This window comes from Prionailurus bengalensis, chromosome B1 (genome assembly GCF_016509475.1).
Source record: "Prionailurus bengalensis isolate Pbe53 chromosome B1, Fcat_Pben_1.1_paternal_pri, whole genome shotgun sequence".
Classification (NCBI taxonomy): Eukaryota; Metazoa; Chordata; class Mammalia; order Carnivora; family Felidae; genus Prionailurus; species Prionailurus bengalensis.
Genome location: NC_057344.1, coordinates 36,211,432 through 36,355,610, shown reverse-complemented (window position 1 = coordinate 36,355,610; position 144,179 = coordinate 36,211,432). Strand labels below are relative to the sequence as shown.

The window sequence follows — 144,179 nt, the reverse complement described above, 5'->3', positions numbered from 1 at the left end:
TTAAAGAAACCAAGCTTATTTCTAAAAGAGTAGTCCTCCAGTGTTCCAGAAAGGGAGAAAGGGAGAGGGCCCTCTGTCTAAAAGCACTTCTGAAACCTCCCGGATGCTTCCTCCTTCAGCACTGAACAGACTAACGGAGGCTTTAACCTGGGCTGACAGCAGGATTATTTATACCAGTGGCTACACTGCTGCTCGCTCACCTGAAGGGAGCTCCCTGCTGCATCCCCTCCTGCCCTAAACAAATCAGACCCCACAAGCCAAGCCTCACTGTCTGCACTTATCCATGTAAATTAGCTCGATTTGATGTTCATAATTGCTCTCCTCAACTGCCACATGCACGCACGCACACACACCTGCTGTCTCCTCAGATGTGGTTGGCAACCACGGAGCTGTCACCAGCGCTGACCTTTGCTACACAAACCCTCATCCGGGCCCACTATCAGGCTCACACGCACCCAGCTCCCCGCACTTCTGTGTACCCTCACACTGCCCTGCCTGGAACGCCATCCCCCTCCCTTCTGCCAATCCACACCCTACCCCAAGTGTAAGTGGCCCTGCGGTTCCTAGCCCAATCTATGAAGTCCTGCTCTGTGCCAGTACGGTGCACCAGGGACAGAAATAGATAAGGCCCACACTCACTACCTGTAAGGAGCTCAGCATCTAGTGCAGCAGACACACAGACGAAGAGATCATTTTGAATCCAACAACGAGGGTGCTATGAAGGAGCTGGATGTTGGATGCTAAATGATCATGGAGGACTTCCTGGAAGAAGTGGTGCCTGACCTGAGTCTAGAAGGCCATATAGCAGTCAGCCAGGCAAAGGGAGTGGGAGAGAGCCTAGAAGAAGGAACAGACTAAATGAAAGCCTAGAGTAGGAAGCAACAGAAGCTACAGGACACCCCAAACTGAAAGTTGGCGTTCAGGGAACAAGAAACGGGAGGAAAGGATCAAAGGAAGGAATGATGCTGGAGAGCCAAACAAGGACCCGGTGATAAAGCACGTGGTCCGGTGAGCTGAACTGAAGAGCTGGGTGTGGCCCAGGATTTCCAGCAAGCCCTGTCTCTCCCTCTTTAGCCCCCACTGGTCTGCCCAAGAGCACATCTTGGGCCTGGCTCAAGAAAAACAACTCTGTCTGGCAGGATTAACTGGTCACTGCTGTGTCAGCCACCCTGACTGTGACCTCCACATACCTCCCTTGTTTCCAGATTACCGATGCCTGGCCTGGGTTCTCACACATTGTGGCCACATGTGGGAGGTTGCCAGTGGTGGTCCTCTACCTGATCCAGGTCGTCCTCACCTGGGCCCTCTCCAATCAGGCTTGCATCCCCACCCTCCCCACCCTCCTCTGAAACAGTGCTCATCAATGTCACCAATGACCTCCACATTGCAAAATGCAAGGTTCACTTTCCAGTCCTCACCAGCAGCATCCAGCACAATGCTGACCACACATCAGCATTTTCCCTGATTCACGTCTCCCAAGCCCTCCAGGACACAGCCCTTCCCGTTCTTATGGATCCTCATTCAACCTCCTTTTCTGGTTCCTCCTCATCCAGGTCATATCTTAGGGCTCAGTGCATGGTCTCTTTTCTAAGGTCTTAATAATGTCTTTCAGATGACCTAACTCCTGAACTCTTACTCCTATATCCAAATACTTGAGGTCCTATGTGAAATTCCACGTGGACATCTAATACTCACCTTAAATTTAACATATGCAAAACTGTGCTCTCCATCTTCCCCACCCCCACCCCCACCCCCCACCCCCCACCCCCCCCACCCCCCCACCCCCCGCCCCGAGAACATATTAACTAAAGGGTTTCCCATCTTAGTTGCTAGCAACTCCATCCTTCCCATTGTTTGGATCACAAACCTTCTAGAAGAAAATATAGTAGAAAAGGATACAAAATGTACTAACCATAAAGGAAATACCCATAACATTACAAATAAGAACTTCTTTTCTTAAAAAAAAAAAATCATTGGTGGGGCGCCTGGGTGGCGCAGTCGGTTAAGCGTCCAACTTCAGCCAGGTCACGATCTCGCGGTCCGTGAGTTCGAGCCCCGCGTCAGGCTCTGGGCTGATGGCTCAGAGCCTGGAGCCTGTTTCCGATTCTGTGTCTCCCTCTCTCTCTGCCCCTCCCCCGTTCATGCTCTGTCTCTCTCTGTCCCAAAAATAAATAAACGTTGAAAAAAAAATTTTTCAAAAAAAAAAAAAATCATTGGAGCGCCTGGCTGGCTCAGTCGGTTAAGCGTCTGACTTCTGCTCAGGTCATGATCTCGTAGTTTGTGAGTTCGAGCCCCATGTCGTGCTCTGTGCTGACAGCTCAGAGCCTGGAGCCTGCTTCAGATTCTGTGTCTCCCCTTCTCTCTGCCCCTCCCCTGCTCGTGCTCTGTCTCTCTCTGTCTCTCAATAATAAATAAATGTTTTTACAATTTTTTAATAAAATAAAAAAAATTTTTAAGTCATTAAGAAAGTGAAAGGCAATCTAGATTGGGAAGTAATACGTGCATTGTATATAATCAGCAAAGGACTTGTGCCCAGAATACACTTTTTAAAAAAGTCCCCAATACCAAGAAAAGAAAGACAGGCCACCCATTTTTTTTTAATGGGCAAAAGACATGAACAAACATTTTACAAAAATAAATATATCCAAATGGCCAATAAAAACCTGCTCAATTTTATCAGTCATCAGGGAAATGCAAATTAAAAGTACAATGAGACATTGCTGTATACCCAGAAGAATTGCTAAAATGGAAACACACAGACCATACCAAATGCGAATGATGATGTGGAATAACTGGAACACTCATACATTGTTGGTATGGGAGTAAGTTGGTACAAACACTGTAAAACTGCTTAACAGGATCTATTAAAACTAAATGTATTTGCATATCCTATAACCTAGAAATTCCATGCTTTAGTATACCCTCAGCAAAAATGCCTATGTATGCAGCAAATGCCACATACAAGAATATGCACAGCATTATTATTTGTAGTAGCAAAAACCTGGAAACAGTCCAAAATGTCCATCAACATTATATAGGATAAGAAACTGTGGTGTAGTCACACAACACAATACAACAATGAGGGAGAGTGAATTATCACTACCTACAATATCGTGAATAAATGGCATCACTTCAAGAGAGGACAGCAGACAAAAAAGAGTACATTCTATGTGATGGCATTTATATAAAGAATTAAAGCAGACAAAACTAATCTAAGGTATTCTAATTCAGATGTATGGAACTTTGGGAAAGGACATGAGATGCCTGACTGCTGACAAGTGGTCAATTATTGGATGCAGATGGTGGTTACATACATGTGTTCACTTGGCCAGAGTTTATCAGCTTCATTCAGGGTCCTTAAAAGTAAAACATGAGATGGGGCTTCTGTGGAGCTGGATTATGGAGGGTGCTCTCGGGAGGAGCATGAGGAAAGCAGGTATGGCAGGGAGGGAACGCTCTCAACCAGGCACCAGCTTCAGCAGGATCCACAGAGAGTACAGGGGTGGGCGTGGGGAGAATTGCACCACAGATTTATTCTCACTGTGAGGCAAGGGGGTTGGCCTTTTGTCCCCAGCACCAGTCAATCATCAGCTGAGAGAGGAGAGGGTGTAACTATCCAGGTGCAGGGTCTCCACTGGCTAAGGTCAATGCTTTATTGATTATTGTCATCTTCTCTAGCCCCACCACACACACACACACACACACACACACACACACACACACACGAATTCCACAAGACATTGGTCTGCTTTGTGTCTCTAGCACCTAGATCCACATGGGGTTCTTTGGGCACAGGGTGGACCTAACACAGTACTTGGTGGAATGAATGAGCCTCTCCCTCAGACTGCTCTTGCGATGATGCACAGAATCTGGCCCTCCCACATTGATCATCTGGCAAGGACCCTCCCTGTCTCTGGATTCCCACCCTAGAGGCCACATGCTGCATCAGGCATCACTTAGTGTCAGCCATTCAGTTTGCTGTCCTGGAAAGTGCACAGCTTCTTGGGTCACCCCTTGAGCACGAGGTTCTAGGAGAGCATGGAGCACAGTTTAGACATCTCTTTTACTCCTCACAGTGCTGGGCACGGAGTAGGAGCCCAATAAGTACTGGTGGGAAGGCTACAAATGTCATTAAAATTAAATTCAGAAGGTAGCTTCTGCACTAACTTTAAAAGAGCTAATGAAGGTATATCATCTTCAGCCCCAAAGAGAACCCAGGAGATGTCAACAAAATTTCCCCTTTGACTAACTAGCAAGCAAGTTATCAGTAGAAAGTAATGGTAATAAACTGCCTGCAGATCATTCTGGTTTTAAAAGTCCATCCGGTGCTCACACCATGCTGGCCGGAGATAATCAGTGATGTGCAGCCAAGGTGAGAGGTCACCCCCAGCTCTCAGGGCAGGTAGAGATGCCATCCCGCTTGCCATGATGGATGGCAGCAACCTTCAGCTTCTAATTGCTCCCAAAGAATTCATGTATGATTCAAGCCCCAAATCACACACATGGGGAGAAGAAGGACAGAAGCCAAGCCAAGAGGTTCAGTCAGCAAAATTGGAATCACTTGAGAAATGGAGGAGGCAGAATCCCCCATCGTTGCTGCCCTATAAAAGCCTAAGTGATGTATTTTCTTCCCCCAGTTGACTTTTTTAAGTGTCTCTCTCATAAGCCATTAATAACTAATTTCACAATCGCTGCATCATGTGATAGTCATAAAATATTGCCTGCACTTTTCCCAGCAAATTTTAGTATTGAGCCAATAATTGAATCCAAATTATCTATTAAGTTAATTCTTTAGTAGACAATATTTTACACTTGAAGTCATTTTTCACAAGTATTCTGGAATGAAGTAATTGTGGAATTAGCAATGACTTTTTCCCCCCTCCTGAGCAAGTAAAAATAAAACTGCTGGGTTCAGCCTGGAGGGTGTCAAGCTGTTATGAATTTTGTTTATATGCTTCCTCTTCCTAGTTAGGACCAGCTCTGTGTCCCCAGAAATCACCAGGCAAACAACTGGACATGGCTACTATTTAGTCCGTTTCTTATCTGGAGCCATCCTGGGACAGTCCCATGTCACCCTCCTCAGTTAAACTCTGGCTTTTAATACTCATCCTTTTTGTCTTTTAAGACAGATTCAGAGTGAATGTGGCAAATCCAGGCAACCCACACTTCCCTTTTCTGAGATCCAACCTCCCATCCACAGGGATGGACCTCTCCAGCCATGCTTGTGCAAGTGACCAGGTCCTACCCCTTCACATTGCCCCACTGCTGCCACACAGATTGTAACAGGGTGGACACTGACCCTGTGTAGGCAATCAGACTGTCTCCTATAATAATTTGAATTCGGGTCAAACAGGCACCATCCAGTCTCTGTTGGTCCCTTGAAATAAGAAAGTGAAATGTCCATGCACTTTGCACAGGATCTTTGCTTCACAACCCCCAAATCCTCATGAGTCTGGGAGGATTGGGAAGAGATGAGAACAAGAACAAGAGGGAGAAGGAGAGTGAAGAGAGACAGAGAATGAGGGGAACCCACACATTAGAGGACGTGAGGTCCCTGAGGGGGAGGGACAGGCAGGGGGCCCAAACTCCATTCAAGGAGTCAGGGTTCCATGAGATCTTTCATTTTCATGCAGCCCAAATAAAATTTGGCTTTTTGGGTCCTGTTTTTTTTTTATGAGGATACATTGAAAAGAAAAACACAACTCACATATCTGAACACCAAAAGGCCCAAAGATGACCCATAGCTCCTGACTGAAGTTGTTCATAAGAATTAAGGGAAAAGGAGGCTGCTGCGCCTAACAGTACCAGCAGCATTTCTAAACATGCTTTTAACAATTTCTCTTCTGAGTCCCCCACATCGGGGTTGCTGCTCAGACATCTCTCCACCTCTTCCTCCTTAGCTCTCTACCAAATGCTTCCAGAAGGCATCTGTGGCACGTCACACCCTCTGTCTTGTGGAAGCCACCACCGTCTCTCCCTTCACCTCCAAACACTCATCTGCAAAACAGTGACTCATCCATGGTCCCACACACAGTGACTGTCACTTACAGGACCTGCTCACAGGCAAGGCACAGGCAAGGTACATTACCATCTAAGAATACTTGTAACTTAACACTCATGTCCCTGTTTAGCTATGATCAAGTCCCCACTTTTTACAGAACTAAGGTAAGTGATTTTCTGTTATAATCAACCAAAAGGGTCTTGCTCCAAAAAAATCTCTAAAAGCTGGCCACGACTCAGCCTTTGTCCCACCCATGGGAAAGAGCATAAGATTTGGGGCCAAATAGATATGGGTGCACATGTCAGCTTCTTAAAAAAATAAAACAACAAAGCTCACATTTCTCCATTCAGTGTGATGCTGCTGTAGGTTTGGGTAAGCAGCCTTTCCAGAGTTAGGGAAGTCCCCTTCCATTCCTGGTTTCCTGAGAAATGTATTATATTGGTGATAATTGTTATAAATGGGTACTGAACTTCATCATTTTTATTATTCTTTATAAATACGTATTGAACTTCATCAAGTGCTTTTTTGCAAATCTTGAGCTAATTATGTGATTTTTTTTCTCATTCGGCCCTTTAATATTGTGAACTGCCAGACTTTCTGCTGTTAAACCACCCCTAGATCTTTCATATAAACCCAACATAATTGTAGCAATTGTATTTATTTATTTATTTATTTATTTATTTATTTATTATTTTAGAGAGAGAGAATGACAGAGAGTGCACAAGCTGGGGAGAGAGGCAGAGGGGGAGAGAGAGAGAGAGAGAGAGAGAGAGAGAGAGAGAGAGAGAATCTCAAGCAGGCTCCACACTCAGCACAGAGCTCAACAGGGGGCTCGATCCCATGACCCTGGGTTCATGACCCAAGCTGAAATCAAGAGTTGACCCTCGGGGCGACTGGGTGGCTCAGTCAGTTGGGCATCCGACTTCAGCTCAGGTCATGATCTTGCAGTCCGTGAGTTTGAGCCCCGCGTGGGGCTCTGTGCTGACAGCTCAGAGCCTGTTTCAGATTCTGTGTCTCCCTCTCTCTCTGACCCTCCCCCATTCATGCTCTGTCTCTCTCTGTCTCAAAAATAAATTAACGTTAAAAATTAAAACAAAAAAGGGTTCACCCTCAACTGACTGAGCCACCCAGGCACCTCACAGTGATTATTTTTAATATGTACGTTACCGGATTCAGTAGCTACTGTTTTATTTACTGTTTTCATCTATTTGTGCAAGTGAAATGTGCCTCCAGAGTTTTTCTCCATCCTTCTCTGATTTAATAAGAACAATTAAACAACTTCATTAAATGAATCAGACAGCCTTTTCTTCTTTCTTTCTCCTCCTCCTCTTCCTCCCCCTTCCCCTTCCCCTTCCTCCCGTTATTTGTCTCCTTCTTCTTCTTCCCCTTCTCCTTCTTCTACCTCTTCATCTTCCTCTCCTTCTTCCTCTATATTCTAGGACAGCTTCTACAAGATGGGGGTTATTTCTCCATGAATGCTCTGTAGAACTCCACTGGAATGCAGTCTGGGCTCCAGGCTTTAAAGGGAGGGGTTTGTCATGATTTTCTTTATTCATTACTGGTCTGTTCAAGTTTTCTTTTTATTCTTTGCCAAGTTTGGTATTTTTAATTTTTGCAGAGAGCTATCCAATTTATCTAATTTTTCACATTTATGGGTATCTTGTAATATTTGTTCATAATACGATTTCTTATTTTTTTTTTAAAAAAAAGATCTGTTATGTCTGTCATTTCCCTTTATCCTTCAGTTTTATTTGATTATGTCTTGTTTTTCCTCAAACAGTCTTGTCAGGGGTTTGTGTAATTTTATGAGTCTTTTCAAAAGACCTACATTCAGCTTTGCTAGGCTTCTGTGATTTTTAATCATAATTTGCTCTTCATGTGTTTCTGCCTTTGCACCCAGTGTTTCCTTCTTTTTCTGTAGGCTCACTCTGCCACTACTTCTACAGCCCCTGGAGATGAGTGCTTAGCTCATTTATGTTAAGTCTTCTAATAAATGGCTGTGAGGCTACACATTTTCCCCTATATGCTGCTTTATCTGTGCCCCACAAATTTTGCAATATGGCTTATTTCATTTAGTTCTAAATATTATGCAGCTGCCTTTATTAATTCTTCTTTAATCTGCAGGCTTCTTAATATTGCCATTTTTTTAGTTTCCATACATACATGTTTTTTGTTTTTTGTTTTTCTGATTTTGGGTTTTATCATACTATGGTCAGAGAACATCATCTGTATCATGTCGGTCCTTTGGAATTTACTGAGGTTGTTATTGTACCCTGATTTATGGTGAATTGAATGTTCTACATACAATCAAAATAATGTGCATTTTTTGGGGCGCCTGGGTGGCGTAGTCGGTTAAGCGTCCGACTTCAGCCAGGTCACGATCTCGCGGTCCGTGAGTTCGAGCCCCGCGTCGGGCTCTGGGCTGATGGCTCGGAGCCTGGAGCCTGTTTCCGATTCTGTGTCTCCCTCTCTCTCTGCCCCTCCCCCGTTCATGCTCTGTCTCTCTCTGTCCCAAAAATAAATAAACGTTGAAAAAAAAAAATAATGTGCATTTTTTGTTTGTTAAGTATAGTGCTATGTATGTGTGTGACTATACACACATATTTAAACATAGGCTTAATAATAAACAAGTTGTTCAACTCTTCTATGTATTTATCAAATTTTGTCTACTTGCTCTATCGACTTATAAGAGGAATATGTTAAAATATTCAACTAAAATGTTGATTTATCTATTTTTCCCTGTGTTGCTGCAGCTATTTTTATAAGTGTATGCATATGTATCAGTACACACATACATTTGAGGGTGTATTGTAAGTGGGTATGTATTTATCATGATTGTTATACTTTTATGATCTATTTTCCTTACTAAATGGTCCTCTTTTTATTTTCTTATAAATTTTCTTTTGTTCATATTTGCTTACTATATCTTCCTCTACCCCTTTATTTCTAACTTCTTGTTGTGTCTCTTGTAAAAAGTGTATTCCTACATCTTATGTTTTTTAATCCAGTTTAAGAGTCTCTGTATTTTTAATTATGAGTTGAATCCATTTATATACCATTGTAAATGGATGTTATAAGACTGTGTTTGCCATTTTATTTCGCCTTTTCTATTTTCCTTACTCTTTCTTCCTTCTTTCCTCTTTCCCACTGGATAGATAAAATTTTCCTCTGCTAGTTTGAAAGCCCTGCATTCTATTTTTATGGTTCTGGCACTAAGTTCTTCTAGTTATTCAGGCCAAAAATGACATCATCCTTGATGTCGTCTCCTTCTCTCACCTATTCACCAGGATATCCCATTGGTTCTTCCTTCAAAATTTATCCAGAACCTGACCCCTTACTTCTCACCAACTCCACTGACACTACACTGCTCCAAGTCACCACTGTCTCTCATCTGAATCAATGTCATCGCTTCCTAACTGGTCTCTAGTCTTCCATCTTGGCTGCCTAGAACCTACTCTCAATGCCAAAACAGATACTTTTGTTGTTGTTGTTGTTGTTGTTATTGTTGTTAATTTTTTTAAGTTTATTTATTTATTTTGAGAGAGACAAAGACAGCCTGAGCAGGGGAGGGGCAGAGAGAGAGGTAGAGGGAGAATCCCAAGCAGGCTCCACACCATCAGCACAGAGCCCGATGGGTGGCCCAAACCCACACAACCATGAGATCATGACCTAAGTCAAAACCAAGAGCTGGAAACTTAACTGACTGAGCCACCTAGGCACCTCCAGAATTATCTTTTTAAGATGTAAGAGCATGTCACTCTCCTCAAATCCTCCAAAGTCTCATTGTGTCACACAGAGTAAAAGCCACATTTTCACAATGGTCTACAGGGCCACCCCTCTCAGATACCATCCTCTATCAATCTCCTCTTGGCTCACTCCACTCTGCACATGTTGGTTTCCTTGCTGTTCTTCATACATTCCAGGTGTGTTCCTACTTCAGGGCCTTTGCACTGGCTCTTCCCTCTTCAGAGAACACTCCTCCCCATATATCTACGTAACTACTGCCTTACTTCCTTCGAGACGTGGCATCAAGACTTGAAAAGGAGACCTGGCCCATCCATCTTACTTATGTTGTAACTGTGTCCACCCTGGCACTTCTGGTCTCCTTTATACCACCCCATTTTTGCATAGTACTCACAAACTTGTAGTATTAGTTCATTTGTTATGTTTACTGAGTATTGCCTGTCTTCCCTCACTCCATGAGAACAAGAACTTTTGTATGTTGTAGCCATAAAAATGTGCTGTTCAGATCTCTGCTGTGAGAAGCATAACTGACCAACAGTCTGATCCCTTTGGGATCCACCACTAGGCTCCTGTTGAGGCCACATTTCTCAGGTGCTGCTTCCAGCCAGGAGCTGAGCACTGTGGGTACTAAGGTAGGAAAAACGCAAGACTCTTCCAATAGCTAACTGAGGTTCAAGGGCTTCACATCAGCCAGGCCAAACCAGTCCTGGAATTGTGTTTTAGTCAGAAATTCTTTCCACCCCAAGCCTCCTTCCTTCCCTCTCTCCTTCTGCAGGTTATCTGACCTTCATCACAATGTGAAGGCTCTCCCTGACGTCCATGTTCCTTCCCCAGGAAATCTCATCCAATTGCAGCATTTTCTTGCTGGGCATGGACTGTGTCTATTTTGTCCACTGCTGTGCTCAAGTGCCTAGTCTTGTAATAGGTGTTAAGTAAGTATCTGTGAAATGCATGTCTAATGAAGGCCAAGTACAAGCCAATGGGGTTCATCTTAGGGACTGCCCCAAAACACCACCTCAACATCCCTTCAGTTAGGGTTTATAATAGGGAAGGTGAAAGTCTGTCCTTTACAGCCTGGTTCTTCTGACAAGTCTGCTAGCTACATGCTCAACTAGGATGATGAGATCCCAGGGTCTAATCATAACCAATACTTGCATAGTAGTTTAGAACGTGCCAAGTACCTTTACAAACAGATTGCCATATGATACCCCATTATCTATTTCAAATTTGGTAAAAAATAATAATAATAATAAGTAAATAAATAAGCACAAAGAGGTTGATTGACTTCCCCAAGATCACACCACAGGGCCAGGCTTCAGGTTAGATGTTTGTGCCCCAGGCCCATGATCTTCCCACTAAATCATATGGCCCACACTGAATGAGCCCCAGAGTAGGAGAAGAGTAGGAGTTAGTGACTTCTGGAGAAGTCTAGTTGAGGACTATATAGGCTTACTGCTAAGAGAAAGAGCAGGCCTTGAGAACCCCCTTGGGGAAGGGCTCCATGATCACAGCTCTACAGTGGGGTGTTATTGGTTCTCCCTAGAGTTGTATGACATTGAGGTCCTATACAAGAAGCCATTTCCCTGGGTGCAAGAAGGGTAGGGAAGACTTAGCTAAATAATAAGAGGGTAAATAGAAAAGAGACACGGAGGGAATGAAGGCTTCTAATCAAGCCTGGGAAGATAAGACTGGACATGGGACAGAGCCTTCTAGAATAAAGAGTTTTCAAAAAAGCCCTCCCCCACCCCCAACAGAACTGAGGTGTCCTCTCTTCCAATCCCATAAACCTAAGAGTACTTTTATATATATATATATTTTTTTTTTATTTTTTTTTTGAGAAAGAGAGAAAGAGAGCATGAGCAGGGGAGAAACAGAGAGAGCACCAGACACAGAATCCGAAGCAGGCTCCAGGCTCTGAGCCGTCAGCACACAGTCTGATGTGGGACTTGAACTCATGAACTATGAGATTATGACCGGAGCCAAAGTCAGATGCCCAACTGACTGAGCCATCCAGGGCCCCCTTGGGAGTACTTTCTATACCTACCATCATGAGGATATTTTTGCACTTAGAACAGTGGAGCAGGAACTGTTCAGATAACTATTGGGTACTTTCCTGCAGGAAAAGGGGTGGGGGACAAAGGAGGGACAGACAATATTGATAAGCCCCACCCTACCCCAAGCATGCAGTATCAGTGCTCCAGTAAGTGACCAACCTGGCATTCAGTCTCTGAACTACTCGAGTGAGGAGCTAGAACCATGACCAGTGGTAGAACAAACCTCTGCTACTAAATGAATGAGCCCTTTCTCTCCTTTGAAGCATTAAATAGAAATTATCAGCCTCTCAAAAAAGAAAAAAAGAAATTACCAGCCTCTCTTCCTGTGCAGGCCAGGATCCCCAACTCCTCAGGCCTGCATGTACTTCCAGCCAGCTCCATAGCCCCAGTGTGCAGGGTGTCATCTACCTGCAGTGTCGCAATGTTGGGGCAAGAGTGGGTTATAGCATATAAGACGAGCCCTGAAGCCTTCATAGCACATGGACCAGGGCTGGCCTCTGGTTACAAGTGGCCTCCCCCATTTATTCTAATGTGCCCTACTGCTGTTATCACCTCCCCATTTATTCCAGTGAGCCCTACTGTTATCATTGTCCATGCATGTCATGATGCTGGAAGGGAGGGAGGGAGGGAAGGAAAGAGGAAGTGGGGAAGCACAAGAGCTCTAGTTGAATCTCCTCCTCCCTCACCCACCACTAGATGGCACCCCACCATTCATTCACCCATTCATTCATTCAATTAAAATGTATTAGTCATCTACTACATGCCCAGCATACTCTAGTATGTCACCTGCAAACTCTTCTGTCAGAAGAAGTCACCCTCTGCCACTAAGAAGCTTTCTAACTGTGGACCTCAGACCTCCATCTATAAACTAGGGGCCTGAATACAAGCTGGCCAAGGTCCCTGTTAATTCTGACATTCTCGATTATGGCGGGGAAATTCTGTGGAATAACCCCCACTCAGGCAGCTAGGTCTTTCCTTGACCATCACCCCAGGACAAGGACAAACAAACCTCCCTGGAGCTTCTTCCTGCCTCTAGAGTGTCAAAAACTTGTATCCCTAAATCACTGAGAGCACTCTGGGGTTTGCCTAAATGACTGAAGGTTCAAGGATGCCCTCCCTTCTTCCTAAACAAGACTTCTTCAGAACTGACAGGGAAGAGGAGGTTGACATTGGAAAGGAAACAGGGATGACTGGGCAGCAACCTCATGGATGACTGCCTAGGGACAGCCAGGATGGTGACATCCCAGTGTACACCTGCATGGGCAGTTATGTCCAGGACCAGAGGAGTCATCAACATCCCACAGTTTGACATAACATTTCAGGAGCCCAGGATCCTAACTCGAGGCATCCCATGTGGCCGGAGAATAGGGGAGGGAGAGCACAGCTGGGATACCAGAGTCCTTCCTGCCCTCAGGCGGGATTGGCTCAGAATCTGGGGCTGTGGGTGGGATGGGGCCATATAGGGCCTGCCCAGAAAGAGCTGGGGAGTGGAACATGCCAGAAAATGCCTCCCAGGGGTGGGACTCACCAGCCAACCACCTCCCTACAGAGTTCCTTGGAGGCCACCACAGCCTGGCTGGATTTTCACCCGGGTCCCCCTTGTCCCACAGCATTCTTTTCCTTAGACTCCTCTGCACTACCGGCAGGCCTCATTCACCCAGGCTGAACCCTGTGTCTTGGCAGCCCTGGTGCCAACCTGCTATCTCTGCCAGCAACAGCTGTACCTTGCCAGCAGCCTGCCAATCAACTGGCACTGGGTCCCCTATGGGTGCCATGACCTTAGCAACCCCACCTCGTCCCAGCAATGAGAGTCAGAGCCTCGTGTTCCAGATTGGCACCCTGCCTCTGCCCAGGCTGCTCCATCCCTCCCCAGCCTGTACTGCCCCTCACCACCCCAGTCCAAATTCTGCCCAAAGGATGTCGGGCAACCCATGTTCCTGTTTGGGGAGCCCAGCCAAGCCCCCCAGGGGCTGCTCCTGTTCCTCTCTTAACCTTATTGTGTAGGTCTAACTAGCTAACAACTGCAGTGTAATGACATCCCCCCTTCCAAGCTGCCTGCCCCGCAGCTCCCAGGGAATTATGCACTACTTAAGGGGCAAGTGTCGCTAATAGAAAACAGTAGATGAACAAGGGCTATTGCAGGCAACTTGCTTCCTTCCCTTAATTTACAGCAAACCTCTGTTTATTGAGCCGGTAACATATTTGAACACTGACTCATAAGAGGCCCTTCTAGCAGACACTGTATATCTAGCAAATAATTCCCCTTCCACTGAGGTGTGTGCAGAATTCAGCCCAGGCAATTTACAGGGCTGCTCAGGGAGGGGCGTGCAGGGTTCACTTAAGCTGCAGCCCAGACTGCATAGCAGCTGGTGGTGCCCTGCTCTGTGGAGGATCCACCCCTGCAGTGTGGAGTCTAATCTCCACCCCATAGGCAACTCCAGGGAGGGCCCGCTGCTCTCACACTGGTTCAGGAAGGGGGAGGTGCAGAGGGAGCACCAGACTTTCTATAGGCTGTCTCCCTGCTAGCACTTCTCCACCTGTCCTCTCACTCTTCCCTCAACCAACTCCATGAAGAAGGCCAGGCAGTGTGATTATGTCCATTTTACAGGTAAGTAAGCAGAGGCCCCAAAACCAGATGGTGAGAGTGGCTCAAGGTCACATAGCTTTCTGTTCAGCGTTTGTTCTGCACCCTAGGAGGACATCTGTGTATTCTTTCTTGTGAAAGAGCAAAGAGAAAAAGTAACAGCTGTCCCCCACTCCCTCCCACTGGCAGGAGATGTGGCAGTGTGTCAGTGCCTGGTTGAGAGTGAGAACTCACCATAAACAGTGAAGATGGGGAGACAAAAGGCATCTGATTGGCATTAGAGTGATTATTACAGATGAGATTAGAAAGCAGCTTCTCTCCCAGCTTGTCACCCGCAAAACCCTTGAAAGGCAGCTGATAATTAAACCTCATTAACAGGGTAAAAGGATGCCCTCCCCCCACCAGCCCACCCTCTGCACACACGCACAGGGGCACACGTGTACACCCTCGCACACACACACAGCTCTCTAGAGGAGAAAAAAAAGGCTCCCAAGTTTGTCCCATGTTCAAGGATATGCCTGGTGGGGGGCTATACTCAGATCCAGTCTAGCCCAAAGAGATGCCTTGCTCACAGGTGCCCCCCCAAAGCCAGCCCCAGGCACCCCAAAACCACAGCAGACCAGAGAGGTGGCAGAATGAAACAGAGAGGGCGTGAAACCCGAGTTCAAGTGTCACTTGCTAACTTCATTACCTGGGTGAGTATTAAACTCTCTGAGCTTCAGTTTCTTCAACTATAAAGTGGAAGGTGAGTATAGCAATCATACAGATTTTTTTTTGAAGGATCAGGTGAAATATTAGACATTTAGCACAGTGCCTGGCATATAGCTCGTGCTTAATAACTATTCAACTGTTTCTCCCTCCTCTTCACTCTTCCTTCCCCGCTAAAATATAACAGCTCATTATCTCCAGAAAGCTTTCCCCAAGGTCAAGCTCCCTAGAAATAGACCCCAACATTCCGAGCCAGGATTCACATGGGAGTGACATCCCAATGGTGTTCTACCTGGAGAAATCTGTAAGGAAGAAGGAGCCGGGGTGAGTGCAGATTTAGGGCAGGCCCAGGAAGGCAACCTCAGCAGGTCCCTCAGGGTCTATTACACATCTGAGATGTCCTGACGGTGAGGCCAGGGAGTAAGGCTTACACTCCTGTTCTCCCCAGTCATGGACAAAGAGCCCAGAGCAAGCGCGTGAGGAGGTATGGTTCCTGGCACTTTGGGAAGCAGCTCTCAAACCCCCTGGGCTACCCTCATCGGGGCAGGCATTGGAAGCTCACTGGAGCCAGGAAGGGGCTCACAGAAGCAGTCACTGAATGGGTGTCTGAGGAAATGTGAGCAGAGGGAGTTCCAGCTCCTAGTCAGTTCCAAGCTGCTGGATAGTGCCAGAACTGCGCTACTGAGCACGGCAGGATAAGCCAGGTGGTCCCTAGTATTCAGAGGGCACCTTGTCAAGCATTCATAGAACATCTGCAGACACTCTCTAATCCTCTCCCAGGATTACTTTTCGTGAAGTAAACAGGGCAGATAGCATTACCTTCTTTTATAAAGAAAGTGAGGTCCAGAGAGGTGTGATGAATCACCCAGGGTCACAAAGCTAATTAATAGCAATCTGAATCCAGGTTTCTGGACTCCCAGTGCCGACCTCCTTCCAAAAATAGTGTTCAAACATACACACACATGCACATCATATGTTGCTCATCTATATGAGATTTTGGCCGCTCTTCAGCAGTAAGGTGCAGGTTGATTTGGAGAGGGGAAGGGTCGAAAGTAGAGTAGCGAGGGCCATGAGGAAGGGTCCTTCCCTCCAGGACGTGCAATTCTCAGCTCCCCGCTTGGGAGGTGAACAGAATCCCAGGGAGAACTAATGGGGACTTCACATCTCAGCGTGAAGTTTTCCCATTTATTTGCTCTCCTGCAAACATCAGGATGCTGCAGGAAGATGAACTTGGTCGAAGGGAAAGAATGAGTTGTCTTTGCTGAGCGCCATGTCCTGGGTGCAGATCAGGCAGCATTCATGGCTGCGCTTGACCGTGATTTCCTCAGAGGCAGGGCTGCCATGTCCCCTGTGTGCCTTGGCACATGCATATAGGCCCCCGCGAATGTTTGTTCAAAGAATAAATGAGCACAAGACAGGGAGCAGAGCTCTGTAGCAGGGACCTCAGGAAACAGCAGGCACATCAGTCAGTGTGAGAGGTAAAGACAGGGTCGGCAAGAGAGGGGACACCCTAAGGGATTGGGAGGGGGATGCAAAGGAAAGTAGGAAGATTCCAAAGACATCCTTAGCTACCACAAAATCGTCCCTGCAAGGAGCAGTTCCTGCCAGATACCTTGTACACATGCCAGCTCATTTGTTTATCTCAGAGCCCTCTGGGCCCCGTAAATATGAGAATGTTCCTAAGAGCTCCAGTCTCTGGAGCTTCTCCAGACTTCCCTCCCTGACCCCCAGAGGGCCAGGCTGGGGCTATCAGCCTGGATGTTCCCCTAATGCTTTGACTCCAGAACCTGGGAGAATGAGCTGATCTGCATCCAGCCAAGAGAGAGTGAGGGGGTGGCAGGAAATGGAGCCTGAACTCCTGCAAAATGTAAAGAAAATGGAAGAGAGTGTCTGTTTCCAGATGGGAGTGAAGTTTGACACATTGCTTATCCTTCCTCAGTGCCAAAGGTTCAAAGCCATGCTGAGAATCACAGAGCAGTGAGAGGTGGGCTCCCCTCATGCATTTGCTGTCAACCTGGGTGCAGTGGGGACAGTGACCCATCATCTCCGGGAACTTCTTCTTTTAGCCTGCCTGCCATCCACGCTTTGCTCTGGCCATGGTAGGAAGGGGCAAGGGGCTGAGAGATGCTGCCTCTCAAATGGTCTTCCCTTTACCCCAAATGTTTGCTGCAGAGAGGTGCCAGGCAGGAATGCCAGCTGGGGTGAGGGGCTCTGGAGAGGGACCTAGAGCATCTCCCTCATTTCACTGGGGAAGGAACTGAGGCCTGCAGAGGAGAAGGAGCATGCTCCCAGTCGCACAGTTACTTCTTCTCCCTACTCCGAGAAGATGTTCTGCCAACGGGAAGCAAGGGTCACAGATGCGATCCAGGCAGGATAGGGTGCTGGCAAAACAGGGGAGCTGTTCTTGCCAACACCTCACACCCAATACTTACCACAGGCCAGATTTGGCAAATTTAATCTCTAGCTCACAATTCTTCATTGTTAGCAGCATATGGGAAAACCCAAGTTTTTCCATGACACTCTCATTAGCCCTTGGGGATTTCAGGAAGAAACAGAAACGAAACAGACTTTTTCCCCTGATACAAAAACAAACAAACAAATAAACATACACAAACACATAAAAACATAAAAACACAAAAACAATCAAGCTGCAACAGCCAAGAGAGGGTAGAACAAAGGGCCAGGGTGCAGACAACCACCACTGTCCTTGGGGAAGGCTGGCCTCCACCACTCAATGCCCACATTCCTTTCTGTGTCTTGCCTCTTTGACTAGAGGCCCACAGAGAACCCTAGCTGAATGCCGCTCAGCCAGAGCCCCTCCGGGTCCTCCTGGCATGTTCTTGGCAGCTGAGGGGCTTAAAGGGCTGACACTTGGCACGGAATCTCCACAAACATTTCCCTAATTTCCAGAGTGCATCCCAGAGAGGGCCTCAGAGTTGATGCCTGAGGAGCAAGATCATGGTTTTGTTGTTTCCCCAGCCTCTGTAACTCCTGCATGGTCTTTATTTGGGTTACTCCTTGCTGCTCTCAATGAAGATTAGCAACAGAACCCTTAAAAAAAAAAACCACACACACACTTATGTGCCTAGCTCCAGAGTCAGCAAGGAGGTGAGGTGGCTGTGGGACACACAGCCCATAGGAACACAGCCTGTAGCAACACACGGCCCATGGGACACATAGCCCATAGGACAAGGAAGGGAGTTCCAGAAGGAGAGAAAGAAGAGATGGCCTGGTGCCAGGAGATCCCCCAGGGCCACTGCCCAATGCCCACCTCTCAGGACTAGGGGCTTCCTCTTCATTACCCCCTTGACAGTAGTGGAGGCAGTGCCTCCTGGAGGGAAAGGAAGGACCAGAGAGATCACTTTAAGCATCTTCCATCAGTTTCCCTGAGCAAGGTTTGGGGGTGTGAGAGGGACATTGCTGGGTGGGTGGATTGGGATATCCATCAGAGCTCTCAGAACTCCCTGGGGAACTGGGCAGGGCAGGGGTAGTTTGAAAAAGTATCTTCAAGAGTACAATATTTCATATTTAAAAACAAAAAAAATTTATGTCATTTTCATAATGCAAACTATGGAAAATGAAATCCAACATGCTTTTGATTGCTAGAGACAAGCACCTAACTGCAGTGATTCTCTGTGTGATGGGAGGATCAGCCCCGGAGGGCACAGACAGAATCCCCAGGGGAAGGAGCAAGGTTTTTCACACCCATCTGATTCGAACCTGGGTTTTCAGGACCTGGGTCATGACACAGGGTCGGTCTTGTCTCTCCCAAGCTGCCCTTCCCTCCGTAACTGGGAACTTGTGGGGAAACGTAACTTCCCAGGGCCCATCACAGACAGCAGCCTGGGATCTGGATTGATTTTAACAAGTAACGCAAGTGATTCTTATGATCAAGCTGGATTAGAACATACAGACTTCCAGGACAAGTCAGATAAAAAATGTATTAAGCCCAAGCTAAAAATAAATAAATAAATCCAGGGAAGCCCTGCTCAGTACCTCCCCTGTTCCCCACCACAGATAACCATTTGATCCATTCTTTGTTATCTTCCCAATGTTTCTTCAGGCAAATACAAGCACAAAGGAATATATATATTCCTATTTCTTCCCATTTTTTCACAAAAGATATGATACTGTTTATATGTTCTCTACCTAGCTTTTTTCACTTAACAAAAATATCCTGGTGATCCCCACACATCCCTAAGTGGAGATTTTCCTCTTCCTTTCTTACCCCTGTAGTTCTCCACTAGGTGAGATGTACCATAATGTATTCATCCCTTCCCCTTTGCCAGATGCAGGGTTGTTCCCGGTGTTCGGCCATCGGCAGCAATGCCATCATGTGTGACTTTGTGCATGTGTGATTTCACACATGTGCAGCTGTGTCTGAAGGACAGACCCCCAGAAGTGGGATCACTGGGCAGAAAGGTAGGATGCATTTGTGATGCTGGGGTCACCCGAAGAAGTACTCTACTTTACACCCCACCAGCAATGGCGGAGGACACACGTTTCCCCACAACTTTGCCAGCACTGTGTTTCATCAAGATTTGGAGTTCTGCCAGCTTGAGAGGTGAGAATTCAGTGTAGTTCTCATTTGCATCCCTCTCACTGCGTGTGTGTTCAAAGGGGAAAGGACCGTTTGCATTTCTGTTTTATGAACTCAGTGTTCATATCCTTTGTCCATTTTTCTTTTTTTTAAGTTTACTTATTTTGAAAGAGTGAGTGCACAAGCAGGCTCCACACTGTGGCAGAGCCTGCCACAGGGCTCGAACCCACGAACCGTGAGATCATGATCTGAGCTAAAGTCGTGAGTAGGACACTCGACCAACTGAGCCACCCAGGCGCCCCTCCCTTGTCCATTTTTCTATTGAATAATGGGTCTTTTTCCTGATTTCTATTTCTTTTCATGTTAGGAGGATTAGCTCTTTGGGATATATTTGTTGCAAATACTTTTTTCTCAGTTTGTCATTTGCCTTTTGACTCTACTCATGGTGTTCGGGGCATGCATAAACTTTTTTATTTTTATATGATCAAATTTACCCATCTTTTCCTTGGCTTCTAGATTTTGAATCATAGTGAGAAGGTCTGTCCTCATCAAAGGTGATCTTCATGTTTCTGTATGGCACTTTTTTTAATTTTTTTTTAACATTTTATTTATTTTTGAGAGACTCAGAGAGTGAGAGCGGCGGGGGTGGGAGGGGAAGCAGAGAGAGAGGGAGACACAGAATCTGAAGCAGGCTCCAAGCTCTGAGCTGTCAGCACAGAGTCAGATGCGGGGCTCGAACTCACGAACCGTGAGATTATGACCTGAGCCGAAGTTGGACGCTTAACTGACGGAGCCACCCAGGCCCCCTTGTATGGCACTTTTATGTTTGTGTTTAACACTTGGAGAGTATCCCAATGCATGGCATGAAGCACAGAGCCAAATGTATTTTTTTCTAAAAATGGTTATTTTGTGGTCCCAATGTCCTTTATTTAAAATTCATCTTTACCATATTGATTTGAGAGGCCACTTGTATCATTTACTAATTTCTTATAAATGTTCTGGGCCTATCTTGGGAGCATTCTGTCCCTCTGGACTATTTTCTATGCCACTGCCACACCATTGTAATTACTGAGGCTGTATAGTGTTTGTATTGTCTGGTAGGGCTAGTCTCCACTCATTGTTTTTTTTTTTTTCTTTTTAATTATTTCTCAGGGTTTGTTTTTTTTTTTTTTTTTTGCTTGTTTAAATTTCCATATAAACTTTAAAATAACTTGTCTAGTTCCAGGGGGGAAACAAAACCCACTGGTATGTTATTGGAATTATATTAAATGTATACATTAGCCCAGAGAGTACTGGCCTTTTCCAATCTTCCCAACAGGGGTGGGGATGGATGGGAGAATGAGTTCTGGCTTCAGGGTCTCGAGTCCTGTGTGGGATGGGGTGATAAACATGGCGGGTGTGAAGCCTGTATTGGCCGTGTTCCCCCTGCCATTCCTGCCATGATACTGTTTGTGGCTAACGTCCATCCGAACTCTTCTTACTTGAGATTTCTGAGAGGACATAAGAGTCACTGAAGTAGTTTAGTAGGACACACTAATTTCATAATCTTCTGAACATCCAATTTAGGATTGGGACCGCTCAGTGTCACTATAGTGGTTGGTGGGCAGGTGGAAGACAAGTTACAAGTTTAGTAGGTGCTTTCTACGTGCTAAGACTGGGGAGGAGGTTTTAAAAGGACGGAGACATTCCCAGATGCCCCAGAGCACATAACTGGGCTCAGCAGCTTGCAACTGCTTAATGCAGGGGGTGAATTCCTACAACACTGACACCAAAGGGGACCATATGCAAAATGGGTTTTAAGTTTTAAAGATGAAAGAGAAAGGCATTGTTGGATGGCAGAGATGAGCATCAGCAAGACATTGAGATCCATGAATTTTTCCTTGTCTTTCCATTTAGGCCCTTCCTTCCATCCATATGACACTTCCTCAGACATATGAGCCTCCTGTTGGTCCTCAGCTTGTCACATTCCAGCCACACCAAACAACCCGAGGTGCTCACTGCCAGCGGTAGCTCTCATCTCTCTGTGCATCTGCACATGCTGCTCCTTCTGCTGGGGTGCCCTTTTCCCCCTGGCTGTCTGGCCTCTCTTGCCCACTCTTCCAGACTCAGCTCGAGCACCACACTGCTGCCATGAAGGCTGACCCTTTCCTGCATGCCAACAGTCGCTGATGCTTAGCCTACCCTCGTGGAGCCCTCCGGGGCTGGTGCTCTACACGTCCTCTGCTGAGCACTTTCTCCTAGGCTGTGCCCACAGGCTGTGCTTCGAATGAGGCCTCCCACATTAGACTCTGAGCATCGCCGGGGCAAGGACTTCATTTGTATTTCAGAGCTGGATTTACAGAAGACACCCACTATGTGTTTGGATGTCCATTTGTACAAGCTAACAAAGCAATAAGCAGGAGGCCCCAGGTTCAAATCCCAATCATCCACCACCACCATTCACCACAACCAAATGACCTTAGACAAGGAATTAAGCCTCTGTTAGCCTCAGTTTTCATGCTTGTAAAATGGAGAGAATAATAACTCCTCATAGGAATACTAATAGGATTAAATAAGATAACACATGTAAAATGCCTAAAAGGCACTCAATTAATGTTAGTTACTATCGTTGCCATTAATGAGATTTTAGTTAATGAGGTTTGAAGTTTGAGCTTTACATTTAACAAGAGGGTGCAGGGCTGGGCTTGGGCTCACATTTCCTGTAGGAGAGATCTTTCTACCATGCTCTGTCCCTTCCATTAAATGTCCCTGCTCCCACTGAGGCCACTAGGTGTGCTGGGCCTTGCCAATGCAGATGGACTCAGAGAGCTTCCCGGATTGAGTGTGCTCAGGAGCAGGTGCCTCCATGACAGAGACCTCCCAGCACAACACAAAGATTGGGAAGCCTGAGTTAGTGCTCCAGTGGCACATGGAGCCCAGCAGGACAGAGGCACAATTACAGCACATTGGGCTTTCTGGAGCATTCCTTGGAAATGCTTACTGAACAGCAAACCCCAACTTCACATAAGGTCCCATCGGAAAACCGCTGACAAAAGCCCAGTTATGTAACTGAGATGACAAATTATTAGCACAAATGCTCCCCAACAGAAGTGGAAGAAACACCCCCTAAGGCCCGAGCCATTCTCCAGAAGGAGACCACAGAGAAAGGAGAAAGTTGCTTGCATTAGCCCAAGTATCAGGGAAGGATTTTCCTCCCTAGGACAGACTTAATTGAAAACCATCAGAGAAAAGCCTGCCCACTGGAGAGAGCTAAGCCAAGGCCTCAGGGTCTTCCTGGGGGGGCTGCCAAGTCCCTCTTCACTTCCTGGGAAGGTGTGGGGAGGGGGCCAGGGGGCAAGAGTGCATGGCTCCAGTCACCCATGCATGTGAAGGGGAAGCCCGCCCTGCCAGCTGGCCCATGGGGGACTTTTTAAGGCATTTCCTCCTTGGGCCCCCCCAGAGTCAGTACATAGTAGGCTCTAGATCAATGGTGTTGGATGAATAAATTTGCATCTCAGGCTCCAAGCTCGCAGAGATTTCCAGAGGACTAGGAGAAGATCAGGGCAGGGGGAAGTGTGCACAGAGATCACCTCCCCTATCAGGTGACCACCTGCCTCCTTGAGTGAGCAGCATGCCCAGGGCCTCCACTGTCTTGCAGGCCCAGGTTACTGAGACCAGCTATGTCTGGGGAGAGAGATGATTCTTCTAGGTAAGGGTTAACACCCAGCTGTCAGCAATGTGGAGTGAGTTACCGCATAGATTACAAATCGGTGAGGGCTTCATAAAGAGCCACTGAATAAATAGGCTATGCTTTAAAAGCCCTTAAATGTGGATTTAATTTTATACAGCAATTCGAATTTGGAAAGTTGCTAAATGCCAACTTGTGCGTGTGTCTGGGAGGCCACTCCGAATGGAGGCGTGTGTGTATACATGGTACAGCTTCAGAGGCAAACTTCAGAGCCTTTACTCCACATGCAGCCCTTTCCACGACCCCTACCACATTAATACTGTCTTTGGCAATTCTGCCTGTCAGAGCTTTTGACTTTGAACCCAGCCCCAGAGACAAATCAAGACCTTCAAAGCTATGCCCTCTGTCTTCCCCTGATGCCATCATCCCGTGTAAGTCATGGGCAAAGGCGGCCTCACCAAAAAAACAGGCTCTCATAGCTTCTGCAGGCTGGACTGGTTGGGATTCAGGCTCTGACCTTCTTCAGAGCAAACTTCAGAGACTGTGCCAACTGTTAGACACAGCCCCCGGAGGCACTCCCCCAAGGCTCAGGACAAAGAGCACTGAACCAGGGCCCTAGCTGCAGTTTCTATTCTAGCTTGGCCGCTAGCTGGCTGTGGGATCTCCACCCCATCGCTTGACCTCTCTGGTCCTTAAGCTTCTCACAGAGAATCCAGATGAAAACGCCTGCCAGCCTGTTTCACATAATCCCTGCGAGGACGAAATGAGATCACGGCTGTGAAATAGTACTTTAGAAACATAAAGCTCCACACCTGCACCACAGGTAATTACCGTAGCTTCAGAACAGTGCCCTGAGGCCAGGTGCGGGGAGGGCCAATATCCTGGGCCACGTTCAGTCTATCCTGGCCAGGGGCACAACAGATTGGAAGGTGTTCTTGCCTGACATGAGAAGCCCGGGTCTGGGGCCAGGCTGTCCACCCAGCAGTGTAGCCTGGGGACACCACAGCACCTGCTTATACCCCAGTTTCTCCCACATAAAATGAGAGACAGACCCCTGACCACAAAGGCCCCTTTCAGATCCATGTGCTATAAGTCCATGAGCCAGCCTGGTATTTGTCTGGACAGTGTCTCCAACGGTGTTCAGAAGTCTATTCATGGATGTACAGAGCCAATGTGTTCAGTCGGGTGGCCCAGCTTACACAAAAGGAGCATCAGGTAAGGCACCTGGCCTCAAGGAGCTTAAAGTCAGCTCAGAACAGTAGGACACATGAGGTACATCACATCACTGAGCTGGAGACTTTCTTTCACTCATGATAAATGTTTGCTGAGCACTCATTATGGCTAAATACTCTGTTGCACACTTCACTTACATGTTCTATTTCATCTCCCACTGCCCTATGAGAGAAATTTCTTTACCTCCATTTTTATAAACAGAGAAGCAGAGAAATCTGCCCAAGTACACACAGCTGTTAAGTGACAGCCAGGAAAATGCATGTCTTGCTCTGCTCCAAAGTCTATGTTCTCGAGCACAAGACACTCGCTGGAGCTGGCAAAGGAGGTGCTGTGGAAGAGAAACTTATTTATTTATCTCTTCATTTATTTACATCCTCAACCCCACGTAATTCTAAAGTTGTGTTTATAATAAAAAGTGTGCAGGGGCACCTGAGTGGCTCAGTCAGTTAAGCATCTGACTTTGGTTCGGGTCATGATCTCACGGTTCATGAGTTTGAGCCCTGCATCGGGCTCTCCACTGACAGTGCAGAGACTGCTTGAAATTCTCTCTCTCCCACTCTCTCTCTGCCCCTTGCACTTGTGCTTTCTCTCTCTTTCAAATAAATAAAGCTAAAAAACTTTTTTATTTTATTTTTTATAATTTATATCCAAATTAGTTAGCATATAGTGAAACAATGATTTCAGGAGTAGATTCCTTAATGCCCCTTACCCATTTAGCCCATTCCCCCTCCCACAACCCCTCCAGCAACCCTCAGTTTTTCTCCATATTTATGATTCTCTTCTGTTTTGTCCCCCTCCCTGTTTTTATATTATTTTTGTTTCCCTTCCCTTATGTTCATCTGTTTTGTCTCTTAAAGTCCTCATACGAGTGAAGTCATATGATTTTTGTCTTTCTCCTACTAATTTCACTTGGCATAATACCCTCCAGTTCCATCCACATAGTTGCAAACGGCAAGCTTTCAATTATTTTTGATTGCTGAGTAATACTCCATTGTGTATATTTATATGTATATATACCACATCTTCTTTATCCATTCATCCATCAGTGGACATTCGGGCTCTTTCCATACTTTGGCTCTTGTTGATAGTGCTGCTATAAACATGGGGGTGCATGTATCCCTTCGAAACAGCACACCTGTATCCCGTGGATAAATGCCTAATAGTGCAATTTCTGGGTCATAGGGTAGTTCTATATTTAGTTTTTTGAGGAACCTCCATACTGTTTTCCAGAGTGGCTGCACCAACTTGCATTCCCACCAACAATGCAAAAGAGATACTCTTTCTCCACATCCTCGCCAACATCTGTTGTTGCCTGAGTTGTTAATGTTAGCCATTCTGACTGAGGTAAGGTGGCATCTTTTGATTTGTATTTCCCTGATGGTGAGTGATGAGCATTTTTTCATGTGTTGGTTGGCCATCTGGATGTCTTCCTTGGAGAAGTGTCTATTCATGTCTTTTGACCATTTCTTCACTGGATTGTTTTTTTGGGTGTTGAGTTTGATAAATTCTTTGTAGATTTTTGGATACTAACGCTTTATCTGATATGTCATTTGCAAATATCTTCTCCCATTCTGTCAGTTGCCTTTTAGTTTTGCTGATTGTTTCCTTCACTGTGCAGAAGATTTTTATTTTAATGAAGTCCCAGTAGTTCATTTTTGCTTTTGTTTCCCTTGCCTCCAGAGATGTGTTGAGTAAGAAGTTGCTGCGGGCAAGATCAAAGAGGTTTTTGCCTGCTTTCTCCTCGAGAATTATGATGGCTTCCTGTCTTACATTGAGGTCTTTCATCCATTTTGAGTTTAATTTTGAGTGTGGTGTAAGAAAGTGGTCCAGGTTCATTCTTCTGCATGTCGCTGTCCAGTTTTCCCAGCACCACTTGCTGAAGAGACTGTCTTTATTCCACTGGATATTCTTTCCTGCTTTGTCAAAGATTAGTTGGCCATACGTCTGTGGATCCATTTCTGGGTTCTCTATTCTGTTCCATTAATCTGAGTGTCTTTTCTTGTGCCAGTACCATACTGTCTTGATGATTACAGCTTTGTAGTATAGCTTGAAGTCTGGGATTGTGATGTCTCCTGCTTTGGTTTTCAAGATTGCTTTGGCTATTCAGGGTCTTTTCTGGTTCTGTAAAAATTTTAGGATTATTTGTTCTAGCTCTGTGAAGAATGCTGGTGTTACTTTCATAAGGATTGCATTGAATATGTAGATTGCTTTGGGTAGTATCGACAAGCTGAAAAAAAATTTTTAAGTGTGTGGTAATTGTAAAAGATCGAAATGTAAAAGGTCAAACCCCACTGAATAGGAAAGAAAAGATGGTTATATCTGATACCTGAACTAAAGTGTTTATATAACCACTTGTTCGTTCATTTACCTTTATTCAATGAGCTTTTATTGAGTACCCATACATTCCAGATAGCAGGTGTTCTGTCCTCAGTGAACTGAGCTGGTCCTCAAGGAACCTAAATCTGGGGGTGGGGTGAATGCGTGCATGTGTGCATAAATGTGTATGTGTGTGTTGTGTGTGCACGCAGGTGTTCATGCATGTGTGTGTTGTGCATGCGTGTGTGTACATATACATGTATACGTGTGTGTACGTGTGTGTGTGCTGAGAGAAAGGGAGTGGGAATGTCAACTGGACAGGGTTCTGTTTGAGGAAGGCATGAATACCAGAAGCACTGAAGTAAGCCTCTTTCTCAGACATGGGGAGTCAGAGAAGGTTTCCTTGAAGGATGTGTGAGAGAGGTTAGGTTGTACAAGTATTTCGGGTATTATAGCTCCAAAGTACAAAATTTAATTGAGTTTTCTGGCAACCAAGTCCAAAAGGGGAAATATGAACTGTTCTACAGTGGTCTAACATCAAGGAAGACTTCATTTTTCCTGTACTAAAATCTAAGATCATGTATTTCAGGGCTATTGCCTATAATGGGCAGTGTCTTCCAGAATGGGTTTGCAGACAAAGCAAACCTTCATCAGGTGGCTGGGACTTACAGCAATCCCCCCAAGGGAGCTGAGAATGGAATGCTAAAATGTCCCCCAGTGTGCATATTTGTACAGGGAATCAAACTAACACAGTCGCCTTATATGGCTTTCCAATTCTCAAACTTGGTGCAGCAAGTGAGCCAGAAAAATGGAGGTGTGGGCAATGAGGGAATAAAGAAAATGAGAAGGGAAACTATTTTGTTTAAAATTGTTTTAATGTTCATTTATTTTTGAGACAGAGAGAGACAGAGTATGAGTGGGGAGGGTCAGAGAGAGAGGGAGACACAGAATCTGAAGCAGGGTCCAGGCTCCAAGCTGTCAGCACAGAGCCTTACACGAGACTCAAACTCACAAACCATGAGATCGTGACCTGAGCCAAAGTTGGACAGCCACCCGACTGAGCCACCCAAGCACTCTGGTGGGACCTATTTTGTTAAAGAGCCTACTGTGTGCCAGGCCCTGCACTACATTCACATTAGCTCATTCAGTACTCCCAAATCTTCAAAATACGTTTGCTTAACCCCCTTTTGAGGTGACAGATTGAGACTACAGAGGTTAAGGGGCTTCCCACAGTCATTTAGCAGGAGCTTAGTGCTGAAGGAGCTGGAAATTGAACTGGCCCACACAGAGACAGCCCATCTTCTCCAGCTGGCCACCTACAGTCTCACCCATTCACTCGCTCTAGACTGCCTGACCATCTGCTCCAAACCACTCACTGACAGAAGAGAAAAATGAGGCAGACAGAAGGAAGCCACCTAGACCAGAACAAGGACCACAGCCTTGCTTTCCTGACTCCCCAGCAGGTACCGCCTCCCTCACAACTTTTCCTCTAGGGCAAGCCAATGGTCTTGCCCATCCTGGTGGAGCAGCCAGTCAAAAGCCCCCACAAATGACTACTTCTCAGTGATGAGGAGCTTGTTAGAACGCCCCTGACCTTTGCCTGTCCTCCATCTCAAGGGCACTGGCCACTTCACTACAGCCCTGAGGGCTATAAGCAGAATTCCCCAAAGGGCAAATACATCCTAGATCCCATCCAAAGGGATGCAGTGTCGAAATCCTACCAACCTTTTGTTATGAGGCAATCTCCCCCATGCATAGGGAAGCCAACTAAAGTGAAAGGGAAAATCCCTCCACAGCCTTCTCTGTGGCTGCTTTTCTCCCCGTCCACTCTTCTTTGGATTTCTCTCTGAGTTCACATGCAAACAGTTAATGACATTTTTAAAAGCCAAGTGAAGGAAGGGGCACCTGGATGGCTCAGTTGGCTAAGTGTCCAACTTCAGCTCAGGTCATGACCTCCAAGTTCATGGGTTCGAGCCCCAAGTCAAGCTCTGTGCTGACAGCTTGGAGCCTGGAGCCTGCTTCAGATTCTATGTCTCTCTCTCTCTCTGCCCTGCCCCTGCTTGTGCTCTGTCTTTCTCTCTCAAAAATAAATAAAGCATTTAAATTTTTTTAAAAAAGCCAAATAAAGGACTTAGCAAAATTCTTCACCAGTTGTAAATTATCACAGGAAGAGTGCCATCACAGGGGCCATTAAAGGAAATGCCCTGGACTGGCAGGCTCTCAGATTTGAGACAGGAAGGCAGATGGACAGACAGCAGGACCCTCCTGCAGTGGGGGCTTCCCCCCAGCCCACTGTCAGGCCCAACCGTGGTCCCCTAGTCACCTGAGAACACAAGCAGCTGGGTGGCCACAGGGCGAGGCCAAAGAGACCACTCCCCATAGTCCCACCATTTCTCAACCCACTGGCCTTTGATTTGTCAGTCAGCTTCCCACAAAGGAACTCAGATTTGGCTCAGAGAATTGCCAGAGTGAACAATTCCACCCACCCTCATTGTTCCGCCAAGAAGAAATGTGTACGTGTGTGCATATATATGTGCTCACTGGAATGCACATACCCATCACCCCTCACCGCAGAACAGGAGCACAGAAGAGGAAACGTGGCCCCTGAGTTGCGCAGCCAGCTGCTCAGGTGTGGAGCTCCAGCAGGCAGTGCCGCACGCAGCCCTCCTCCACTCGCCCTCCACGGAGAGCCCTGTGTCATGCACATGAAGCATTTTCTTAAGTAGAAGATTGTCAGTACATTTCAAAAACTTAAGACCCAGGGTTTGCTGTTCATGGTCCCTGGCTTCTCCTTTGTCTTTAAAAGTCAGCAGCTTTGTGACCCCTGACAGGAGGCAAAGGAACTTTGCCTGTGACCCCTGACTCCAGTCCCCCAGATCAATGCCCCTCACTCTCCAACACCAGTAGCTGGGGGGATAATTATGATAAGGAGGCTGCTCACCCAAATAGACTTTGTATGAGGTTATGTTTGTTCACCAGGGCGCACTGGAACCTTTCAATTTTATCGCCTTCCTGAGATTGTATCTATTTCCTCCCCATTTCAAGAGGCAGCTGTTGATCTCGGTTGTAATGGCCTGGTGATTTCTAACAAGCTCCTCGTCCCTCTGCTGACGGCTTTTCTCAATCACATACCTGAACAAGCAAGACTTAATTTTCCCCTTTTATTATCAGCAGCTTCACAGAGTGAATAAACCCCCTGCCCCCTTCCTCCACCTCTCCATCCAGAAGGTGGAGGAACCCTTCCAAGCTCACTCTCGTACACTGGGTAGATTGTCCTTACCAACCTCCCAATTTTTTAACTAGGAGAGTGAGGCTGGGTAAATGAGGACATACAGTGCCTTGGAGGGATGGGATGGAGAAATCCTGATGCCTGTGAGCTTGATCATAAAATAAGCTTCCTGCAAAGGAACTCCACTGAAGTTGTTTAAACAGATGTTCAAGCCACCATCCTCAGCCAAGGGGTTTCTTTAGACACCCTCATCAAATCTGACCAGGTGTAAACCTGTGCCTTACCACCTCCACTGAACATTCCTTTTGTCCTATCCACCAGAAGAGTTTGCTAAGCTAATTAATTATTTTAAATGAGATCACAGAGTATGTATACAACCACCTAAGAGAAGAAGCCATTGTCCAAGGTGGAAGGAGGATCAGACTAATAAACGCAATCCTGAGTTCTAGTATTAGTCTTGCTGTTAAGTACACTCTGTGTGGCCTGGGAGAGAGTGCAGACTCTGGACTTGTTTCAACAATAAGGAAAATGTGTCCAGCCAGCACTCCCTGGGCTTCTGCTTTGCTATGCTAATTCAAGATTCTCTCTGTTCCTCCCCAACCCTGTTTTCTCTCAATGTGCCACCTGCTCATTCTCCAGGATCTGCTCAAACTCCTTATCAGCTTTCAACCAATCAACAAACATTTGCAGAGGTCCCTCTCTGCCAGGCACTCTTCTAGGTGCTAAGGATATGACAATGAAAAAACAACAGATGGAGCTCCTGTACTCTTGGAGATTACATCATAGTGGAGTGAGGCAGGTCATAAACTCCCAACACACACACACACACAGAGACACCAAATACACATGAACATATATGTGTATGTATAGTCAGTCAGAAGGTGACACGTGCTTTGGGGAAGTAAAACATTAGGGAGTGGAAAGTCCTGAAGAGGGTGCCGAGAGAGGTATCCTGGACAGGAAAGTTATCATTAGTTGGCTGACATTTGAGTGGGGACCTGAAGCAGGGAGCAGGGAAGGTAGCTAGAATGACTAGAAGAGTACCCTAGACAGATGGAACAGCCACTACAGAGACCCTGAAGTAGGAGCCAGTCTCACATGTTCAAAGAACAGCAAGGAGGTCAATGTGGCTGGGGCAGAGTGGGCAGGGGAGAGCAATTGGGAAGGAGATGGGAAAGGCAGCCGGCCAGATCCCGTGGGCCTCAAAGGCCATTACAAAGGCTTTGGCCTACTGCAAAGACATCATACTACTCATTCAGCAAGATTCTAAAGTTCAGATTTTTTTATTCATTTAGGTGAGTCTCCCTTGACCTCCCAATTCATTCAGATGAGAAGAGTTTGTCCCCAGTGGATGGAGGGATACAAGAAAACGCACAGGAAAATTTGAAGAGGCTGCTAGTGGGGAAGATGGAGCTCCTGGGGCAAACCATGCAGGTGAATGGAGGCTGCCTGCCAAGCTGACAGGAACCCTATAGGTTTCTGCCCTCAACTCCACAACCCATGGTGAGGACACCACCAAGGGCAGGACTGGATGGTGGGGGGAGCATGGATGGGAGGATCAAGATGGAAGCAGAGAACAGCTAGTTCAGGGACTTTGAGGGGACACATCCCCAAAATGCTGCTCATTTGGGCTCAGCTGCTAAAAGGAAGAACAAACCTGACATGAAGCAGAGAACTAGAAGGAGGAAAGCCCTTACTTCTCCAGGTCTACAGATGCTGAACAGACACCCATACCAGAAGGTAACACCAGAGAAAAACAGCCCGGGATAAGATGATGGAAAGGAGAAGGAAAGATGGCATTCCAGGAAGAGAATGACTGGATAGTCTGAATTCTGGATGCCCCACAGCACATGGGAGTCACCTAATCTGTTGAGCCACACCCATACTCAAAACCCACATTTGCCTGCCTAAATTGTAAGCTCTGGAGTGGTTCCAGCAAAAGGAAGTGTCCAAGGCCATGGCCCTGGCCAGGGACAGCAGCAGGTGGAGTGAAAAGGGAAGGGATTCTGGGACAGCAGCCCCCAGGGTTGAAGTCAGAGGGATTTTCAGGACCACCACCTTCCATGGAAATCAATCACTCCATCCATCACAGTTTTTCAGAAGGAGATAGTACCCATCCCCAGCCCTCCCACTGTCCTGACACAGATTTCACACCAGAGCTGTGACTCCCTGAGTCCACATGCAGATGCCCACCTGAGGACCGAGCAGGCTGAATTGTCACCCAGATGCATGGGGTCCTTTGTCAGACTCAGGAGCAGGTGCCAGGGTGAATAGAGAAAGCCCTGCCAGCTAATGCCCAAAGAGGAACGAGGGCCACAGCGTGAGCTCAGCCCCATCCCATCCATGACAGGGACCTACACTTGTGGCTGCTCCCACAAACATTCCTCTGATTACCCAGGGGTCTTTCTAGACCTGTCCTCTCCATGGCTGTCCAGGCCCCAGATATCCAGACATTGAGATGCATGGACTTGGGCAGGGTTGAGGGCTGCCGAGGGGTCTTCCCCATCACCCAGACAATAGCCCCTCTGGACCATTTCCAGTCATCAATAAAGTTGCTTCCTCATTTGGAAGAGAAGGTTATTTCAGCAGCTCCCAGCTACAAACTTCCAGGAGGCAGGCATTTTAGAGTCCTTCATGTCCTGGGGCCTCACACTCACCCAGCTTTCTCACACAATGAGAATTAAGAGTGATTTCAGGTTGTAGAGACCCCTGAAAAAAAGGCCTTTCATCTTCCATGGAGGATAAAAGTGAAGGATGCGCTGGGCCAAAGGTGTCATCCCACAAGGATTTGTTTGGCCGACTAAGCTAGACTCTGCTGTTTAAATGAAGTAGAGAGCTGCAGCCTTTATTTTAAATTGTCAAGCGCCTGCATGTGGGTGGGCAGGGAAGAAAGAAGGGGAGTCCACTGTGCAGTCCCGGGAAAAATCACGGCAGAGGTTTTCTCAGATGCCTCTCTTCTGGCTGCACGAGCTTCAGCACCCCAAATCGCTGGCCAAGGTGGCTGGGCAAACTCCTCCTGCAGACATATTTGATGAGGATTAGTCACCTCCCGCCTGGATGGTCCAAGTGTAAACAGCTCCATGACCTCTGACCCCTGAGCAGCATCCCGGTCAAGATGGGGACTCAGACAGGACATGGTGGGTATACCTCCATGTGGCCCCAGCAGGTGTTGACTTTCTGGGAAATGCCACCTTGCAAGGGAAAGAAATGAGGCAGAGCCTGAGAGAGCACCACCATCAGCCATACCCAGAATGAGTCCCACGGCAGCAGTCCGAAGCTCTGCACAAGACACTTGGTGAAAAATTGGAGCAACCAAGCGGGTGGCGGCATTTATTGAAAGAGAGATGAATTCCGTCTCCTTCCAAGTCATTCTGTGCCGGGCTAGTGAGTTCAGAAATAGCTGGCAGTCATAAAATCAGAGAATCCTATTTGTGGAAAGGAAGCTTGGAGAACAGTGCCTCTGACCCTTCCCTTTGTAGATGAGGAAAGGGCGGGGGGTCAACCAGGTTAAGTGACTTGACAACAGGGGCTTTCAGGGGCTCCACTGCCACACCCCGCCTTCTCCCCTCCCAGCCCCTAGAATGGCAACTGCCCTTGCTCTTGGCCACAGGCCCTTCTCCAGCACATACAGGAGCCCTCGTGCAAACCAGCAAGCGATGACCCCTCCTCAAGCCCAGGGTGGGACCATGGATGGATGACTTGAGCACAGCTGAATTTCCAACCCATTTGCTCTCCTGGCCCAAAGCCCTGTGCAGAACACAACTGCAGCCCCCCACACTCCAGACCACACTTCTGTGAGCACAGACCATAGGCTATGTGGTTCTCTCCTCCTTCCTGCCCAGCACAGGACCCTTCCTTCTGGTGTCCTCTCCCACCAATTTCACCTCCCCTGTCACAGTGGTGGACTGTCCTCTCTCTTCTTACAACCCCAGGATAACTTCGGCCCTTCCACCCATTAGCATTCGTGCCACCAAACCTCAGTAGTCAGAATGCCCAGGATTGAGAGCTTGGTCTCAGAGATTATTTAAAGCAAATGGTGGCAAACTATAACCCCTAGTCCAAGTTCAGCCCATATCTGCTTTTGTAAATACATATTTATTGGAATACAGACAAGCCCCATGATTTACACAATGCCTATGACTGTTTTCAAGCTACAAAGACCAAGTTGATAGTTGGCAGCCAAGATGCCACGACCCACAAAGCCTATGCTACTTATTATCTGGCCCTTTACAGAAAAAAGTTTGCTGATCTCGGAGAGCAATCTTTCTGAGGCTCAGAGAAATTCAGTGACTTAGCTGATAGATGGCCAGCCAGACTTTGAGCCCAGGTCCCACGACACCCCTTCAAGTATACCCTACAATTCTTGAGGACAGCATATGAGCTTGAACGTGTCATCAGACTCACACCTCATTGCCAGCCTTTTTTTCTATAGGGAAATCACAGAGGAGAGAAAGTTCTGCTCAGAAAGCATGGAAGTAACTCAGAATTCATCACAAAACAGGGGTTTGGGGCCTGGGGCTCCCTCCTCACAGGGAGTTCCCAAGCTTGCCTTGGACCCTCCAGGACCCCATGCCAGCCTGTCACCCGCGGGTGCTGACATTGTTCCCAGGCCTCACGGCTGATGAGTGCTTCCTGATCTCCATTTGGGGCTGCTGATCTGATATGCATTTGCCCTGGTGCCCTTGAGCTGAGATGTCACTGCAGCAGCACGTCTCCTGCCTTCATGCATGGAGAGGAAGTGGCCAATCAAAAGGACTCCAGAGAGAGCATGACATTTGGCTGTTCTGTAGCCACTGTCCCCAGTGACTCATAGATCAAGTCAACTGTGCTTTACAAATAACAAGGAAGTTTCCCTTTTTTCTCTCCCCACCTCTCCTGCCCTCTCAACTCCACATGGCAATCCTTCAAAGAGCACAGTCCAGGGGCCTAATGACCATTGTGTTCTTGTGTTTACCACAAGGCATCTGGCTGCCATGAGGATGAGACCTGGTGAGCCAGGCAGGTGCAGAGAATCTGCGGAGGTCCAGGCTGGCTGGCCCACTGGAAGCGGGAGTGGCATGGCTGATGGCCTGCCCACTGTGCGCCAGTCCCTTGGCAGGGTATAATCCCATTTAATCCTGACAAGAGTTCCTATGAGGCAGGGACAGCCATCCCCACTTTACAGATGAGAAACCTGAAGCTCATACTAGACATGATCACCTGGCTGGTCAATGGCAGATCTGTAATTCAAACTCAGGTCTGCCTAGCCCCAAATGTGTCCTCTTCCATCATCATCACCATGATGTCCCCAAAGCAAGAGCAGTTCAGAGTCAAGGGCAGGTCCCCAGATGGTCAGTCTTCTTCCTCAAAAGGCCATCTTCCCACCAAACTGTTTCCGCACAAGGTCCACACTCGTCCTAGCAAACACCGAGGTGGGACTCTCCCCATCAGAAGGACCTGGGGTGGGCCACGTCTAGAGCTGCATCTTCCTCATGCCTCTCTCCCTTATGGAGTCTGCAATGTATTGGATTTAATCAACCGGTTTACAGAACTCCCTCACCATTTGCCCTATAGGCCGAGAGGGAAGGGAAAGCACAGCAACGAAGCACAGATTAACTGGAGCCCCCAGGGAAGTGGCTGCCTTGGTCAGGCCAGCTGAGGGCCAGCACAGAGCCAGGGACAAGTGTGGCAGTGTGGCTCAGGCAGCAGCTGGGCAGTTTGAGCCCAGACCCACAAGGCAGCCCACCTGGGCTTGTGTCAGAGTGCCACCACGCCACCTACCCTCTGTATGATCTTGGGCAGGATCACAACTTGTCTATGCTTCAGTCTGCTCAGTATGTAGTATGGGGAGGCAGAGCTAAACTAATTGCATCCCCATGGGAATGAAATGAGTTGATACTCACGCAATTTTGGAACAGTGTCTGGTGCATGTGAGGGCTATGTAAGCGTTGGTTAAATCTTATATATACATATTTTAAAATATCCACATTTGGTTTCAGTTTTGAGTAAGCTATTAAAATCCTTCTATATTGTTCACTTCCCTTTTTCTGCTCTGGAAGGTAGAGCACAAAAAAGCACTTCACTCCAGAAGTGGAATGTGGCAAATAATGTTCTGATTAACTAATGCTTCTCTGCACAGCCCTGATTTTATAAACCACATCTTTGTGAGGATTTCAAAGCCCTTTCCATTTGCTCACTTGTCTTGAGATAGGAATGTAACAATGAAGTGGTATGTCTGGGCTTTTAGAAAACACATCTGAACTTAGAATTTGAAATGGTCATGTGGCAGACGGGGATGACTCCCCCTTACTCAGAACACTGGAGGCACTGAGCAGGAAAAGCACTTCTGGTGTAAACCTCTGTCTCTGTATCTCTCTCCCCCTCTAGAGCTTATTCAGAGTTGAGAAAGACCTTAACTATCCTCTAACAGAACTTTGTAGATGAGGTAACCAAGGTTGAACAAGAAGACAGAAACCAGTGTTTCCACCATTTAAACCCACCACTAAGAATGGTACCAACTTTTTGGGTGTCTGGGTGGCTCAGTCAACTAAGCATCCAACTTTACCACTTCAGGTCAGGTTGTGATCTCGCAGTTCATGAGTTCAAACCCTGCACTGGAGTCTGCTGTTAGCACAGAGCCTGCTTCGAACCCTCTGTCCCCCTCTCTCTCTGCCCCTCCCTAACTCGTGTGCATGCTTGCACCCCTTCTCTCTCAAAAATAAACATTTTTTTAAATACCAACTTTTTACCAGTTTTGGCTCCAAATGACTGCCTTTTCCTTAAAAAATTAAATCTTTCTTTAACATTTTTATTTTGAGAGAGACAGAGACAGCACAAGTGGGGGAAGGGCAGCTAGAGAGGGAGAGAGAGAATCACAAGCAGGTTCTGCGCTGCCAGCACAGAGTCCAATGTGGGGCTCGAACCCATGAAGCCATGAGATCATGACCTGAGCCAAAACCAAGAGTTGGATGCTTAACCAACTGAGCCACCCAGGCATGCTAAATCTCTTTCTAAAAGATAAATATCTACTCCCCACTGAGACTTTAAAGGAATAGGCAACAGGCTATGAATACATTTACTTGTATTAACACAGAGTGTATGGCCAGTTTTATCCCCTGGTATCCCAACCTACAAGAGAGGGAACACCCAGCTTAAGCTCATTTCACAGATTAGAAAAGACTGGCAAAAAATTTCTCCAGCAGAAGGCAACACTGAAGCTTTGCTCTCATGTAAGGAAAGGTAAGTCTTTGTCTTATACGGGCATCAGGCAGTCCCTGAGACAGATCTGGGAACTAGAGACAAGCACATGCACACCACCCCCATGAGGCCCTTTGGCATGAAATTAAGTCCTTGCAGGTGGACCATTAGACCCTGGGAGCCCAGGGACCAGCAGTTAACCAGCACAGGGGAGGCTAAACCAGAGTTCCTGGGTGGACACCTCAGTAAGCAGGTGAGCCATGGGCAGGATCCAGAAAGCAGATGACATTGGGCACCCTGTCAGCCCCAAAGCTGCTCGGCATCTAGAAGGTCTGGTGGACACAGCAGGGCCCAGCTAGGGCCTAAGGATCGAGTCAGGCCTTGTGTCTTAGAAGGACTCTAGAGAGCAAGGTTGGGCTCAGTCTTGGGAAACCTATGCTGTCAAGTAGGTTATGAAGCCAGGGTGTGAGGTGCAGGAAACTGAGGTAATGACCCTGCATCTGGTCTCAGAACAAGGCAGAGGTCCAGCTGTGCAGCTCTCCACCAAGGTCAGCTCAGGACCAGGGCATGGCTCACTTGATACTGAGCCCTCTGTGCTCCTGAATCGGCCTTCTTGGATCTGCCACCATCATAGGTCTCCACTGGGCCTTCAGTGCATTCTGAGTGGTCCTATCTACGTTACAGGAGGGTGGCAGGGCATGAGCCAGGTGGGAAGCTGATGTCTGGGTTCTTGGCTGAGCAAAATCATCGCAGGCTGGAAGCCTCCCCAGGGAGAGGAAAAGCATTCCTATGTGATCTCAGTCTCATCAAGGTACTAGAGCCTAGTTGCAGACAGATGCATACCTCAGGTCAGGAATCCCCAAGGGACTAATGGCAAAGAAAGCACATTGTATAGACTGCTAACTGGGGTAAAGGCACAGTGAGCCTATACTTGATGCAGCTGACTCTCCCCAAAAGAACACTAAAACAATTTTAGCTCTATCTCTGGAGTCCTTATCAATCTTCTCCTGATTCCATTCCTGCCCCTCTTCATTTATCTGTCCCCCATGCCCAATCTCAGTGTTTAGGTCCAAATGTCTTAATGTTACTAAGATTCATTCAAACTATTAAACTAATTAGCATTAAGATAGTAACATTTTATTCTTCCCACTTTTATTTACACATTTTGAGAGAATCACAGGGAACAGGAATCATCTCAACCAAAGGAATGAATATTTCATGGTAAAATTTCAGCTATGTGATACCTAGACAGGGAGAGGTTTTAAGGCAGAGTAAAGCTGCCCTGCATCTATTCTGGCACATCCAGTTCCTTTCAGGAAATCTTCTCTCCCTCATTATGCAAGCCAAGGGTTTATATCACATTAGGAATACCAGATGTGAGATATTCTCCTCTCTCACAAAAGTATGGCAGGAGGTAGGCACAAGGCCCCAGTAAACCGGTTGGACAAGTTGGTGGTCATTCATCACAGAGACAGCAGCATGCTGACCCTGTAGATCATGCCTTCTGCCCCTTCAGATGTCCTTTGGTTCCCACTGTACCCTCCCCTGGTCCCCCCACCTTCCACTGATTCTGAGCCTTTTCCCCCCAAAGCCTTTTAAGTTAGCCAGTCTTTGCTGTTCACAAAGAATATGAATTCCCAAGTAAACTCCACAGCCACCTCCACACACAGTAACACCAGTGGTGGCTAGGGAAGACAGTTCACTGGCCCACTGGCCCTCCATGCACAGGCTGGAACTTGTACACCACACTACTCACCACCATAGGCCAATGTTGCCGACATTTCAGCAACTGGAAACAAGAGCCATTTGGGGAGAGCAGAAAACAGCATCTCATCTCCCAATGGCGACAGGATGGGATCATGTGCAGCCCTGACAGTGGGAGCACCCCCTCACATGACAGTCTTCCTCCTTCATCTTGCCATGTGCACACACTCATACATGCATATGAACACTCACAAGCCTGCACGTGGGTGCACGTACACACACTCAGCCAGCAGCCATCCTCCTAGCCTTCTCCAGGGAGAATCTCCCCAGGGAATACAGCAGGCCCAGGGTCCAGGTGGAGCCCGGGTGGTAAATGGAGAAAAAGAGAAGGAGGGATGAATCATGGTCATCTTCCTTCTCTAGTAGGACCCAGAAGACCAGATCCCTGCCTTCATAATCACATACCTTAAATAAACCAGGAGTCCCAGTGAGAAGATATCACCTCATGCCACATAAGACCAATGGGCCACTTAATAGGACCACACAGACAACCTTAAAACAAAAATATACCCGAGGTGTCAAGATCAACTGGTATCCTGTCCCTCCAGGTCCCCACAGGTACTTTCTTTCTCTTCAAGGTGGGGACCAACAGGACTGGCACTGATAGGTAAGGGAAGGTAGAGGAGGATGGGTGAAGAAGGGCCCAGAAGGCTGAGCATAGCCGGGACGCAGAGACCCACCAAGTGTAAAACCACCTCCTAAAGGAGCTCCATCACCCACATCAAAGACACATAACAGATGGAGACACATGTGCACATGCGTGCATGTCCCCCCCCCACATACACACACATTCTCCAAGGCCCACCAGGACCCCAGGTAAGCAGCCAAGAGGCAGCACTGTGCCAAGGAAAAAAATAGCAGGAGAAGGCACACCGGAGGGAGGCAGAAGGCAAATTGCTTCCTAGTATGTTTATTGGAGCCTTGGCTAAGTATGAATACGGATCAGGAACCCCCTTCCACAGCCCAGTCAGCCTGACAGAGGCAGAGACACAGGGAGTCAATCTCCTTTTTTTCCCATTATAGACAACATTGTTAAAAAAAATAAACTTTACAATAATACATTTTCGCTCATCTGTTGGGGTATTATTTCGATAGTTTTGTTTCTTAAAAAAAGGAAAAAAAGGGAAACCACACAATATATGTATATGGATCTATATATACATATATGTTGAGAAAGGAGTTGTGTTATGTACATACAGTTGGCGCTTGTCTGGGAAATGAGGAGAGAATGCGGAAAAGAGGAACAGGGGGCCGAGAGGAGGAGAGAGCTGCGGCCAGTGAAGCACAGTGCCAGCAGGTGTCCCGCCATGTTCTTCTCTGCCCCTCTCCCTGGTGGGAGACCCACCAAATGAACCCACAAGAAACCAAAAGAGCCAATGACGGATCATTTCTCTTTGATTTCAAAATTCCTGCCACCAAGCAGGAAGCAGCAGCCTTGAGCTGGTGCCCAAGCTTTGCTCCCTCTGCCCAAGGGGATGTCCCCAGAGGGCTGAGCTCCCAAGCCCCCTGGAGCTGGCCCCAGTACTCCCTCCATACCACAGTAGGAGGGCCTGGTACCACACCCTCCACAGGCATCACTGGGGGTTCTCAGTTCAGATGCAGACAGAGAGCACAAAACAAACTCCATGCTCGAAACCGAGTGGAGGTGCTGAGGTGCCCAGCTGGACCCCCAGCAGCCAGCCTGGCTGCTTTGCTGCCCGATGCCCTCTGCCAAGCCGCCAGTGGGGATCCCTGGCCCCAGTTCACATCAGCACAGTTCCAGTCCCTCAGGCCACAGGGGTGTCATCTTGGTCTTTTATGTCAGCGAGGTCCAGAGAAGAAAACACTGGGAGAAAACGAAGGGCATTTCTAGACCCTTGCACTCTCCTCAGCACTGGGTTTCCCTTGCCAAGGGACCTCTGGGCCAGCTCTCAGGCTGCCCGCCTACTTGTCTGTTTGGTTTAGAAAAACTTCTCCAGAGAAGAAATCTGGGAGGAGACAGGTTCAGAGACAAGGTGGGGAAAATTTTTTTTTTGCAAGATGTGTGTGTGTGTGTGTGTGTGTGTGTGTGTGTGTGTTTCCATGTTGCCAGGCGGGTGTTCTCATCTGCGTAGTTTCCGGAAATCCCCCGACATGGGTCCCAGAGCCTACAAGGCCAGCTTCAGCATCAGGAAGGAGACAGCGGTCAAGGCAGCCGACGGTCTGGCTCTGCGGGGGCCTGAGTTAGGTTTGATCACCTTGTTACTCCCTGGGATGATATTGGTCGTGAGCTGTAGCCATGACACAAGGGGAGACAGAAGCAAAGAGCACAACAAAAGACAGAAAAACAAAGGAGTCAGTAGGGCTGGGATCAGGCAAAGGAAAGGACTCGAGAAGTGGAGTCCTTGAGCCCCTGCCCGCCCCATCCACCCAGGGGACCCTGCTCTGTGTTCACCCGCAGGTGGAGCTAGGCTTCCACAGAGCTGAGCTGAGCTGAGCCCCAGGCTCCAGGAGACTGGGCAGCAGTCCCCAGGTAAAAGGGTTGACACTGCCAAGTGAGGAAGAGGGTCTGTGGACACAGACCAGAGAGGAGGAGCATGGTACCTAAGGTCTCAAGAAGGAGCTCTCAGAGTCCACAGGCACCTGCTTCCTGAGAGGAGAGGAGGGAGAAGCTCTGTTCTACCTGTTCCTAAATGTCTTTGAATCTCCCTGCTCCATGAAGCTTCTTCCCTACACATCTCTGTCTGAGCACTCTCCTCTAGGAGCTTATACTTCTTTTCCTCTCTCTCTCTCTCTCTCTCTCTCTATATATATATATATATATAGACACACTCTTTCTCTCTCTCTCTCTCTCTCTCTCTCTCTCTCTCTATATATATATATATGTGAGAGTGTGTGTGTACGCACACACACACACACACGCACATACATACATATAAATACACACACTATATATGGAGTCATAGATACACTCCTGTTTTGGGGCTCCTTTTAGGAAGGGACTGTGTCTTTCCCCATCTCCCAATCTCCTCAATATCACAGAACCAGCACAGAGTAGGTACTCAAGACACTTGTCATAAAGAGTCAGGAGGGCTTAAGAGGGCTTCTGCTCAGAGCAGCTGTTTGTGTCTCACCCAAGGAGACAGCCAAGGCCCCTGGCTGCAGCCTCCGACCCTGCACCCCCAGTGCAGTGAGCACCCACCCAAGTCTAAGTGGGCCAGAAGCTCATGCGATGGGATCTGGGGGCTCAGAGTCTGAGACTCACCTAGGAAACACCCCCTTCTAGCCCAGTCCCCTGCAGCCATCCCCCACTCTGCCCTTCACTCACCTCTGTGAAGCACATGCTTAACTCTTTGGAGTTATTGGGTTTTAGCCCCTGTTCCTGTGGAAGAGAAGGTGCTAGTAAGGATGGGCTACCAGAGCTGGGTCTCTGGCCAAGCTTTGTCCCATGACTTGAATAAGACCAAAGAGTCCATGGCCCCACCATCCACCGTTGCCATCATTAAGCACAAGGTTCACATGAAGAGTGCTGGCTCAATCCCGTGTAGCAAAAAGACCTGGTCCCTTTCTCACATCATCAGGACTTAGGTCCTGTCCCCCTTAGGCTCCTGGAGAAGGGATTCCTAACTCTGCTTTCAACTTAGACCATGATGGAATAATTATAAGACATTTGCATGTTTGTCTACTATACTCAAAACTTCTCTTGACAGGGCAGGGACCATGGCTCATTTTCCTTGCACTAAGCAGTGTCTGGCTCATTAACACCAGCTCAGTAAATGCTTTACTAGATGCATGAAACCGTGACTCAATGAATGAATGCCATATATCAGAACCAGCATGCAAGTGCCAGCTCCAAAAAGCTCATAAGCCTTATCTGGGCTTGTGAGGAAGAGAACTGTAATTGATTAGTGATGTCTGTCACTGGTGCATGGTAGGAAGACATATGGCAATAGTGCCAGGCATTGGCCATTCCACCCTAAACAGATGTGGGCACCTGGGAGCTTGGTGGTCTGAGGTGATGAATGAGAAAGGAAGGCTGGCCTACTGATGATTCTAGGATTCTCTACTCCTGGCATAACCACTTGGATGCAGGACCAGAGGGTGAGCAAGAGGAAGTGTCCTTTGTTATCATCATAATAATAATCCATGGGAACCAGCTGGGGGACATGGTGTTTCTACCCTGGCTTCAAATGGCTTGGTTCCCAATGCACTTGTGGGGAAGCTCTGGCCACCATAAGCACCAGGAAGCCCAAGAAATTATTCCTAAATCACTGCTCTTGGCCAGAAGTATCAATAATCCCTTAAACATCATAGGCAATCTACCACCCTGGGCATCTGGTCAGCAAAACAAGGCCCCAGCTGTCACACAGAGGCCAGCCAAAATCCAAGTCACTCCCAATCATGGAGATATGACCACGGTGATGATGAGCACAACGGGAATGGAACCAGGGACCTGACCCAGGAAGATCTTGTTCAAGACCACAGTGCCCATGACTTCAGGTGCCAAGATCCAAGCCTACCATGCTACCCACCTTTGTCCCTGAAGAAGGGCCCTTTGGAACCCAAGGACTGGATTCTACTGCCACAGACTAAGTGCAGCTCCAGCCAGGCCTGTGGGAGGTCACTGCTGGACAGAGCCTGCCCACCCCATCCCAGGGGCTGTACTGTCACCACTATCTTCCATTCAACTGCCCTCATCTACACAATCCTCCCTCGGTCACCCCCCTGAGCAATTCACAGCACTTCTGATATCCTATGCCACAAGACCCAACACCCGCTTTTCCTGGCATTCTTTCCAGGTATCATGGGTTCCAGGTGTGGCAGGTCTCTGTCTCCAGGCCCATGTCCTCTTCCTGTGTATTCCCCTCCCCCAGTGCCACTAAATATGGAACGTGTCTGTGTTGCATCAAACAGCCAGGATGAGTGTTCTCACCCCCACTTCAACCAAAGCAACTCTGATTTTATTTGTTCTAGATGTTGGAGCTATACACAAGAAGTATTTTAAAAAACAGCCACTACTTAAAAATAAATCAGGTTTCAGAAAAGAACTAAACTAAGTGACCTCTAGGGCCTTGCAGTACAACCTTCTGTGATGGGTCCTCGACACGGGCCTGGCCACCGCTGGCTCTGGAAGGCTGAGCCCCAGGCCAAGTCACACAGAGAGAAGCCAGCAAAGCAGAGGAGCACCAGGACTTAGAATTAAAGCAGTGGGGTGGAGGGGAGATCTGAACACAGATCTCACCTGGAGCAGCTGGCTTATGGCTGGATTTTGCTCCTCAGAGTGAGCAGACTTGACAGGCTCCTCTTAGAAGAAGAGAGGAGAGGGGGCTGTTGGCAAATATTCAAGGAAAAAAGAGAGGGGGAGGAGCAGAGGAAAGGATCAAGAGAGGAAGGGAACAGAGAAAAAGGAGAGGCAGCACCCTAGGAGAGCACATGCAGAGAGTTTGGGGGTTTTGGGGGGAGCAGGGAGGACAGAGGGGAGAAGGGGGCAGGGGACAGAGAGGAAGGGAGGGGCCACAGGAGAAGGAGGGTAACAGGAGGAGAGGAAGAAGCAGAGGAGGAGCCTTCATCCTCTCATCTGACCCATATCAACAAGAGAAAGTGACACACACCCCTGGGCCAGCCCCAAGGCAATCCAATCCTTGCTTGCTGGTCTCTGACAGGTGCCACAGCGACTGTGGTGGGAGAAAAGGACTGGCCTCCATGAAGATCAGGGATAGGGCCTCTCCCTGTACCCCATGTGACCCACTGTATATCCAGCATCCACAGCATTCATCTATGTCCCTCTGCACTGATGACATGTCAGTCCAGCAGGCTCCAGGGCCACCAGCCACACACTGAATGTGTGCTGAATGCCCAGGTGACATCCTGAGCTTCTTCTCGCTGTCCAAAAGTACTTCCTTCAAGTGCTGTGAAATCTAGCTTACAGATTTTTATCCTCACAGACCCATGCAGCCTTTCCCTTTTAGATCAAAGGGTCTTAATTTTTGGCATCCATCCCCACAGGACAATTCCCTGGAGCCAAGGAAGAAGAGCCTGAGAGACCAGAGACCCGGGCTCAAGCCTTCTTTATCCAGTGACCCAGGAAAGTCACTTCATCTACTGGAACATCCATTCTCTCATCTATAAAATAGGGAATAGACAAACGCACATCACTGACCCACTGTGATGATTACATGAGACAGTGCACATGGCACAGCAAAGCTCCACACACCTGTAAGGGCTCCTCAATTCCACAAGGCACAAGGCTGAGCCAAGCTTAGTTTTGCATTCAAAGGCAGAGCCTATGAGAAATGCAGGAAGGGCCCAGGAAGGGGCTGTGAGGTGAAACCCAGGGTCAGCCTTAGCCTGGGGCTACCTCAGCCCTACCCCACGGCACATGGAGCAGTCTCTGCCCCAGCACCTGACTTCCAGCAGACACAGAGCAGACAGTGAAGGCTGCAGTAATCTCCCCAGTGGCAAACCTGAGACCCCCACACAGCTCCGGCCACACAGAGCAATGCAGGGGTTTGCCCATCGGCTGACCTTTTCTGAAAGCAGCATATGGGCGAGGTGCAGAGAGGTTGCACTACTTAATGGCAAAACCACCAGTGGCTCAGATTCACTGCCTCCCTCCCTCACCATTAACTTTCCCCCACTGCTCCCACAAGGGGTTCTAAAGATGAATGAGTCACAGCTCTGCTCCCACCCTAATGAGACAAATAAACATTCACAGTCATCTCAGCACCGGTTAAGTTAATGGGAGCAGGAGAAGAGGCTGCTCCCTCCCCAAATCCCGCAGGTTGCAGGCTGCCCTCTGAGGCCATGCCCCCCTAAGGCCACCCACAATGCCCATCTCACCCAGTTTTCTTGGACTCCGATGGAACAAGTTTATGGGAATAGAGGTGAGTTGCTCACCCCTGTCCTGCTTCCATCACTACTCTGAGACTCTCCTCCCTTCAAGGCAAGCTCAGGCACTGTTGGGTTAGTGTCCCAAAGGGCACAGGTCTGGACTGCAAAGATGGCAGGAGGCAGGGCTTTTAACAGCAAATCCATGTGACAGAAAGGTGGGTACAGGGGCTTTGTGTCCTTGGCTGTACTACAGGGGGCCTCCAGAAGTATGAAAAAAGCAGACGGCACTGGGGGACTTGAATGAGGGAAGGGGCACAGACACAGAGGAAGAAAGGCAGCAAAGGTAAGCTTCATCCTTCTAGAAATTTCTCCCAGAGGGGTTTTTGCCCTCTGGCAAAAGGAAGTTGAAAGAATTATTGTCTTCCTCTCTTCCTTGCCCACCTCTGTCTCCCACTCCCTAAGCCAGGTCTGGCAGTCCCAGGTCCTTGCTGACTTAGCCCAGCTGCTAGGGACGAAGCCCAGTGTTGCGTCCATGGGAAAACCGTGTCCCCTGCTTCTGGTCCTGGCCCCACCCCCAAATCTCAGTGTCCTCGGCAGCCTTCCTCCTGGCAGGCCCACCCAGTAACTCATTCCTCTTCCCCTCCGATACCTGCCACCCCTGGCCCAACGCTTCCATCTTGCCTCCTATGACTATCGATTATGGCAAAGATCAAACACACCTGCAAGCACGTCTCCCTTGCCAATCAATCTCTACCTGCTGTCACAATCTTCCCAGATCACAGCACTCATCTTCCCATCGGCACGTTCCCCAGTCCAAAGCCTTTGGTGGCCCCTCCAAAGCCCGTGTTTCAGTCTGCTCACCAGACTGCATTCCCATCCCTGTTCTCACCCAACCCAGGGCCTGCTCTTCCTCTAGACCAGGGCAGGCAAACATTTTCTGCAAAGGGCCAGGAAAGTTAGTATTTTAGGCAACTCTGCCTGTAGCACATGGAAAATATGTAAACAAGGGGGTGTGGCTGTATTCCAATAAAACCTGATTTATCCAAACAGGCAGCAGGCCAGATATGGCCAACAGATTCCCCTACTGGACCTGTTCTGTGCTATGCTGACTCCATGTCCTCACTCCCACGAGCCCCTCTGCCCACTCTACTCCAATTCCATGTCTCCACATACTCAGCAATCCCTGTTCTTCCAGGCCCAGCAGCAGGGTTTACTCTGCCCATGAGTCCTCTGTCCCCACTCCCAGTACAGAGCAGCCCTCCGTCCTCTGGGCCCCGTGTCACTTTATCCACCTTCCTAGGGTGCCAATCGCTTCCTCCCCACCAATTATCTGAGTGTGCATCCTGTCCATCCTACCAGTATGGGACCAAGGTACTGGCCCTGGTGAGCTGTCAGCCTCAGAACCTGGAACAGAGAACATGCAGGAAGAATCTACACTGAGTAATGAATGAATGCACTGATGGGCAAATAAATGAATGACTATAAGGGAAGCCAGAAGAAGGGAAGAAAAGAAGGAATGCATTCAAGTCATTCAAAGCTTTGAAACCTGCCATATTTGTATATCAGAACTATATGCCTGATAGACCTACAACACACTGACAGGCCTCTCAGTCCCCCACTCTGATGCCCACAGGCCTGCGCACTGGGATGAGGAAGAGATGAAAGTGTCTGCAGGCTGCTGAGCCTACCGCAGGTGTGTTGAGGGGGGACTGCATCAACCCCTCCAAATTCATTTCTAATTCCACGAGGTGTGATGGGTAGGATGAAGGGGGAAAGCAAAAACTGGCTGGTAGAGACCAAAAGAGCAAAGGAGGCTGTGTTGCCAGGGCTCTGCAGCCCTGGGAAAGGTGAAACCCCAGTTGATCTGATGGGTCCCTGCAAAGTGGCTCAGAGCAAACCACAGGAAATGCCAAGGACACTGAAACAAACCATGACCAGAGAAAGCAAGAGCCCACTGCCAGTCTCCCCACCACCCCCCTCACTGCACCGCTGGTCATGTGACAAAAGAAGCTTCTAACCAATCTTCCTGCATCCTCCATAGAAAGACCTCTCCACCTGCCTACCCTCATGGCATGCAGACAGCATCTGTGAGAAGGAGGTAAGCTGCACAAAGCTGGCTGCAAGCAATAAGGCACTCAGAACCCATTCTCGAATGGAGAGCAGGAAGTTCCAACAGACCCGATGAACCAGGAACTCTGGGTTCTTCCCTCAACCTGTCTAGAACACCTACTCAATGCCATGCACTGAGCACTGGGGTCCACAGGGCAACAAGGAGGGTGAGAGGCAGCCTCTGTCCATCAGGGATGGAGCAGGGCACATCGTGATGGGGGCTCAAGTGAGGTAAAGCAGGAGCAGAGTCAGGGGAACACGCCAAAAGGGGAAGCCAAACAGGATTCGCCAAGCAGAGAGAGGGACAGGCTCTTCACTCCGAGGACTGACCAGTGCACAGGCCAGCAACCTGCTCACTGCAGCCTACACCATGGGACAGCCTGGCTGTGCGATGGGAGTTCAAGTCTGACCTGCCGCCTACAGATCAGGGAGGGAATTCACACAGGGGTGTGTTTACCTACAGATACAGGCAAGGCCAGGAGGGAGGGGGAGAGACGATTTTGCAGATATTGCCATGCTTTCTCCAAGTTTCAAACAGTTCCAGGAAGGTAAGGCTGCCTGAAGCGGTGACAACAGCCAGAAATGGAAACATGAGAGCAGGACTCAAAACAGCATCAAAGATGCCCAGACGCAGGCCAACTCAGGGGCCTGCTGGCTCCTGGCTCCTGGGTGGCTAAGACACCCAGGTTTTTGTGTAGCAGCTCTATGATGAGGAAAAGGGTTCCAGTTGAAGACCCCAAACCCCACCATGGAAAAGCCCTCTGGGGTAGCAGATCTAGGGGAGGACCCAGTGCAATACAGCCAGAGGAAACTGTTCGGGAGCTGGGGGCTGGGGACTCTGAACAAATTACTGTCCTTACCAAGCTTCCATACTTTGGGGCTTGAGAAGGAGATGTCAAAAGGCCCTCTTGTCCTAATGTCCAATCACTTATGTGGGATCCCCAACTCGCTGCCATCTCTGGGTCAGTGAAGGGGGTCTCTAAGGCTTTCCCAAGGGCTTGGGCCTATGAATGGGGAGGAGGACAGAGGTAATAAATAAAGACCTTGCTTTTCTTTCCAGGGGGTGTATAGGGTGCACAGCCTCCTCTACCCTCCCTCCCACCCTGGCCTCAGCTTCCTGTCTCTGCCCTCACTCCCCTGAGTGGAGTAAAGACTCCCTTCTGTAGTTGTAGGTTGCTGTCACTCCCAAGGCCCCACAAAGGCCACCATGGAGCCCCTTCTAGCCCAGCAGAGCTGAGGGAGAGGGTGTGGGGACAAACCACCCATGCCAGCCTTTAGCCAGGCTGAGGGCAGGGATGAGGATTTATTCCCCTTGCACTCCCAGCATCAGGCATAGAGTAGTAGGTTCTCACCAAACAGGTTGTGATTAAAACAGAATCAGGCCATTCCCCTTCAGTTTCAGTGAGAAGGAACCAGGAAGATGGTTGGCAGGCCCCCTCTGAGGGTCTACATCTCTTCTTTTTCTCCTGGAATGGCCAATCTCAGCTGTCCCGCCCAGAGTGACACAGTCAGTAGACTGTGAGTGGGCAGTCCCTGAGGCCAGGCCTGGGGAGCCCCCTGCTAGTCAGCCTCCCCAGCTCGGGCCCCTGCATTCAGAGTGCTCCTCTGTCTGCAAGCACTTTCACGTGGTGAATCTGAAGAAAACCAGGCTGGGGCTAAAAGAAACCAGGCAACAGTTTTAGCAAAATGCCGAGAGAATAGAGGGAAAAATTTTTAAAAAGGAGTCAGAGCCACCAGGCACTGAGTGGCTGAGTGGGCTGCAGTGAGGGCAAGAGACCACACCCTTGAACTCTTCCACATCCACGGTGAGTCAAGCTACAGTAAGAGCCTCAGGAAAGATCCACAGCCACCTGCTGAATCATCACTTCCCTTTGTAAGCCTGCCCCGAGGAGCTCAGGGAGGCTGGTGGTGCCCCAAGGGACATGTGGACCATGCCAGAGCATGGTCACCTGACAGGTGGCCCAGCCCTGACCGCCGAGCTGCCTGCCACTCTAGCATGAAATTGAGCTGGCAACTGTCTGTGCAGCGGGCCCCCAAGCCCCTGCCCGCAGCCATTCAAGCGTGGCTAGTGTAATTAGGAGCTGCCCGAGGGTGACACGGACTCCTCGGCTGGGATCTGGAGGAGCAGCCTGATGGAGGGGCGCAGGGCATGGAAGGGCCCATGCTGAGCCTAACAGGAGGATACCTGGAGGTCAGCTGTTCAGCACAGAGAAGCCCACCAGGGAGGGCAGGGGGGGTAGGCTTCCCAACCAGGACAGGCACCCACCCCAGCTCCTGTGGTACAATGGGTCCCTGCTCAAGTCCTCATCCTGGCACCAGGAATGCCCACTGGGGTTTTTTCCAGCTTTACTGAGGTTGTAATTGACCATCAAACATTGCATGTATTCACAGTGTACAACCTGATGACCCAATATATGGGCACACACACTGTGAAATATTTACCACATGCCAATCAACATATTTCATAATACGATACTGTCAGCTATAGTCACATCGCTGTATGCCAGGTCTCAGAACTGCCTTGTTGTACACAAGTAAAACTTTGTAGCAGATGTGCACTGTTGATCCCTCGAGCATGACACCCAACTTAGCCTGGCGTCTTCACTGCCTCGCACATAGCCAGGCCTTGATAACCCTGCCCCCTCACCCACTCAGGCTGTGCCCCCTGCTGCCCCCAACCTTCTTGGCAATTCTAGGCCCAACTCCCTCACTGTACCCCAACACCCTCAACCTTGCTGTTCCCTCCTTCCTCTGCTCCGATACTCTGCATGGGGTCAGTCCTCTTTTACACTCTTTGTTCTAGGGGTGTGTGTGTATGAGTGTGAGAAAATGTGTATGTGAGTATGCATGTGGGTGTGAGTGTATGAGTGAGTGTATTATGTGAGAGTATGTGAATGTGAGACTTGTGGGTGTGTTGTGAGTGAGTATGGGTGTGTGTATATATGTATGTATGTGTGTGTGTATATGTATCAGTGTATGTATGTATGTGAGTGTAAGAGTGTATAGGTGTGGGGGGGGTGTGGTGTGTGGGGGTGTATGTATGTGGGTGAGTGGGTGTATTGTGGGTGAGTGTGTGTGTGTGTGTGTGTGTGTGTGTGTGTGTGTTCTGACTAGATCCAACTGCCTAAGCAAAGAATCTACTGTAGCAAATGGCATGATGGCAGGAGGGTAGCCCAACAGAGAGAAAAAGCTGAGTGGGGAGCCCTAGGACATGCCCCCATAGTGCCACACGTGTCCCCTATTGTGGCACTGAACCCAGTCCATGCCTGATGCTTGTTGAATTGTTTGACCCTGAACAAGACTGTAAGGACCACAAAACCCAGGACACTGTCAGTTTTATTCACCAAAGTCTCCCTCACATCTCACATAAGTCCTGGCACATAACGCATACATAATACATTTTCGATGACTAGGTGGATGGACAGATGGACAAACAAATGAACATCATGGGTTTTGGGGTCTGACGTAGGTTTGAAATCTTATTCTACCACTAACCGGCTGTATGACCTTGGGTATGTTACCTAAACTTCTTCTTGGGTCAGTTTCCTGTGTATAATACATGAAGACCAATACCTCACTTTGTGAAAATTCAGTGAAGTAGGCAGAGAATCTGCTAGCATAACACCTGGTAATTAGCAGATGGTTAGTATGTGTTAACCATTCCATTTCCCTGGCACCCCGTGTTCTGTAGCACAATCCAGTGCTTCCTACTTGTCAGGTGAATGCCTAGGGAATGTAGGCACAAAAAAACTAGCCCCCAACAGCTGTTCCCTGCCTCTTGGGTCCTGACCCAAGGGCAAGAACTTGCCAGTCCCATCCCTGATCCCCAGTGAGCTAATTTCCCACACCCGCCTCTCATGTCCTGGTGTTTCTCTATGCCTTCAGCCTGCCCTCCCCAGTTGCAGAGCCGTGTCCCCTCACCTGGACAGATGTGCAGGTGGTGATGACGCTGGTCCCCAGGCTGGTGCTATCACTGAGGTCATCTGGCAAAGAAGGTGTTTTCTCCACCCGAGGGGCCTGCGTGGCCTGGAATGAGGGGCTTTTAGGGGAGAGGTTCACATCCGTGCCGTTGCCAAAGGCCTGGATGGCATTCCCTGTGGGGGGTGAGAGCAGGTAGGCACAGAGAAATCAGGGGCTGCCTCCATAATTTCTTCCCCTCACATCCTAATGCTGCCTTCCCTGTAACAGCCCAGAGCCGGGGACAGGGTGTGGCTTGTCCAAACTTAATTTCTCTGGAGTCCCCTTTCAGACACTACTGACATCTCACATGGAGAGAAGAAAATAGCAAGAGGGAGGTTGCAAAAGACAAACAAAAGAAAGAAATGTGGAGCCCAAATGTCCATCGAAAGCTAAGTGACTTAAGTTGGTCAGAGAAAGACAAATACCATATGATTTCACTCATGTGAAATTTAAGAAACAAAACAGATGAACACAGAAGAAAAAAAAGAGACAGGCAAACCATAAAAGAGACACTTAACGATACAGAACAAACTATGGGTTGATGGAGGGAAGTGTATGGGAAATGGGTGATGGGTACTAAGGAGGGCACTTGTTGGGATGACCACTGGGTGTTGTATGTAAGTGATGATTCACTGAATTCTACTCCTGAAACCAACATTACATTATATGTTAACTAACTGGAATTTAAATAAAAACTTGAAACATAAAAAAAAAAAAAAAAAGAAAAAGAAAAAGAAATGCAGAAGAGGAAGGGAAGAGGAGAAGTGGGGTGGGGAGCCCGGAAGGAGGCAGCAGGCCGGGCCCAGGGTGGTGATCACTGGCTTCTCTGTAGCATCCTGTGCTGCAGACCACCCTCCACTTCAAAGCATCCCCCACACCAATCCCCCATCCCCACCCCTGCCCCACCCCTGCCCCACCCTCCAACCCCCACACAGGTTCTCCTGGCTCCTCTGCCACCTCAGATGCTTCCAGGTCCTGCCAATGGCATTCCAAGAGCCCCAGACTCAGCCATCCTCCACGGTGGCCTCACCTACTCCCACACCATCAACACCAGTGCACTGAAGACTAAATAATGGGACTTCTTGGACCAAACTGTTCCCAAGACATGACCCTGGAACCAAGTGCCTCCAGAAATCTCCACCTCCAAGTCCCAGATGCACCTCAAGTTCATCACGTCTACGCCCCAACAAGGCATCGCTCCCTCCTGTTGCATCACTGCTTTCTGCCCATGTTTACAGTCTTGCAGAGGTCATCTCTCCCCACCCAAGCCCCCCACCATGCTTCCATGACCACCCACTTGCTGGCAGTTGAGCCCATCGCCTAAAGATCTGTGCACTCCATCTCTCCTCTCTCCTGCCCACCACTGCTCCAGCTCAGTCACACCGGCCTCTTTGGGAATAGCTGCTCCCCAACTTCTGAGTACACTTGTGTTGGATCACCTGTCAGAACCACAGCCCCAACCCTCCACACCAGAACCAGAGAACAGGCCATCTGCATGCTGGTCTGCCCACAATGCCACCTGCTGACTCCCCTTCAGTGACCTGCACTCCCACCTCCACCACCTGTAGGACCATAAGATCCTAACACTTTTAGGACTGCAAGGCCCTTCATGAGGAGGATTCCCTCTCCCTGTCCAGATAACCCTCAGCGTCCTCATGCTCTACAGCAAGACTCCATAGTCCACAGTTCCTGCAAGCCGCCCTGCTAAGGGTGGACCGGTGTGCCCTCTCTGCCTCGTCAGCTGACAAATGCCCACTCTCCCTCAAGGGGCCAGCCTCTAAGGAGCTTTCAGGGCCTCCTCCTCCAGGCTGACTGGTATCACTAGTCTGGGCTCCTAAAGTGCCCTGTACTGACCTCCACCCTAGTATCACTTATTCCGTACTGTGGTCACAGTGACCCCCCTGACAGTGTGCCTCCATCAGACTCCACACTGCTCAATGGCAGGCACCATGGCTCATCTCTCTGAATCCTCAGTGCCATACAAAAAGGGAGGATGGACTGATGGATGGAAGGAAGAAAGGACAGAAGGAAGGTGGGAGATTTTCAAGTGGGTGGGTGGCAAGAGTGTCAGACTGAAAAGAGTGAGGCAGGCAGACTGTGGCTAACCTCTCTCTCTAGACTTTAATTAGCAGTTTGGGACTTGCAAGTCACCAATTCTAACGGGAAACAAATCCTTAAGGGGACAAGTGACAGATGCTGAGATCCTCATCATACGGCTGTCCCTGAAGGAACCTGGCTAAAGCTCTCAGGATAACAGACCAGAAATCTTAGACCTTGGCCTGACATAGGCTCAAATCCTCCGGTGGTAAACTCAGGCTGGCCTACTGACTATTCAGTAGGATGAGTCCCCAAGAGCACAAAACCCAAGTTCTCCGTGGGTCACTGGGGAAGCCCTGTAGATTATCACTGGCCATCCCAATGGAGAGAGAAGGGCATGGCAAAGGCAGGCCTCCAGGGCCCCTCTGGGACTGAGAGGCATGGGGAGGGCCTGCTCGGACTTACGGAGGCACGGGTTCTCGGTGAAGTCCCTCAGGAACTTCTCACACTCCTCCTCCATGTTCCCACTCCCACGACAACTGCACCAGGGGGACACCACGATGCCAGTGGGGTTGGAGTCCACGTAGTTGGGTGTCATATCAAACCCTGGGCAGGGAGAAAGGGAAGGCAAAGGAAAGAGGAATAGTGAGGCCTTCTCTTTGGGCCCCAGGCCCCAGACACAACAGAGAAGAGGCTGGGGAACTCTCCTTTCCTCCCACCTGCCCCCTCAAACACACATACATCCCAACTTAAACAAACAGACCGTTACTATCCCAGCGACCATGCAGTCATGGCCACAGGGAGCAGAGGGGTATGGACACTGAGGACAGAGCAAGATAGCAGAGGAGCTATCCCGGAGTCACCACCCTGCCCCCTGCTTCCCTGGGCCTTTGCCTTCTTCACCAGCAAGCAGAACCTGTGTTCGAGAGCCAGGGAGACTAAGGTTCACATCCTGGGTTTGGATCCCAGTGCCAACATTTACTAGCTAGGGGAACTTGTGCAAGTGACTTGACCTCTCTAAGCCTCAGTTTTACCATTTGTAGAATGGAGATAGCAACTCCCCCCTAGTAAGTACTGCTATGAGAATTAAAATAAAACAGTTGGTGTAAACTGCTCAGCGCGGTACCTGGAAAGTCCAAACCATGTAATAAATGTTGCTTTCTCATTTCAAAAGCCTTATAAGGCCCTTGGGGCCCTCCTCCCCCCATGATAAAAGGTTGCCTTCTCCTCTGGTTTCCCACCACAGAGAAAAGCAAGCTCAGGCTGTCCACTCTCTGGCCCTGAGCCAGGCCCCCTGCCCATGGGGATAGGGCAGCCAGGAGCCACCAAGAGCCCAGGTGCGTGGGGGCGGCTTACCAATCATGCCAGCGTAGGAGCCCAGACACGCCTGGTAATTGTCGGCAGGGCAGCTGGTGAGCGTCTGGTAGGAGGCACGACAATTGGCGTGGAAGTCTGCCAGCCGGGACCTGGTGTCAGGAGAAGACCCAACAGAGAGAACGGTTTAGTCTGGCTGCCTTCCCGCCTTTTCTCCAGCAGAGCGGCTCCTGCCTGCAGGTTCCCAGGGCAGGAGGAAGCCAGGAAGATGGAGAGGAACATGGGGGAAACCAAGCCTTGAGGGACTTCAGGCTGGGAGCTCCTTGAGGACAGGACTTCCTGGAGAGCCAGGTACACAGTTTAGGAACGGTGGGCTCTGAATGGATCTTCCAGTCAGAGGAACACAGACAGAAAGAACCTGGGGTGGGTTTGCCAAGAATGCCTGGGACCAAGGAAGGAAAGCTAGGCTCTGCTTTCTGCTTGACCACATTCCTGGGTGACCTTGCCCAAGGCCTTCAACACATCACTCTTCCTGCCTGCAAAATGCATACAATAATCCCTGCTCCAGCTACTCCCAGGATCCAGTTGAGGGTCAAAGGAGCCAGCCCCCAAACAGGTAAAAAAAGAGTCCGTCTAGGGTGAGACACCCATAGGCTTTCCTGACAGTCCTCTTCTGAACCAAGTCAGAGCAAAGCTTCCCCTGCTGTCCTTCCAACTGCCCCTTGGGCAGAATCAGCCCTTTCTTCCCCTGGTGATATAACCTGCTGTCACCCCTTCCTCTCTGTTGGCCCCCATAATACTGCTTCATAACTATGTGGGCACATCCCTCCTTGACCGTGAGTCACCTGAAGGCAAACAGATGCTCTCTGGCCAGGGTCTGTCTCCAGCACCTGATGTGGAAGGTCACATGGAGCCCAGAACACCCAAATCTAACCCACCCTGGCACCCTGGCTACCATCAGCCTGGCCATCTCACCTCCCCACCTGCCATCACTTCCTACAGGTGAGTGCCCTTTGCCATGGGGTCTTCATGTATCATACCATTTGTGTCTCACAGAAGCCCCAAGTAGAGAGAAATATGGTCTCATTCACTGGTATTTTCCCAATGATGGGCACACAGTAGGGCCTCAACAAATAGGTGCTCAGTGAGGAGACTGTGGTAGTTATAGGAAGGACCAAAATGCAGCCCTTGACTCCCTGCCCCCACTCTCTCCACGCCATAAGGCACCTCACAAAGTCATCCCAAAGGTTGCCCCAAGTTCAGCTCCCCTGGTCCTCCACCGGAACTCTGTCCCATCTGAGAAAGAAGCAGGCAGAGAGAGACCAGAGGTTGAGAGAGACCGGGACAGCCTGACAGGAACATTCTCAGAGCAGGCAGTTGTGTGTGTCCCACCATGGTACACATTCTGGTTTGTCCTGGGCACAGGGTTTGGGGGAGAGAGAGGAAGCTCTGCGGAGGAATTCAACCCCAACGATGCCTCATGTATCCCAGACCCTGAAGCCCACAGAAGTGTGGGAGACAGAAGGTGATGAGCACCGAACTGACAGGGGACTGGGGTTCACACTTCAGCTGTGTCCCTAATTCACTGGATGACTCAGGCAAGTCCTTCCTTCTCAGGGACTCAGTTTCCTGGTTTACCAAATGAAATACAAAGTGCTCTCAGTAAAAGATATTTTCACAGTCTGGGAAGATGAAAAAGTTCTGGAGATGGAGGTAGTGATGGCTGCACAACATTGTGGATGTATTTAATGTCACTGAAAACCATACAGTCAAAAATGGTTAAAATGGTAAATTTTATGTAATGTATAACTGATCACAATAAAAATGATTTAAGAAAAGAAACTTACACATCCATCCATTTATCATTAAATCCTCACAAACACTGAGACCTGAACTCTGTGAGATCTCACCAGGATTGTTGTTACTATCCCACTTTATAGAGGAGGACGCTGAGACTCAGAGGAGCTAAATAAATTGCCCAAGATCATAGAGTTCCTGAGCAGTGGAGCCAGGGCCCCGCCCCAGAATGAACAACAGGGTGGATGCCCTTTCTGGGGCAAAAGCCCCTGAAGGTCTTTCCAGAGCCAACATTCTGCGTCCCTGAAAACAGGAAGCCTGCAGGTGTCTTCCCCCTCCTTCCTACCCTCTATCTCCTCACCACCCAACACCGAAACAGGGAGAAACAGCATTTCTAACCAAGACTTCAGTCCCTGCAGAGTAAGACTCAGTCTTAAATGGTAAGAGCAGCGTCTGTCCCACCGCGCACCCCACATGTGCATGAAGACATTCTGACAGTGTGAGTGTGGTGGCCTCTGCCTACCTCCTAGCCTCCAGAGACACAGACTTTAATAGGTAGAGGAGACCTGGAGGCAAGCAAAACAAAAGCTCTAGGCACCTGCTATGGGCTGAATCGCATCCTGACTCCCAGTACCGTAATGGAACCTTACGTTGGAATGAGCTTTTTGCAGACGTGACCAAGATGAGGTCACAGTGGATTAGGGTGAGCCCTCCAGCCAATGACTAGCATCCTTAAGAAGGGACAAGAGACGCAGACACAGTGAGAATACATGTGAAGATGGAGGCAGAGACTGAGCGACGCCCCTACAAGGCCAGGAAGGGCAAGGTCTGCAGGCAATACCAGCAGCTGAGAGAAAGGCACTGAGCAAATTCCTCCTTCAAGCCTTTGGGAAACACAACCCAGCTGACACCTTGATATGGGACTTCTGGCCTCCAGAACTGTGAGAGAATACATTTCCCTTTTAAGCTCCCAGCTTGTGGGACTTTGTTATGGCAGCCACAGGAGACTCGTACAGCCCTTCAGGGACTTCACTGTCTGCTTTGGCCAGATGCCTCCCTCCAAAAGGAGCCAAGGAGATGTGGTCAGGCCCCAACACTAAGGAGGGCTGGGCTGCAGGTGGGCAGCATGAAGCCAGAACCAAGCTCCTGCAGGGTGTGGGGCAAGGAAGGTGCTAGACAACAAGCAAAGCCACCAATTGTCATCTCCTCCCCACCAAGAGGCATTGAAATCATCTCTTAACCAAAGTACATGAGTATGTTCCAAAGCTATGTGATCACACTAGGGCCTGACTCCCTCCTAGTACCCCCGCAAGGCCCACCTGCAGTCCTCCCCCACAAAGCCCTTGCTGACTACCCCAGCTGTGTGGATTTCTCCCACCTCTGTATTCTAGCTACACACATGGTCTGGACCAGGCAATTTCATACTCAATTGTATAAAGACACCGATACTGTCCTATTTGGTCTCTCCAACTGGTACCTATTTTTCTAGAGTGTCAGACTTCACTGATTTCTTCATTCTTCCTCCAAACATGTATTGAGCCCCTGTCACGTGACTGACAGACAAGGCTGGGAAGGGCAATGTCAGAAAGGAAATCCCAGCTAATGGGGTCAGGGCAGAGTACCCACCAGCCATGGCCCAGAGCTTGATGAGAGGTCACGGTCGGCTCGCCCTCCGGTGGGAGCACGCTGCCCACTTCCCTTCTGCAAGGTTAGTTCTCCACTCCTTGACACTGGGAACCTTGAGGATCTTGCCTGGCCCCACCATCCACAAAGCCCCTCAAAATGTCACTGGGCCCCACGGGCTGGAGAAGGTGCAAAGCATGAGCAAGGAGAATGTGACTGTCCACAAAGATAGGCCACTGGAGAAGAGATGAGAGAAAAGGAAGCTGGGAACTGGGAGGTTCTGTCTCACGGCCAGGCTCTATCACTCACTGGCTGTGACTTTGGGCAGGTCTGTCATGTCTCTGAGCTCAGTGTCCCCAGTTATCAAATAGGGTGGGTCATGCCTGCCAATCTCCACCCCCCCCCCCCCACGGGGCTATGTAAGACAGCTGGGGAACTCAGAGGAGGCATCACCTTATCTTTCTTCTCTATCCAGACATCTTGTCCCCAGTACTGTGCCTGCCAAACACTGGCAAGTGCAAACAGGGAACAGGTTTTCCTGGGTCTGGGACAGAAGGAAAACTACCTGTTCAACCTGCCAAGGTAGGTCTGGTTCCCACACAAGGCAATGCGGGCATATCAGGAAGAAAAGACCCCCATGCCCTCTCCCTTACCACAAGGCTCCAGGATCACCCTGCTGGTCCCAGATGAACGATGGCTTTCCTACCCCACCATCACTCTCCATGCCACTCTGAGGACACAGGAAGAGGAACACCAGCCCCCAAAGCATACACAAGTCTCCTTTGCCAGACCCATCTAATGCCATGGCCTACTTCCTTTAAGCAGGCCCTCCGGCTCCATTCAGAGCACAGGGAGGAGAGGAGGTAGGCCCGGGCGCAGCAGCCATCAGAGGGGCAGGTGAAGGGAAGGGCCACAGCTCAGCCTTCTGTTCCTCCATCTCTCCATTCTTAGTGTCAAAGTGATCTTGGCAAGAGAGAAGGCCAAATGGGGCCAGTTAGGGGGATGCTGTGTCCAAGTCTCCAGAAGGCCTTTGATTGCTCAGATTCTCTCTGCCCCTCAAGACAGGCTGATGTCCACCGCAGCCAGCTCCCTCTGTCAGCATCAAAGACCAAGTGACATCAATTTCCTTCAAGCTGGCAACACGCTAGACTCCAGCCACTATGTGAAGCAGCCACATAAGCGCTCCCTACCCAGCCCTGGAAGGCGCATTCTCCAAGGCAAATGTTATCCTTTTCATAGTGCACGGTGGCCAGCCAGCTGGGGCTCTCTGTGCCCTCTCCGGGCCTGATGCTGCTCCTCCCTGCAGACCCTGTGAGGTCGCCTCTGGACTCCATTCTCACACTGCTAAGAAGACTTCTCCTTGGCCCATCCCCATCACTTCGCAAATTTCCACCTTTAAGAATCCCCATAGGAAAGAGGGCATAAAAGAAAACATGAGAAAAAGAGAGACAGACAGACAAAGAAAGGCACAGAGAGCCAGCAAAAGAGCAAATATGAACAAAGCCAAGTCCATCCCAGTGAGATCAAGTGAAGACTGCCAAATGAGCTCAGGGCGGCAGGTGGCTCTGTCCGAAAAACACAAACCCTCTCTGGGCTGGTTTCATTAGCAGCTGTAGCCTATTCAATCACACAGAAGCAGCAGGAGAGGCACAGAGAGACACTTGACCTCCAATTTGATTAAACGGTTGCCAGATTAAATATAGGATGTCCATTTAACTTGAATATCAGATAAACAATGAATTTTTTAGTGTAAGTATATCCCATGCAGTATCTGGGACGTACTAATATTAAACTAAACATAACTAATACTAATACTAAGCAGTTTTTCATCATTCATCTGGAATTCAAATTTAACTGGGTATCCTGAATTTTCATTTGTTGGATCTGGCAATCCTATTTGATTAGGCAGATGTGCTTCTACAGAGGGAAAAAGAGGCAAGGCTCGATGTGCAAAGATCAGCCATACAAGCAGACTCCCTATAGGTTAGTGGTTCTCTAAGTGTGGTCCACAGAGCAACAGCACTGGCATCAACTGGGAACTTGTTAGAAAAGCAAATTCTCCAGGCCCACCCCAGACATACAAGATCTGAAATTCTAAGGGCAGGGCCCAACAATCTGTGCTTTAACAAGCCCTCCAGGTGATTCTGAGGCAGGCTAAAGTTTGGGAATATGGCAATCTACACAGACTGCAGAGCTGGGCTTCGGGGGGCCCTTCAGACCCCACCCCCTGGTCTCAGCTTTAAACATCCCCACTTTATGACCTAGCCATGGAAAAAAATAATGCTTCATGCCAGGGCCTGAGAAGGCTCCTGGGTACATGGCAAAGAATGCTCATATTTGTGTACATACACACACACACACACACACACACACACAACAATCCCTACACAGACATACACTTACACTTGGATACACACTTCTCAGCTCTATGCTTTGGTCTTAGCCAAGAGAAAGTACAGGCACCTGTAATCAATGAGACCATCCTTGATCCAAATTCTAAATACCTTCCCAAACACATATAGTTTGGGAATACTAAAATATAATACAAGGTGAATTACTCCACAGAACCCCAAAGCATTCCAATGCCAGACAGTACATGGCTTTTTGGTGTGTTCTTGTCAGCTTCCCAAAGTTCCCATTTATCAGATTATACCTTTTACACTGTTGCCATGGAAACCAATGGTTTTCTATTGATAGTCTTAAATTTTTTTTTTAACGTTTATTTATTTTTGGGACAGAGAGAGACAGAGCATGAACGGGGGAGGGGCAGAGAGAGAGGGAGACACAGAATCGGAAGCAGGCTCCAGGCTCTGAGCCATCAACCCAGAGCCCGACGCGAGGCTCGAACTCATGGACCACGAGATCATGACCTGAGCTGAAGTCAGACACTTAACCGACTGAGCCACCCAGGCGCCCCACTATTGATAGTCTTAAAAGTGAAGAAGGAGGGGCGCCTGGGTGGCTTGGTCGGTTGGGCGTCCGACTTCGGCTCAGGTCATGATCTCACGGCCCGTGAGTTCAAGCCCCGCGTCAGGCTCTGTGCTGACTGCTCAGAGCCTGGAGCCTGTTTCAGATTCCGTGTCTCCCTCTCTCTCTGCCCCATTCCCACTCATGCTCTGTCTCTCTCTGTCTCAAAAATAAATAAACGTTAAAAAATTTTTAAAAAAAAAGTGAAGGAGAAAAGGGAGCTAATATTTATTGAGGTCCTATTATGTACAAGATGCAGTTACCTCATTGAATTTTCTGAACAATTCCACAAAGTAGACATATTCCACAGCAAGAACACAGCAGCTCTGAGAGGTAGGCCACACGTACCCTACAGCCAGAATACCACGACCAGGCACCTGCTAACAAGGATAGGGTCTTTTCTCTGGCTGTGCTGTCACAATCCTCCACTGCTAATGATGATTCCAAAGGCAGCCACCAGCACTGTCCTCATGCAAACAAACAGGGTACTTGAATATTTCATGGAAGGGAAAAGGGTTTCCCAAGAAGTGCAAATTACTCATGATAGGCCTCATAGACAACTTATGGGAATGCAGAGAAAATGGCTTTAATAGACCCAAGTGCCTCTGGAATGGCTTTCTGAGGTTCTCTCCAGCAGTGCAGGGCTTGGTTAAGTGTGTTCAATGTTATGTGACACTGAGAAAGGGGAAAATGGATTTCACCCATGTGGCTGCTTTCTGACACCTCCAGGGCTCACTGTGGACAGCCTGGTCCTCTGTCCTTTCCTGCTCCTCCAGGAGACTGCCACCACTTGTTTCATGAAATCAAGTACCAACCCGGCTTCTTTCCTTTCTGTTTATTCTTCAGGTGTGCAGTAAACATTTATTCTACCTGCTCAGAATAGCAGCTCCCCTGGGAGTGGGCTGAGGGGAGGGACTCCCACCTCCAGCCAGGTAGCTCTGATAAAGGCTGTCAACCATGGCACTCTACTACCTGGGCCAAAGGTGGACACATGACCCAGGCTGGGCCAACCATACAACTCTGTCCCCAGCCACACAGACTAGTTTAGGGATAAGGAAGTAACACAAGCTAGGCTAAACAGGGTGTTTCCCTGGGGTTTTCCTAATGGAGCAAGCAAGGAAGACTATTCTTTTCTCTCTGGTTATGAGACACCACAGACATGAGCCCAGATGAATCGGGCCATACTCTAGCCTCACGGTCACAAGAAGAATAAACATGCAGCTAACCCGCAGAGAGAAGCAGAAACAAGAGACAAGGAGAGAGAAAGGCCTATTTGTATTTGAGTCCTAGAATCTACTCCCGCCCTTTCTAAATTTTATTGGAAGCCAATAAATTCCTTTTTAATTTTCTTAAGGGGGTCTCTGTCACTTAAAACAGAAAAATTCTTGACTAATGTCTAGCTTCACTCTCCGATTTTATATGATCTTCTCTGCCCACGTTCAAAGGAACCAAAAAAAGGCATACACTGAAAAGGACACAGATCAAAAACCAAACCCACAAAGGGTCTGACTAGCCCATGTGAAAGAGCCAGGATTGCAGGAGTACCTCAGTGAGAGCAACTTGGAAAACAGATGCTAATAAAATTCATGAAGGAAGATGGACCTAGCCTTAGATTCTTTCCCCAGCTTAACTAGAGGGGAATGGCTCAGATGGATGAGCCACAGAAAGCAACGCTGCTATTAAAAACGACAAGGACGTAGATTGTGCCAATATATGAAAAGTCAAACATGAAATCACGTGAAGGGATTAAAAATCAGGAGACAATACAGTTTGCATACCCTGGTTGCAACAGGGGAAAATGGTAAGCGTATAAACTAACAAGATCCAGAAGTAAATTTCAAAAGATGCTAATAGAATACACTGTTTGTTATGCTCTCTTTTAATAAAGTTGCTTTAAGATTGTAATTATTTCTTCAAGTTTAATTGAACAAGGCCTCAGGATTCCTGAATTATTATAAACAATGATTTTTCTAAGCTTCATTTAGAGGAAGGGTTATTAGTTCCAGGAACATCAGCAAATTTTACTGACCCTCTGTCCCAAGACAAAGAGGCTGAGAGAGAAAAGCTACCATCTCAGAGAACTAGCTCCTCCCTCCGAGCAGCTCCGATACCTAGACACTTGCAGGTTGGAGACAGAACCTGGTGCCAAACTGGGAAATGCACACCAAACCCTTCTGGACATGACCATGACTCCAGGGCAGGCTGCCACACGTAGAAATGTTTGCTGTCCTCCCACAGGAGGTCCTGAATTCACGAGAACCCCTCTCCCCTCCACCCAGCCAGAAGCTCACTCAGCCAAAAGGTCCAATTTCCAACATTATGCCATACTGACTGGGTTTGAGCTTTGGCTTAGCTACTCACTAGCTGTGTGACCTTAAATAGGTCATTAAATCTCTCCAGGCCTCCATTTCTTCAGCTGGAAAATGGAGGTAACAATAGTATTTACCTCATACGGTCATGGCAAGGTCTGAATGAGATGTCCAATGAGCAAATGTACGTAAGTGCTTGGACAGTGCCTGGCATGTAGTGGATGCCCTGGCAGCGCTTGCTGCCACTCTTGATGAGATCAGAAGACCCTGCTAACCACTCCTGAGCACAGAACACAGTGTTAGAAGGCATGAGCCCTTTCCCTTCAGGCCAAGGGACATAATATCTCTGATCTATTAACAAGCACCCTCTGCATTTGTACAGTGTCACACAAAGTACTTCTACTAACATCCTCACATTTTACTCTGACAACAATTCTCTGAAGTTGGCATTATTACCTCTGCTTTAAAGATAAGGAAACAAAGACTTAGGTTAATTAACTCAGTTACTATCTCAGCAGCAAGGCCAGAAGACTTAGCTTCAAATCTTATGAAGCCATTGGGTTTTCCCTTTTACCATAAGGCCTACACCCTCACCTTCCATCCCTTTTCCCAGCACACCACCCCCGTCCCTTCTCCCAGCATTCTGAAGCCACAGAACGAGGGAGGTTTATTTCTCTCTGGCATCCCCAAGGGAATAAGTGGGGTGCTACCTTGCTCCTTGGCCCCTCCTTGTCATCCAGCCTGGAGATCCCACAGCATCCCCCTTCTCCCCTCCAGGTGAGCCATGGAGAAATGGCCTGGAGAGTGCTGTGGTTGGAGCCACTGCACCCCCAACTGACCAAAAGCAATCAATTAGACCTAGGCCACCATCAAGAGACAGATATACCAACCACGGTGGCCAACCTAAGCCTGCTTTGGGAGAGGATCGATCAGTAGGGTCTGGATGGATCTCCCACCCAGGGCCCAGAGATAAGAGCCAAGACCGTATCCTTCTTCTAGAGACCATTGGTTAAGTCCCTTCATGTCCTCTGAAAACACAAGCAGATGGGCAGATACCCTTTTCTCCACTTTTCCCCAATCTGATCTTCACCTATGTTCCAAACCTATTATTACACAGTAAGAAGAGAAAAGAATTAAACACATGCATCATTTGATTTTAATTGAAGGACTGTTCTATTTCATTGAACTGCTAAGTAAGCTGAACAAGAGATTGTGTTTACATAAGCAAACCCCGAGTCACTATAGACTTGCTGTCACATTAAGTCAATACTTATGAAGGCTCTCTATTTAATTATTCAGTGAGGATTGACTTATTATTGTGTTAAGAGTGTGGTTAGCCTTGAGCTAGGTAGCCAGCCAGCTGAAAGATTTCTTTCAACTTTCTCTGAATGCTGATATGGTTCTTGCTGGTGGTATGAGGTTGGGTTTCTTCCCTCTCTCTCTCCCCACCACCCCCCTCTTCCAGGTCCACCTCCCACCAGTTGGGGGTAGGAAGCAATCCTGCAGTGCCAGGGAGCAGGCAACATCCCAGACCTTAGTGGCCAGCCGCTCATATGGTCTTCCTAACCCTAGGAATTAGTCCAGAGGCAGTGACACTTGAAGTCCCATTAGCTTATTTCCTCTCAGTTCTAGCCATTCTGTCCTTCGTTCTTCCCCTTCCTGATGTTGAGAACCTCCTACACAAAGACCCAGACCTCTCCGTACCTTTATTTTCCTCAGCATTTCCCCTCCCTTCAACCTCCACACAATGTGCTTCTCAGCCTTCGCAGTCCATCCACACCCATGGTATACTGTTACAGAGATTCAGATAGTTTCTTACATTAAATAACATTTCCTGAAACATAACATACAGAGAAAAATCCAAAGGTGGATGCTTAGCCGAAACTGCAGACCAACTGAAGAGAGAGAATAGCATCATGGCTAAGAGCAACATCCCAGGCACCAAATCACCTTCCAACCCCAGCTCTACAACTTACAAGGGGTATAATGTTGGGCAAGTATTCACTTCTCTGTGAGCATCCTCATCCATAAAAAAAAAATGTCTAGTAGTTTCTGAGAAGGTAACCGAGATTCCCATAAAACACCTAGGGCTGAGCCCCACTTGCCAGCCTTGGCTTTTATGAAGGGCCCATTCTGACCTGGTGACAAAGCCCCACTGACACCCTGGGCTCCTTCAGCCCATCATGTACCACCCTGATCCTCACCCATAATCCGGATTCCACTGATGTCTACCATTTCATCTCTCCTCATGTTCCTCTCTCCAGCCCCAACCCTTGCAGCAATATCAAAGAGCACACATTCCCCAACCATGATGTTTCATGGACCCTTATCCCACAGCACTCCTTCTGCCAGGAATGCCATCCCCCAACCATGCCCTCCTTAAACCTCTTCCAGTTCACCCTTCCAGACCCAGTTCAGGTGCCAGCTCTTCTGGAGCACTTTCTGTGAATGTCCTGCCCCAACTCTGAACATGTTTCACAAACTCCAATTACTGAGCTTGCACCACCAACCATATCATAGTTTATATTTTTCGTATCTGTCTCTCCAATTAAATTAGGAGACCTTTCAGAACAGAAACTATCTTATTCACGTTTGAATCTCCAATTCCTAGAGTCATACTTGACACCAAATAGGGACTCAACAGCCACTGGATGGAAGGAAGAAGGAAAGGATGGATGAAAGGATGGATGGATGGTTAGATAGGTGGATGTATAAATGGGTGGGTGGATGGATGGATGGATGGATGGATGGATGGGGACTAGCCTATAGAGGCCTGGAAGACTTTCATCAAAGCAGGAGGAGAACCAAGAACTCTCCTAATACCTCCCTTTGAAAAATAAAATTACTAGCAGATTTCTAGCTGGCAGCACAGCAAAATGCATCAACATTGCATTAACTTCAGCCCCAAGATAGCTAACTCAGCTCCTCAAAATGCCCTATGGTGGGTCTGTCTTCCTCCTCTTCTAATCCTGCCTGGTGGTTGTTAGGAATTTGGAAAAGTATGTTCGCTATCTCTGGTAATAGCCATCTGCTAAAGGAGGCCCCAGTGGCCTGCAAGAATTAACACACATCCTTAAGCACCACTCCTAACATGAAGAAGTGCCTTGGGGACCTGGAGATAAAAACCCAATGGGTCCCTGTGGAGAAAGGCTGGGTAAATTGTCCATTTTCAAACAAGCAGAAGGGCAAAAGGAATTAGTGATGGGGCTGAGTATTTGGGTCAAAATGCTGCTGCTTCCAAGCCATAAACCCTAGAAATACCACTGCATCTCTCAGTACCTAAGTGGCTCTGATACCTACACAGAAGAATCCTTGGAATGAAACCACATAGGCAAAAGCACTTCACAAAAACAGAATTCACTATAAACACGTTTACTCTTTCCTTCTTTGGAATAAAAATAATAACAAGGAATAACAAGGCACCAAAATTCTCTTCTCCAGCTGACTCAACAGACCAGCTCCCAGCACAGGCAGCCAGAGTGGGGATAGGAGAGGGCTGGTGTGGCAGCATGGGTAAGAAGCCTGCATACCACAGCCTGTGCCTGCCAGGAAGCAGGAAGGAGTGGTTGGGGTCCATCCTCAGAGAGTGCTGGGAGATCACATCCTCAGAGTCACAGAGCCTGCAGGAAGCCTTGAGCCCTCAGCCCCTTCCCCCTTGCCCTCCATTCCAGGCCTTCTAGAGCAGACTGTATAGACAAATATTTTTCATATCAGGCAAGTATCTGGGCAGCTATGTCACCACTAAGAGTCTTTCTCATTATATAGACTAATGAGAATGCTATGCTTCTCGGGAGCAATTTATCAAGGCAACATTCATTATAAATGACATTTTTCCTGAACTAACAAAGAATGTGAGGCTGGGGAAACTGGTTAAAAGGAAATGTTTAGCTGATTCCAGAAATCATGCCCAATTAATGACATCCCCCCCCCCCCCCACCGCCTCTGGCTGGTCAATGCTCCCTCTGTGCTCCACCTCTCATCTGGATCCCCTGCCCTGGCCACCCACCTCCAGACCACCTGAGCCAGCAGGTTGGGGAAGGAGAGCAATGTTGGCTCCCAGGAATATACTGCCTTAGGAGGAAAGTGAAGTCTTAAGCAGCAGCATCACTGAAGCATAGACCAGATTATTTGTGGTCCCAACTTGCTGATGTAAGATGAAAAATACAGCAAACTGCAGCTGCTGAACTCAGCTTTTTTTTCTTTTTCTTCCTTCTTTCTCCTTCGCTGAGGTTAGTGTTTTACAAAAAGGGCTTTAAAAAAATAAAATCTATAAACTAGGGGGTTCTAACCTGTCAGCTTAAGGTCAAGCACACAGAATGTAGCATCCAGGGAGGCGAGAACACAGGTGGTTTGTTTCACGTAAGCAGGACACTCACCCACACACATGCCCACATGAAGGCCCTGCCACACACCCCTCAGGTAGAAAGTCTTCAGTCCCCCAACTCCAGGCCCTTCCACTACGCCCTGACTTGCATGAGTCTCCCCCATTCTACCCTCCAGTTCCAAAGGAAATGACAACTTCAAGTATCCCATTGACATCAGAGAGCAGGGAGCCAGGCCCATCCTGCGTGGGCGGGACGTACACCAACACTGATCACATGGCGCTGCAATCTTGCTTCTCTCAGCGCCTCCCATGGAGAATGGACAGGAAGGAAATCAGAGGGGCCACAGCAAACCACTCAGGGATGCAGATGGCTACTGGGGCCCAAAGGACTAGTCACTAGCCCCTTGGAAAGCCTCTACTATAAGTCAATGAAACATCAAGACCCTAGAGCTTCTGAGAATTTGAACTGAAGCCTCTGGCTTCATCAGAGAAGAAGATGAAGTGTGCAGACAGACATTCCCATGTGGCAGGAAAAAAGTGGTGACTCCTACGTGAAGATGTAATGCCAGGCGAGGAGTAAGAAGACTCTTTGTTAGCTCGTCAAGCATTTAAGTGAATTTATATTAGAATAAGCAGACTCTGGGTCCCAGGCAAGTTCCTCACCACTTCTGAGTCTTTCACACTTAACCTACAGGGCTCTGCCAAGGCTGAGGTTCACAGGATAGGGGATGGGATACAGGAGTACAAAGTACAGAGGAAAGAAAATCCTGAGTTGAAAATGAGACACAAGTAAGGGCAGACCCAGGAAGGGAGGGAAGGCTATCAGGGCCAATGTGGGATGGAGAGTAGGAATTGGATCCAGCAAGGAGTATGAATGAGTTTTGGGGGCAGAATCTAGAACAATGCCCCAGAATCTGGATGCAGTGAACAGAGGGCTTTGCAGAGCACCTGTGCTCCAGCCTGAGCAGAAGGAAACCCCTAAGGGGTCTGATACAGACTGAGTGCTGGTGTCATGACAAAATTTATATGTTGAAACTTAATCCCCAGTATGACTGTGTTAGGACAGCTGGGCACAGTGGGTGGAAAATCACAAACTACAGCCCAGACCCACCAGGAAACAAGTGGGGCCAGGGGCAGTCAGGTTCTGTTTAAAGAGAGTTACAAGAGAACTACACCCTAAGAGAACTACACCCCAGGGACAAAAGCCAATCAGGCAACCCCAGACCCCAAGAAGCAGTCCTCTAGCTTCCTGCACAGGAAGGTAACATGTACCAGCAGGAAATCCTGATGGTGCCCAGCCATAGATTGTCTTCTGCAAGGGCATGGTGTTTCATGGTGTTCCTTCTTGCTGTCTCTTGGCCCACTGGATGTCTGTATACGCAACTTGTAGTTCATCTGGATATTGCTGGTGATGTTGGTGTTCAAAGGAAAGAGGGAGTAGAATCTACTGTTGCACTGGCATGGGGTACAATGAGTTTTGATACATGTGAATCTACAGTGATGAGGAAGGTAGACCAGTTGTATAGCTGACAAGAGAGCTATTCTTTGAATACCCAGTTGATATGTTCTTCTGTAGTAGTAGGTCTACAACTAGTGAGTAGATACCCATGCTATTGAAGGCCTTACACAGATCCTTCCCAAACTTCCCAGGAAGCAAACTGGGAACAGTAACTTGAGATCAGGTGGCTGATGATCTGTAGGCAAATTATCTACAAAGGGTGAAAGCTGGTATTTTAATGAAGGACCCCAAGACAATAGTAGGTTCACGTGCACAGAACTGAACATAAACGAAATAAAAAATAATCATACCCCAGGAAACATTCAAGAGTTCATAGTCTCCTTAACCCCCTAACCCACCTCTAGGCCCAAATACAGGTAGCATATGTAATGGCATCGCACAGAGCATCACTCCTGGTAGAAGTCACTGTGGGATACAATCAACGTCTCAACAAGGCTGCAATGGCCAGGTGCAATGGAGTCATGGCCCACACACAAGCTCTAGACACCAGCCTCCTAGGCCAGGAGTTGCTCATGTTCACCTTCATACAGCAGACCTTCTCAAAATCCATCCCTTCTGACCCCTCCTGCTCTGAAAGGGAGCAGAGCCAGCCAGCCTGGAGAAGTTGAAGAGTCAAGGGTTAATACCAGTTAGTTATTCCAAAGGAGATTTCTGGGTTTCTCCCAAAATTGAGACCTCAGAGCTGGGTCCTCCCAATCCAGTTCCTGACAAGGACCAAGACCTGCAGCAGCCCTGCTCCCACTACCTGGATACAGTCTGCTGCCACCACCGACAGGAGACCGAAGAGGCTGAGAGGCCTCCAGGTCAGGGGGCCAGAGCAGAAGACTGCTTCACAAAAGCTCCGTACCCAGCCCATGGAGAGGCAGAGCCACCAGGGTGCTGAGCCAGCCCAGGCACTCAGGATCTGAAATCTGTACCTTGGAAACCTATATTTTTATGCTGTTTATGTTTTCTATAATTACTTCTTTTCAGTCTCGCCTTTGCATTCACCGATACCTACCAAACTAATACTAAATAATAATAGCTAACAATTTGACATGTTTACTACGTGTCTGCTAAGCACCTCTAAAAGCATTACCTTGTTTCTCCCTCACAAACCTAAGACAGGTACCACAAAATCCTCCACTTTACAGAGAAGGAAACCCAGCCTTGGAGACATGAAATGACGGGAGACACAGCTGGGAAGAGCTGGGGCTGGGACTTGCACCCAAGCAAGCCCAAGGCTGCTGGTCCTCTCAGGGTTTGGGTTCCTGCTCCCGCATGAAACAGACATTGCCCTTGGGGGGTTGGTATGATAGCGGCAGTAGAAACCAAGAGAGAGGCCTCAAGGAACGGGACAGTCACAAGGGCAGAGCCAGTGCTGCTTGGCCTTGAACATACCCTGTCCCCTTTTCCCCTTGTGTGAACGCAGTCCCTGGCCCATGCTCCCCAGCCAAGTGTCCTGGCACCCACCATCTCACTCCTACTTCCTTTCCTCAGAAAGCCCCCCTCAGAATTTCCCAGATTTCTTTGAATAGCCCCTGCCCATTTGAGCCACCTGCCTCTCATGGGACATGAACTGTCATGACCTTGGCCAGGGCCCACCAGCTTGGGGGTCACAGTGACAGCAGCAACACAGCCTTTCCCTGGAGAAGTATGGGAGACCCTGCCTCAGCGTATTAGTGTCCTAGGGCTGCCCAAACACATCACCAATGGCTTATTCTCTCAGTTCTGGAAGCTAGATGTCTGAGGTCAAAGGTCAGCACTGTGCCTCACTCTGAAGGTGCCAGAAGAGGGCCTTCCTCAGCTCTTTTGGCTGCCGGCGGTTCCCAGCAGTCCTTGTGTCCCTTGGCTCATAGCTGCATCTCTCCAGCTTCTGCCTGTCTACACATGGCTTCTTCCCAGCATGCCCTTATGCTTGTTCTCCCCTTGTTATAAGGACACCCTAATCCAGTGTGGCCTCAACTAATTACATCAAATAAGCCCACATCCTAGGTTCTAGGTGGACATGAATTTTTGGAGAGATGCTATTCAACCCACTTATATTCATCAATCACCTTCCCCTGACAGCAGGCACTTGGTCCCACTTCCCGCCACGCCCCCAGGTTGGTCCAGAGGCAGGCTGAGACCCTCTGTGTGCCTAGCCTGGGTGACCACTCACTCCTCCAAGGGCAGCTTTGACTGTCCAGGATCTGAGACTCTGCTGCCCACCCAAGGATGGCCAGCTCCCCGGCCCCTGCCGAGGGCCTTCTCTGGGTAGGCCCTCAGGAGCTGTCGTGGAGGAGAGGGTCAGAGCCCTACCAGGACCAGGTCCCTAGGACCTGCATGCTGCAGCGACACCCTGGGGGAGGAATTCTCACTGTGCTCTCCCCATTCCCTGTGTCCTGCCAGAGAAAGACAGCTACAGGACTTACTTCCTCAGGTCCTCAGACTCGGAGGTCCTCAGACTCAGGCCCTCGGGTCCTCAGACTCAGGGCCAAGCGTGCCCCAGCATGGCAGTTGGCCATGCAGGATGCCTTTTGGCCACCAACTCACTGTAACAGGGGTCAGCCAGATCCATGCGGGAGCGCCACCACCCTCTGACCATGAGCACTAGTCTCCACACAGGACCTAACTCGGTCTTTGAGGCTCAGGCCCATCTGCCTGTTCCATACATACCACAGTGTTTCTCTGTACTGACATCCCATTTCCAATGACTATCTAGGCTCACAGCAAACACTTCGATTGTTTTCCAAAGGATAAACAAGCAGAGGTCATTTTAATAGTAAAAATGCCAGCTGGATATTAAAACATAAGTTTTTGGGGGCACCTGGGTGGCTCAGTCGGTTAAGCGTCCGACTTTGGCTCAGGTCATGATCTCACGGTCCGTGAGTTCAAGCCCCGCGTCGGGCTCTGTGCTGACAGCTCAGAGCCTGGAGCCTGTTTCAGATTCTGTGTCTCCCTCTATCTCTGACCCTCCCCCATTCATGCTCTGTCTCTCTCTATCTCAAAAATAAATAAATGTTAAACAAAAATTTTTTTAATAAAAAATAAAACAAAAGTTTTTGGATGCTCCACACAAGTAAATGGCAGATACAGCTGGGCCACTCTCCCACCCAGGCGTACTCCATCTACCCTTGGAAGAGCTCTAGAGAATGCAGAGAAGGTGGAGACATCAGCAAACAAGCTACCCCTCGCACGTGGATCTAGGAAGTAGATTCATCATGCTGCATGTTCCAGGACCTTATCTACAGGTCCCGTACATCACTGGTCCTGGGCAGGGTGTGCCCACATGCATCAGTTTTCCACCCTCACTATGAAGACAATCACCCAGGGACACAGGGAAATTGGATTTCTGGGCCCCAAACCCAGGGATTCTCTTTCAATAGGTTTTAGGAGGGACCTAGGTATCAGTGTTTTAGTAAACATTGCAGGTAATTGAGATAGGGGCCCATGGGCCACATCTGGAGACATGATGAAGAATAACTGTGAAAACACAGCCTTTGGAGCCAGCCTACTTTAGGCTTCTGCTCACCTTCTTAGCTGTGTGGTCTTGGGCAAGTTACTTAAAATCTCTGGTCTTGGTGCCCTTACCTGAACATAGAGACATAGTAAAAGTGCCTGCCTCAAAGAGTCATAAAGAATACGTGAGGCCGGGCGTGAAAATTCCTAACACAGTAACATGGTGCCTAACATACAAGAGCTCCATCAATGTTACCTGCCTTGGAAGACCACGTTCTTTTGGGAAAGGCTGGCCTCCCTAAAGGGGTGGCAATCCAGTATCAACTACAAGCAGAAGGGACAGGTCCCCTCTGGCAGCCTTACTTGCTCTCTGGGGTCTGGACAGCAGAGTTGGACAACACAGACCTGTGCCTGGGTAGTAGATCCCAAGTGGTGCCCCCAACATGGGACAAACCAAGACCAGAGCAGGATGGGCACTAGCTAGCCCCACAGAGCATGCTAGGCCCAAAAAGCACATAACTCCCCATGTAGATCTTCCTTTGCCTCCCTGAGGCTTTATTCAGTATCCATGAACATCTCAGCTGATCCCAGTTCTGACTGGGGGGTATCAGAACATGGAGAGGCACTCCCACCAGAGCCTGAGTGCTGCCCAGCCCCTTCACACAGACAGAGGAGTGGGAACCATCCACGGAAGGTCCCAGGGAAAGGGCCCCAGGAGACAAGGGGGGGGGCCTGGAGGCCCACCTGCCTTTCCTTCCCGAGTTACAGCTTTCCCCACTTTATAACTGTGGAGAGCGTGGATTGCATTACTATTAAAGAAGAAGGCAGTTCTGTACAGAAGAGGCCCCTGCAGTTCAGAAACATTTTGGCGGAGCATGCTGACAAAATCCATAGACAACACACAGACCCGCTCATGGAAGGAATCCTTCTTGACTGTGTACACACACATTCATTCCCTTGTGCCCCTCATGTGACTATACACTCATCCTTCAAAGAACACACACACTGAGTCTCCCTCCTTCCACTGCCAGCCCTGAAGGGCACCATGACCCAGGGAGAGTCACCAGGGGATGACTCTCTCCTTTTTGCTCTTCTGAGAATTATTAGACCACCTCCCCCACCCTGCCCTGCCTGGCCCCCATGTTTCTGAGTCTGGGAAGCCCAAATGCTACAAAGAACAGCCCACAGCCCCACTGACCTGCTTCCATACCTGGAAAACCTAGAATCACAGATGCAGCACCTGTGATGCCCTGGAGAAATGAGCGGTCATGTGCCACACCACTCAGAGGACTCAAGGGGGGTTGGGCCCACAGGCAGGACCTCCCTGGGTGGGAGGAGAAGGGACTGTAAAGGCATTTTCTCAGGTTCTCAGTGTTGTAACACAGGAGGGGCTGTAGAGACCAGTGAGCCCACTCCCCTCACCCCAGAAATGAAGTTGTTGCCCAGAGGGGCAAGGGGCTAACCCAAGGCCTCTTTTACGGCTCCTGTGTGTGTGCCAGAGTGGGGAAAGTTTGAGGCTTGCAGAGCAATGCACAGCACAAGGCCCTCTCCTGATAGCTCAGCAGCTCAAGCACAGACTCACATGCCCTCGGGATTTCTCTGTGCCCCACACCTCACACATCCACACATGCACAGCACCCCTAAACACTCACCCCCGCATCTTCTCCTGCAAATTTATGGAATCATACAACAGATGTCAATGCAAAGCCCTCGGTCTTTTACCTCACTGTATGGCAGAAATTTTATGAATGCCCTGAGCCTGTGGTCCTCTTCAGATCACATACACCCTCCAGCCCTGCCCCATATTCTAGAAATAAAGCAAATCAATTTGTGAAACATATAAGCTGGGATAAGTGTCATTTCATTCAGCCCTTTTGTTTTCAGATAAAGGAACAAACCCCAACGGGTTACGCAGCATCTCTGAGGTTTCCCAGCAAGATGGGCTGATTTAGGGGCAGGACTCAGGAGTTCCAGCCAAGGCCTGGTCCCTTCCACTAAGCTGCGGACACCAAGTTAACTCGCACTTACCTCACATTCGAAAAGAAGCCCTCAGCATGCCTTATTTCTATCTGGTCCTCATGGCACCCCTGCTTAGGATAGGCATTACTATCACTATCACCGGCGTGGTGCTCACCATCACAGGGTGGGGACGCAACAGCGCCAGGCCCACAGTGTCCTGTGTGGCTGCCACAACCCCACCGGAGACCAAAGCCGCCCTCATCCCAATTCCTGGGCCTGCAGTCAGCGACAAAACAACTGTGCTCTTATCCAAGGTCATCAGGGAAAACACGACAATGAGGATTTGGTCACATTCTTCTCTGGTGAAAACAGAGAGTTTGCCTATCTTTACCCATCTCAATAGCCAACTCTAATTCCAAAAGGTCTCAATATGCTCTGTTGTCCCTTTTCCAAAGTCATCTTACAATATATATTTTTAATCTGAAAGAGTTCCACCATAACAGCACTTCTGTAGGTCACTCATCTGGCAGCCTGCCAGGAACAAGGAACAAGCTGCCTGCGTGGAGTATAAAGTTTGCACACTGAAACAGATATTTTAGTCCTAAGAAAATCCTTTATCATTTCACTTAGAGTCTAATGGCTCCTAGTGCATACATAATTCTAATACATAGGTACTCTGGTTTCCTGTTCCACAGAAAACCTGAGAAAAAGAAAGGGGACAGAAGGAAACTCCCAGGGGCAGACAGAGCCTTCAGCAGGAAATGACAGCAAACACGAAGAAGGAGACAGAACTACCAGAAAAGCAAAACACAGCAACTCAAAATTCACAGTATCTGGGGCTAATTAGCACAGGGGCAAACAGTTCTATATAAGTCAGGAGCACCTGAAGGCATAGCCGCACACCATCTGTACAACGGAACGGGTAGTCAAGGAGAGCACTGTGTCATCAAGAAAAGGTTAAGCTACCTTCCACAATCTCTGTTCAAGGAGACAAAGAGCATTCAAGAACTCAAGTACTTCTTGCACCTTGCACTGTGCCAGGCTCTGGGCTAGACGCAGGGGTAAGTGAACAAGCCACCATGTGAGCTCGAGAGATGCGCATAGTGCACCACATGCAGGACACTTGGAGAAGGCAGCTGTGTCTCATGTGCCTAAAGGGGCAGCTGCGTATGAACTAAAATGATGAAAAATGTTTTCCTTTCCTCCCTGCATACATGTGCCCCTTCTAGAAAGCGAGCTGGGAGGCCCGGGTGTCCCTGCCGCTGAAAGGCCTTATTTTCAGATGCCTCATGAAAGCAGGTTGAGAGCTGGAGATGCCCAGAGCTTGGTGATCAGGGCGGGAGGGAAGGCTGCTTCCCCAGGCTGGAGGGAACCTGGGCCACACCGTCCTAAGGCCCAGACGAAGGACCACTGGGAGCAGCTGAACAGGGAGGCCCATGGCATTGAGGGAAGTGCCTGCGGGGCCTCTCTGGGCAAGTCTGGAGTCAGTCGAGCGTATAGCTGTGGGGGTAGGGGTGCCCAGAAGATGCTAGAAGACCCAGGCCCACTGTGCAACTGGCAGGAGGAACACCATCACAGGCTGAAGACCAGCATCCCCCACCCCTTCAGGCTTCCTCACCTAAACCCAGGCTGGGCTCCCTCATGCCACAGACAGGAGAAGCTCAATTACCTGGGATTGCATTTCCTGCTAGCCCGGGTGGGTAGCGGGCAGCTGGAGCTAGTTTAAAAAGATCAAGAAATGTGATCTGACCCCAGAGTGTTGTGGAGTAAAATCCACACACTTTACAAGTGCAATGCATCCTAAGAATAGCTCTGACTGGTTGGGACAAAGTAGTGTTGGAGCACAGGCAACAGAACACACCTTCCTCGAAGACACAGAAGCTTCAAAGAGGTGATGACCTCCAAGGGGTCTTCTAGGATGAAGGGGCACTTCCTGTTTCATGAGAAAAAGTCCCCCAAAGGGAGACTTGCCCCTGCAACATCCCAGGGATAAGGGAGGCTCAACCAGAGACACCTGGAAGGAGTGCCTAGAAAGGGGTGCAGATGGGTCAGAGTCAGGGGCCTCAAACTCCACATTCTTCAGGAACCTGAGGCAGGATGGCCCCCGGGTTTGAGGGCTTTGAAAAGTTCATTCTGAGGACTTATCTGATGGCTGCTCACTGCCAAGGTGTTTGATTGCAAAATCCATTGCCAAATGGCCTGCTTGTCTGTGAGAAGCCATCGGGACTGTATATCAGAAGCAGCCATCCTCCCAAGGTCCCACATCCCAAGCTGTCTCCTGGCTTCCTCAGGCTGTGGCCGCTCCTGTTCCACAGAGACCCAGCCTGCCCCAACCCCCTCACTCTCCCCAGAAGCCCCACAAATCACCAGGTTCCTGCCCTGGGCCCGGCCCCTGGCCTGCCCACAGCCCGAGCTCAGGAGGGTCATTTCTCATCAGAATGAGCAGATTACAACCCCTGCATTTATCCATAGTATGTGGTTAGAATGAAGGGTTGAAGCCCACAGTCCCACCACCGTGGCCTCTGCCCAGCACCCCACACCTGAAGATGTGCCCTTTCAATTCTCCAAGGAGAAAAGAGACAGGAGAGAGAATGCCCCGGCTACCCACCCCACCCCATTGTAACCACCTGGCAGGTTATCCCAGGCCCAGCAGGGCCCACAGCTGAGCTGGGGGCCACTAGAAACCCTGCTCTAGTTAAAATACATCTATCTGCAGCATTCAGAAAATAGCTATCTACAGTATTGCTTTCAGCTATAATGGAAAACTGATGGCTTTTATCTCCCCAACTTTATGACTATTGATGGGATAGAGGCTGAGGTTTGATGACCATTTAATAGCCGACCCTGTGCAGTTAGAGGAGCATCAGAAAGCAATGAAAGCGCCAAGATGATTGTCTGGCAGAGAATTCTCCGCTGAGGTCCAGGAAGCAAAACAACCACCCTCCCCAGGCTCCGACAGGAGAAAAAAATCAAAGTCATCATCATTTCTGTTTCTCCCCCGCTCCTCTCTGCCATTGACCTCTGGGAGGTTGGTCCAAAGGGGAGAGAGGAGCAGGGGACAGGAGCAATGCAGGGTGTGAGCCCTTATGAAGAAAGGGGGGGCACTGACTGGTAGGACACCCCCATGCTCCCCCACCCCTTCCTGCCCAGCCTGTAGTCCACGGTGGACTGGCTGGGCTTCTGGCAGGACTACATGGGCTCTGGACTGTCTGACATACTCCCTGGGAAAGAACTGGGAAGAGAGGGAAGGAAGCAGAGGTCTGGTCTAGCCTGTGATCTAAGTGGTCTTCGACCTTCTGCCCATGGCCAGAAGCCGAAAACCATTCCAGGGCTTTGCAAGTACTCAAGTACAAAGTTTTCCCTGACATTCGGCTCCTTCCCCAGTACCCCATCGCTGCCCACCTTCCTCCCCAGGTTACAGGTCAGGATTCTGGGGGTTGGGTGTGAACACATCACACTTCTAAATATGCGGGGATGGGCACCTGTGTGGCTCAGTTGGCTGAGCGCCTGACTTAGGCTCAGGTCATGATCTCACAGTTCATGAGTTCAAGCCCTACATCAGGCTCTCTGCTGTCAGCACAGACCTGCTTCAGATCCTCTGTCCCCCTCTCTCTCTGCCTCTCCCCTGCTCATGCTCACTCACTCTCTCTCTCAAAAATAAATAAAACATTTAAATGAATGAATGAATGCAGGGAGAGGATATCAGGAGTGGGTTCTTGGCAGCATTACAAGTATCTTCTCTGATCTCTCATTTTCTACAAAAGCCTTGTAAGGTAGACACAACAGACTTGATTCTGTATGCTCTTTTAAATAAGGAAACTGAGACTCAGAAATGTTCCATATCCCAAGTCTGGGACCCCGGTTTTTGACTCCCTGTCCAGTCCACCCACTGCCTGGCCAAGATGCCTTGCACTGCCCAGGGAGGTAAGACCTGACCTTTTGCCTGGATTCTGCCACTCCCTAGCTATGTGACTTTGGGCAGCTAATTTCATGTCCCTGGGCCTCAGCTTCTGCACCTAAAAATAAAATTTTGTTGTTAGGGGTGCCTGGGTGGCTCAGGCAGTTGAACAACCAAACCTTGATTTAGGCTCAGGTCATGATCTCGCAGTTCTTGAGTTCAAGCCCCACGGAGCCTGCTTGGGATTCTCTCTCTCTGACCCTCCCCCACTCATGTTTTCTCTCTCAAAATAAGTAGACTCAAAAATAAATAAATGAAATTTTGTTGGGATGAGCTGCACGATCTCCTGCAGCTCTGTTTCCAGGTGAACTCATAGATCCTTAGGGGCTCCACCCAGACACATTTGGAGGCACAGTACCTTGCTCTGCCCATAGCTGCCACCTTTCCAGACAACACACCTTTCTCTCATAGTGAAAAAGGCTATGAAACACTAAAGACATAGGAACCAAGGCCCTACCCCTGCCAGCTCCCCTTATTATACACAATCACACCAGGGTCCCTCCAAGCCACCCCTCCTTCAAGCAGTTGGAAGAGAGGAGGGGTGCTCAGACCAGTGGGTGGAGACCTCCAGGGGCTCTCCCTTTCCCACCCTTGAGCCAGTTAAGGGTTGGTTCTCTCTCTGAGGACCCCTCTCTCAGCCCAACCTCCTCAGAGACACAGGCCTTAATTGAAGAAACTAGAATACAAAGGGAGAAACAGGCAGAAGAGGTGGCCAAAGTGTCTCCTCCCCCCCAGGCTTCTGTGGACATGTTCCCAGCAGGGGGAAGGAGGAGGCAGGGGTCCCCCAGACCTGTTCACCTGCCCAGCTTTCTTCCCACCCTGCGTACCTTCTGGGGGATGAGAGCCCGCCTCTGTTCCAAGCACAGCTCGACAGGGAGAGCTGGCAGCTTAACTGCCTTTGCTGCTGTGGCCCCCAGGTCTTCTGAGCTCACTGGTTACCACTTCGTAACTACTAGTTGATTTCTCAGGGATTTCCCATCCCTGCTGGAACTAGGGGAGGATTAGCAAGCAGCAGGCAATGATCCTTGCTTAGTTTACTTACAACTCCCCAAGAGAAGCAAAGCACTTAGGAAAACCAAGTGGAGAAAATATGCCACCGCCCCAGACCTTCCTTCCAGGCTCAGCCTTCCAGGCCTCTCCAAAGTGCCCACGAACCCCTGTCCTCAACCTCACCAGCCAGCTTGTTTTTTAATGGTGTCAACACCCATACCGATTCCTAACATTTTCCACTTTGGGCATCATCTTTCCTTGCCTTTGGATAGTGGCTAAAGAGGCCTTGGCATGTTTCACTCTAAACTTCATTGGCTCCATTACAGCCCTCACCCTGCACACTGCCTGTGACAAGTTAGAGGAAACAGACCGCACTCTCCTTAATGACCTGCTCCGACTGAGAGCAACCGAAACCCAAGAGAAGCTAGCCACAAGCACTCACACCCACCATGGAGACACTGCTTCATTCCAGTCCCCTGTCTCCCCCGGACCCTGAGGAAGTCCCAGGTCAGGACCCAAGAGCTCTCTGAGGGTCTTGCTGCCTGGTACCGACTCCCCTCTGAGGGCCTAGGAGGCAGTGGCCCCTACCTTCTGGCAGGCTCAGATCCAGATACAAGTTTTTCCCATAAGAGTGAATGCACATGTGTGTGAAGAACAAGTGGGGTATGTCATCCCTGGGGACACAAACCCGTAGGGAAAACTAGACCTCCTTTAAAATCCGGTAAGCTTGTATGTATGGAGATGCTAACAAAGACTGAATGTTAACATATATTTAGAGAAAAAAAATAGCTCACAAAACAGCACATACTGCATGACATCATTTTTGTCAAAATACGTGTATACAGATTTACAAAGTCTGGAAGTATATTTTCTCCAAAATGTTTACCATGGCTTATTTCAGGGTGTTAGAGAAGACGATGATTTCTACTTTCTTTAGTACGCTTGCTTGAATGATGTGTTATAGTGAGTGCATATCACTTTTATAATCAGCAAAAATGGTAAAGTGAATTTCGCTTTAAAAATTAGGGAAAGAGGTGCTGGTGGCTCAGTTGGGCGTCCCGACTTTTGATTTCGGCTCAGGTCATCGTCTCACAGTTCACGAGTTTGAGCCCCACATCGGGTTCTGTGCTAACAGCATGCAGCCTACTTAAGATTCTCTCTCCCTCCCTCTCTTTCTCTCTCTCTCTGCCCCTCCCCCGCTCTTTGTGTGTGTACATGCATGCTCTGTCTCTCTCTCAAAATAAATGAAACTTTAAAAAATAAATTAAAAGTAAATAAAAATTAGAGAAAAAAGGAAAGAGAAAGGGGAGGGGAGGGAACCTCCTAGATCATGTAATCCATTCATCCATTCTCTTCACATGACCCCAAGAGACAGGAGATACATGCCACATCTGTTCAGAAAGAACCTACAAAGCCCATCCAACCAGACACTCATCCGAGGCTTGCCAAGGGGCCTCCAGCCTCTGCTTGGTCCATACCTCTGAACTCACTACCCATCCCAGTTTCCAGTAAGATCAGAGTCAGATACTAACAAAGGTAGTACCAGGACGGCAGCAGTATTGGGATTTAGTATAACTCCTAATCCAGGACCCTTTTCACCAGACTCTATTTCTTCCTCTTCATAAGCAACAAATTTGGAAAAATCCTGGGTCTGCTGAAATTGCAGCACACAGTGGGAGGCCTGGGAGGGACAGGGGGAGACCCTATGTGCTCTGTGTCTCCCCAGGGCATCTCAAAGCTCCAACCTCATGCATACACATGCACATACATGCACACACACTCTCTTTCACCTGTGGCACCTTCTGCTCTGAGCAGCACATTTCTTCCTGCCTGGAACAAACACGCCCAGTCCTGCTTCTCCCTCCTGTCCCCCTCCCCTGGAAGCCTCTGCCCCTAGGGCGCCCTGTCCTCCTTCCCACCCCAGCCACAGGACCCGGGACTCCACACCACCCTCCGTGGCTCTTCCAGCCACACGGCTCCCTTTCTCTGAATGCCTACAGCAAGCAGCCTAATCCTTACAACACTTAATTAACTGGGGCCTCCTCTTCGTATTTAATGTTTTCAGACGTGTGAGCCTTGTCTCCCCAAATGAGCTTATATGCTCTTTGAAGGAAGTAATGTTTACCTTGTGCCTGTGTGCCAGGCCCCACGCTCACTGCTCTTTCTGCATTACCTCACTTAATCCCATAATCTCCATCCCAAGCCCCGGTCTTTCTCCTGAATTCCCACATACACAAACACTTCACTGGGATTTCCACTTGTTTCCGATGATAGGCTTGAAACAGACCTCTTCCCTCTGTGCCTAGACCTTCTCCTCTTCCTCATCCTCTCTTCTCTCGGGTGATGGCTTCATCAGTCAGCAGACCACCAAGCCAGAGACCATGGACTCCTCACTCCCTTGGGTCCCTATCCTAAAGTCCCCTGGAACAGACCTCTAAAGGTCTCTGAAGTGTGTCTGTGACCCAGCCCCTCCATACTCACCCTGTGCCTTGGCCTGACCCCAGGCCCCATCACAATGTGGTCCCAGTGGGACTCCCAGTCTCCAGCCTCACTCTTCTCAGACCATTGTGTACACAGCAGCAAAAGAAATCTTTCCAAAACACTGGCAGGATCATGTCACTCTCTTCCTTAAAAGACTTCATGATGTCCCATTTTCTTCTGGAGAATATCACACTGCTTTCCCTGTGCTTCCATAGGGTCCCCACTTTATAACACATGCATTCCCTCTGGAAGGACCAGAGGCCTGCTTCCTTGTACAGACCTATTCCCCCCTCTAACTCAGCCCAGATATCCCCCAAAGCTTCCTCCCTCAAGGCCCCCCGCCAACTTCAGTGGGGCCAGCCCTCCACCTCTCAGCCAGTACCAAGGCAGGCCTGTGGTTTACCTGAGCATCCTGGGTGCTGAGCACCCAGAGCAGCCCTGTTGAATGGGTTACCAAGCTTCAACGTGGCATCATCACGTTGCTGTCCTTATTTTGATGAGGAACGCAGAGGTTTCGTGATGTTAAAGCTGCCCAAGCTCACACAGCTGTCTAGGTGAGGCTCTGAACCTGCCCAAGCTCACACAACTGCCTAGGTGAGGATCTGAAGCTAGGACTGAGACTCCAGCTGCTTCATGCTGCCCTGTGAAGAATACATCTGAGGAGTCTTCTCTTGAGCATGTCACAGTGTTCAGAGAGCACCCGCCATGGGCCAGGTGGAAGAGAAGTCACACACCTGGGAGGACCCCTGCCAGACTAAAGCAGTACACCATGGGCAAGGCAGGCTGTGAGCAGCTATCCCAAAATTTCCCTACTGCTCCATAATGAAGAGTGAGTATCTTACGACTCCTTCATACATAGCCCAATGTCCTGGTTCTACTCTGCATAAGGCACCAACGGCGGTGTGATATGCTTACTCACCTTCGAGACCCTGGGATAATAGAATCACCTGTATGAGAGCTGTGAGTCTTCCACTAAGAACCTCCAAAAGGGCCCTGAGGCAGACAGCCAGCTCGAGGATACCAGGCTAGTGCTACTTAGGAAGAAGGGGAACTGCCTCATCCCTGTGGATACCACCCCGGGAGGACAAAGAACATGTCCTGGCTAACCATGGAAAAAGCCACATCCTGCCCCCTGAATGCCAGAGAGGAATGCCCATGCAGGTAGCCCCAGGGGCACCTCTCAAATACTCCTTGGTATTGTAGTGCATGCCTCCTGGCTGAAGAAGGCTGAAAAAGCAAGGTTCCTCAGGCAGCCTCAGGCCATCTTCTCCAGGAGGGTGGGTCATCTAGGTCATTCAGAAGACCATGGGGTTTAGAAAAAGTCTCTTCCCACATTTAAGGACCCTTTTGGCCATAACTAGAAAAGCTGAGTCAGTGGCAACCATATCATTGCCCCTCAGAGCCCAGGGAGGACATGGAAGGTGGGATGTTTGGAGTCCTGATCACATTGCAGTGTATGTGTCCACATCAAAGACCATCAGGCACATGGGGCCCACACCATACACTGTATCTTCAAGGCTGGGCAGCCTCAGGATCACAGACTGACCCTGGTCAAGGGTGTGGCTCTAGGACCTACAGGGTGTTATGGCAGAGTGCCTGAGAGTGCTCACGGTGGCAGTTACCCCCACCCTACACTTGTCAAAGCCATACCAGCATTGGGTTCCCCTTGGCCCTTTCTTCACTGAACAGGCAGATGAGCAACTCTCTATGCTGCACGCACTCCCTTTCCTTGAGGATCTTTCCCAGGAAGCTCTGACCAACCAACTGACAAACATTTCTATGGCTCTGATCAAGCTTCTGTAATCACCTCTTCACCCAAACTGCTGTGGAAGAAGTCACCAGTGCCTTCCACTTTCCCAAATCCAATGGTCAGCTGTGTGTCCTCATCTTTCTGGACTTCTCAACAGCATCTGGCACAGCCGTCCACTCCCTCTTTCTCAAAAACCTCCTTCTGACTCCTGGGACATCATAATAACACCACCAACCCCTTACCAGACACTTACAGGTGCCAGGCACATTCTCAGTGCCTCCGCCCAGGCCAGCCTCTCCCTGGGGGGCCCTGTCCATTGCCCTAGCCTTGAGTACCAGAAATATGCTAATGACCCTCAGAATTTATAACCCCAGTCAAGCTCCAGATAGGAATGTCTCCAAGGCATCTCAAAATTAACATGCCTAAAATGGAATTCCTGATTTATCTCCCATCCAAGCCTTCACCATCTCAGAAAATGGCACAGTCACACACCAAGCTGCTCAAGCCATAAGCCAGCAGGTTACCCTGAAATTCCTTCATCTCCTCACTCTGACATCAAGGTATATCATTTCTATCTACAAACATCACACATCAGCCCACTTATCTCTCTACACACAGACACCCCCTGGCCTGAGCTGCCATCACCTCTGGTCTGGTGATACTAGGATAACCACCTCCCAGGCTGCTTGAGACCATTCTTGCCCCCTCCCTTGGGTCTCCACACAGTAGCCAGAGTCATCTTTTCATATCCCAATTTAAATAATGTCACTAGCTGGATTCAAAGCTTCCTTTAATTGCACTCAGAAAAAAATCCAAATTCCTTGTTATAAAGCAAATATGTCATGGGGGTGTAATGTACAGCATGGGGAATATGGTCAATAATATTGTAGTAACTTTGTGTGGTGACACAGGATGACTACACTTACCATAATGAACACTGCATAACGTATGGAACTGTCAAATCATTATGTCACGTACCTGAAACTGATGTAATGTTGTATGTCAACTACATTTCAATCTACAACAAAACCCAAACTCCTTGCCGTGGCCTGCAAGGCCCTGTGTGACCTGGCACTGCCTGCCCCCTCCACTTTCTCCTGCTCTTCTCCCCCGGAGTCCCTTCTGCTCCAGCCATGCCAGCTTTCTTTCATTTCCCCAGCAATGCAAACCCCCCACTCCTCCAAACCTCTGCACATGCTATTTCTTCTGCGTGAAATGTTCTCCCCCATTTGTCTTACCTATGGCTTCTCGTTTGTCATGTCTCCGTTACATGTCGCCTCCTCAGATAAATTTGTCCTGGCCCCCTGTCCAAGTAGCTCTCCCCCCCTTCCCCATTATCCTCTATTTCTACATCCTGCTCATTTTGCAAATGTTAATTATATATTTATCCGTTTACTCCTATCTCCTCCATCAGACTATATAAGCTCCAGGGGTGCAGGGACCATCTCTATCATGTTCTCATGCCTAGCACAGTGCCTGACATACAATAAATATTTGTTAAATAAGTCAACAGAGTAGTAACATAAAAATACAACAAAACCAGAGACCTAACTAGGGAGACACACTGCTAAAGGAAAGTCATGTGATCGGTGCCACATGAAGTATACAGCAAAGTTCTAGAAAGCATCAGTAGAAGACATAGCTAGGAGATGGGGACCAAACAGGCTTTGAATGAAGGGTAAGTCTTCATGCTATAGACTGAATGTTCATGTCCCTCCAAACTGATATGTTCAAACCCTGATCCTCAGTGTGATGGTATCTGGAGGTAGAGTTTCCAAGAGGTAATTAGATCATGAGGGTAGAACCCCCATGATAGAATTTGTGCCTTTATATAAAAAGGAAGACACCAGATCTCTCTCTGCGTGCACATTCCAAGGAAGGCCACTTGAGGACATGACCCTCACCAAGAGCTCAACTATGCTGCTACCCTGATCTCAGACTTCCAGCCTCCAGAACTGTGAGAAGATGTTTGCTGTTTCAGCACCCCATCCCCTTCTATGGAATTTTGTTAGAGCAACCCTAAGATATTAAGTAGCAAGCCAGTAGACAGCTCATATCAATGAGTGGAAGTGGAAATAATCAAGGATCCTAGGGCACAACCAAGATGATGGCAGCTGAAAGTGTGCCCTGGTCCCATCTAAGCAAACACACACACAAGTGTAGGTAATGCCTATGGTAGGAACAGACCTTACTGGTTTATATTCTGATCCTCTCTGCATAGTGGCATCTCTCCCAGATGGGTCATTCCTCCTGCCAATCATCCAGTACTGGAGGGGTTCTTGTGCAGAACTCTGCAAGAGGGGACCTTAGCTAGACAAGGGGTGTACCACCACATCTCTGTGGGGCGTAAGCTCTATGCAGCCCAGATGCCCAGAGAGTTAGCCTGGATGGGAAAGGTTAAAGGCACTCTCTGCCCAGCCATGCTAATACCCCTGCAGCAGGCAAAGCCGGAAGATGTAAACTAGATGTCTAGGCAGCAGCTTCTCACTGTGTTTATTTTCCCAGAGCCTTAGTAAAATAATGTTCAAAATTCCAGCTTGGTCTCAATGTATCACAGGAAATTCCAAGAGGAGTCATTTGGGCAGGACCCTTGCTAAGGCCAGCAGCAGGAGCCTGCATGGGATCCCCAGTGTCTCTGGTAAGGTTAAAGATCCCAGGATGCTGCCACACGAAGCGTCTCCCTCCACTGGCAACCTTGCTGGTTAGGTTTGCTTCAGGAAAAGGATGATGTCTCTACCCCATGGCACTCCTGGGCACAGCTTTGCTCTGGAGGTAGACTGGGATTTGGGGTTCTGAGCTCTGCTCAAGACCGGGCAGACCCCTAAGCCAGGTTCATGTGTATGGCTGCTCTCACTGTTACCAAAGTGACCCAGGGGAGACCTGGTAGGTAGCAGAGCAGAACTGTGATGTCAAGAGAACCTGAGTGGAAATGCTATCATCTAGTTTATTGTGTGGCTCTATTCTCGCTGCAGAGGCAACAAACAGAGTGTTGACGCTAGACTATAAGCAAACTGAGGACAAGGACCTCCATCTACTTCAAGAACTCTCTGATCTGAGTACGAGACCTGGTCCACAGTGGATGATCAATAAATAGTTGTCAGATGAATAAAGCAATGGCCCTAAGACCTGCATTCCTCCTGCTCCAGGTGACCCACTGGGCCCAGGAACACTGGCTGGATTCCAGCAGGGCAGCCATTGTGCCCCTCCTGTGCCTGTAGCAGGTATTGCTAATCAATCATTCACAGTCCTCCAGGCAGCCAATCCAAGCTGACCATCTAGACAAGGCAGAGGTTCTTCAGTTTTGAGAGATGAAGGAACCCTTTAAGAATCTAATGAAAGCAACGCATTTCTCTCTGGAACATACACACAAAACTTTGTATATGATTTCAAGATATTCCAGACCCTCTCCTTTAAAAGAAGTGAAGGCTTAGAAGCCCCAGAGCCCATTCACCCCATGCAAATAATCACCTGCTGCTGTTTATGGAGAAAACTCGCTGAAAGCATCAGTCAACAGATTCCACAGAGTCCAAAGGAAGCTGAGGGACCACCCCAAGGAGCCAAGAATCAAATGCAAACCTGTCCATATACACTGCCTACATCCCCAGACATGCCCCAGTGAGGCAAGAGGCTGAGCTTGCTGAAGAGACTCCTCCCCGCTCCCTGTGGACAACCTTGACTGGGGGGGGGGGGGCGGGTAGGGACGGGGTCCCCAGCCCCTCTGCCTTCCTGGCAGTCCTCCTGGACAAGGACAGTGTCCACTGCACAGGGGGCCCAGGCAGCCAGGGCAGCCCCAGGCTGGAATCTATTTATACACATCCTCAGCACCCAGAGGTTAAATTACAGCCCAGGACATGGCACAGGGCCAGCACCAAGTTATTTATATCCTCTTGGCAGACCAAGAGGAACAGGGCATTTCAGAGGGCCTCTTCTAAACGAGGCCTGAAAGGGACACAGTTTACAGGACAACATAACCATCCTCCCCACAGCTTCCCAGGCACATACAGCACATACACACACACACACACACACACACACACACACACACACACACAATCCAGACTGTCCTTGCAATAAGTATAAGTGGAGAGTAGACATCAGAAGATTGTGTTTAAAAAAAAAAGTAGGTCATGGCCCATTGGGGGGCTAGGGTGAGAGAATTCAGCCAAATTCCATGGATTCATTCCAAGAGATTCTCTGGGCTTTCCAGACTCTGTATCAGAAGACTTTTAAAGGAAAAGCCTCTCCTGGACTTAAGTTTACAGCTCTAAAGGCTCATGGGATACAAACCAGACAAAAGCCAGAGACAGAGCATTCAAATTCAGGGCCAGTTGGAGCCAGGGAGCAGGAAGCTTCCACGCTGATCCTGGTCCAGAGAGTCAGGGGAGGATTCAGAAGTGCTTCCCATAAACCCTGGCCCCAGCACAGAGATGTCCTTGTTTAACCAAAGGCTTCTTCAAACCCCAACACCTTGTGTTTAGTGACATTTCATAAGACAGCACAGTGGAGTCTGTTAAATATCACACTGGGGATGTACAAGGCCTGCCCCTGGGTATGCCACAAAGCAGATCAACAGACTTGCTTTAATGCAGTGCCAGTTGAGGTGGGCTCTGGCAGAGCTGTCCCCCAGGAATCCTGGGCCAAGATTCACTCGGAGAGAAGCATAGCCAGGCCCCAACTCCCCCAGCAGGAAAGCGAAGGGGGCCAGGCAGGCTTGGCAAAGTGAGGACTGGGTGCTATAGCACTGGAGCACCAGGCATGTCCCAAGAGATGCCTGCCAGCAAGAGCCTCATTCTCCAAGAGTCAGCCCAAAGAAGCTTTCCCATGATCCCCATCAAAGCCAGTTTTGTCCATTAAAGTGACCAGGAAAGGAAGGCTTGGGGTCTCCGTTTCCTGATCCAAACGTCACAGCACTGAGCTCACCCATTTCACAGTAAAGATTTCCACCTGTGGTGCCTATCTTGGAGGGCAGAAACCTGGAAGGATCCAATGCTAGGCAAGAAAGGGAGGGTGCTTCTCCCTAGGCATATGGAGAACAAAGTCTGGGCTACCTCTTCTCTTCATGCCCCCCTCCAGCCACCCATCACCTCCTGGGCTCCTCCGTGACATGGGGAAAGGGTCCATGGGTCCGTAAGTCAGGCTTGCAAGAACATGGAAAAACATCAACTCCTCCCCTTCCAGGCCTGTCCCTAGGTCCTTCAAATCTGCCCTCCCATGCCTTCTACCCCAACAAGGGGTCTCTGTTTATTCTCTTGTGCCAAGAGCTCATCTTCCCAGAAATACACCTCAAGTGGAGGTACAGGAGGAGAAAGCTGCCCCCAAACCCAGACTCACAGACCTGGGAAGGGTCCTTGCAGACTGGTGAGCATCCCTATGTGATCAGTGAAGAAACCAAGGGCATGAGGAGTGAAATGGCCCACCCGGGACCACTCAGGAGACCAGGGGCAGGTCTGCCAGCTCTAGGGTGACCACGGTGACCACTTCCACCCACCACCTATCAATCTGTTTCGCCCCAGTGTACCTCAAGCCTCAGCTCTGAGTCACAGGCAAAGCTCCCCAGAGAACACCTGGCCAGGCTTTTATAACCCCCAGGCCCTGCCAGCCCCATCCTGGATGCAGATCCTCCTTCAGCCCTGTCCTACCACTTTCAGGACCACACTTTAAATCTGTTCAGGAATGGGAGCTGGGCAGGGAGGGTTAGAGGAATGCCCGGTTCTAGACCGAGAGCTCACCCTGTCACCTCATCCTGGAGCACCTAGAACTTCAACACTTGACCGAATTCAAACATCTAGAGACTGCACTGTTGGCGGGTCCTGCGATCGCTGTCTAAATTTATGTCCTGTTGCATTGGAGCCTCCTCCAGTTGGCTTAATGCCTCTCAGAGGCTGTCAGCCCTTAGCTCCAGGGACACCTCATTCCAGACTCTCTCAACCCTTAATCTCATTGAAACGCCCCTTCTGGTTCTACAATATGAGGTTTAATCCCCATCTCCCGTTTCTGGCTTCCCCCACCCCTGGAATAAGAAACAAAAAAACCCCTCCGGCTCTTTAAACAGACACAGATGTTCTAGAAGCCTGAAATTATCCTGCTCTCAACTCCCCCCCTCTCACTCAGGACCATGGACCTCCCACACCCCCACATTGAGGAACCACACACACTGTCCTCCCTTAACACAGGACTCATGAAGGGGATGCTGGTGCTCTTGTGGCCTCTCCTCATGGAGACGGCTGTCTGCTACCGCTCCTCATGGAGACGGCTGAGGCCGGCTCGTCCGCTGGCCTTGGTGCACCTGGCCCACAGGTGCGCACAGGCTCCTGTATGTTCCAGCCTGTCGTCACTGGACTTGGACTCAGGTTGGCCCTCTAGTTCCCTCCCAGGCCCAGCTCCTAATCCATCTGTCATTCCACATACACTATGTGTAACAGCCTGGTGGGTCATGTCAGCACTTAGAAGAAGGAGAGGATGTTATGTCCATTCAAGAACTACCACACTCCCTTCCAGTGTGCTCTGGAACTCGTGTGGGCCATCATGGTCCCACTTTATCCCAGCCACCACGAGGCACAGAGCTCCAGCTCAGTGACTGCTAGATTGCACACCTGAGGCACTGGCTCCCGACTTCCTTTGCAGGGCCCTGGGTTTCTGCCTCTAACCATCCTCTTGTTGTATGTGTGGTTTGTTTTAAATCACCTCAATCAGTGTCTGTAAGTGACAAGGCCTATTTTTTTTAAGTAAGCAAAAGAGAAAAGCCTACCATCTTCACAGCTTTCCCAAGCCCTGCAGCGAGCTCTTGGGATCAGGCCTGTCTCTGAACTCAGGCAGTGCTTGTTTTCCAAACCAAAACAGCACTTCCCCTTCATCGAACACGCTCCCCACCCCACCGGCACTCCCATGGTAGAAAGAGGCCTCTCTTCCCCCTGCAGCCTCTATCACGGGGTGTGTGTGTGTGTCTCTCTCTCTCCTGTGCGTGCATGTCCTCAACAAGAGGGTTTGCCTCCACTTCTGCCTCCTGCCATGCCTGAACCAACTACAGCTGGTTTCCACCCGTCACTCACTCACTCACACAGATTCACACACTCCCTCTCACACTCATGCACTCTCAAACTCACACACATCCATACGCTCCCCCCCCCCCACGTACACACTCTCACACTTCCTCACAGGCACACTCACACACTCTCTTGTACACACATGTACACACCATGAGGCACCATGTCTCAGTCACCCCCTCCCTCAGGAACCCCTCTCTCCTGGATTCTGGCCCACTTCCTCCTGGCTATCCTTCCACCCTCCAAGCCTCCCTGCCACAAGCCCCACTTCCTTTGCCCCTCTCTGAATAAATGGTATTTCCAGAAGAGTTCTGCCTCACTATCCATACCAAAGGCTTCTCTCATCACCTAAACACTGAGGATGCCCAAATCTGTAGGCCTCTCCAGCCTAGACTCCCTCTTGGGCTCCACCAATCCACCCTGCACCATTTCACTCACTGCTGGGGCTTTAATCACCAATGAGGTGCCCAGCAACTCCCAAACCCACTTCTCCACTCCAGTCTCTTTACTGAGCATGCCCCAGACATTGCCTGGGGCACGGCATGGTCCTCCAGGCACCTCAAATGCTACACACCCAAAACCCCCCCACACACTGAATGGCTCCTTCATCCCATAATTACTTAACTAGGAAACATAGTGGTCACCGTTCATTTAATCCATTCAAGAAATGTCTGTGGAGTGCTCACCATGTGCCAGGCTTTACGTGTAGGATGAGGTATGGAGTAAACAAAACAGAAATGACTTCTGCCTCCAGGGAACTTTCAACCAATCACCCAGTCCTGTCAAGTCTACTTACCAATCATATCTGAAATGATAACACTTCTGTTCATCCCTACAGCCACTATCTGAGTCCAGTCCAGGATGCTACACTGGAAAAAGCAGTGTGGATGGATGGATCCCAGCTCTGAAATGTATGAGCTGTGTGACCTTAGGCAAGCTACCTTCTATGTCTCTATTTCCTCTTTTGACAGATAAAGATGATAATAGTTATCTACCCGGTAGTTTTGTTGTGAGAATTAAATTAGACAAACCATATAATAAACCAGCATCCAGGACACAGTAAGCAATCTCTGAATATCTCTGCGCCACCATGGCCTCTATTTCTGCACCAGCCCTACCTGTGGCCTCCCCACCTCACAACCCACACTCCATGTGCACCCACCATCTGCAGTTCCCCATGAGGCCAGGTTCTCTCCTACCCTCCAGCCTTTTGCATATGCTTTTCCAGCTGACACATTCCCTGGCTTTCACCTTCTCATTTTTCAAGGTTTAGCTCAAGGCCCCCTCCTCTAGAGCTAAAGCAGATGTCCCTACCCCATGCTGCCTCATCTGAGAGCCACTGCACTGGGATCCCTGCTTTGTCTGTGTCCCCTTCTGGACAGGCTGCTCCTCAGAGAGCACAATGTTCACCTCTGCACACCCAGGTCTTAGAACTGAGCGCTGGGTGCAACAGGGACTCAACAAATGCTTAACAACAAACAGGGAAGACATAAGAACTATACAGAAGCAAATTTCAACTCACGGTAATGACAACCGAAAAAAACCTTGCTAATAATCAGGCTATGCTTATCAAAATGGAGTATACACCAGGCTCTGTGCTAAGCTTCCGACACACATCATGTCACCTAATCCTCACAATAACCAAATGTGGACATTTTTACTCCTGTTTACAGGTGAAGGAATGGCAGCGACTCGGGAAATTTTTACAACTTGCTCCAAGTCACACAGCTAGTAAGTAGAAAAGTCAAACCTGGGCAGTCAGACTCGAACCCACACCCTGCCCCAGCACCAGAATGGCTCTGCTCTCCGTGTGTAAGGAGCTGCCTCTGAGATTTAGGAGGGCCCCATCCTGCCCGCCACATGACCTCAATGGGACATGAGGTGGCGGTTTCCTTCAGGAGTGGGGCCGAATTCACTGAAGGTCCCTTCTCAGCCCAGCAGGCTCTAGGGTCTATGAAATTCTATGCTCGCTGGGTTGTTCACCGTGGATTCCCACAGCGCTAAGCACGAGTGAACACAGAGAAGGCAGACAAACCGTAAACGCGGGTCAGAACGAGCAAGCGGACGGCAGGTGTCTGCGCGCGCACGCCAGGGCCCGGGAGCGCGGAGCGGGGGCTGCGGGCGGGCATACCGGCACAGGTGGTCGGTGCGACACACGCCGCGGAGATCCAGGCAGTTGGGCTTCTCCTTGTCCTCGTAGGAGCAGCTGGGCAGGATGGTCTGCCGGCGGCGCTCGGCGCACGCCCGGTCTCGGCAGGAGCAGAAGAGCATGCGGTAGGTGTACTCGCCCGGCACGCGGTCGAAGAACTGGCGCAGGGCCTTGTGGCACTTGCGGCGGTTGCAGCGCTCCGCGGGAGAGATCTCGCGGTTGCAGATGGAGATGTAGGAGGAGCGCAGCTTCTTGCAGTTGTCGTTCAGGTTGCAGGCCTTGGCGGCATCCAGGCAGTGGTTGCTCTTGGCACTGGCCACCGGGTCTGCCCCTGTCCCTGGGGGTGAAGGAAAGGGAGGTCACGGGCCTGCAGGGGCACGGGAAGACCACCACCACAGGCCCACTGGGCACACCTCCCAGGGTTCAAGATGCCCTCTACCTCAGTTTCCTCCTCCGTGAAACGGGTCACCCAACAGGCAGTAAGGATTAAAATGGGGGAATACACAGCTTAGGATAGCACCTGGTGCACAGCCAGCCTTACCTGTGGCGAGTCAAGATGATGAGGAATGTTAATCCAGGCTCATTTAAAACTTACCACAACCCAAAAGGCAAGCAACTAGCGGGGAGTGGGTTGCTCAGTGGGTTAAGTGTCTGACTCTTGATTCCAGCACAGGTCATGATATCACGGTTTGTGAGATAAAGCCACGCAGCTCTTTGCTGACACTGTGGAGCCTGCTTGGGATTCTCTCTCTTCCTCTCTCTCCATCCCTCCCCAACTCGGGTGTGCCTGCTCTCTCGCTCTCTCTCTCTCTCTCTCTCAAAATAAAAAAATAAACATTTTTTTTTTTTAAGGCAAGCAACTAGGTAGGTGTTCATGCCCTGTTCACAAAAGTAGATAATGGGAAATAAAATGACTGGTTCACGATCACACAACTGAGTGGCAGTTGAGGCAAGATGGGCTCCCAGGCCCCTGAGCACCCTGCAATGACACACTTGAACAGGCTTCTGCTCTGGGTACTGCTGGCATTTAGGGAGGGACAATTCTCATCATGGGATCTTCAGCAGCCACCACTACCACCACCCTCACCCCCACCACAGGACCACTGAAAACTGTCCCTACACATTTCAAAATGCCACATGGCAGGGGTGCTACAGCAGCTAGTTAGCATGGAGAACACCTAAAAAGGAAGGTCCAGGTGGGAGCCCCAGAAGTAGAGGTAAGAGGCTGAAGTCCAGCCTCAGACTCTAATGGGGCTGGGCGCATAACCAACTAAAGGGCACATGTGCTAGATGTTGGGACTCGGCCGTTAGCACCACAGCTTTGAGCTCTGCCATTGGAGTGAGATGTCTTGGACACGAAGCAGGATTCCCACAATCTGTAAAGTTCCCTTTGTGCTGGCTCCCCCATCCCACAAGTCTCGGCTCTTCTAAGGACCACCTGACCCTCCACTGCCAGCTGACCCCACCCACAGTGCCTCTCGTCCATCCTGATGACAGACTGGAGGGAGGCAGGAATCCAGCCCATACATGCCCACCTGAGACATTCTGGGGAGAGCCAGATGGGAGGCCACCTAGCCCTACCTCTTGATTTTACAGCTAAGGAAACTGACGCAGTGAGTGGGCAAGGCCACCCAGCACACTGGTGGTAAATCAGAGCAGGAACCAGGGCATGCCAACACTGTGTACACCAGAAGAATCATCAGCTTAGGTTTTAGGATGGATGAGCCTTAGCCTTTTCACTCATTCTTCATCTAGCCAGTATTTCCTGAGCACCATCCACTTCATGCAAGGTCCTAGGAGGTGGTGGGAAGGACGCAAACTGAGGCAAGCTAACACCATGCCCCACACCCCACCTCCCGTGGCCAGCCCAGGTGTCTGAGCATTCCCAGCACCATTCCTGGTGTTCAGGTCTCTTGGTCATTAAAGATCTAGCAAACCCCACCTCTGCACAGCCCTCTCTTGGCTAGGTGCTGTGTCAGACAGAAACGTGTAAGAGGAGGCCCCATTCTCAAAGAGCTCACAAATCTAGCTAGGAAACCAAGAAGCAGTAGCATAGCAGTTAAGACTGGGTGTTATAGAACTGAGCCATCTGTATTCAACTCCTGGCCCTGCTACTTACTAGCTGTACAGCTTTGGACAAATGACTGAATCTTCCTTTGCCTCAGTTTCCCCATCTGCAAAATAGTACCTACCATATAGCACGGTTGTGAGTATGAATGAGATAGCTCATTTTTTCCTCTCTCCTGCATGATAATTTTGCTCTGTCTACTAGATCATCCCCATCAGCTACTATATCACCCATCTTTAAGGGAAAAAAGCCTCCTTGTGACCATATAGCCACCATTAAGGTAATCCTATTTTTCTGCTCTCCTTTAGAGCAAAAGCTCTCAAAGGAGTCATCCATACCAGCGATCTCTTTCTCCCCTTCTGGTCTCACCTGGACCCACTGCAGCCTAGCGTCTGCTTCCCCCTCTTGCCAGTGGTCAGGGATCCTGGGGCTTCCTCCTCCTCAGCCCATCTGGACACTAGACACAGCAGGTTACCCCATCAGGCCCTCTTTCCTCACAGTCTTGCCCTCTCCACTGGGCTTCCTGCTGCCACCCTGCATTCACCTTCACAACTATCCACCTTTTCCTCCAGGGCTCAGCCCCTCTTCTCTATGTGCACCCACTTCCCAGGGCACTCATGGCTTGTCCCCAGCCAACCCTCCCCGTGAGTACAAGATTCACACGTCCAGCTGCCTGTTTACTTGCCCACTCTACCTGAAAGGCTGACACTGCATCTCAACCTTAACAGGCCCCAAACCAAACCCACACATTCCCCCCAACGCTGCTCCCCCACCCCAGTTCCCCTCATCTGTATGAAAACAACTCACCCTCCCACTAGCTCAGGCTAAAATTCTAGGTACTCCCTTAACTCCTCTCTCATTCACACACCACGTCAGAAAAACCAACCAGTTCCACCTCCAGAATACATCCGGGATCCAACCACTTCTCACCGCCACCGCTGCTCCCAGTGTGGTCCAAGCCATCATCACCACATCCTGGCAAGAGCCTCCTTCCTAGGCTCCCTGCTCTATCCTCGCACCCACCCCACCCCCTGCCTCAAAACAATCCTCTCATCGCAGCTGGAGTGAACCTTCTAGAACATAAGGCAGAGAGATAATGCTCCTAGGCCTCAAAGCTTCCTATGGCTTCCCCTCATTCAGAGGCTTGGGCCTGGTCTTCAAGGCCCTATATCTGTGCTGTCCAATATGGTAGCCACTAGCCACATGTGGCCATTGAACCTGAAATGTGGCTAAGCCCAAAATGAGATGTCCACACCAGATTTTGAAAATACACTCCAGATTTTGAAGATTCACTAAGAAAAAAAATAATAAAGCATTTCATTAATAATTTTTTAGTTTAACTATATATTGAATCAATAATATTCTGAAAATATATTAAGCAAATGTATGGTTAAAATTAATTTTACTTGCTTCTTTTTACTTTTTTAATGTGGCTATTAGAACACTTAGAATTATATAGATGACTCATATTTCTGTTAGCCAGCACTGCTCTATGTGACCTCTCCTCCTCCTCCTGGTCACTTCCTCCATTCCAGCCACACTGGCCTCCTTGCTTTTCCTGGAATGTGCCCTGACCTCAGGGCCTTCACACTTTCTGCTTCCGCTTCCTGGAAAGCTCTCCTCCATGACCTTTCCTCACTTCTTTCAGGTCTCTGCTCAAATGTTACCTTATCTATGAATCCTTTCCGACCATATACGTAACAAGAAGTCACTCCCTTTACCCTTTCTCTGATCTCTTTTTCCCACAACTCATCACCATCTGCCAGAGTATACACTTCCTTAGTCATTTGTTTGTGTTACATATAAACTCCATTTGAAAGCAGGGGCTTTATTGGTTGTACTTACTGCCATATCCATACTTCCCAATGCCTAGTACATGGTAGGTGTTGAATGCAAATTTGACGAGTGAAAGAATAAATGTACTTAGAACAATATCTAATATGTAACAAGTACTTAGAAGTTGTTGGCTAATACTATTAAAGAAGCCAAACTGATGTGGAGCCAGCAATAGTGGTCAATACAAGGCCATGTCTAATCAAGTATCAATGTAAGGGCCCAGTCCAGAAGGACTCAGATGTGAAAGTCAGGAGACAATGGATGAAGACTGGGCCTCACCTCGACACCCTGCCAACAACAGCCCTAGAATGGCAGAAAAAGTTCCCTCTCTTCTTGTTGTGAAAGCAAAAGGGGGATTAAGGCCAAAAAGGAATCAAGGGTTGGTTTTCAACTCTTTACTAAAGGCCTACTAGGTGCAAGCACTTCCCCAGAGACCCAGCTGGAGACAGGGGAGTGGCCCGTGGCAGTGCTAAGCTGTGCATCAGGGAAGTCAGGGTGCTGTAGCAGCAGAGAGGAAAGCATCCTGCCCAGACCAGGGGTCACAGAAGCAGTGACATCTCGGCTGAACCTACAGGATGAGTCAGAGGAAGCAAAAAGAGTAGGAACGGGGTCTCAGGCCAAGGGAACAAAGAGCTGGGGCAAAAGCTGGGAGGACCTGACAGCAATTCAGGATGCCTGGACACAGACACCGAAAGTGAGGCCCAGGAGAGCACAGCGAGGGCTTGTCCCCGGTGGGGTACGGCCTCCCAAGCTGTCCCCTAAGCTGCAGCCAAACCAGCCTGCCCACATCGAGATCCAAGGACACACGTCCACACAAAGGCTATTCTGGGGGCACCACCTCTACACCAGCCAGGTTGTTCTTCTGTGTTTCTTGCACCTGTCAGTATGCTGGTGGGCAGAGGGGAAGAGCAAGCAAAGCAGCCTGGGGCGGAGGTGGAGGAGAGCAGAGAGTGAGGATGGAGGGGCCCCCAAAGAAGAGCAGGGCGACAACGCACGCGGAGCAGCAGCTAATTTAGGCCCGCGGCTGCTTTTAGGTTCCCCAGGTGCCCTGTTCCTGCTCCTCTCAGCATGTTCCTGAGCTAATGCCGCTGTAATTACAGCCTCAGTGCCTTCCATTTGTAGTCTGAATAGTGAAAGCTTGTGCTAGGGGGGTGGGAAATGTAAACCCCTGGGCCAAAACTTGGTAAATTTCCTAGAAAAAAAAAAAAAAACAATAAATGTGGCAACAGTAACAGCAATTGCCTAGTTACAGGGAAGATGCCCCTTCTGATCCTTCCTGAGCAGGTACCGGCCCTGTGGAGAACGGACCCAGAAGCTGGCCCAAGCACGGCTTTCCCTACCAGTGAGGAAATATGTGCCGGGGGAAGGCAAGCCCACCAGACAGCCCCTTCCCACATCCACTGTCTCTCCTTCACCACTAAGCGCCTCTCCCATGGGTTCAGAAGGCTTTGTTTTCTCTTCAGGAACCCCTACTGGGGGAGGAAGGAGAAATGCTGGATTGCAAACAACAGCCTCACCCAGTGTGGGCCTGAGCCCCTGAACTAAAATGTGCAAAGGGCAGGGAGGGAGGCCCCTGCTACCCCACCCCTCCGTCCCCCGCAGAGACCACACAGGAGCTGAGAAGGACCCAGGAACTAGAAGTTCATCGTAGGCCTGGGCCAGCCAGCTCTCCACACTCACTCTGCTCCTACCCACGCGGGTCCCCCCCGCCTGCTGAGAGGAGCCCAGCTGGGCCAAGGAGTAGATGAGAAACAGCTGCCTCAGGGTGTGTGAGTGGGGATTGAACCATGCCTGGTACTTTTCCAAAACCGCAGTAAACTCAGCCTCCCAGCTCCAGCCCCTGGGGACACGGCTTGGCTTTTTCACGCCCTTCACGCCCTTCCCTTCCTGTCCCTCCGTGACTGCAGGGCCAGGAAACAACTGCAGAAGGGTTCCCTCACCCCAGCGAAGCCTCACCCACCTCCCCTCTTCCCTCCTGGGGGGCTCCCCTGAGCCAAAGACCATGTGTCCCTGGATCGTCAAACTGGTATCTTTAAAATATCCGTGTGACACCATATGGAGATGGGCTCACCACACAGCAATCAAATTTCTCTTTCAAATCTCTTAATTCTCAAATGAAATCTTTAAATTTCTCAATTGACTCACTTTTTTAAATTTTTCAATACCTACCCGGATTTGTCCTAAATGATAACATCTATGTTAGTTCTGCATTTTTCTACTATGTGTTAAAATGTACTGCTATTAAAATAACAACACTGGGTGGCTCAGTTGGTTGAGCATCTGACTCTTGATTTGGGCTCAAGTCATGAGATTGAGCCCCACATCGGGCTTTGTGCTGACAGCATGGAGTCTGCTTGGGATTCTCTCCCTCTCCTTCTCTCCCTGCCCCACCCCCACTCACACACTCTCTCTTTCTCTAAAATAAAAATAGTTAATTAATTAATTAATTAAACAAAATAAAATCAAAGTATTTATTCTTATGCCCATCTCCCATTCCCTCAGCAGTGTGCCTGGTCAGTCTGGTTGGTCTGGTCAGTGGGAGGGAAGTAACTGATTTACAGTCAAGGTTCTTAAATTTCATTGCATTGGTTGAGTCACTTGAAGTGCCTGTTACACGCAAATGCACAGGCCCCATGCCTTTCTGTCAAGAGCTCTATGGCTGGTCCCTAAGAATCTGGATTTCACAAGCTGCCCTGTGACTCTGAGGCTGCCTTCCAAAGTTGCAGAACCACTGACTTGGAGCACAGGCTGAGTTGCCAATGCCCATTCCTCAAATATGCACACATCCCACCCAGCACACCATTTACCAAGCCCACCCTCAGCAGAAGGCAATTTGTAGAACATGCCTTCTTGGGCTTCACCCCCCCCCCCCCACTACCCAAACAAGAAGCTCATCAAGGTAGACTTTCTAACAACCAACAGGCCTCTCCCCATGGGAACAGAAATAAGATGCTCACCATTCTATACTTGCAGGCTAATGGGTCCTCGGGTGTTTCTGCTCCCTTTCTGGCCTTCCAGGAGTCTGCCAGCCTGGTTGCTTGCCCCTAACCCCTTTTCCAGCTGCAATGTCCAGCCCCAAGTCCACACTGAGCCCCTGGGCACCCACACAAGTATAAGACTCTGACAGCTGCAGGGAGTGAGAAAGCTCCCATCCCACCTCGTTTAGAAACAGGCTAAAAGGAGTCTACCCTGGCCCCATGCAAACACAGCATGTATACACACAGAAACACGCTCATATATACAGGGGTCACAGCCACACCGGCTGCCTGCATGCACAGCCCCCAATTTCCTATCAACTGCCAGTCAGTCACACAGCTGTCAGTCAACAAATATTTTCAGATACTGACCACATGCTCTAGAAATACAGCTGCGAACTGGAAAGACAGAGTCCCTTCTCTCCAGAGGCTTTCAGTCTAGTGAAAGACCAGTAATAAACATATAAATAGTAAGGTAATTTAAAGTGCTGATGGGGCACCTGGGTGGCTCAGTTGGTTGGGCATCCGACTTTGGCTCAAGTCATGATCTCACAGTTTGTGGGTTCAAGCCCCTCATCGGGCTCTGTGCTGACAGCTCAGAGCCTGGAGCTTGCTTCAGATTCTGTGTCTCCCTCTCTCTGTTCCTCCCCCACTTGCACTGTGTGTGTGTCTCTCTCTCACACAAATAAATAAACATTAAAAAAATTAAAAACAAAAATAAAGTGCTGATAAGTGCCATGAAGAAAATACATAAGGAAATTCAGAAGAAAATGACTGGGGTCTGGAAGGGGCTGTCCTAGGAGGTAACATCCAAGTTGAGACAGAATGATGGGCAGGAGTAAAATGTGCAAAAAATCCAAAGTAAGAGAATCCCAAGCAAAAGGAAAAGCAGGTGCAAAGGTCCTGAGACAAGCATGACCTTGGTGTGTTCATAGGCAAAAGGAACCATAAAGTGGCTGGAGCTTCCTTAATGAAGCAAAAGTAAAAGAAGAAGCCACGGGTGGTGGTCTAGGTAGAGTGGTAACTACAAAGATGTCAAAAACTGAGCCCATTTGGCAAATAACTTAGAAAACCAACAGGATGGGTCAGATGCTGAATAGGAAGAAAAAGAAATCCTGGAAAACTCTGAAGTTTTGGGCCGGAGCACCAGGTAGATGGTGGAATCACTTTGTGAAACAGGAAAGACCTAAAGGGGAGAAGGAGGGCAGAACTGAACACATAATTCTGTTTTCACTGAAGTTTGAGATGCCTACTAGATGTCCAAGTGGAGATACTGAAAAGGCAGAAGAATCAATGAGTCTGGATTGCAGAAGGTACATCTGAGCGAGAGGCATAAAACACCATGACTGACATGGAAGCTATTTAGTGTCATAAGACTAAATGAGGTTGCCTAGTTTGAGGGTGACAATAAAGAAGAGGAAAGGGGTCAGGACAAAGCCTTGGACATCATCATGTAGTGGACATTGTGAGGTGGTGGAAAGTCAGGAGACACTGGTGTCACGGAAGCCAAGACAAGAACTTCAAAGAAAAGGACAGTCAACTGAGTCCAAATAATTAGGGACATAAGGGTGAGCAGAGAGGCCATCAACAATGAGATGTCAACAAAACAAACTAAATAGGGATGGATGGAAGGCAGGAAAGGTGGGGAGCTAAGGGGAGCCCATCTTCCCTGTTGGGCTATAGCCATCTGCACCATCACCTCCACACCCCTCAGCCTTATGAGGCCATCCACACCCAGCCACCACTCAAGATTCCCTGACGGAGCGGTTCCCAGGGAATCCCAAGATTCCCAACACAGAGCACTCACTACATGTAAAGCACTGCTAAGAGAAATGAACCAAACCGGCAATGCTCCTGCCCTCCTGGAGCTTACATTCTAGTGGAAATGAAGAGATTATAATCAAGTAACAAATGGAAAATTACCCTTGGCCTGAGGCTCGCTCCACAGGCTTCACAGTGTCCCTGCTGGGGGCCAGGCTAGTGATTATGAGCAGGAACTCTGGCCCAACTGGGAGGCAGAGGACCTGGCAGGGCCATCAACTAGCAGAGCAAGCATGTGCAGACAGGTTATGTGACCTCTTTGAGCCTCATTTTCCTCACCTGCAAAATGAGAATAAAACACCCAGGCTGCCTACACACAGGACTATGCTAAAGATTAGACTGGATAATGTAGGTAAAAATGCCTCACACAGTTTCCGGTCCATGGCACATGCACCATAAATGCTTGTTTAAGAATGTGTTCCCCGGCTGGAAAGATCTTCCCCCACATCTCTGTTTTCACAGAAGTCCAACCCATGCACCTCTTGCCCCAGCCTCACACACGACACCCGAAACATAGAAGGGTCCCCAGTCACTCACTGGTGAGCAAGAGGCAGACTTCAGAGCGCCCTCTGCTCATCCAGAAGCCTAAGAGAGCAGCACCTCCAGGATCTTCCTCTCAGCTGGGAGCGGTGGCCAGGAGCCCCATACCATCTGCATGAATGCATCTGCATACCGTCAGCTTCCCCAAGAGATGACCTTGCACTCCCAGCATGCCTCGCCTGCCAGTCCTCTGTCCTCACTCAAGGCCCAGGGACCCAGTGGGACCGCAACCTTCATTCCCCCCACCGCTCAGGGTGCCTCCCCCCACCCCCCACCAAGTGGCAGTGCTAGTCCAGGCTCCCCACCTTATATCCTCAACCTTCTCTGGGACTCTCCCCTCACCTCCATCCCCACACAACACGCAGCTACCCCAGCATCCTCCAGGGTCAGCTGTATTTTTGGAAGCAGACCAACACACCAAAAGTCAATTTGATGAATGGCAAATTCACTGAAAATCGATTCCAAAAATCGATTGCTTTTTGAATATCATTTTATATTTTGTCAAATCTTAACTACTGTTGGTATGCTTTCTCCAATTCTTCAAAAGGAATATTAGGCTTAATTTTGTGTTTTAAGCAATTAAAAATTAAAATTTCATTATTTCACACTTTAAGGGACTTTTTCAGCTACTTTTGAGGGTTCTATGTCTTTTTAAATGTAGTTTGGGTGGGTTTGTTTGTTTGTTTAATTAGGATTTTTACCATGCTCACACCAGTTCCCACAACAGCATATCAGCTTTAATTTTGTATTTATAACAATTAAAAGCCAAAATTGAGGCATTTCATATTGATGTGATTCACCTGTACCTTCATCAGCATTTTTTATTTGTGGTGAATGAACGCAGGATTGGAAGCACCAACCATAAGCTAATTTTTTTTACTGATTATGAAATAAACTTTTCTCACCATAAGAAGTCCTTCTTCACAAATTCCAAAAAGCCACCTACAGTTGCTGTTTTTACCTTGCTACCTCACATCCTCTTTTCCATCCTCCCCAAATCAAGCTTCCAACCCACAGCCCCACTAAGGACACACCGGTCAAGGTCATTAGTGACCCCCATGCTGCCGAATGCCACGGTCATGTCTCTAAACATCTCTAACTTGACCTTTTGGCTACATTTAGCATGTCTTACCCCTTCCTCTCTCCTGAGACCCGTGCTTTTCTTGGCTCCCCCTGGTACCCTTCGCACTGGCCTTCATCTCAGCCTCCTCTGCTAGCTCTTCGTCCTCTGCATTGGAGAGCCCCCACCTACCTCCCCCACGGTCCACACACTCTCACTAGGTGACCTCATGGGTCCAGGGCTTTAAACACCATCTATATGCTAACGACTCTCAATCTATATGTCAACCCTAACCTCTCCTCAGAACTCCAGGCTTACATCCAACTGCCTACTTGGCATTTCCAGACAGAGGTCTAAAGGTCTGACTAGTATCTCCAGCCTACTGTGGCAGACAGAGAACTCTCCTCCCCCTCCCCCATCCTGATATAAGGCAGTCCCATTGTTGTTCAAGCCTAAATTACCACAGTTGTCCTTAGCTCTGTGCCACCACAGATCCCAGATCGTACACCCTACTGTCTTAGGACTCTGGCCAGTGCAACAGCCTCTAACTGCTCTCTTGCTCCCACCGCTGCCTATGCCCCTCCCTGCCCCATGATCCACTCTGTCACAGCGCAAGAGTAAGCTTTTCAAAAGCATAACTCGGGGCGCCTGGGTGGCTCAGTCGGTTAAGCGTCCGACTTCAGCTCAGGTCACTATCTCGCAGTCCATGAGTTCGAGCCCCGTGTCGGGCTCTGGGCTGATGTCTCAGAGCCTGGAGCCTGCTTCTGATTCTGTGTCTCCCTCTCTCTCTGCCCCTCCCCCGTTCATGCTCTGTCTCTCTCTGTCTCAAAAATAAATAAACGTTAAAAAAAATTTTTTAAAAAAAGCATAACTCATACTGAGGTTTCTCATCACTCTTAAAATGAAATCCACAGTCCTTAACTTGCCTTCAGCATCCCAGTGATCTGGCCCCTGCCTGCCTAGGTGACCAACCTCCCAAACCACCACCTCCACCTCACTTGCTGGGTCCCAGGCCCCACCCTCCCTCACAGTGTCCTGCCCTGGGGACCTTTCCCTAGATGCGCTCTCTGCCATTCCACAGACTTCCCATGGCTGGATCCTTCCAGGGAGTCAGATTTTGGCATTCCCAATCTGGATGACCCACCAGCCACCTCTGTCCTGTCCTCCTATTTAATCCTTGCATGCCATTCAGCACTATCTTTCTGTTGTTGCTGTTAATTTGTTTGTTGGCTTGTTTTCTGTTTTTCTCTGTCTCAGGCTAATCGAAATAAGCTCCATAAGAGCAACAGTCTCCCTTGCCTTGTTTGTTCACTGACATTTCCCCAGCACCTAGAACAGGGCACAGCACCCAAGGGATTTTCCTGGAGTCTAAAGAATGAATTCACATACACATTGCTTCTGCAGGAGGGGACGGAAGCATCCAGAAGATGACATAACCTCCATACTGTAGGAAGCCCCAAAATACACATACAGAGGTTTAGTCCACTAATTATTTTTGTTAATCACGTGAAGATAGCCTTCCCATCCTCTAATGTCCCTCTGTATTCACCCCTGCACCAGTGTTCTCAGGGCTTCCCTAGGAGGTAGAAAAGAGGGCTGAGGGCAGTGATTGTTCCCCTGACAGAAGGGCCACATCACCCCCTCCACTTTTTCATTCCCACTCAGGCACAACACACACACACACACACACACACACACACACACACCACCTCACACACACATACCACCCCACACATACATACACATACCAATTCATACACACATTCCACTCCACAAAGACATAACAGGCTCACAGTGCACATGCGCACACGCACACACACACACACCTCCCTCCACACACTCTGACCCCAGTCAGACCTGTTCCTTTCTTTCAACAGCCTAGGGGTTAAAGGAGTGCATCAACAGATATGGTTGGAAGAGGCATTCCCAGGGCAGTTACCCAAAACCTGCCTTCCACCAGGATAAATCAGGTGAGTATAGTTCATGGCTAAGCCAGGAGCGTGCTCAGGGGGTGGAGAGGGAGACAGAACCTTGCAGAGCCATCTGAGAGCCTCTGAAGAGCAGAGACCCGGCCCAGAACCACCCCACATCCCCACTGCTGGCAGCGCCTGGCTTATATACCCAAGGGGAAGCAAGTAGGTGCCCCTGGGAGATACTGTTTTAGAAGTACCAGAAAATGTCTTCACCCCAAAAACCTTGTCCCAACCATGACATGTCAAATTTTACCATTACAAAGCCTTTCCTTGGGGTTAAACTTTGTTCTCTCCTGTTCTACTCATTCTTTCTTTCCTTCTCACCTTCTTCTTTGGACACAAAGGCAATGAAACATGAAGTCACCAACACCCCGCTGAAACCTTAGTACAAGCAAATCCTCCCACCCACTGACAGGAGCCCGAGTCACCAGCACTGATAGGAGAGGGGAAGAAATGAAACACAAGGGGGAAACGCCTTGGCACCCCTTGATGGGAAGGCTGGCTTCCTCCCAGGTGTTCCCACCTGCTGCTCAGCATGGCCGGAGTCACTGCTCACCCGACCCCATCCACCTAGTCACCTCCCCTCTCCCTGTCCCCACAGTCCCCGTCTGCCCCACCCCACACCAGCTCTCCCTGGCCACCAGATGAATTCTTCCCGAAAGGGAAGGTGTAAGAGGTGACAGAGCTGCGGCTAAAGCCCAATTTTCGTTGACACTCAGAGACTCTGACAGCTGTTAGAAGAAAAATGTGATTTTGAAATTTAAATAACACACTTCTGCATTCGGCTCAGGGAGACAACCTGAGGATAAGCAGTTTATCACCTAAGCCACCATGCAGAGGGGCAGGGAGAGAGGCTGCCTGTTCCTTCAGTTCCTCCCCTGCTATCCCCAAACCTCCCCTACTACAACCTCACAGGGGCTGCCTCAGAAGGGGGTTTCTGAGAGGCACCAGCCCACAGGCTGAGGCTGAGCCAGTAACAACACCCTGGCTCACCCATCCCTGCTAAGCAACACGAAGGGAGGAGGGACTGGTGACACGAAGGCTCAGGCCCCCCCTCAGAGGAGCGGGGGAAGGGAACAGGCCTCCCTAGGCACCCAGCAGAGCTGGGTCAGGCCCCATTATGGCCACTGAGGCAACCTTCACAGGGGACTGGCTCTGGAGCCCAGTACTAAGCCTCTCCCTCATCCAAGGGCAGCTTAGCCCTTCCCCAGGGACCCAGGCTCCCTTGCCAAGCAGTCATGCACAGCTCCATCCAGGAGAAGTCTGGGGCAGGAGTCCCAAGGGAAGAGACCCCAGAGAGGCCAATCTCCCATCTGCCACAAGGGTCTGTATTCACTGTTCTCAGAGCCCACCAGGCCCAGAAGATGTGTGGTTCCTTCATCATTCCAGGTGAGCCAGGCCTCCCTCTAGGCCATGACACTACCAAGAATGGCATTCCCAGGCCCCCATGTCTCCTCTTCCAAGACTTTCCTGATTTCCCCAGGATACTTGAACTCTCACGGCAGCACTTGGTCCACACTGCCACCAACAATAAGCCTCCTCATGGGTGTCTAAGTGGGTGTCTGCCTACCCCAGTAGACAGTGAGGACATGAGTCTGAGTCACTCTAAAGCAGTGTCTGACGCAGTATCAGGAACACAGAGAGCTCAATGTTTACTGAACAAAACATGTCGGTCCCCACCCCATCTCTCCCATGAAGCACTTATGAGCAACCCGCCCTTCTGTAAACCTCAGATACTCCTAAGATGCAGCACACACAGGCCCCCTCAGACTTGCTTGGCCCTCTTCATCACCTTTCCTTGTCCGGTCTAACACCCCACACTAAGCCATTAGTTCCCTCCAGCCCTCAACAGTGCTGCCCTTGGCCACCATCTAAGGTGCCCCAGTACCACATGAGGAACCGTGCATGTGTCCCCACCAATCCTCACCAGGCAGGCCCAGCCACTCCATCTTACAGGTCAGTAAATGAGGTCCAGAAAGGTCAAGTGACCCGCCCTGTGGTCTCCCAGCTGGTAGGGCAAGGCCAAGATTCAAATTAGGTCTAGCAGGCCCACCCACTAGTCTAGGCCCACCCACTAGTCTATCCTCTATGGATATGTAGTAGGAGCACAGCACAGTGCTAGGCACCCCCAGACAGGCATGGATGTGTAGACACAGAGACCAACACCCACAATCACAACATGTCAGAGTGTGGTGGCGTTCATCTGTCAGGGGCCACCCGCCAGGTTCTGGGCAGGGACAGGGTTCCCTCCACTCCTGAGCCCCCAAAAAAGGGCCACTGGAGCCTAAAACAAGAACATCCTTAGGCCTTTCCTGCCCCCACCCAAGCAAGACTGCCCACCCCAGAGGCTTACTGGCCAACTGAGGCAGACGCCGCCCACAGCTTCTTCCTCCAACCCACAAAAGGTCCCAGACCCAGATGTTTTGCCAGCCTCCACGTATCCCCATCCCTCCACAGTGTAGCTCAACAAGGCCAGGGTGGCTCAGCAGGAGCCCCCAGGTCCTACTTGCCCTGAAAATTGCCCAGTCACCTCCCACTCCAGCCCCCACCAAGCACTATCGTGGGTGGGAGGCAGCCTCATGTCACCAAAAGGCTTGCAACCATTTCCCAAATGCAAGCTTCCAGGCCAGCCCTGCCATAGCCTGCCATATTGCCCTTAGAGAAATCACTCCATAATAAGTTTTAAATATTGTAGTGCAATATGCCCCAGCTCTGGGTAAGGATTTACCTGCAGTATCTCATTTAGTCCCAACAAAAATTAGAAGGTAGGTGTTTCCATCAGCCCCTTGCTGTGTAAGAAGAAACCAGGGCTTAGAGGCACCTGCCTGAGGCAGACGCTGCACAGGGGTGGGAGCAAGGACTTGAATCCCAATCCAGTCTGTCCCAGTTCTTATGGTCTCAGCTTCCTTTTCTGTCAGGGGAAGAGGTGGGCCTAGGTGATCTCTGAGTTCCTTTATAGCTACAGAAAAGACAGGTTTGCATAAATATGCTCCACACGCATGCATCTGCTAAGGCCTGCATGGGATGGAGGCCCTGGAGGCCCCGTCCCGCACCAGGAATGCACAGCCTGTCCCTGAGGCAAGGCCCGTGACTGCGAGGGAAACCACTGCCTGGGCCTCCCAGGCCCTTGCCCCTCACAGTGAGGGCCTCCCTCCATGTGGACAAAGAGGTACCACTTCCCTCACTCTCCATGGAACCCTTCCACAACCTCTCTCTGCCTGAATGATCTCTCCTTCCCTTAAGAAGCTCTTCTTCTCTTCACATGTTCCATCCTCTCCTGCAACCCCAGATGCGACCAGCTGGTATTCAGTATTCACAGGGTCACACCCAGGAATGGAGGGACTCTCACCTTCAGCTCCCCAAACACCCTGTCCCCTACTAAACATCCTCAGCAAAGAGGGGATGACTAATTCTGTTACCCTACATCCATTCTCGGTGAATCCTCTATATCAACCCTGTCGGTAGGTATCACGTTCCCATTTTACAAACATAGGCACTACAGCTCAAGAAGGCCCAATGAGGCCCAAGATCACACTCCCCTAAGTGGCTAGGTTGGTGGGGCACCTGGGTGACTCAGTCCGTTGAGCATCTGACTCTTGATTTTGGCTCAGGTCAGAATCCCAGGGTCATGGGACCAAGCCCTGCATCTGGCTCCATGCTCAGGATGGGGCCTGCTTAAGATTGTCTCTCTCTCCCTATCTGTCCCTCTCCCCCCCCTTCCCCTCTCAAAATAAAAAAATTAAAAGTGTTCAGGTCAAGATTCAAACCCTGGACTACCATTTCAAGGCCCACACTTTTTGTGCACTGGACTAACTCCCTAAACACTCCATTTTATGCTTGCAAGGGCAGCTGAATTGCTAGAAACAGGAAAAACCTCAGTTCTCCATGAGCACTCCCTTCCCACCTGGATGCCTCAAACATCACTGTGGCCATGGTTCGGGGCACAGCCAGACTGCTCTCCTCCTGGCCTTAGATTCAGGGCTATCGGGACACCAGTAATCCTACTCCCAGTCACTGACCCTAACCCTAAGCCTAGTCTTTGAACTAGGCAGATCAGAGGGGAGGTTTGCCTTTACCCCAGGGCCTCTGGCATCAGAGAGTGCTAGAGGAATCCTGGCAGCTTTTTTGCCAAGAGAATCCCAGAAGGACTTTCTAAAAACCAAACAGACAGAGGAGGTCAGAGATAAAGAACACATGTTCCAGGAGGACCCAATGACAGGGACCCAAATTCTTAGGCAGTAGATGTTAAGGATATAGTGGCAACTCAGCCCCAAAGATACAGGAGCACCCTTTTCTGAGTTCCTAGGGCCCTGATTGGGGGTATCATGGTGTAGAGAAGGGCCACAAAGACCCCATGCTCCCCACTCACAGCCTTTCCACACAGATGATGGAAGAGGCAATGCACAGTCAAATATGGGTGTGTAGAATTGGAGAAGGGCTCCATACAGTCCTACAGGGTGGCAGCCTTATCATCCTAAAGCGCCAGTACAGATCTTGGGTCCCACAGGCCAGGCCTTCCCAGCTAGCAAGCCACAGGCAGGTGACATATGTGCCCAGATACTGACCCTACAGGGCAGCCAGACAGGGGCCCATGTTCCCCTGAGCTCCAAGATGCTCTGCTCACCCTAGAATGCCAGGCAATACACTGTCTGTGTGCCTTGGTGGGAAAAAATTAGGGAGCCCTGCTCTAAGGTTAGGTCTTCCTTCTTCCAAAATGAAACATAAGGTCTGCAGCAGGGAAGTGACCTGCCCAAAGCCCCTCAGTTAATTTGGGTCAGAGAATGTAGTGGTACCCGGGCCTCCCAGCCCCCCATCCAGCCTTCCTTCTGCTGTGTACCCCACCCTGGCCCACTTAGTTTCTCAATGGCCTGGCCAGGGCCCTCCACCCAGTTATGTGCCCAAGTTTCTCCAACAGGGCCACCCATGCACCATCTCTGCAGCTACTCTGGTGGAGAGGGGTCAACAGGAGCAATGAGGGGGGAGCTGCCAAGACCCCCAAGGCACCCCTCCACTCTATGGGGAGTGGGCCCCAGAGCCCAGGGATCCAGGGTCATGTGGGACCCAGTTTCACCTGGGAAGTAAAGAAAGCTGATTCAGTGAGCTGAAACCCAATAATTTCCTCATTTGTCTTGTCAATGTCCTTGTCCTGCAGAGTATCACACCCATCGCATAAAGATTTTCTGCTAGAAAGATGTTTAGTGTGAGTCTGGGAAGCAGACCTCTGACCTTCATCCTTCAGGGCACAAGTCAAAACTATTTCTTTGTTGGAGATAAACCCAATGACTCCCACCCATGTAGTAGTGCTCAGCTGGCAGGGTGGGGAATGGTTACATCAGGGCTGCAAGGCATCCCTACTCCATCATCACCTGCTGATGATATTCTCAACCTGCACCTGAGCCCCAAAACTGTCTCAAAAGGAGTGGCCAAAGGTGGATTTCTATCCAAAACTAACCAGGATCGGCTCTGAAGTCTCCAATTCATTCACCACCACCCCCAACCACCACCAGGGCCCAAGGGTATATCTAGACGGTCACCCTTTGGCCAGTGCCTCCTTTCTGATGGAGTTCCAGGATTTCTCCCACCAGGTATATAGGTATCTTCCCATCTCAATCCCTTAGAGCATGTATTCTCAATGGGAGCGGAGAGTATCACCCCCAACCGAGCAAAAATCGGTTCCTGGGCAGGCAAAAAAAAAAAAAAAAAAAAAGCAGGTATTCCTTGGCACTTGCTATGGACCAAATTGTGCCCACCAAATTCATATGCTGAAATCCTAACCTCCAATGTGACTATACTTGCAAACAGAGCTTTTAGGAGGTAATTAAGGTTAAATGAGGTCATAAAGGTGAGGTGGTAGAGCCATAATAGAACTGGTGTCGTCATAAGAAAAAGAAGAGCTTTCTCTCTCTCTCTCTCTCTCTCTCTCTCTCTCTCTCAACCCCGCTCCCTCTTTCTTACCCTACCGCCACCCCACCCTGTGAGGACACAGTGAGAAGGTGGCCATCTGCAAGCCAGGAAAGGAGCTCTCACCAGAAACCAAACCCTGCCAGCCCTTGATCTTAAACTTCCAGCCTCCAGAACTATGAGATAATAAATTTCCGTTGTTTAAGCTCCCCAGTCTATGGTATTTTGTTATGGCAGCCAAAGCAGACTAAGACAGTATGTCTCTACAGAGAATTGCTTTTCTCCTTAGCGGAGCCATAATGGAAAAAGAAAGTTTGAGAAACACTCTCCTAGAGAATTCTTCATTTGAAAGGGTTTAGGGTCTTACTGGAAAGTCTTTCATTTCACAGTTTAGAGTACTGCTTCTCTACAACACTAAAGTTGTGCCCCCAAGAGGCATTTGGCAATGTCTGGAGACATTTTTGGTTGTCACGACTCAGTGGGCTGCTACTGGCATCCAAAGGGTAGAGGCAGGGACACTGCTAAATATCCTACAGTGCACAGGACAGCCCTTCCCACAGGAGAGAATTATCCAGGTCAAAATGTCAGTGGTGCTGCCATTGAGAATGGTTTAGAGCAAAAGAAACTTCAGGAGCCTTCACATTCTGCCACAAAACTTCCTAGAAACCTGAGGCCTGCAGCCTTGTCCTGTAACAGCCTGCCTGGCCACCTTTAAGCACCAGTGGTGGCTCCAGGAGGAGCTCACCCCCAGCCCCCACAGAGCAGTTCCCAAGACTGGAAGGCCCCCACCTACCAGTGCCTGAGCAGGAGCAGCTGCCCTGGGCCCACAGGTCTCCCAGAGGCCAGAAGGAACAGGCCAGGAAGAAAGAACCAACAAACTCATCGGACTCCTACCCAAGGACCATAGCAAGCAAAGCTAGAGCTTAACACAGTTCTTCTCACTTCCTGGGGGAGGCCAAGCACCAGAGAACCAGAGGCTTCACAGTGGAGTTCAAGAAGAAGACCCCTCGAGGAAGGAGAATCCCAGAGCAGAATCGATAATAGTGATACTACCGCCACCAACCACAGCTAATAATTCCTAGCTGGGACCCGTGCTGTGCTGCCCAGCAGCTCGCTGAGCACTTTACAACCATCGACTCATTTGGACATCATGACAATCCAAGGTAGGTATTGTTCCACTGCACAACTGAGGAAACTGAGGCACAGAAAAGTTGAGCAACTTGACCAAAGTAGAATTCCAAAGTGGAAGAGTTGGGAATTAGAAAGAAGGACCCAGGAGGGCAAGACCAATAACAAACTAGGAGAGTGACACCAGGTTTCAGATTCAAGACCTACTGCATGGTGGGCTCGTTCCACCACTCCACACACAACCTTGGGGGTGGCTGTTATGGTTTCCTCTTTTACAGATGAGGACCCAAAGCTCAGAAGCAGTAAGGGGCTTGCCAGTGGAAGGCAGAGCCAACTGAAGGCCAGGGCACCTAGGAGGACTGGGAGGCCCCAGCAAGAGCCCACTTACCTGAGAAGATTGAAGCAAGCCTGAAGATATCCGAGAGGCGGGAGGTCACCGGCTCATAGGGTGAGGCTTCATAGAACTCTTCACCTGGAAGAGAGAACCAGTGTCAGGCACAGGCCCACCCTTCCTACAGGACTAGACGAGAGCAAGTTATGAATGAAACGGTGAGCATTTCACACAGGTAAGTTCTTTCTCACCAATTAGAGAAGTCCCCACAGCAGGTCAGTACTGTCAATACTCTCCTCTACTGACCTCCCTGCATGTCCAGCCCTTTCTAAGGCCTTCCAAATGCTTCTTGAAAGAAGGCACTGAGGAGGTGCCCATGGAAGGCACAGGATTTGCCTTCAAATCACAGGATTTGAAGCCAAAGTCCCTCCAAAGTCATTCAGTGCAACTTCCTCATTTCACAAGCGAGGACCCTGAGGTGGGCCAGGGAGGTGAAGCAACCTGACTGAGATCACACAGCTACTCACGACAGAGCTAGACTAGACTCTGGTCCCCTGACCCTCACACCAGCATTGTCTCTCGTCACACTAGGTTGGCTCTGCCCAGGCCACGTAAGGGCAGAGAACTTCCTCTTTGCTTCCCATCATGTCACCATGATAGGGCTGAAGGTCTTCTCAGTGGAATCCTGATCCCCAGCTTGTCTGACTGACTCCCTGCCACCTGATGGCTTCTCAGACTTCTCCTCGAGGCTTCTGGGTGCATCAGAGATTCAGTGAATGGAAAAACAAGCGAGTGACAGGAGATAAATGGCACAGGGATGCCCTGGAGACCCACCACCTCCTCATGGGGACTCCCGCCCTTTGCCAAAACCTCGGCAGGAGAGGAAATATCCTCTTGAGACTACTGTGAGGAGAAATCAATGGGTAATCACTCAGACTGCGTGTTTGTGTTGAAGGGGCGGGGGAGACAGGTGATGACCCACAGCTTCACACATTGATTTCCTAACCACCCAGGGCCCAGCATCTAAAGAAGAGTACATGTGGGGTGGTATCCATGGGGGCCACCTGCAGGAAGGTGCCAGCCATCCAGAAGAGGGGGCTTGGAATCTGCCTGTAAAGGGCGCATTCAGCCAGGCCCATGAGGTCACCCAGAGGCTAGCACTCCAGGCTTGTCCAGCCCTCTGCTGGTTCACAGAGAAAGGCATCTGTCTGCTATATCTGGCAGACCCCCCAAAAATGGTACAGATTCCCCAGATGTTCATTCTCTCCCTGGAGAAATGTCCTCCACCCTTCACTTTACCCTATACCCTCATGCCCTGCAACACCCAGCAAATGCGTTACACACAATGGGTGCCCAAGTGGTATCTTACTATCCAAACGTTATTCTTTCAGGCCAGTCCCAATCCCACCTTCCCCCTGGACTGTCACAGGGCTGTACCATCTCAGCAAACTCCACTCTACCCACAGACACTGGAGAAACTCCCGGTGGTGGGGTTACCAGCCATTGCTATTTGTTAGGGCCAAATAATACAAGAGCTTTTTGTAATAAAAATGATGTTACACTAAGCCTTCTATGTACCAGCACCATTGAAAGTGCTTTAGGTGTACTAACTCATTTAATTCTCTCGTCTATGAGATAGGCACTACCCTTTGTTTTATTGATAAAGAACTGGGTACAGAGACGTTAAGAAACTGGCCCAAGGTCACACAGCTGGTAAGTGCCAGGTTTCAAACCCAGGCAGCTGACTCCAGAGTCCAAGTACTTAAACATTATGAATACTGTCTCCAAAAGTAAAAGTGTTATTGAACCAAACTGTTCTTACACAAGTAGCGCTGCTGTTTAACTTTTTAGAGTCAGTCTTATGCCAGCCAGACTGCTCCCCCAGACCAGGTCCTTCCCTCCCGTATCTGGCAAAGCTAGGCCCGCGGGTATAGATCAGCTAGTATGACTGACTGGGGGCGGGATGGGCGGGGGTGGAATCTCTTGGGGAAAACAGCCTCTTCCAGGACTGGCTGGAAAAGGTCCATCCTATTTAAGTCAACCCATGCTGCCTGTTCCTGTGGCAGAATTCACCAGTGGGAAATCAGAGACCTGGCCACACGGGCATCCTGGCAACCAGATTAAACTAGATCTAGGATGTCACATTCCTGGGCCATGACCTGGGAGAGGCCTTTGCTCTTCACATCTGAAGGAGCAGAATGACCTCAAACTTTAGTGCCACTTTTGGAGAAGTCAAGAAGTGGTCTCAAGTCCCCCATGCAGCCAACCAACAGTGACAGTGCCACCATGTAAGATACTGTTGGTTGTGGTGGTGTGACAGAAAGGGAAGATGAGCCCAAGACCACAGGATCTCTCCAGGGCAGCTGGAAAGGGGCCTGGATAAGGAGTCCTGGGGGGGGCTGGTCCCACCAGCCCCCCTCCCTGCACCTCAGCTTCCCCACCAAAGTGGGAGCGGGATGGAATGATCTCTAGGTCTTTGCAGTTGGGACCATCTAGGACCTGAGCAGAGGCCACAGTCCTGCCACCGCCAGCTCTGTCCACTGCTAAGGACCTCAGACTAGGCACAGCTCAGCCTCAGGTGGAGGGAGAAGAGAGGAATCGCACCCACCAGCCAGGACCAAGGAGAAGCCACAATCAAAGTCCAAACCCACACAGATCTCTCCACTCCACAATCCCCCACCCCGCCCCAGGCCCAAGCCGGGTTATTAAGTGTTATTAAAGAATAGGGAGGAAGTGCTTACAGCCTCCCCCAGGGAGACCACTCATCCCACACCATGAATAATTAACCCTCAGGTGGATCCTGTCACTCACAGGAACATTACCTGCTGTTAAAAGGCCTCTCAGCTTTCCCTGGCCAACCGTGGGCAGAAAATACCTCTGACTACTAACAGCCAAGAATTGGGGCAGGGTAGGTTTTGAGGAAGGAGAAAAGCAGGGAGTCTACTTTTCCAGAGTTGGCCCACAGGAGGGGTCTCCTAGCCTGTATGCTTGCCAGCACAGGGACCATGGCTGAATCTGTGTTCTCACCTTCTGGAGCACACAGTCGGGGCTACACAGACGTTTGCCTGGTAAGGGAACCAACAAGCCAGCTCACGCCTCTCCAGGCTGACATTCCTGGGTTGAAAGGGCCTTGAAGACCACATGGCAGGATGCAGCATAAATACACAGAACGCACACTGCTATCATCCAAATGCCTCACTGCCTGGCTGCGATCAGGAAGGTTCTTGGTGTTCTGACACGGTGATGCCAGAGAGAGCCATTCCGGTGGCCCTCAGGTGGCCCACCTGGCTCTTCCAGCTGGCAGTTCTTCTGTCCCCTCCCCAGTGCATCCGTCCTACAAGCCCTCAACAAGCCCATCCTGCAAGCCCTCAACAAGCCCACCCCCAAGTGCCACCCAGCCTCCCTTGGGTTGAGACTGAAGGCCATGGGAAAGAAAACAAGAAACTAAACAAGCCAGCTGTTGAATTAGGAACCTCAGTTTTCACGCACTACAGAGGCATCCTCCGGGTGAAGACCGCTCCTTGCCTTGCAGAGAATAAACATCACGCACTTTGTGGCGGTGTTTCCCTCTCTGCTCACTTCTAGTTCTAGGACTCGAAGCTACTAGGAACAGGAGACCTACACATGAGGAATTACTTTGCTATTAATGGTGGTAACACTGTTCATAATTACATGCCCGGTTTACTTCCAAATTCAAGGCGGATTGGAACCATCTTGGCCACTGGTCAGGAATCCCTTTCTCCAGCCTCACACCCGATCCCAGTTTCCTCCTTCGCTCCAGCACCCTGCTCCTCCATCCGAGGCTAATCAAGGGCACTGTTCCACAGTGCAGCCCTCTCTCTTCACCTCGACATCCCTATCACTCCCAGTCTACCTTAGAATTCAAGCTGCTCCACCCTCTCACCTCTTACAAAAGAAGTCATCCTTTGTTCTCCTCTCCTCTTCACACCAAAGTTCTAGAAGACATCCACAGTCACCACTCCCAGCCCCCAGCTCCTGTTCACTCCCTAACCAGGCTTCTGCTCCCAGCGACCACCTACAATGCTCACCCCAAAGGCATGAGGGACATGTCCTAGAGACTGTGGACCCTCTCTCCTCCCCAGGTTTCTTGATGTACCTCCCACCTCTCTCCCAACACCTCCCCCCAACCTCTGCAGGTCCCTCTCCCTCCCCTGCTGGCACATCTTTAAATGCTGGGGGTCCTGAAGGCTCTGTCCCTGCCCTCCTCTCAGTGTGTGTACACCCACTCCCATGGCCCCAGTCACACCTACAGGCTAATGGTGGCTCCTCAATCTCCATGTCCAGTGCCACTTCCCCACCTGGACTCCAGCTGTGTGCAGGGCATGGCCAGTGAGAGCCATGTGCCCCAAAATAAAGGAATCATCTCCCTGCTCTCCCCCCTTGGCTGCTTCTTATGAACCAACCCAGTTGCCCAAAAGAGAAAACTGCCCTCCTCGAGTCCTATCTCTTCACCAAGACCTGTTGATTCCACCTCCTAAATAGCTCTTGAACCCTCCTCCCTCTTTCCTGCCACTGTCCTTGGCCAGCTGGCCAAGCTGCTGCCCTCCAGGTCCCACATCCCTCCCCTCTCCTCACCCCATCCCCACTTCCAACCCCCCACCTTACTACACTAAGTCACTTGCAGACCGGCAACTCCCTTCTGGGAGTCTTTGCCCAAGCTCCCCTCCACTTCCCACACTCTCCCCACATTCCTCCCTCCCCCCACTGTGTAACTGCAGCTCACTCCTTAGTCTCAGATCAAAGGCTGCCTCTTCCAGGAAGACTCTGTAGATTTCATAAGAGGCTGCCTTGGGCTACCACAGCACCAGTGCTTTCTGACAGCACTCACACCACCAAGTGACAGAAAGCCCCTCACTTATCTACATCCCCCCACAAACTCTGAGCTCCAAGAAGCCAGAGGCTACCCCAGCTTGTTCTCCACTGTTGCACAGGCCTGGCAGATGAGAACCTCTCAATAAACAGTTGTTGAATCAAGAAATGAACGTCTAACCAAGGCGGCCAATCCCCCTGCACTGTACACAAATCCCCCACACTGTAGTCCGGAGGGGAGGATGGGGGTGTGTGGAGTGGGTTGTTAGGGGAGGGAGCTGGTAAGGTGCCACCTTGGGACCTGAAGCGGCCTGCTGCCCACACACTGCCCCAAGCCCTATAGAAGGTGCCTAGGCCAGCCCTGCAGTCAGGAAGCCACCTGAAGAGCAGGTGTCCTGGCAGCAGGAAGAACAGAAATGGGACTGCCCTTCGCTGAGCACCCAGGGCTTCAGGGAGTCCCAGGGACTGGTTTGCTTGGAAGCACAGCTCTGCATGCACAGGACCCACCCTCCCTTCTCCATCTGCCTGGGTACCCCAGCCTCCCCTTCTCTGTTACCACTTCACTCGTCCATCAGTCCATCCATCCTCTCCCGACCCCTACTCTCTCCTTTCTCCAGCCTCGTTCTTCTCCCACCACCTGGCCCTGTCTCCTTCCCAGCTGTCACTCTCCCTCCTCCTCCATGTCTCCAGGCTGACTCTGACAACCCCTACTTCCTCTGCGTTCTAGGCCCCCGTGGCAGGGGGCGACAGAGAGCTTGCCAGTTCCCTCCACTACCAAGTCCTACCCTGAACCTGCCCCACCTCCCCGCCCTCCGCCCTGCGCAGCCCTCCCCACCACCCCCATCCCACCGCATCCCTCCACCCCACCCCCACCCCCCCACCCCCCCCGACCCCCCCGCCAGGCCCGGCTGGGCTTACCCTCGGTCAGCCCCAGGTGGATACTCCAGTAGATCTGCAAGCACTGCAGCTCCCTCTTCATGCCCCGCTTGCAGCGGCAGTCGTAGAGAGGGCTCTCCTGCAGGACCTCCAGGGCCGCCTGGCACTCCTTGTTGGCCAGCATGGTGTTGCGGTCCCGGCCTGCCAGGCACTGCCGCAGCGTGCGGTAGCGGGAGCTGCAGTTGGATTCCGCGGCGCACAGCTCATTGGCCCGGACGCAGTCCACTGGGGGGCGCCAGCCGTGGAGCTCGGGGCCCTGCAGGGAGGAAGGGCTGGCCAAAGAGCGGAGGGTCTCGTCTGGGTGGTGGGGAGGGAAGACAAGCATGAATGAGGGCCGCCATAATCTCAGACCCAAGATGCAGGCCTGGGGGCTTGCGCCCTTCTGGGAAACTCCACACCCATTTTACTCCAAAGCACACCAAGGCCACCACAGAGCCGGTCAGAGGAAGAGCTGTGAAAGGACTCCGAGACACCAACACCCCTCCTCAAACCAGAAGGAGAATTCGAGCTGTCATTCTGCCCTGGTTCTACCAGATTCCCTTCGGATTCCACCCTGTCACCCCACAGCCCTGGGCCCAGGAGCAGAGGATGGGAAAGCCAGAAGATCCTTCGGAGAGACCACAGACCCTGTAAAAGACCAAGAGGCCAGAGAAGAAGGTCACAGCCTCAGCAGAGAGCTGGGGGCTGCAGGACCTGCTTGAGCATGCGGAGGGGGACCCTCACTTTCCTGCTGCCCAAACCTCCATCAACCTCAGTTCCAGCCAGAGGTCCAGCCAACATGCTGGGCTAAGCCGGGAAAGCAGCAGAATATTATTTAACCTTCCTAGTCTGTTAGGACTTTAGAGACACAGTGACCAGCCCCCACATTTTACCATGGGGTTGGGGGGGTGGGGGGACTGAGACCTAAAGAAGGGAGATAACAACTCAAGGTCACACACAGGCCGAAAACATCCCTCAGACTCCTAACCTGTCCATTCTAAGTTCCCAGACCCTAAGAGAAGACCCCAAGAGACAAGCCTGAGCCTGTGGCCTGAGGCAAGGCATGCCTGGAAGGGAGCAGCTACCCCTCCCGGGCCCAACCCTCCACACCTTCCAGTCCAACTGCACACTGGCTAGAGAGCTGAAAACAGGATTTCTGTAGACAAGCTTTACCCCAGCCCCACTGACAGAAAGTGCTGCAGGCAAGCCTGACAAGCAACTCGATTTCCTCTGTGTGTATGTGTGTGTGTGTGTGTGTGTGTGTGTGTGTGTGTCCGGACGGGCCTTTTCCATGTCTCTCTCTCACACACTTCTCTCTCTGACTTCCTCCTAAGGTCTATTTCTCCATCACCTTTACTCTTTGAATAGCTCTGTGCTCTTGCTCGCTCTCTCTCTATAGCATCTACTATTTTCTTCTCTTTCTTCCCTCTCTTTCCACCCTCCCCTGAAACCCTGTCCCCCTCTGTCTCTCCTTTTTTTTTTTTCTTTCCAAAAGCCAAATAATAAGCCAATTGCAAAAGAGAAAGAGCTTCCCTCCTCAGACCCTGGCCTTGCACATGGAGCCTCACCTCTCCAAAAGTGAACAAGCAGAATTCAGCCACCTTTCTTACCCATCACCCTCAGAGCATCTAAACCCACAGGCCTCTGAAGGAAGGGGCTCAGGGAAAAAGATTCAGAAGTGAAGGGTAGGGAGGGGCTCACTTGGTCCTGTCAAAATCAAGCTCCCAAAATGGTTTCCTCTAGACACAGATATTTCCCTGGTCTCCCTGTCCTCTCCAAGCCCCTCACTCCAGATTCTGCCCCAGAAAAAGCTCTTCTGTGCACCAGAGCCAAGACTGCCTTTTCCAAGACCCAGGAGTGAGCTGGGAGGCCTCCTCCATTCCATCCAGCCCAAAACATTGTAAGATCCTAGGCCAGAAGTCCCCTCCTCAGAATCCCCCCCACACACCCTACCCCATTCCCTATCCAGAACAGCCACTTCTCATTCCTTCCCCCAGAAGGCCCTGCTCACAGTGGGCGCGGGGGGGGGGGGGGGGGGGGGGGGGGGGGGGGGTGCTACCACAGGGAGAGAGCGACACCTAGAGGCAGAGCACTGCACCACGAGCCTGTCACTCCCTACAGCTGCAGAGGGAAAAGGAAACCGCTGCTGGAAGGGAGGACACCCACCCACAAGAAAAGGAAGTAAAGGAGGAAGGGGTAGGCCAGAGCAAAAGATAATACCTCTCCCATTGACCATACCTCTGCCCCAGGACAGGAAGAGCTGAAGGCTGTGGCCAGGCTGAGACAAGACCGGAGAAGAAGCCAGCATGGAGTGGGGGCATCTGCCCAGGCACTGGCTGGAGAGGTGTCCTCCACCCAAGCAGAGGCAGCAGCTTTATTTCCTGGCTTCAGCAAATTCCTAGGTCCCTGAGCAAGACTCAGTGCATGTGGGCCACCCACAACCAGCTGACCTGACCCAGCCTCACTTGCACCTGCTGCCCCCACCTAGCCAGCCAGCCTGCCTGCTCAAGAATAACCCAGCCCTGGGACTTCCACTGACTTCACCCCAACATCCCAGCAGCTTTCTCCCTTCCTATCTTGACTGAGCCTGAGGATGCACTGTCAGAGACAGACTGAGAAAGGAGCATTTATGGGCAGGTTTAAAGGTCAGGACATTGGCCTAGGGGACTGGGACAATAAAGGCACTTACCCTGCATGCCTGGTAGGTGGGGTCTGGAGCCCCACGGAACAATCCTTACAGAATCCTGGGCTCCTGTGCCAAAAGCAAGGGCTTCCCCCATCCTGCCAGCGGGCACATGTGACTGGGGCAGGAAGATGCTCTGCAGAGAGCCAGTGAATCCTCTCACCAAACTCTCTGACTGCACCTATCCCTGGCTCTTCTAGTTGGCGTCACGACCCCCAGAACCAATCAAGCCCAGCAAGAGAAAGAAATAGCAACTGAGAGCCTTGGGCCAGGAATTCCAAAAGAGTAAAGGTCAGAGGGTACCCTGGAGATGCTCCCAAGTTCTAGGTCAGGGAAAAAACTCAGATCCATCAAGAAAAGACATGTGGAACAGCTTCTAGAGACAAGGGGGGACCAAGAGACTACGTGGAGCTGTACTGAACATCTTGGCAACAGCCAGAATGCTCATTCTCCCTCCTGGGCACATCAACACTGGAGGTCAGGATGACTGGCCAGAAAGGCCTCTCTACTCCAAGACCTCACTCAGAACCTTAGGGGGTGCTCACTGAAGACCTGTGCTCCTGGGAACATGCTTCACCGTGCCTCTCACACACTGAAACTGCCTACCCAGTCTCAGGCTCCACAAAACCTCTCCCCCAAGTGGAATTTCCAACCAACTCCCAACAATAGGATCCTTGCCAGGAAAGTGGCCCTGAGGCTGAAGTTTCCTTAATAACAACGTATCCCTTCCTCCTTGGTGGGCCTAACCCACAGCCTTCCAATATCCTGTGGTCACTCAGTTAACCCCTCCCCTGCCCTGGCTTTGGAAAGGGGCATCTCAAGGGAAGGGCTTTGACCAAAAGGGCTGCTGACCCCCTGCTCTTACTCCTCCTCTCACCACTCAGCCCCCAGGGTCTCAGAGTCCAGGGTGCATCTCTGACACACGCAAACACACACACACACACACACACACACACACACACACACACGCATGCATGCTCTCACACACCTATATCATGAGAACAAAGTCAACTCCTCAGCCCTCTCAGCTGAAAAAAGCCTGCCTGCAACATGGTGTTCTGTGCCGAGACAGGACTAAGGGGCCCATATTGCTGTTTTCTATCCCAGGACATTAGAAGCCCCCTCTGGGGTGTACACAGCTCAGCAGCGCACAATTTGGTTGCTTTTCCTGAAATATAATTTTCTTTTCTTCTTGGCCCTGTTCATTCTTGATCCCAAAAAGCTGGATTTTCAGACCAGCAGTGGGAGAAAAGGTCAGGTTTTATAACAACCCCTTTGGAATGAGAGTCCACTTGCAGTGGGTAGCCAGGAAGGGCTGCAGGATCACAATGGGCCTGGAGTACCTCTCCAGCTCCCTCCCACACCCTCTCCTACCCAAGAGAGGAGCTGCCTCAGACTTAGGAAGGCAGGACCTCCAAGGCCATGCCCTAGAGCAGGGCCAAGCCCCCTAGGAAGTTTCTGGGAAGGGGCAAAGGATGGGGGTGGACAAAGGGTCTGGCGCCCAACCAATATTGACTCAAATCCCCTGTTCAAGTCAAGAGAGCACTTATTAGACCATCCAAATCTTTCCAAGATAGGCACCTACCTCCTCAGGCCTTCCCCTCTCCCCTCCACCAGGAGGCAAAGGGTACACTCTGGACCCAGCCTGGCAGCCTGGCTCACCACTGGCTAATCGCAGGCCAGGGTGGTGGGAAGAGCATCCACACTGAAGCAGATGTGTGCTCCCTCAACACATGCATTCCCCAGCTCCCTCTCTGGAGCACCTTCTCCAGAGCAGCAGCCTTGCCTGGGACTCCAGGTCTGCCCAGGGCCTCAGAAACACCTTCTCCCTCACCTCCACTCCCAGAATGCTCTCTCTGAACCTATTTCCCAAGCAACTGAGATTTCACATAGCACAAAAGGGGGTGAGAGGTTGGGAATTCTGGGTGGGAAAGAGACTGCCCAAGGTTTGGGGGCACCAGGCAGCCCCTCCTCCCTGCCCTTGAAGGAGGGGGCTTACAGAATGGGCACTGGTCTTTGTTCAGATCTCTTTCTTCCAACATCCCTCTCTTTCTTCATCCAAGGAAGCAAACTTTGACCTCCCTCCTCTTCCTGCAAACTACAGGGTGCCCCCGCGGCCAGAGGTGGTGAAGGGTAGGCAGTGAATGGATGCTCCAAACCCTCCACTCCGGCCCAGGTATCTGGCTTGGGTCTGGGCTACAGGAAGGGCAAAGGGTGGGGAGAAACTTGAAAAGTGTTCCAGGGAGCGGGGCCACTGGAAAGGATTTCCGGGTGCGGGAAGCGGGATGCACTTTCCAGAGGTTGATTGGCAGGTGAGGGGATGGCTGCCATCGCTGCCCCCACACACGTCCAAGCAGGAGCTCCTGGAGAAACCCATGCTGTCCGCCCGAGTCGATCCGGGAGCCGACAAGAAAGATGGAACTGGCATGATGTTTCTCTCCGCGACACTGTGCCTCTCCCCACCCACCCTCCTCTCTTCCAAATCAAGAGTTGCAATTCTTTTTTTCTCAAGTTGCCGCAATTTGAATCCATTATTTTGGGAGAAATGAATGCTAGTAGCATTGTGTGCGAGTAAGCGAGTGTGCCTGTGTGTGCGTGCGTATGTGCGGGGATGGTTAGGGTGTTCCACGTCTCCTTCCCAAGCCCCTTCGTAACCAGCCAGCAGCGGTTCGCGTCCCTCCGCCCGCATCCTCGCCGCCCGGCCCCGCTCGGTTCGGCAGCGCTGGGGCCCGGCTCGCTCCGCGGCGCGCTCTCCCCGCCGGTCTCCAGCCCGCGCCCCGCTCGCCCGCCGCGTTCCCGGCTTCTTGCCGGCGCCCGAACGCGCGGCCCCGCGCGGCCCCCCAGACTCCCGCGGACAAGCTGCCCTCCTCGTCCCCGCCCGCAGGTACTCACCTAAAAAGAAGAGGAGGCAGAAGACGTTTGCCAAGATCATGTTAAATAAATCCCACAGTTTTTTGTGTTTTTTTTTCTTTCTCCCTTGGGTAAAAAAAATAATAATAACAACAACAATAATAATAGCCAAGCAGTGATAATCAGCCCCAAATCCAATGCGGAGATCCCAAGCTAGTCCACCCGATGAAGATCCCGAGTCCTGCGATTCTCGCCTCTGGGGTGGGGGATAAGGAGGGCGGTGGGCTGCCTCTCGACGCCCTTCTTGCCCACTAAAATGAAATATACACGTATGTGAGGATATATCTGCTTTACAAGCCGAGAGCCCGGTCGTCGCTCTGTCCTCCCCTCCGCTGCTCCGGGAAGGCGCGAGTCTCCGCGGGTCCAATTCCCCTGCGCTTCCCAGGAGCGGACTGGGGAGGTGGGGGAGAGGCGATTTGAGAGTGAAGGGCTGGAAGGAAGCAGCAAGGGTGGGGGTCAGAATAAAATGCGAATAGAGAAATCCACCGACGGGTGTTAGCGCCAAGGAACAATCCGGTGGGAGCTTCGAGGACAAGAGCCCGGAGTCGCTTCTTTCGCACCAAGACGAAGAAAAGATTCAAACAAAAAAAAATCTTCTCCCGCTAACCCTTGCTCGTCTCACTTTTTTCTAATGGAATTCCAGTGACCGTGTGTATCTGCGTGCGTGTGTCTTTCTCTCGTCTCCCTCCCTCTCCTCTCCCTGGCTCTCGCTCTTTGCTCTCGCTCTCTCCAGCTCTCCCTCGCTCTACTCCCTCCCTCCCCCTTCTCCCTCTCTCCCTGCTCCTCCCTCCGCCCGCCCCCCCTTCCCCCTTCGCGGCTCCCTCGCCGCGGCTCTCGCGCCCGCGCCCCTCTTCTCCGCCCGGGGCTCGGCGCTCGGGCTCCCAGGCGGCTGGCGGCGCGGGGAGCCGGAGCGCGGCGGAGAAGCGACACTCTGCAGCGGCGGTGGCGACACGGCGGTGGCGGTGGCGCCGGGGAACGCTGGACGAGAGGAGAGCTCCGCCGCTGACTCCCTCTGCTCTGGCGCCCGCCCTTCTCGGGACTGACCTGATGCCTTGGCCGGAAACTGACCCGCTTGCGGGGCTACGGCTCAAGCCCACCAAAGGCTCCGCACCCTCCCCCTCCCCCACCGCCCCACCAGACCTCCCCCTGCGGCGGGCGGGTTGCGCCCTCCAACCCCCACTGCCCGTGCCCCCGCCGCCTCGGTCCACGGGTCCTGGAGGCCTGGGGAGGCTCAGCTGAGGCCGCAGGGCGTGGGGAGTCCCGGACATCCCAGCCATCCCGGGGTGTGGGGGAGGGGCGCTCGAAACCCCCCCCCCCCCCAGGCCTGGTGGCCAGGGTCTGGGGAGGGGCTCCACCCTCCTTAAGCGGAAGCGTCCTTGGACCCGGGAGTCCCAGCAGAGTGTCTCCCCGAAGGTGCTAGAGAAAAGAAAGACCCCCTCAAGCGCCAGCCCCCAGCGTCCCCGCGCAGCCTGCCTGCCCAGGTCCAGCCCCGAACACGCATACACCTGTGCTTTCCACGCGGGGCTCGAGAACTTTCCCTACACACCCCCGGCGCCCCGCATGCCCCGGCGTTGCAGCCCTTCGAGACTCCCCTTCCCAATGGTCTCTCCTCCCCTGGTGCGGGAGGAAGGCCGTGGTGCCTGAGCGCCCTGACCGCCTCCTAGAACAGCGGACTTGCCCGAACCGCACGACAGGGATCGGTCCAGGGCTGGAACCCCACCCCGGGGGGCGCTCCGGAGACCGACCCGGCCCAGGGCTCCGTGCCAAGCTTGGCGGCCCGCGCTCGGCGACGGGCTGGGCTCCGAGAGCTCTCCTGAGGCAACCCGCAGCTCCTCGCTTCGGAGGCACCGGGAGGGGTCCCCTCCCCCAGCCGAGAAGGGGGCGATTGATCCATCTGTCGATGGGCCGGGCTCACCGGCGTGTTTTAGTCACGGAATTTACAGTAAACGCCCAGAGGCACCAAAAAGGAAGCGTCTGGCTGGGAAAGGGCTGAAGGAGAGGTGAGGTTGCTGGCACGTTCCGGCAAGAGGGGGCGAGGCGGCGGGGCGGGGGACACGCGGGGGACACGCCCACGCACGCCAGGCACCCCAGTTTCACTCTTCCTCCTGACACATCCTCAGCAACGTTCGAGCTGCCTGCGTCCCTCGGCTTTGGTGCACACATTCCTACATTCGGCGCGCACCTCGGGTACTGGGGTGGGGTACACCCAGTGCCTTAAACTTTCGGCGCTACTCAAAACCGGATCTAAGGTGTATTTGGTGGTGTCTTTTACCATGCATGTTTAAATGAACAAGTCTCTAGAAAAGAGTAAACGCTAGAAATCGACCTGGGCTCGAAAGGAAGGGCCACTCACAAAACCATCAGCCTTCGCTAGTGGAAGAGCTAGAGGGAGCAACTTCCATCTTGCGGATTTAGGCGGGAACACGGATCCCCCAGCCTTGGAAGCACAGCGCGCGGGTCTTCTTCGAATACCTCTCTCCTTTTGCTGATATTGGGGCGTCCGCCGGAGCCCTAGCCCCTCCCCCTGCCCTCCACTGAATGATGCCCTATGGAGGTGCGGCCGAACCCAAGGAGTGGGAGATGGGGTCCAAGAATGCTTGGGGTAAGAGCTGGGGAAAGCCTCCTCAGGGCAGACCTCCCTGCCGTTCCTCTGGGCCTCTCTGTTCTAGGAAAAGACCACAACTGACAAGACCTCCCTGCCTCGTTTCCAGAATTCGGGGACTTAAGGAAGCAGCTTCGGAAAAGTATAGATGAAAGGGTAACAAGCCCATAGGGCTTATGCTGCTGGGGAGTCTGGGGAGACTGGAGGCCAGAGGCTAGGAGGCTCCCGCAAGTAAACTTTCTCCCTCCCCTCCCCCACTTCAGGGACTTCTGGTAGCCCAAATTCCCTCCACCATCCCCACACGCTCTGGTATCCCATGCAGCTTTTCCCTCTTCCAAGGGCTAACTCTACTCCCGGCTCCCAAATCAACACATCGCTCTTTCTCCTCTAAAACTTTAACTGTCTTTTAACCCTGGCTAGACATAAGGACAACTCTCTGGGGGTGCCTGGGAGGCTCAGGCAGTTATGCTTAGGACTTCAGCTCAGGTCATGATCTCACAACTCCTGGGTTGTGACAGCTGTGCTGACAGCTCAGAGCCTGAAGCCTTCTTATTCTGTGTCTCTCTCTCTCTCCTCCCTTCCACCATTCGTTTTCTCTCTCTGTCTCTCTCTGTCTCTCTCTCTCTCTCTCTCTCTCTCTCTCTCTCTCTCAAAAATAAATAAACATATATGGAAGGACAACTTTCTGAAACACATGTGGGAGCTTTGCCTGACCCCCCCTTCTGGTGAAGGGAGCTGAGAAAGCAGCAATGGACACCAGGCATGGCTCCCATTGACTTGCCTTCTTGGCGGGAGGGGAATCTGGTAGCAAGAGGTGAGTGGCTGAGGCCCTTCAGGGACTAGGCATCACTGGCCTTAACAAGGACACTAGACAACACCAGCCAGACCAACATTGAGCTTGTTGTGGCTGTGGGGCCCTCTGGCGTTGGGCCCTCTCTTCCTCCCTGTCTATACAAGCCTCTCCCAATACAGCCCACCCTCTGCTGACCCCAGCCCTCAACCTACGTTGCCCTTAGATATGGCGGAGTCCAGGTGCCACACCATTATTTCCTGAGCACATGCTATATGTAAGCCTCCCACCCCACCAGGATCTGCAGAGGAAACACAAAGCAGCACATACTAGCCATAGGCAATTTAATCTATAAAATCTTTATAAAATGAAGATTAAAAAAATCTTAAGGAAATTTGATGAGATACTGTACACAGAGTAGCTAGTCAGATGCCTGGTTCATAGGCAGTTGTTCATAAAATGTCACCCCTTTCCTCTGGGATCCAGAAAAAAGAATTGGGTACCTATGACAAGGCATAAAACTTAGTGCGGAACAAGAAGGGAAGATAAAAAACTATAGTTATTCAAGGGAAATAGAGACTACTTTGTAGAGGATGATGGATAGGAGATCTTGCAAGAGGGAGTCATGGGAGAAAGGAGAGTGAGCATGTGTGAACAAAAGCACCTGGGCTTCACTGATGTACTTCCTCACACCCCCAGGTACTGTATCCTTCAGACTGCTTTCCAGAGCCCACCCCAGCTGCCCTGAGCTAACCAGCAGGTAACTCTCATGCCCATCCACCCACCTTGCCTGCCCCTCCACCATCAAAGATCCAGAAGTTATAATGTGCAGAGGGGAAGGAAGGAGAACACTTAGGCCTTTTGTTTCTTCCTTTGCCTCATCTCTCTTGACCTACTCATCTTGTGGAGTGGATTCTCTGGAGGACAAGAGCAATAGAAGCAGAGAGGGAAGAAGGACTGGGGCAGGAGCTTGCAGCCCCACCACAGTACACACACACTTACACACACTGGCATGTGCACATGCAGTAGCCACAGAGCTCAGCTGACCAGACCTGTACTGCCCCCACAGAATCTCATCCCTTACTTTCCTTCAGTGGAGGGAAGAAGGCTGGGTGTTCCCTTGCCCCAGAGATAAAAGCCAACCAGGGATTAAAAAAAATGTCAGCTAAGACATGTCAGGACCAAACATGGAACAGCAGCCCAGCAGTCTCCTGCAATCAATCAAGCAGCACCGACTTATTGGACCCCTTTTCTATCCCCAACACAGTGTTGGACTGTTCCTGCCATGGAAGCATTTACACATAGAGTTAGGTCATGTACCCATGAAGAGTAAGCAACCCAAGGGAACACTGACTGGGGCCAAGTAAGAGAAAAGAAGAGTTAGTGCCACTGGATTTCAGGACTTGCTGGGAAAGTAGGACTCAAGCTGGACCTGGAGGATGGGTAGAATTTGACTGAACACAGGGGACAGCATTCTGGGAAGGAGCAGCCAAGGTAAAATCACAGTGGTAAAGGTTTGAGCTGGCCAAGAGTGGGGAGGAACCAAGGGGAAAAGGTTGGGAGGAGCTGATGGGAGAAAATCTGGAAGGTCCCATTGGGATGCATAGTGGAGGACCAAGCTGGGAAGGCTTTGGACTTGTTCCCCTACAAGCTACTGAAGGTCTCTTAGAGGGCGGGTGACGTGATGAAAATGGTATTTTCAGAAGATTGATCTGACAATTCTGTGAAAGATGGAGATAAGAGAAGTTAGGAGGCAATTGTTAACAGCCTCGCCTAAGGTAATGAGGGCCCAAAACCCAAGCAGGCAGGCGGTTGGCAAGGACAGGAGGTGGTGGTGGGTGTGGCAGGAGGGGAAGACCCAGGGACTGGAAGTAGTGGCAGGTGTGGACCAGGAGGTGAGGGCGTGAACTGGAAGTAGTGATGGGCAAGGACTGGAGGTGGGCGTGGAAGGGAGGTGGTGGTGGGCGTGGACAGGAAGTGGTAGGCAAGAACTGGAGGAAGTGAGGGGTGGGAGGAACAGGAGGTGGTGGTGGGCGTGGACAGGAAGTGGTAGGCAAGGACTGGAGGAGGTGGGCGGGGACAGGAAAAGGTGTTAGAGGCACCGTAAAGATAAAGTTTTAAGCTGTTGGTGACAGATTCGTCATGGAGTCCCGGGAGGAGGGAATTTGCCTTCTACTCAGCGGTCAAGACAGACAAGGTGACCAGCCCTGACTTCTCAGTCTCTGTCATGAAAAAAATAATTAAAACTTTATGGCAAGGTACATGTTGATATTTCTTTAATTCTTGTAATAACTCTGTGGGGCAAGTACTCTTAACAGCATCATTTATAAATAAGAAAACTGAGGCAAGAAAAGTGATTTAACCTGGCCAGGGTCATATTTTAAGTGGCAGAATCATGATTCGAACTCTGGCAGTTGGGATCTAGGGTTTCTCTCTGGTAACCCATGTGCCCTAAATAAATAAGCAAAGTGATGGCTCTCCAGCCTGTAAGTTTTCATGTCCCAATTCAGAACATCTTAAATACTCCCTTTCTCCCTGCCCTGACCAGCAACAGTGTGAAAACACTAAAAACTGAAATTTCTTTTTTTTTTCTTTGCTGCGGGCTTTGTTTGATCTCATCCTTGGAGTTCAAGTCACGAGCCTAGAAAGCATCCTGTCCAACATGGTATAGCTGCATGGTGCCCAGCTCATCCGGGGCCTTTCCCAGCCCTGTTCCAGCCCCCTGTCTCCCTCCTAATGGCAGGCTGACCCCCTCACCAGCATTCCATCTCCATAGGACCACTCCAGATCCTTGATGCCCAGCCTGACAGGAGAGAACTAGTTTGGGAATGAAGACCAGCAGGGATTTAACTAGACTATCTGATCCCAAAGAGTGAACAGGGCTGCTGAGGCAGGGTGGGTGGGACCATATTAGGAGGGAAGAAATACATACTGCACTCAGGGGCATTGATTTCGGTCAATGTTCTCCATGCTTCATCATTCTCTTTTGAGGTAGGCACTGGCAGGAGGTGGGAATCTGGCTTTACTTAGCCTCTCCCCAGGGCCTCAGAGATTACTTAGCCTCTCCCCAGGGCCTCAGAGACATCTCTGCAGCCCCACCCATGCCAAGGAGTCCCCAGGCCCTGGGGTAGCCCATCAGAGGGAGTGGAAGCTGTTGCTGAAGCAGGAATGCAGGAATGCAGATGGTTACTGGGCAGGGAGCTATCAGAACCACCTTATGTGGATATAGCACTTCTGAGTTTCAAGGCTTTCTCCTCCAAGATCCTGAAGCTCTTATAAGCATCCCTGAGAGGAAGGCGTGGCAGAATTAACTTCTCTTCCAAGTGAACCAACTCAAGCTTGAACATGTCCCATGATGTGGCCAAGGTCACAATGCAACCAGCAAGTGGCAGAGCCAGGACTTGAAAGCAGGTCCTCCCACACTCTAGTCTAATGAGCTTTCCCCTTCTAATACAGAAACCAAGCATTCATCCTGCCAGGGTGCCGGGCCTCTCTGCTGCTTTCTCCTACATAGGAGATCATGGAGGAGAGGGAGAAGGGACCCAATAGTTTTTGGCAGTGTCTTTCATTCATCCAGAACAGGTCTGGGAAGGACTGTTTCTCTAAACTCTTTCACTAGAAGTCACAGATGTCCTGAGAAAACTGCAAAACCCCACTTCTCTGCCCGCTTCACAACTTCCCAATGGAGACCAGAGCTGAGCTGGTAAGTGGTCCTTCTGGTGAGCTACCATCAGCTTAAAATATCCCAGCTCACTGTCAAGCCTCCTCCCCGCTGGCCCTGAGTGCACTGCTCTGCCTATGTTGGCACCATCCAGGCCACACCCCAGCATTGTCCCCATGCCAGCACTGTGCTTGGCAGATCCCAGCTGCCTGTCTGAGCGTGCACACCCACCCCAGCTCTCAGGCACTGGCGATCTGCCAGGTTACCCAAGGTCAGAGGCAGAATCCAGGGAGAGGGGCAGTGATTGCTTCTGCTAAGCTGTGGGGAGCCTGCTCCTGCTGCCTGCTGCCCCCCAGGAGAACTCTCAGACCCAGCAGCTCCCCACAGGGACTATGTCTTTATTTAGCCAAGCCTGGCAAAGTGGGTGGAGCACCGGAGCTAGGTCTGAAATGGACTGTCACTCGAAAGGCCCAGGGCAGTCTCCAGGGGGCTGGAAGGCAGCTCAGAAGGGGCTCTGGACAGAAAACAGGGACCAGAATATCCCTCTTTGAGCAGACATGCCTCCCCTAGGCCTAATGTAGAGTTTGGACAGATGGGCACATTTACCTTCATGGCCCCCCTTCCTCACCCTGACCCTCTTCACCCTGGGAACTTTCTCATCATCCAAAACGTTCTTCCTCTCTCCACTGTCCCCGTGCACTATACTTTCCAGATATCCTCTCTAGCCCCAGCAGCAACCAGGGGGAGGGGTAATGTTTAACCCAAAAGAATGAATTGCTAATGGTAGAATTTCAATCATCCTGAGCCCTCAGGCTGTCAGGGTTGAAGCAAATTTGCAGGACAACAAGAATAGAGAGCCAACAGATGCCTAGCATTCAACAGCTTACAAAGCTTTTTTCTGTAAATTCATTTCCCTTCGGCCCCCAAACAGTCTCTGAGGTGAGCATTTCTCAGATAAAAAAAAAAAAATTTAAAAGTCAAGGCACCAAGTGACTTATCCACGGTCACTAGTGAGTTGCCAACGTAGGATTTGAACCCAGATATAACTGATTCCAAATTTCCTATTTATGAGGTAACCTTTCCTCAAACACTTCTGTAAAATAAAACAAAAATAAAATGCTTTTTAACTGTAAAAACTAAGACAATTTCACAGAAACATTTCCCTTGACAGGGTGCTCATTTCTCCTTCCGTTCCACAGTCCCAAACTGCTTGGATCGTTGAGACGTTCTTCCTTATGCCAAAGTGGAATCTGTCTCCCCAGAGCTCCCGTGTCCTCAAGGATGGAACCTGTATGGGAGTCCCCCAAGAGTCCCTCAGGTTGCCCACACCCGTGGACAGCCAGCTGCCCATCAACCTCCCTGACAGCAGGGTTCTTGGCGCTGTCTGCTTTCCGCAGAAGGGAGCAGAGCCATCGGGTACCGTTCCCACCTCTTGCTCCCCAGCCCAAGTCATCACATGGAGGAAGTCATCACATCTGCAAAGCAGGCCATTCCCAGGGGTCCAGGCACCTGCTACCTCCCTACTCCAAAAATGGGTGGGTCCCTGCTCCCTGGATGGGGAGGGACTGACTGTACCAGGTTTGGAGGTCACCTTTAAGCAGTAGACTTGAGCAGTGGAAACTTGAGTAAGGTAGAAGGGGCCCACAGTGACCCCCAGGACTGAGTGCAAACAGACTCCTTAGGTGTCCCATCTCAAAATAGCCAAAGGCCCTAGCTGACCAATGGGCTACTTAACAACCAGGCATAGGTACCAAAAAAGGAACATTCCATACGTTCCCATACCTCCTCACTCCCTGCTTAACTGCAGCCTCCCACCACTGCCTCCTGGCAGAGACTCTCCTTTACCGTCCTGCCTGCTGCTGTCTTGCAGTGTATTCAATAAACTTCTATCTCCTTTGTTCTGCCTTGGCTGAGTTCTTTCACTGCCTGGGCCTCCCCAGACCCACTGGCCCCACACTAGGGAGTCTGCATTGCTGACAGGAGGGGGAGCTTCAGGATTCTTCTATCTTCCCAGGCCTGGGGTGGTCCCATTTCTCCATATTCTTGCAACCTGGCTCCTGGAGCAACACCCCAACTGGGAAGTGTGGCACTGTGGAAGGAGGCCCAGACTAGGCTTAGAGGTCCACCTTTAAGAGTCCAGTATTATTTGGGGGTGCCTGGGTGGCTCAGTCGGTTAAGTGTCAGACTCTGGATATCGATTCCTCACATTTCCTCCTGGGATGGAGCCCCAAGTTGAGCTCTGCACTGACAGTGTGGAGCCTGCTTGAGATTCTCTACCTCTCTCTTTGCCTCTCTCTCTCTCTCTCCCTCTCAAAATATATAAATAAACTTAAAAAAAGAAAAAGAGTCCAGTACCATTTGGACATAGCACAGTGCACATAGTTGGGTTTCCTAGTTGAAAGAACAAGAGGAAGGAAGGAGAGACAGACTTTGTACTACAACCCTTACTTGTCTTACGATAGGATTACATCCAATAAACCCATCATAATATGAACATATCATAAGTAGAAAATGCATTTAATGCACCTTAACCTACTGAATGTCCTAGCTTGTCCCCGCCTACCTTAAACGTGCTCAGAACATTTTCATTTGGGCAAAACCATTCTATTTTGTAATAAAGTGTTGAATAGTTCATGTAACTGGTTAAACACTGTGCTGTAGATGAAAACAGAATGGTTGTCAGTGCATCAGTTGTTGACCCTCATGATCCCATGGCAGACTGGGATCTGCACTCACTGTCACTGGCCAGCATCATGAGAGAAGATTGTACCATATGTCGCTAGACCAGGTAAAGATCCAAATTCAAAGTATGGGTTCCACTGAATGCATATCATTTTCACACCATTATAAAGTCGAGTATTTGTAAGTTGTACCATCATTAAGTCGTACATAAGTTGAGAAGTCTGTGTTAGAATCTCTGTCCTCTCCTTGTCTCTGCTCCATCCCAACTCCCCAGTTCATCTTCCACCCCTTTCACCCCATGGAATGAGCCAGCCAAGTGTACTTGGTTTCCAGCCCCAGCTCTACTCCAGCTATGCTTGTGACCTTAACATCCTCAGGGAAGAGACCTCTCAGAAGAGAAGGAAGATCCAGTGAGACGCTGCATGTGACAGTGACTCTGAAATGTCTGAGACATTCTGCTGGTGTAAGAAGCAGGCAGTATTTTGGGGGGCAGCCCCTACCCCATGGAGAGTTTTGGGGCCTCCCCATCTGCTTCAGGAGTGAGCAGCCCACACCCAGTGAACTGTTTGGCATAGCTCTGACTGCTCCAGTGACTTGGAGCTCCATGGTAAAGAGGAACATCCCCTTTCCTCAGACATGAAAACCAAGATCTCCAAAGCTGAGCACTCATGCTCTATCAAAAATGCCTGTTGATTTCTTGTCTATACTCCTCACCCCACTCAAACCTCTATGCAGACAGGACCTACATCTTCTTTATCCCCATATTCCCAGAGGCTGGCACATAATCAGTGCCCAGTGTGTGCTTCTGGAATGAATGAATGAATGAATGATGCCTCTTTCCTGACCTAAGCTCAGCACAGAGGCTCAGGCACAGGATCACTGACCTGGGTCAAAACACTTCTTTTACTGGACTGTTACGGGACTCAGTAGGATCTAACTGACCCATTTATAATGCTTCTCTTTCCTCCCATTCGGTTTTCCTTAGGAAAAATTGATAAATCTGACCAAAGGAATTTTTTTTTGCCACTTAAGTTCTTTTAATTCAAGCTAGATTGGTTTATACTCTTCACTTTAAAGTCTAAGTCTATAATGACTTAGTACATTAACAGTTCATTAGAATTCCGATCGACACAATGAACTGCCTGGCTCTTACTTGTTAGCATGTAATCCCCCACCCCCTGCTCTTCAGCCCAGCAACCCCAATAATTTTTACTCTAAAGAAATAGGGCAGCTACAACCTCAGTTCTCCCCAAACCTGACTCCCCCACCAAAGTGGGTGATGAAGACATAGCCCACAGAGAATAGGCAAGAGTGCCAGGAACACCGGTCTCTCCCAAGAAAGGGTTTCTGAACTGAAAAGAGTAGAGCTGATCTGCACCCTCCCCCAGGTGGTCAACACTTCAATACCTCTGACCCCTGGTGTCCCCACTGCAAGGCATACCCTGTGGGAGAGGGGGTCCTCCAGTTTCCAGCCTTGCCTTCCACCAAACTGACCTGCTCTCCCATTTCCTTTCAGGCAACTGCCACTTCAGAGGCAGTCTGATAAACAGATCCTAAGCCAAGTGGTAATCCATGTATTTTAAGGTTGTCAGTGCATTGCATTTTCCAGAACTAGCAAAACTGAGAATGGTCTTTTTTTTTTTTTTTGCAATCAATTCTGATCAATCAATCAATCATTGAATTCTTCAATACCTTCTAGGTATTCCTCTTTGACACACATGCATTTTAAAGAAATATGAACAGAGAGACAAGGTCTTAACGGGATGTAATGGTTCTCTAATAGCGGAAATCAGGCACCAGGGGAAAGGGATTCATTCAAATGAGATCTGAGAAGGCAAATCTGCCTTCATGCACCCCTCCCCTCTCCTAACCAAGGTAGATACTGTTGATCCCAGCTAAGACTTCTCAATGCAGCGCTCCAGGCAGCCGGAACCAGTCACTTGCAGTGGGCATGCAAGTTCATCTAATCCATTTGCAAGTGCTGCTTGATGAATTCTGAATGCCCTCTGGTCCTAAGATCTGGAGTTCTGGGAGGTGTCTGGGAAGCCACTCCCTTCACCCTTCAAATCACACTATGGCTGACCCTGAGGTACCCAGCCACACCAGGAGTGTCCAATGAGGGTGTGAAAGAGCTTTTCAAAAGACAAAGACCTTTCCACTCCCCAAAGGAGAACAGGAACAGGTCTGTTGGAAGAGACCTGTGCCAAGAAAAACACCCAGCCCCTGTTGGAATCTGATGACTAATTAGAACCAATCCCTGCTTCACAAGAGCTTCCAGCTGCCATCAGCCCTGAGGGAGCAGGCATTTCTTCCCGAGGTGCTGCTCGCAGCCCCTGCTGGACCACCACTCCAGTGTGCTCCATCCATCTACTCTTTGGATGAGATTCAGGCCACCAGAGCATGAGAAAGGCCTTGCCTCTACACCCCCAGCCCCATGAGGAGCTAGGAATAGGGGAGGCCCCATGACCGATGTTGTGTTTGCTAATGAGTGTTCTGGGAGTGCTTAAATGGACTGTACAGGTGCAACAATGAGCCCACCACACGTAATATCACCTGCTTGCCAACCCAACCCCAGCATTTCCACAGGGGCAGGAGACAGACACCACGTGGGCCCCAGGGGATGCATGCAGATAGCAGGAGGGTAGGAAGGGAGCCCGTGCCTGTTCCCCATCCTACACACCCCCTTACAGATCTGTACCTTCAAAATTCAGGTTGCAGCTTCCTTTCCTGCCGCCCTTCGCCTGCTCATTCCTTCCCATTTGTTCAAGGGGGCACTGGATTGAGCATCCACGAAACTGCAGGCACCATCCTGCTGCTGAGGGTATGGCAGACAAAGCCTCCTCCCCCAGGGAGCCCCTGCCCCAGTCCTCTCAACCTCCCTCCTTAGTCCAACCAGGCCCCTCTCCAGCTTCTAACACCACCACACTGGACTCCTCACTGGCCTTTAGAAACAGGAAATGCAAACATCATGGGAATGCCTCACAAAGCACCCTGGCAGTATCTCCTCTGGTCCTCAAAACCGCCTGCACAGTCGACAGGCTGTGATTGTTAGTCATAAAGATGGGGCCCATTCCTGGCTGTGCTACTTACTAGTTGTGTGACCTTGAGCCAGCCCCCTAACTTAGCTGCCCCTTAAGAAAACAGTGATGGTAGGCCTACTCTGCCCATACACAACTGGTGGCTGGTTCTGCCATCACTGAAGTGCCTGCTGCAGTAGACACTGATGTGCAATATCAACAAACACTGTCTTCAATAAAACAGTGTCGAGGAGCTTCCAACCTGGTTGTGGGGAGGCAGAAGGAAGAACAAATAAGTGTAACACGGGGCGTCTGGGTGGCTCAGTCGGTTAAGCGTCAGACTTCGGCTCAGGTCATGATCTCGCGGTTTGTGAGTTGGAGCCCGCATCGGGCTCTGTGCCGGCAGCTCAGAGCCTGGAGCCTGCTTCAGGTTCTGTGTTTCGCTCTCTCTCTGACCCTCCCCTGATCACCCTCTGTCTCTCTCTGTCTTAAAAATAAATAAAACATTTTAAAAAATTCAAATAAGTATAACACACTTAGAAGCTAACCAGTGGTAGAATTAGAGCATAGTGGGGAGAGGGATTGATTAAACATTGGATGTGTGTAGCAGTGGAGATTTAAGGAAGTCATTACATTAAGAATGAATGCTTCCTGAGCTCTTGCCAGGGGGCAATTCCCGAATATGTAATTGCTCCTAGGATCGAAATGATAGATGTGAATTTGCACTACAATAAACTGTAGAAAGCTGTCCAGAGCAAGGTATTCATTTTACTGTTAATGTAAGATGTCAAGCCTCAGTCAACCAAAATGGGTTGTTAAGCTAGGCTATGCTACAGCAAAAAACAAACTGTGAAGTCTCCATGGGGTGTGTTATAAATGTTTCTTTCTTCTTCATACGGCAATCTCAGCTTAAGTTTGCAGGGAGTTCTGCTCCACACAGTCACTCAGGGATCCAGACTGACACGCTATCATTTTGTGACTGCTCCTCCTGGAACAAAACCCCTCCTGGGTCACTAAGGCAGAAGCAGAGAGAGCTGGAGTGGAGACAACTGGCCAGAGTGATCCGTGTCACTTTCACCCATGGCCCATTGGCCAGAACCAATTACATGGTCCCATCTGACACATGGGATGTGGATAAAGAGATGGACTGCGTGGTGCCATCAATGTCTTTGTCGTGGTGAACCAAAGAAAAACTCTGCCTCCTACAAAACCCTTTTAAGTATCTCATAGAAAAGAGTTTTGCCAACTATAAACTTTTCTGGTGCTATGAGACAAAAAGTATCTGTGGATTAGATGTCTCCTAGGGATAAGACAAGGCTCTGAAGGGACGTCACCCCTGCTGGATGGGGGACAAAGCAGAACAGGTCCCTTATCCCCTGTGCAGACTTGCCCACACAGCTGAAACAGCCTCAGCCGGTCACACTAAATACAGGCCTTCTTTGCCTCTTCCTCTGGCCCCACACTCCCTCTGGCAGCTCTGCCACAGCTTCATATTTGTTTATTTTTCCTGCCGGGGTTTTTGCAGTATTTCTCCTAAGTGGGACAGCTACATCGATAAGTTCCATTGCATCAGGAGTGTGATTGAAGAGCAGAGGGCTGGCCTGCTGGCTGGGGCTTCTGGTCCGATGCACAAGGCGCTATCTCTCACACACACCCTCTGCCGTGACAGTCTGGCCCCTCCTGCCCTCTTCAGCCCTCCCCACTCCCCTCACCGCCACTGGCTACCAATTCCATTCTGCTCCAGGACCCCTGCTCCAGCCTGCCTGGTCTGCACATTCATCTCCCAAAGCCCCCACCACAAGTCTTACCCTCCTCCAGCCCAGAGCTTTCACTCAAGACATTGCGTCCATCTAGGATATCCTTTCCCCATCTCTGCCTGTCAAAATCCTTCCCAGATACACACAAAAATGTCAACAGCAGTTATCTCTGGCTGATGAGATTACGGATTATCTTTATCTTCTTCTTTCCAATTTTCTCTATTTGGAGATTTGGGGGAATGAGCGCATGTTATTTTTATAATCAGAAAAACACAATGAAGTCGTTCTTCAAGTCCCTGCCCTCCTGCAAGGCTCCTGCTCACCTGGGGTTACACTTCTTTTTTTTCCCTCTGAAATTCTGTGGCTCTTGGCCCTATCACAAATTGCTTCATACTCTAGTTAGTTGCTGTGTGTGAATGTCTGATAGGTCCACAAATGGCAAGTGCATGAGAGCAGGGACACATTATACACATGCTCCCTGCCCTGTATTGTCCTTGCATATACTAGGTCTCCAGGTACATAGTAAGTTGTGAGTGACACCTAGCAATTACAGGGGTTATAGGGATGGTCCTGGTATCCTTACACTGGCTTAGGGAGGTGGAATCAGGGGAAGTTAGAACGAAGGGCCTTAAAGTTTATATAACTGAATACCCTGCACTTATACAGACTGTTTCTGACATTTCATTTGCCCACTAATAGGGCTTTATTACTCCTACCATGTGAGCAGCCAAACTAAGGCCTAGAGAGGTAAAGCAATTGGTCCAAAAGTCCAGAACCCACATCTCCTGTCGCCCAGCCCATGCCTTAACCACTAAACCACAACTGCCACTCCAAGACCTTATTAATAGTCATTTCTCCCCCACTCCCAGTCAGCAGCTGGACATGGCTTGCCAGGTTAATAATTTGTTCATTAGGCGCCTAATGAATTACTTGTTAATTGCTAACTTGACAAACAGCCAGCAGTCCCCATCTGCCTGGAGAAATGGCAGCAAACAAGCACACAAGGGCCAGCCAAGCCCCAGCCACCCGAGAGCAGAAGCTTGCAGCCTGAGGGTGGCAGCAGTGGCGCCCAGGAGACAAGCCTGTCTTGGCCAGCGCCCTGAGCACTGAGAAGTCCCCAAGGTGGGGGGCCTTCCAGGTAAGCAGCATTGGCAGGGCACCACTTGCTAGAGCTGGAAGTTCCCCGCAAGTGTCAGGAGCAGCCCAGATTTTCATCCCCTGAACCTTTTTTAGCCCCCACCCCACAAAACCTTCCTAATGATGTCCTTTTAGTTTTATTTTCTCTACAATTCCACCACTGGAAGTCAGCACCACTAAACTTCACATACACACATATAATTAGATGCAATTCCATTTTCTCTGAGTGCTGGTCTTCTCTCCCCGTCTTGAAGGCAGCTACAATATCCTATTGGACTTTAAGCTTCCTGAGAGTGCAGCCCACATCTTTCTTGTTCATCCTCGCATCTGCTGCCCACATAGTGCTCGACTCAATGAGTAGTCATTAAAGAAGTGACTAGTTTGTACTTTTCTTTGCAAATCTATATTAGTCTGCTCAGGCTGCCAGAACAAAATGCCATGGACTCCGTGGCTTAAACAACAGAAATCTATGGTCTCACAGGTCTGGATGCAGGAAGTCTAAGGGCAAGGCACTGGCAGGGTTGGCTCTGGCCATGATCTCCTCCTTGGTTTGCAGGTGGCTGTCTTCTCACTGTGTCCTCACATGGTCTTCCGTCTGCATGTGAGTGTCTCTGGTATCTTTTTGTGTGACCAAATATCCTCTTTTTAGTGAGATACCCTTATAAAATTGGATTAGGGCCTACCCTACTGGCCTCATTTTAACTTAATTACCTCTTTAAAGACTTTATTTCCAAATATACTCACATTCTGAGACCCTGGGTGTTAGAACTTCACATAGGAATTTGGCAAGGGGGCCAGAGATGACACAATTCAGCCCATAACAACTCTCACTCATAATGCCTGTCTCCATGCTGGGCACATACTAAATATTCAATACATGCTCCAAAGCTGATAGGCATTCCATTTTCTGTGGGGAAGGGCTCATCTCTGTGGTCTAGGCCCCCAGTCCTGCACAGGTCCCTGAAAGACTCTGGTGGAGTGTTCAAGGCAAACCCTCCTGGTCATGTCCACTCCAACATCCTAACAGCTCCATTGTTTCCTAAATCACTTCAAAGCAGCACTGAACAGAGATGATGACTTTTTACATTTGCATAGCAATTTTTTTTTCTATCAGAGCACGTTCCCATTCCATCCTTCCAGCATTGCTGTGAAGGAGGAAGAGGGGGGTATGGGGTCCCTTGTCCAGACAAAGAATTGAAATAAGAAGGAATCAATAACTTTCCCAATCAAGCTAAACCCAGTGTGACTTTCACTCCCAGGTCTTCCTTTCAAGCCCCTGTAGGACAGGACTTAGTCATTTTCTTCTCTGTGTCTGCACACTCAGGCCAGGGCCAGGCACGGAGGGGATGCTCAAGGGAGTTTGGCATTAATGATAATGGAGCTGCCAGGAAAGCCTCCATGTAGAGCAGCAGGAGGCCAAAAAGTCAGAACTGACCAACCCCCAAGCATCCCCAGGCAAAACCAACCTTGGGGCCCAGCAGATGGCTGGCTTCTGAGATTTCCCACCCCTTATCCCCCACTCCACAGCCCTGCTTTTCAGTTAAGGCCCTGAAGGCCAAGGTTAAATTGAAAATGAGTCTGGGAAATAATATATCCATTATCACTTTCGCACTGCTCCCAGGAACGATAAGGAGAACGTGTTTACAGTACAATCGCAAAATGATTTCACATATTATTTATTTTTATCCTTTATATCACAGGTATTTTTAGAAGCTGCCTCAAATCCACTGTGGAATGAAATAAGGTATGAATTTTAAAAATACACTATTTCATTTCATCTTCAAAACAATGCTTCAAAGTGGACTAGAAGGATATTTTTATACCCATTTGGCAGATGAATAAAGCAAGACAGAGAGAGGTCGAGTATTTGCCCAAAGTCATTTAGGGAGCAGATTAATAAACTGGACCTTAACTCACACTCCATGCCATTTCCTTGGAGTCACCCAATGGGTGTGGGAGGAAGCCCGAGGAACTAGACCAGGAGAGACCCCTTCTGAGGGCAGCAGGAAAAGGGAAAGATCTGCAGTTGCCAGATTCTATGTGCAGATGTATCTTCTTTGGCAGACACCATTTTTAAACAATTTGTATGGGAATGATTTCAGTTGAGGTGAAGATTCCCTAGTCCCCCACAGACTGCCCTGCCCCATGCCCTAATGCATCAATCCCTGCCATCAGAGTCTCTGTTGCTATCAGGATGTTTAATGGCTTTTGAATTTGCAATCCCTGTTTGGTCTATGAACAGCATCCTTGAGATGGGCTCCCTTGGGCAGCCTTCTGGGTGTGAGGGATGGGAGAGAACTTCAGGTGTGATTCAGGGCTCAGGAAGTGTAGTGGGGGAACAGCAAATGCAAACTGCATGCTCCTCCTCATCCAGCAACATAATTCTGCCAGGGTCGGGCAGACCCTGCACCAGGTGATAGGGACTGGTGCCTTAAGCCACAGATGCTTCTTCTCCTAAAGTCCTGGGCATAAGTGGATCCCACATTTTTTATCCTCCTTGATCATCCTCTATCTAATATGTAGTATGAAATAGGCACAGAATTAGCAATCCATGGGCTCTCACCAGCTCAGCTCAAAAAGGAGAATTTGTAAGCACTACAATGTCCCTCGAAAGCCAAATACAAAAGGCACATAGCAGATGACACAACCCCCTTTGTCAATGAGCATAGCTCCCCATACCCAAACAGACCCCTGTTGCCATCCATAACTCTGGACTCAGAGAGTGGAAATGAGCCTCAACATGCAGTCTTCTCTATGCCTCCTTACTGGGTGTGTCTGTCTCTACCGTGGGTACAGACAGCCTCCCCTTCTCTCCAGCTCCCATGATTGGTCTGGAGAATTATAGTTGCTCTTTTGACCCATACCAATGTCCCTAGTCTCTTCAAGTCCCTCCCCTCCCCAGACAGAGTCCTTCCTGGGCATTTGCTTCCAGAATACAGATCAAAATCTACAACCACTTGGTGCCAGCTCCTTGACATGCTGAGGGTGCAAAAGGAATGGGCCCCAAGGGAGCAGGAGCAGGACATCCCAGCGGGACTGGGGGAAATAGAGACGTCAAAGAAGCTGTCACTCAGAGACCCAATCTCAGCACAACTGGAGCAGTGCCAAGAATGCCATCACCAGAGTGGGCTATGGGCCTCAACAGAGTGGACAATGACAATGGAAATATCGGCTACAGAGGCCTGATTCTCAGGGACTCTGGCAAAAACAGGAGGTGGTACAGGACCAAGGCCCAGTTCCTGGAAAGGAGCCCTGGGAATGAGGTGAGATATCCCACCTAGTGAGGCACACCTCCTGAGGTGCAGCTCATGCTCTGGGTGCCAGTCTTGGGGACTGGAGGAACCCCAGCAAGCAAGCAACTCCCAAGGGAGAAGAGGGACCTGGAAAGCCACCTGGCCCCCCTCCAGAGGACATCAGGGAAGGAGGCTGCCTCTTGATAGCCTTGTAGAAACACTTGACACTTCTGTCCTCTCCAGAAAATCCATTTTCAAATCCCACTGGCTTTGGGGACAGGAATGTGGGAGCCTCTTCTGACCCCAAGAGAGAGGTGGAGCAGCACGCAGAGAGAAATACAGTCCCAAACTCTTAGCAGAACCAGGACAGAGGACACACTTGCAGCCACCTCCTTGGAAGTTGCTAGGGCCCCCGGTGCAGTGCCTTTCCGGCAGTGTCCTCTAGGACAGTGTACTCTCTGCCTCACACCTCCCCCAGAGCCGAAGGCGGAGCTGGCCTTCCTCGAGATGGCCCCATAGCTGTAGCCTCGTCCTCACCTCAGCCAGCACTGCTGGGGGCAGGCCTCCCCAGGGCTCCCACCCCTTCTAAGTTCTCAAGCCAGGAAACCTTTACTTTCTACTTTTCCAGCCCTTAGAGAACTTGTGGCAGGTTTTCCCAGGCTGGATAATACCAACAATTGAGTGCCCCTCCCAGGATTAAGTCCCAGCTCATCTCTCTCTAGCAACCACTAACCAAACTCATTGTCAGGGGGCCCAGGAATGTGGAGTGTCCCCAGTGCTCCATCCACCAGGAGCACCTGTGGGTTTGGGGAGCC

The 144,179-nt window shown here is 50.0% G+C and overlaps 1 protein-coding gene across 3 annotated transcripts; it reads right to left on the bottom strand.

Annotated features, from left to right (window-relative positions):
* Positions 1-39,910: 39,910 nt before the first annotated feature.
* GFRA2 (GDNF family receptor alpha 2) lies at positions 39,911-125,223 on the bottom strand. Of its 3 annotated transcripts, XM_043562402.1 has the most exons (10): positions 124,468-125,223; positions 118,896-119,210; positions 113,205-113,288; positions 93,497-93,851; positions 55,268-55,377; positions 54,377-54,517; positions 51,836-52,008; positions 48,775-48,918; positions 42,303-42,356; positions 39,911-41,265 (listed from the first exon to the last, which is right to left on the bottom strand). In XM_043562402.1, the coding sequence occupies exons 1-10, from the start codon at positions 124,505-124,507 to the stop codon at positions 41,143-41,145; spliced, it is 1,539 nt and encodes a 512-aa protein (XP_043418337.1). In that variant the 5' UTR covers positions 124,508-125,223; the 3' UTR covers positions 39,911-41,142. The 3 variants fall into 3 exon arrangements, with proteins under 3 accessions (XP_043418337.1, XP_043418343.1, XP_043418349.1); XM_043562408.1 differs by lacking the exon at positions 48,775-48,918 and having other exon boundaries at positions 124,468-125,220; XM_043562414.1 differs by lacking the exons at positions 113,205-113,288; positions 118,896-119,210 and having other exon boundaries at positions 124,468-125,222.
* Positions 125,224-144,179: the final 18,956 nt, after the last annotated feature.

Coding starts and splice junctions, on each gene's coding strand:
- GFRA2 (XM_043562402.1), bottom strand. CDS start 124,507: ATGATCTTGGCAAACGTCTTCTGCCTCCTCTTCTTTTTAG. Junction 113,289..118,895: donor CCACCTGGGGCTGACCGAGG/GTAAGCCCAGCC, acceptor TCTCTCTTCCAG/GTGAAGAGTTCTATGAAGCC. Junction 55,378..93,496: donor CGCACCGACCACCTGTGCCG/GTATGCCCGCCC, acceptor TCCTGACACCAG/GTCCCGGCTGGCAGACTTCC.